The sequence below is a fragment of the Cyprinus carpio genome, chromosome A13 (genome assembly GCF_018340385.1).
Source record: "Cyprinus carpio isolate SPL01 chromosome A13, ASM1834038v1, whole genome shotgun sequence".
NCBI classification, from domain to species: Eukaryota; Metazoa; Chordata; class Actinopteri; order Cypriniformes; family Cyprinidae; genus Cyprinus; species Cyprinus carpio.
In genome coordinates, this window is record NC_056584.1 from 21,783,754 (window position 1) to 21,896,890 (window position 113,137).

The 113,137-nt window shown below is 35.2% G+C and overlaps 1 protein-coding gene and 1 pseudogene across 5 annotated transcripts in view; one reads left to right on the plus strand and one right to left on the minus strand.

Annotated features, from left to right (window-relative positions):
* Positions 1-12,633, plus strand: part of LOC109074308 (adhesion G protein-coupled receptor B3-like) — a 156,034-nt gene extending 143,401 nt beyond the window's left edge. For 3 of the 5 annotated variants that reach the window (XM_042769365.1, XM_042769362.1, XM_042769366.1), the window contains 8 exons: positions 372-470; positions 2,266-2,437; positions 3,575-3,670; positions 4,529-4,568; positions 7,314-7,984; positions 9,028-9,063; positions 9,608-9,712; positions 11,572-12,633. In XM_042769365.1, the coding sequence (XP_042625299.1) occupies positions 372-470; positions 2,266-2,437; positions 3,575-3,670; positions 4,529-4,568; positions 7,314-7,984; positions 9,028-9,063; positions 9,608-9,712; positions 11,572-11,760 (1,408 nt within the window). In that variant the 3' untranslated portion in view covers positions 11,761-12,633. The remainder of the gene's footprint in view (positions 1-371; positions 471-2,265; positions 2,438-3,574; positions 3,671-4,528; positions 4,569-7,313; positions 7,985-9,027; positions 9,064-9,607; positions 9,713-11,571) is intronic. The other 2 variants (XM_042769364.1, XM_042769363.1) reach the window with 2 other exon arrangements.
* Positions 12,634-23,806: 11,173 nt separating this feature from the next.
* Positions 23,807-103,869, minus strand: LOC109057631 (annotated as a pseudogene).
* Between the last annotated feature and the right edge of the window lie 9,268 nt (positions 103,870-113,137).

The following is a 113,137-nucleotide window of genomic DNA, read 5'->3' on the forward strand; positions in this document are numbered from 1 at the left end:
CAGCTGTGAGCTTCAAGCTAAACTGCTTTAAAAGATAGTTGCCTATGTTGACAGATGACTGGAGACCTCATTACATTTGGGAATAGAGCTAAAGTGTCAGAGTATGACAAAACTGCAGAAATTGGGAGCCTCATCCCAAATTTACATTAGTTGAGCCAATAAAGTTATTTCCATTCCAGTCCAGTTGCTCAAACTAACAGATTACAATTCTGGAGCTACTTAAGGTGCAGAAATGACACACTTCATCTTTGATGTAGTCGACAAGGGGCTGTATCTCCTAGGGAATCATCCACCACCTCTGCTTTGGTACAATCAGACCACCATGTAAATACATTCCCTTTGTGTTGTCTGGTTATTTGGCTGTTCTGCAGGCAGATGAGCGAGCCCCATACAGGATTAACTTTAAAATGTGCCAAATGTGGCATCGTCTCAACTACTGCTTTATCAGCAACAACGGCCAGCAACGCCATGTAAGTGCCCACCGATGCCTCAGCAGATCGATTATGCTGATGAAGCTGCATGCAAGAGTGTGCGTGTGACTTTATGCGTGTGTGTCCTTCCCCTTGCCTCGGGGAAGGAGATTTGTGGAGGTGTTAAATGAACAGCTGGCTTTTGTTCTTCGTCTGTGATATGTTGACACACTCTATTAGAACAATGTATTGGTTGTTGTGTGCTCCTGGACTAATTTATGTGCTGATGGCAATTAAGGACAATTTGGGCATGTGCATGCTTTCATTTGGAATGAAACTGGCAAAGAAAGTACACCTATCTCCTCTTCATCATATCTGTTATTTAAAGCTCAACAGTAGTCTTCTGTAAAGTAAAAAACCCATCATTTTCTCCATAGAGAAAGCAATAATTTACAATACTATATAAATCTTTCTAGACAGACCTACCTTGAGATCAGAAGTTAAGCAATGTCAGAAGCCACAAGTCTGTTTGATTTTGTTTGACAAACTAGTATGTAAAATATTCAAATAATATATATATTTTTTTATTATGATCATTATTGCAATAAAATGTAAAATATATATATATATATATATATATATATATATATATATATACACTTGTAGTCAGTGACTAGCATATTTGATTATTTTTTTTTTTTATTGCAATAAAATGTAGTAGTAATTACAATAATAACAACATTAACAATAATAATAATAATAATAATTCATGTTGTATTTTATATCTGTAGTCATTGACTGGTATATTGAAGTTTTTTATTTTATTATTGCAATAAAATGTAGCAGTAATAATAATAATAAATAAGCATGTTGTATTTTATACCATGGTCTGTCTGAATACTCGATTCTGATTGGCTGGCAGGTATGCATTAAAACGGTTTAATGCACTGGTAGTTCCAAGTCAGTTTAATCACCATTCTGTATTAATGCACTGCTTTCATTTATGCACACTAATATACACATCACTCTCACAGAGAGAGAGAGAGAGAGAGAGAGAGATTGCGCTACGCACACAGAAACATTCAGGAGTACAGAAACCTGTTGTCAACACTGCCCAACGACTTTTATTAATAAAATAGCTTAGATACTGGATTGCTGCATTATATTCCTCAGCAACAAGGAGGTAAAATTGCTGTTTAAGTAACTAAACCCACAACTTCATTATTTGTAGAGAGAGATGCACAGATGCAGGTAATCTCTCTCTCTCTTTCTCGATCGCTCAATAATTAATTCAAATAAATGTTATAATTAAATAATTCAAATTAATGTGATCTTACCACACTATTTCATCTTGGTTTCTGATTTGAAGCAAGCAGAATGGTAGCGCTAACATGCCGTAACTGACGAAATAACCATAATTTTTACTCTTACAGTCAAATATTGACATCATTAACACCTATCATTAACTTGTCAATGGTGGCAAATGACCATGGTTTGAGCAAGATAATGCACGGCTAGCATATCCCTTACTTATCCTTGTTGTCAATGACTAGTCAAGAATCATTTATAATGCTTCATTTTATGAGTAATTCATTCTCTCATAAACTAATTGAATTGTCTTTTGTCTTTTTCAGATTTTCATTTACTCTTTTGTTATTCAAATCAAAGATTGTTATGTTATAATTCATCTCAGAGCTGGATGGTTTGTTCAAGGCTTAGAGCTTCTCATTAAACTTGGTTTTGTTGTCGTTTAATGCCTTTGGAGAAAATGAATGGGTAAAAATACTTTTGGAACCAAGGCCAAAAATCCATCTTTTTTGTTGTTCAGTCCACTCTCTCTCTCTCTCTGTCTCAGGGCCTCCCTGTGGAGTTCCTGCGTCGTCCTCCCTCTATTAGCTCTCACCTGGATGTCTGCGGTGCTGGCCATGACGGACAAACGCTCAATTCTATTCCAGATCCTCTTCGCGGTCTTTGACTCCCTGCAAGGCTTTGTCATAGTCATGGTCCACTGTATCCTCAGAAGAGAGGTAGGGCTGGATCCATTATAATCCCTTACTTCTCTTCTCTTTTCCTTCAGGATTTCAGCAAACTGTCTTTAATTTCTTAAAAGGCCCAGTTTATTTTACTCCTTGTCCAGTCTTACTTTAAGGGATAAATATGAATACTCTGTTGTCATTTACTCACCATAATATTGTTCCAAACCTGGATGACTTTCTTGCTTCTGTGAAACACAAAAGAAGATATTTTTGACTATACATTTAAAGAAAACCACATTCAGAAGAGCCAAACTCACCCTTAAAATCTGCCTGATCTCTGATAATCCCTCTTCCTCTAAAATAACTTTCCTGTTGGACTGACATAACCAAGCCCTCTTATTTTTTTTTTTTTAATCTCATTTAAAATGTCATTTAGAGATCACATCCACTGGTACCCATATGTAACAGCCACTTTCCAGGACCAATTAAAACCAAATCCCTACATGTGTTTACATCGTTTAACATCTGGTTTCACAGAAGTGGGTTGCTACTTTAAATAGTAGGATGTCCTTCTTTTTCCCCCTACAGGAAACAATCTGGTAATTTCAGTGAACATAAAAGAAAGATATAAGGAATTTGTTGCTATATTTCATTTGGCAGGCTTATGAATTTTTATACACTTTTTTGATAAGAAGTTGAATTAATAGTTTATTCAACAAATACACATTAATGGATCAAAAGTGACAGTAGAGACATTTATAAGATTACAAAATATTTCTGTTTCAAATAAATGCTGTTCATATAAGAATCCTCAAACGAATGTGTGCACGGTTTTCTCAAAAATATTAAGCAGCTAAACTGTTTTCAACATTTACAGTAATAAGAATTGCTTCTTAAGCAACAAATCAGAATATTAGATTTCTGAAGGATCATGTGACACTGACGACTAGAGTAATGTCTGCTGAATATTCAGCTTTGCCATCACAAAAATACCATGCATTTAAAAATATATTAAAATACAAAACAGTCATTTTAAATTCTAAAAATATTTCACAAATAATTCCAGTCTCGCTGAGATTTCTTTCCGACCCCAAACTTTCAAATCCTGAAGCAATGTGCTCTACTGAAATGTTTTGTTCACTAGCATATACGTTTGCTTTGCTGAGTGACTAAAATGATGGTTCATAGGTTCAAGATGCCTTCAGATGTCGCCTGAGAAACTGTCAAGGCCCCATCAATGCAGATGCAACTGGTACATTTCCCAACGGGCATGCACAGATCATGGTAAGACACCCGCCTCCTGAAACTTCAGTATTCTTACACTGTACATTCACAAGCTGGAATATGCTCGTCTTATAAATTAGATGTGAAATCATTTGCATCTCTGCTATCAGAATTGTGTGCTGTGACCTCTCAAAGTCCTCTTGATGGACTTCAATGCAGTGCTTTTTCCTAGTATGAGTCTGTTATACAGTGTTAATGCTTATACAGTTATGACAGGATATGTAGAATTGTCTTTGCTTAATAGCAGCAAATCTTTTATCCATGTCCTTTGGCTTTCGCCTGTCTCAGTTGGGACCCATTTGTCATATTTCACACCGGTCTTTCTCATCCTTCACTGGCTTGAGGGAGTGATTGCTGTTAAAATGGTTCTGGAGATGTGTGACCCATGCAGAACCACAGGCACATAATGATCACAGTTCTCATTTATGTTTTGATTTAAAGTTTCCTAACTAGAAGCATTTCACTATAATGAGGCCTCCGTTTGTGCAGATTGTCTTTGATTCGCTGCTGTTGATGGCTCCTCTATTGCCGCCTCTATTGTGATACCTGATTAATCCGATTCTATGCATAAGTGCTTTCAACAGATGACTATTTTCTCTGTGGGATGTGGTTAGACTGCAGACGCAAGCTAGCAAAATCATACAATTTGAGAAGAATCCCATGACGGCATAGATATGTTAGACTGTATTATATAATTGATGTTTTATTCTGATTTTACATGCTTTTGTGTGTGTGTCTGCAACTGTCGACGTTAATATAAAGCTTCAGCTTTTGTTGTAGTTTTGTCTAAATCAAACTCCTCTTGCATGTCTAAATTTCACTTTGTCTGCTGTTCTTTTCTCTTTTTTTTCCCCACAGACGGATTTTGAGAAAGACGTGGACATAGCATGTCGATCAGGTAAGAAACAGATGGTGCACTATTAATGTGTTTTCTAATTACTTCTCCTCTCCTGGGCCAAACCAGCCCAAGAGAATAAACATTCGGGTTGCACATTAGAATTGTGGAGTCCCAGTGGCACCCGGCTAAACATCCAACAGGACAGTATTCATTTTTAAAGTGTAGGATTTTGTTACATTTGTATAGATACTGATACATACAATATCAGTGTTGAATCATCCTCTTTTTACGTTCACAGAATATTAAATTCATGAATTATTACTTTCAATGTATTAATAATATATCAACCTAATTAAAATATTTGTAATGCTGTTAAATTTATTAAGCACTCTTAACTGGCAATTTTAGTTCTGACCAGTCTTTAAATATTCAAGAAGTAAAATGTCTGTCTCTGAAGTACAAAAAAAGGTTTATGTTTTAGAAACTGTCCATATATTGATATTGTACATATCAAAACTGTTTTATTCCACATAATGTTATTCTCTTTTATCTTTAGTTCCACTTTATCTAGCTGCTGTATGAAATAAACCACGGAATCCATGAGTTTACTCTTTAATTGTCTCCCCTAAGTAAAGGGTTGGTGACGAACAATGAAGCTTTTTCGTCCCTTGAAATTGGTTCAAAACAAGATTTTGGTTTCAAGATCTAGACAGAATTGTTTTATTGTTATAATGAAAGATTGTTGTTAAAAGTGTAGTTCTTCTGACATCCAGCCAACAGAGTTCAAAACAGCATGAAGTCTTCATTACAGCCATTTTTCAGTTTGTATGTAGCATTGTTATGCCCCTAGACAGCATGGTGACTCTTCTCACATTTCTTGAAAGCACTAACTGGATTTCTTTGTCTGTCTGAAGGTGAAAATGTTGCATGATGCAACACAGTCTATTAGCAGTCTATGTGTGGGATTTAGACCAATGAGATTTCACTGTGGGTGGGTCTACACAGTGTGACGCCACATAAAAAGGAACCAAGCAACTGATAAAATTTTGTGTTACTTATCACAGCCAGAGCTCATTTAGACATTGATAAGAGCTGCTAAATTACTTTAACTGCATAATAAGATGTCATGACAGTTGTTTGAATGTTTGTTTGTGTGTATCTTGACTAAGACTAAGAAGGACATAGTAAATCAGACAAAAGGGTTAGCTATTTGTATGCAGCTAGTAACACAAATTGCTAACCCTTATGTTTTTGTTTTGAAAATGAGTGTAATAACAGCGCCCTGACTCTAGTGTTCTTCATTAAAAGTGGATTAAGATCAGCTCAGAGGGTGATATTGTGTGTCCTTCATTAGGACAGCATAACTTTAATCCAAGGTTTACTTTAACTTTAAGAAAAAAAATATCTATTTAATTAATTATTTTAAAGACGATTACATGTTTTTTGTTGTTTTAGATTTTACAATTTTTAGATTTTTATAAAAATGAATAGTAAAATAAATAAAGACAGTGCAGCACATTTGCATATTTATTTAAATTCTAAATGTTTTTATTTCTGGGAATTCTGCGTTATAAAAATGAGAGTTGTAAGGCAAATGTTCTTAAGTACCTCAATTGTAAGGGTCCTAAAAATGTAAAGAATTATATATATATATATATATATATATATATATATATATATATATATATATATATATATATATGAATTCATATATGAATATATGAATTTGGGGTGTAATATGTCCAGGTTCTTGACAGATTTCATAAGCTTCACCCTGAAAGTCTGTGTCATGAGCCTGAAGCCCTTTTCTGTGTTCTTCTGTCAGTATTCTGCTGTGCTCTTCAGACGCCATGTTGTGTGATGCATTAGTTCGGACTACCATCAGAGCTGGAGGATTTTTAACCAGGCGTTGTTGTCCTCTGGTCTCCTTGTTGTGTTATGAACAGTGGCAGTAATTCCCTTATGGATTCTTGGAGATAGAGTTCTGCTGCAGAGGACAGGCTGTTCTTACAGTGCTGAATCATTGCATCTAGAGATGTGTATGGCTCATTCAGGTGAACAGAAACAATCCAGTCTAAATAAGGACATGTTTCTATAACAGCAGATATTGTTAAGGTGGTGTATGGCTTGTGTATTGATAGTCTTTGCTGAAAAGGTTTAGAGGTTTAGTCCTGATGGACTAGTACAACCATGCTTGTTGAACATAGTGACAAAGTTATTTGGACAGCATCTCTTTGGTAAACCTGTTTATCTTCAACCTTCCATTTTTAACAAAACCAAAAAAGTGACATACTCACATTAGATCAAAACTCAAGTTGTTCAAACTGCACTGGTCAACCAAGTCTTGATAGTTAACCTGTTCATCTTCAGTTCTCCAGTTCTTCAAAGTTGGTATACATATACTAAAGGCATAATTTTGGTCTATTTTAAAAGATGACTGAATTAAAATGAAGTAGGGTCTTGCTGTCTGAACTTGTCGGCCCACAACATATGTGCTTAAATTATTCTCTTTTGAATCTGCTTGAGTCTGTCGTTTTCAAGCTATTTGCCACTAGAATTGTATCTTTATATGTTATGATCACTTGTTTTTGGGGTGTACGGTAAACATCATCTTTCACTAGGGCAGTTATTTTTGGATATGTTAGTATTAACACTTCAGCTGTGTGTTCAAATGTTCAACATCTGATTGGCTGCATTGCTTTCTGCTTTAAAATAGTTTATTTTCAGTTCTAAATCAACATTTAAAGCATAGCTTACAGTCTTGCATCACACACTTTCACTAATGGTGTTTATTCCTACCTGCAGCCATCCACAAAGATGGGGGCTCCTGCCGAGCAGCCACCATCACCGGCACCCTCTCTCGCATCTCTCTCAATGATGAGGAGGAAGAGAAAGGTCCCGAGGGGCTCAATTACTCCACGTTGCCTGGCAACATAATGTCTAAAGTGATTATCCAGCAGCCCTCTGGACTTCACATGTCCATGGGCATGGGCGATCTGGGAGAGCAGTGTTTAGACAGCACGGCAGATATGCGGCGAACTGTATACCTGTGTACAGATGACACCACAAGGCAGAGCGAGCAGGAGCTGAGCGCCCACGACCTGAGCGGCCACCCTCAGCCGGGGCAGATGGAAACGGACTACATTGTCATGCCTCGCAGTTCCGCGGTGGGGTCGGCGGCTGGGTCTAGCAACATTCCCACCCTGCTGAAGGAGGACAGCAAGATGAGCATGACCATGGACTCTCTGGCGCATGAGAGGTTGATGCATTACAAGATGGGCGCTGAGTTTAACCTCGGGCCCTCGGGGATGGAGCACATGGGAATGGAACAGCAGTACCCCGTCCATGCCGAACACATGCAGAATCTGCCCTTCGAGCCACGCACGGCTGTGAAGAACTTCCTGGCGGAAATGGAGGAGAGCGGAGGACTGTCACGTAGCGAAACCGGTTCAACTATATCGATGAGCTCTTTAGAGGTGCGAGTTTAATGCTGGCCTTGGGTGTAGACAGTTAGACAGAAGTAAACTCTGCACACATAGATGAACACAGATGCATCTAGATACACATGTGATTTTACTAGATGCAAACCGAAATGTGTAATTCATAATGCAGTGCATTTTTAGTATTGCCAAAAGTATGTTATAGTGAGTCTTTTATATGGTCAGTTTGAAAAGAATCTTGTGCCCTAATGTCCTAATCCTCCAAATTAAGCCAAAGATGACTCAGGAAAAAAAAAAAAAAACATGATCTATGAGATGTTTCACTTAAAGATGTTGAAGTTCAATTTTCAAATAATTGAAAGTAGCGACATATCTTCCATATTTTTATGTAAATAGTCAACAACCAATGGATAGTTCTATACATGGGTTGTTGATTGGATGGAGGCAGATCTAAATGAAAGCTTGTATTCAATTAGGCGCGGGTTTAAGTGGACTAAATGATTGGAGAAGTCTGGCTTACATCACCAGACAAAAGATTGAGATATATCATTTTGTTTAAAAATTAAATTATTAAAAACAATTGTTAAAAAGAAACACATGCATGGATAATTTTTCAGTAAGATCATTTAGAAACATTAATTTCATGCCAAAAATTAAATGGATAGTTCACTCCAAAAATGAAAATTGTCATCATTTACTCACCATTATAACGTTTTGAAGAAAGCAGAAGATGCTTTTAAAAAATGCTTTTCTTTGTTCATTTCTATTTTTGTTGTTCAGACAATATTCTCTTTTGTGTTAAATACATCCAACGAGACTGAACCGGTCAAGCATTTGTGCCTGCATTTGCGTACTTCTTGTAGACTGGTATCAACCGGCTGCCTTGAGGGGAAAACGCATTTGAACCTGATCCATTTTCTGTAAAAAGCCTCAGGGCTTACAAGTCTAGCTCTGATGCGCAAGGAACATACTTACTCATATATGTTTTAGAGATGGGACCAGATATCAGCAGACTATTTCTCTAGGTTTTGTAAAATCTAACTACATTATTTTTTTTTCTTTCTGTCTTGGTTCTACAGAGAAGAAAGTCGAGGTACCAGGATCTAGACTTCGAGGTGAGTGAAACCTTTACTTGGCGAAGTGCATGTGTCAGGGCCATTTGTTGCGTTTGTGTTTTGCCCCTTTAATTTACTACTACTTTGTGTAGCACTTAAGCTTATTGGAGAAGCATGTGCTGACACAACTGCGATTTATGAAGCGTTGTGTGTTTAATGTAAAAGCAATGCTGTCAGCCACCACATATTCCCATTTTATCCTTTTACATCCCCTGACTTCAAGCTGAAAATCAAAAAATAGCCTATATATTTTCACGTTTTAAGGTCACTTGCAGTATCCCCCAGAGCATTTCAGCCCTTTACCAAAAAATTAAACTGAATGTCAAGTGCTACCACTGACCCTTCATATATGCCAATGCCGTTTGTCATAACCTTGTCATAGCATTCAGCCAAATTTGCAGGGTGAGCACGGCGTTTTTATACAGTGATAGATTCTTTGAAAGTAGCCAGGCTTTTTCCTGTTGCAAAGTTCTGGTTCTCAGCTTGACTGAACTCCAAATCCCACCCCCTCCCCTACCCTCCCCTCCCACCCTTGCCATTACAGAAAGTCATGCACACCAGGAAAAGGCATATGGAGCTGTTCCAGGAACTCAATCAGAAATTTCAAACCCTGGACCGATTTCGAGACATACCAAATATGGGCGGCATGGTGAGTAACAGGAAACGGGGTTCAGTGTGTCTCATCACAGAGTACCGGCGGGGGGGCATTGTCTATGTTTAGCTGTGTCTTCTGGTGGCGCCCCAATCTTGTGCACAGGAAGTGAGTGACTGAAGGAATTAATAGTTGTTCACCCAGAATATTCACGTGGAAAAATAGCACCCGAGGGGGTGGATGGTAGAGGAGGTATTAAGAGATGAGGAAGAGCGACTGAGCCTTCATTGTGATCCATTCTCATGCATTCATTCAAACACAAGGCTGTAAGCTGCTAACATGCTTATTATTTCCTTTTCTATTGGCTAATCACTGCTTGGCAAATGCAAGGGACAAAAAACACTTGATTTGCTTCAGATATTGGAGAGGTTCTCTGTGCTTTCCGCAGTATGATGCACCAATTATCTGTAATTGTAAGGCTGGTGGGATTGTTTGATTGAAGCAGGCCAATTGCAACACAATTGCATTTCATCATCCAGCAGCATGCAGCAGAGGAACGTTCAGTGTCATTTGTGTCCAGCTGACTGGAACTGTGATCATCAATGGAGAGATTTTTAGATGTGTTTTTTAATTAGCTCAGCCTCAGTATAATGCCCTAAAATTCATTTCCTGCTATTACAGAAGTATGCATTTCCAGTGATTGGATCAGACCTCAATAAAAGCCAGTGCACTCCAGACGCAGTGATCGGATCACTGAAAATACATTCTGATTCTATTCGATACAGGTGTAAATGTTAATGTGGTCTTGCGATCTGGTCACCTGATTTAATGATATATATTTTACTTTAGACTGTTCCCATGTAGATTTGCAAGGGACACTTTAAAACGTTTTTCTTCCTTTGTATTCACTTGTAATCCCCATTAGCATTCGTTACTGTGAGAATGTTTCTAAAGTAGGAAATAGACTGAATGCCTTTTTAGGCAGTCAATATAACAGAAAGCATTTTGATTTATCCATCAGTGCAGCTAATTGCAATCAGATGCAAGAGTCCAGATTCGATCCTGATACGAAATGCATGGCTAACACTTTACAATGAGGCTCTGTATTGTAACATTAACTAATGCATTCAATGAAATAGTCCTCTACTGCATTTATTAATCTAGGCTAATGCTAATTTCTACATTTTAAGTCATATAAATTAGCATTAATGTATCATGAAAAACATGAATTGCCAATGAGCAAAAGTATATTAGTAAATTAACCTAAACTAAGAAATGGTGTAAAATTTATTCTTAATTCAAGAACCCTAATGCATTAGCTAAAATCGAACCTTATTGTTCCGTGTTAGAAATGCATGTTTATGTCAGGTGTATGTAGTCGTAGTCGTAGGAACTGGGGATGTGTCCCTTTGGCCACGTTACTTCCTTTTACCCATGTTCAGTCAGACTGCAGACTGCCATTCACTTCCTGTTGCTTAGTAACCGCTGGATGGAAGAAATGATTTTGTGTTTTTATTCCCTTGAAAAATCTGAGATGTTCCTGAATCTGGAAACACTCCATACATGCTGTCAGGTCAAACACTTTGATTATCGAGCTCTGGGTGTGTATGTGCAGCGGCCCCAAAAGGTTTTTGGTACATAATTGTATGAATGTTATTGTGTTAATTATCAAAATATCAAGCCAAGTGTCATGACATGATATTTTTTATCTAATGCAGCAACATTCATTTCAAGTGTCCAAATATTTTTAGGGCCGCTATGAGAGAACATGAATTAAAGCTTGATGATTCATGTCCATGTGAAACTTCCAGTGTCTGACAGTATCATAAAACGAGTCACAATAATGAGAAACCATATTGAGAATATTGCAGGAATGTAGTATTTCTAACACGGCGGCTTCTCATCCATTTCCGTAGGACAAGGTAATGCCAAACAAGAACCCCTGGGAGAGCTTCAACCCGGCAAGTGAATATCAGAACTACGCCACAATGAATGTACTAGAATCAGACACAAAGAACTCTCTGGAGATGACTAACGCTGAGTGGGAAAAGTGTATCAGCCTTCCTTTGGACGTCCAGGAGGGAGACTTTCAGACAGAAGTCTGAGGAATAATGAAGCGTTAGCAGGTGGACATATTTTGCACTGAACAAAAACGCGGAAGACTTCTCATGCAGCCTTGGAAAGACATATCTGGATTCTAGGAGTATAGCAGGGACAATATGTGCCAATAAGATTTTAAAACAAGGAAGGAAAGAAGGACAGACGGATAAAAAGACAAAAAAAACAAACATCTGTGTTATCTTTTTTTTGTATTCTCACTCGTGTATTTAGTGGGGGGCAGACATGTACAATATCGAACATCATGTGTTTCAAAAGTAACCAGTTGGAAAATAATCGGTTCCAAAAGCGTTATCTTTCCAAATGAGACCTCAAAAAGAGAATACGACACGACGTGATGTCCACCCACGAGCTGTGGCTGGGTTCAGTGTTTTGTTTGACGGGAGACGAGCCCAGGAACACAATGTATATACTTGCGCAGGTTTTTAAAAAGTTTATAACAAGTCCGTTTGCCCATTACTACACTTTTTACTTCACAATATGAAAAGACAAAACTATTCAGAGGCAAAGAGGTTTTTTTCTGTCATTTAAAAATGAATGTTTGTCAAGCTACATTCTTCATTGCTTTAAATGCAATAAAGGTAATACTCACTTTTTTATGAATAATATATTTCAAAACTTTAATACTGCAGAATCTGCCTGGAAGCTCAGTAAAGCTCTCTCATCTGCAGCCCTGTATAAAATATTTAAAAATCAAAAATGTTGTATGGTGTAAATAAAACTTTTGTCTACATATGTTTTACTTGTGCCAAGTTTATTTTAATGAGAAAATGCCAACTTGATGAGAGTTATAGCGAAAAATGTTAACATTTGAAAAAGGAATGTAAATAAAAGAGGAACTATGTTCGTACTGCTTCAGAGAACTTGTCGACTTACTCCTGTGTCATGCTGCGGGTCTCTTTTCTGGACACACGAATCCCTGTGGACATCCTCTCAATCTCAAGGTCCTTCATTCAACAGCAGCAGAAAAATCCTCTAATGACTTGTCAGACCTAAAGGCAAATAACAACAGGGTATTTTTAACGCCCATTAGTGGAAAGGAGACGACGTGTGTGGCCCTGGCTATAAAAATAGCACAGCAGAGCTAAAAATAACAGGAAGAGTAGTCACTTCGGGGTAACGGTGCACCGCATATGGTGTACCTTATGTGCAATTACGCTATCAGCCGAGGAACTGACAGGATAGAGAGAACTGAACCAGAAATACTACTAAAACCTCTTGGATTTTAAGATAAGTTTACAGTTGTTTTCTGTTTTTAATGGTGCATTCTTCCAATGGCATGATATTTGACCATCTAAGTCCCTCGAAACATAAAAAAAAAAAAATTAAAATTTGGAGGCAAAACTGTTATATCTTTAGCATGAGGCTGATAGAGTTCGTTCATATTAGTGTTATTTGTACAACAGCTGAAGCGAAGAGGCTCTTTCCCACAGAAAGACAAATAAGTAGAGCTCACCTGAATCCCAAATACAGAAAAGGGCTGCGCTGTCACGCACTGCTGCTACTTGTAGACCTGCAGCTCCGGATGACGTCAGGAGCATCTGTTTAGTGCTATAACTCATCCTGTAACATTTACTGTTTTAGAAATCTGGTGTATCATTATGCATTCCACACAGTGAGACTGTGTCTACAAACTCGTGTCATGACTCACACACCTTGTCAGTCCCAGAGACCATGATTCAGGCCCGTCAAGCCGGACCTCAACAACACTCCGGGAGATAGTTGTGGAGCTGGCTGGGATTCGATTTAATACTTTTGCCAGATATGACTGAAGGCTCGCTGATGACAGATGGGACAGTAAAAGCGATTATACTCCTAAACTTCAGTTTACCTTCTGCTATGGGCCTCAAGGGATGTCATCGCACATTTTGATATGCATTAAAATCACACATGTAAATCCCAGATTAATCCTCCACTCTATTGAAGTGACTTTTCCTTGTGGAAAGCAGTAGGTTGTTTATACACTAGCAGACAAAAGTTTGGAATAATTATGATTTTTGAAAGAAGTCTCTTATGGTCACCAAGGCTTATTTGATCAAACACAGTACTATATATATATATATATATATATATATATATATATATATATATATATATATATATATATATATATATATATATATATATGTATATATATATATAGATATATATATATATAATATATATGTATATATATATATATATATATATATATATATATATATATATTATATACTGTGTTGGCAAACCTGATCCTTAAGATATCATTCTTATAAGAATATATATATCAAAGTTTCCACAAAAATATTAAGCAGCATATTATTATTTTTTTCAACATTGATAATAATCAGAACCATTATTCATAATTGTGCACCTATAATAACTGAGCACCAAATCATCAGTCAGAATGATTTCGGAAGGATCATGTTAGTAAAGATGCTGATAATTCAGTTTTTCCATGAGAGAAGTGACAGAAATTAAAATAGAAGTTATTATTAGTTATACAGTTATTTTAAATTGCATGCATATTTCATGATATTACTGGTTTTACTGTTTTTTGTTTTTTTTTGATCAAATAAATGCAGCCTTTCAAACTTTTACAAATCTTAATTATTCCAAACTTTTGGCTGCCAGTGTAAATATGATTATAGGACAGAAAACTGAACTTTGCAAAGTTTGGATGACACTTAAGAACTTAAAGTAATTAAGAATTAATTTGTTAGTTGTCTCAAACAGCAGACAGAGTGAAAAACAGCTTGACATGCTCATGTAAAGTGATTGTTAGTTTAACTTTGGAGAAGATTGCAAACTAATGATGGATATTAACAGACAAAGCGTTCATTAGTGCACAAATGTTGACCTCTGAGGTTAGAAAACACTATAATGAGATGTGGAGGAAGAGGTGGGTAGTACTGACATTGACTGGAGATGTCACCGTATTAAAAATAATAAAGCCCATTATGACAGCGACAAAACATGATGACACACACGCAACGGATCCCAGGCCCTGTTCTCCGTTCTCCACGGCTCAAAACGAAAATATATTTGTCCTCCTCTGTACTTCAATGTGCAAATCAAAATGTCAAATCCATCACATTACAGGCCAGTGGGAAATCACGGCAGATGAAATTCAGCACACACACAGTGAGTGTGCCCTGGTGGGTGCTTGTAAGTCCAGCAGGGGACACATGGAGAGGTGGATCAGACTCATCTCTGACAGACAAGCAGGACAGGGAATTGAAGCGTATGTCAACACAGACTCTGTATTCTCACTTGTGCTCAATTTCCATTCATGATCAGAAGGGATTGCTGTCAGTGTGAACACGTAAAACATTTTCTAATGGAGCATTTGATGCTATTTTATGATTGTCGTTGTGTCACATATTCCAGAGTCCAGATTACTTTAATGGAAAGCTAGGAAATGAACTCTTAAGCTTGGCAATAGTAAGAAATCATGGTAACACTTTGCTTTAAGACCTCATGTACAATGCATTATAAAGGTATTCATAATGTATGTTTTCAAGCATTAAATATTTTCATAAATTATGGTAACCAAAAAAATCATAATATTTGCATTTTCCTTGTTACATCTGAAATTGGCTGTTTGACATATGATTTAATGCATTATATTTTCTCAAGGAGTAACTTTTTATTTTATTTTATTTTTATTGTATTTTAAACAAATTGTCTAACTTGTAAACTATTTTTAGTATATATCTGGGTAGCTGTGGTTTCAGCACCACGGACAGCAGCACGTTGGCTATAGATAACATTTAGACATTTGCCATTGTTAAAATGTATTCATAATTGTAAAGATACAATATCAAACCGAGATGAATTTATTTTGAAGAAATATAGCACAAATTTTAGTGTGACATACATTTTGGGATCACTGTATATGAAGATCAATGACAAATTGGATACTATACTTTGCATACTATACGTGACATCTTAGCTTGAACACTGGCAAATAATTTAATTGTTTTTGCTTTCTCTATGAGTCAAATTATGTCATGCGTGAAGAACAAACATTTGCCTGATCAGGAATGAAGAATTACCAGAGTAAATTATTCCATGGAGAATAAACCATGGAATATATGATATAATGATATATTCGGCTGACACAGTTTGAACCGATTCATGCAAATTAATCTAACCTAAGATGTTTTTGCTTGTGAAGTTTAAATTTAAACCATCTTTCTTTCATAAGCCACTGATTCAAGCGTCCTATGAAACAGTCTACTAAGAGGGCATAAACATTCATTACTCTACTGAAGTACATACTGTAGTTAGGGGACATTCAATTATTTCAATAAACACTGCAAGTCCCAAGACATTCTCTAATTGCTTTGAAGCAGAGGCCTCTGCTAATGGCTCCCTGTAGGATGAGCTTGTGTTTTATTCAGCTGTATGACTCCCCAGCTACCAGCAGCTCCTTATGGACACAGTTTAACAGCGCTCATAATGGCACAGGACATCACACAGCAACTTCCAGTTTCTATTCTTTGACCTCTGAATTATCATCCCCACAAGGATGGCCTTTTCAGCTCAAGATGGGCTGCTGCTATTTCAAGAAATGGTCAGTAAAGTGAAAGGATCAGGAACTGGTCGGGTCTTCGTGAGACTCATGACAAAGGGGACAATTATAGCAGTGATTAACCTTATGTGTTAATCATTCATACTTCCTTTTAGATCTGCATGATATACTGTATTTGGGGGGTTGACTGGCATTGGGATATTTATTTATTTATTCTTTTGCAATATATATATATGTATATATATATATATATATATATATATATATATATATATATATATATATAGTGTTACGAAAAAAAGGGAATTTTATTAAAATGTATTTTTAATAATTTACCTTTTTATTATTTAAAAAAAATAGCTCTATTTGAAATGAATTAGTTATTGTAAAATGATAGTGGTGATTTGTAAGGGAGTGCATTTTAGGGAATAAAAATAATCTAAAAATGAAAAATGAACCATCATTTTATGGCTGAATTATTTGGGGAAAATTAAACTTTGGTTGTTCACACTTCCGTATTTTCTTTACAAGAACCAACTGAAACGTTTTTTTTTTTTTTTTAATAACTACAAAGCAAACAGAATGTAATCACTTTTTTATTAAATTTTCAAAGGACACATTCTCACTGTTTGTGACCCATGTAATATGACTTTAAAATAATTATTATTATGAATTCTATATGGTTAAATAAAAGTATTAATATAAGAACTATATTGTATTAACATTACTGTACTGTAAAATAAAAATAATTCTTTTAATGTTAGTTTAAAATGTTTCAAATTTAGTATTTAACAAAACAAGTATTTTATAGTATAACTAAAATTACGATATAATATTTACAGTTTAATTTCTGCATTTACAAAGCACCAAGCTTTTATTTTGGCAGATTGCCAGAGAATAAATATATACTGTATGCTGCGGGTTTCTGAGTGAAGTGTGTTTATTTCAAGCCACTCTTATATATACAGTATCATGAGGTGCAAGCGTGTAAATAAACACAGTGTCATGTTTCATTTGGAAACCCACAGCACATATATTTAATTAAATTGCAGTGTTGGTGATTTTATAACCATACTAAGCCATATCGCAATGCCGATTTTTGCTTCTGTCCAGAAGCAGTTGTCACTGATACGCTGAAGAAAGTTGTATGGTTTTGGAATGGCATTAGTCTAAGTGCAGATAGGGCTGGGCGGTATACATTCAGTCATGTCTGACAACTTGACTAATATGTTGTCAATACAATAAAAATAAAAATAATGGTCTGTAAGTATATAGGAGATAACAGTTTTTGCATACTTATTATATTGGGCTTTATTAAACTTTATGAAAATATAATAAATTCATAATGCAATTTTTTTCTACAAGTCAATTTACTGAACAATTTTCACAGTCTTTAAACTGAGATCTTAAAAGATTTGATATCCTGTGGCTCCCTCGTGTGGACAACATTCGTATTATGGCCGTCATCTCTGAATCACATTAATATTAATAATTTTCAACTTCCATTTTTTAGCTAAGCAGTAATGATACATTATTATGTCACTTTTAAATGGTTATTTAACAATTGCATTCACTCCTGCTGCCTGCATTAACAGTGTGATTTAAGAGTTTGAAAGAGATTGTTTGTGCACCAGCCACCACTGCAACAGACCCTAACCGGAGTCCAGGTTGTGTTTATTAGATGTGAAAATTATTCAAGAAGCTTCAAAATATTATCACATGTTATCTTAGGAAACCAGAGCTCCTTTTTCACTGTTTTAACATTTCAGAGCAGGTTTATCATTCTGAGGTTTTTTGAGTTGGAAGTTTACCAGCACCAGAGTGTGGCTATGACAGTGAATTTAGTCATTTATGGACCATAGAGTATATTAAAGCAAATCACACACTTGATACAGACAAATGTTTAACCATAAAGTCTGAGCCTTCCTATGAGACTTCCGACATCCATAAAGAGAAGGAGCAGAGCAGAGATATTAGAGGGAAGTCCCTTTGTAACTATCAGTTTGTGCTGAAACGGCTCGACTAGACAGACCCAAATGTTTTTCAATGGGAGTGTTTATAGCGACTCCCATTGGAAAAAGGGCAGAGAGGTTAACATGTCTAGAGAGCCGAGAATGGAGCACATGAACAAACAAGTACATTACTACAGCACTGACTGCTTCCACAGCCTTCTTGAGATCTGGCCTCTATTAAACAACATGTCTAAACATACAAGCTGTGCTTATGATACACACCATTTCCTCTGTGCAGTGATACCTACACAAACTGTGTAAAATAGCACATCTAGAATCAGTATCAGTATCATATCAGACTACACTTATATTGGTACCTTTGTGTAAGTAGGTTAAACTTAATGAGAGCTGCTTTACCTTTCAAAAGTTTGAGGTGGGGAATTGTAAAAAAAAAATAATATATATATATATATATATATATATATATATATATATATATATATATATATATATATATATATATATATATATTGTCACTAAGGCTGCAAAAGTAAAAAAAAATAAATAATAATAATAATAAAATGTATTTTTGCAATTTAAAATAACTTTTCAGCATCATTACTCCAGTCTTCAGTGTCACATGATCCTTCAGAAATAATTCTAATATTCTGGTTTGCTGCTGAAGAAACTTCTACCTCATGATATTATCAATATTAATATTTTAATAGTGTAAACTGTGCTACTTTTTTCAGGATTTTTGGATGAAGTGAAAAATAGCATATATTTTAAAACAGAATTAAAAAAAAAAACATAATAAATATAATGTTTTGTCTATGATTTGTTGTGGGGGATGATTAAGTGCCTTATTTTTACATATTTTTAATTTTATACATTATGTATGCATTATGTATTAAAATACTCATATATTTTAATAGAACTAACATAATACAAAGTTAGTACAAAAGAACAACATTTCAAATAAATGTAATTTATTTATTTACACATTGTAAATGCCTGTGGGGGAGTCGTGGCCTAATGGTTAGAGAGTCGGACTCCCAATCGAAGGGTGCGGAGGTTCGAGTCTCGGGCCGGCAGGAATTTTGGGTGGGGGGGAGTGCATGTACAGTTCTCTCTCCACCTTCAATACCACGACTTAGGTGCCCTTGAGCAAGGCATCGAACCCCCAACTGCTCCCCGGGCGCCGCAGCATAAAATGGCTGCCCACGGCTCCGGGTGTGTGTTCACAGTGTGTGTGTGTGGTTCACTGCTCTGTGTGTGTGCACTTCGGATGGGTTAAATGCAGAGCACTAATTCTGAGTATGGGTCACCATACTTTGGCTGAATGTCACGTCACTTTCACTTTCTTTTTTTTTCACTGTACCTTTACTGTCGATTAATTGAATGCACTCAAAACTTTTGAATAATAGTGTGTATATTTATATACTCTGTTATTTTTACATATTTTAATATGTATTTATTATATTTTAATGTAAAGTATATTAAAGTAGTATTGTTTATTAATAATTAAAGTTTTAGAATATTAAATATTTATACAGTTTTAATGTAATTACCAGAATGCTGACTACTTACTAGAATACTAAAAATAAACAAAATAATTACTACAAATCATGCACACTCATCTTGAAAAGTTGAAAACTATTCTATAAAGTACTAAAACACACAAAACTAAAAAAAAAAAGTACAGGACAAACAGAACAATGTCTCATGCTACAATAACACCAAAAAATTAATAATAAAAAAAAAAAAAAACAAGAGGAAAAAAAAAATAAAACGTCTGTGTTTCATTTTTCAGTATTATGTACATCTCAATCTGTCTCCTGTCTTCGGAGTGTTTTTATTGCATCAGTGATGGTTCTGCTGGATGCCTGTCCTCCGAGCCGCTGACAGTGATGCCTTCTGATGTCTGTCAAAGGAACCATCGCCTAATGCTCTTTCAGTAGCAAAGGAAATCCTCCTTACTGCCCTGTCTGTTGTTGACACATAAAATGGGTGTACAATTTTGACAGACATTTAAAGAACCCTGTATTTAGATATGAATATATAAATCAATTGGAAGATTTAAAGCACAGCATTCTTGACTGTATTTATATGCATAGTGCAAGATTGCAAAAAGTGTTATGTCTCAATGAATGAATTTCATTTTTAGTAATGTAATTCAATCTCCTCAAATCAATATAGCTTTATGCAGCCACTTTGTATAAACACAAGGCAAACAGGAACTCCTGTGAGAGTGTGTGATTGTGAACTTTACCTTCAATCTAACAGCACTCTCTCTGTGAGTCACTTTCAACAGTAAATCAGTCAGAGGCTGCAGAACTGCTTTTAAAGTATTGTTTGGAAAATCCCCTTGATCCAGAAGACTGTCTTAAATCTTAAAACAAAAAGGCACACTAGAAAAATATAAATTTTTTTTTTTTTTTTGCCTTTGGGAAGAATATATTCCGTTTAAAGATGAATGAAGAGAAGAAAATAGGCCTGTCTCATTGCTTCCTGCAGTTCACTGGGTGTTTCAAAGTGAATGTGGCTTTAACATCATTCTTATTCATAGAGAGAGAGAGAGAGAGAGAGAGAGAGAGAGATACACAGCCGTTCAAAAGTTTGGGATCAGTAAAACTTGTAGTTTTTTAATGTCTCTTATACTCATCAAGGCTGCATTTATTTGATTAAAAATACAGAAAAAAAAAAAAAAAAAAAAACAGTAATCTTGCAATATAAAATAATGGTTTCTACTTTAACATCCTTTAAAATATAATGTATTTCTGTGATGTGAAGCTGAATTTCCATCAGCCATTACTCCAGTATAAAGTGTCACATGATCCTTCAGAAATCATTCTAATATGCTGATTTATTATTAGAATTATGCTATCACTTATAAATACAGTTGTGCTGCCAAATATTTTTTTTTTTGGAAACTGCGATAAAAAGCATTAAAAAGAACAGCATTTATTCAAAATATAAATATTTTCTAACAATATAAATCTTTGCTATCACTTAAAAATTTAACACATCCTTGCTGAATAAAAGTTTTAATTTCTTTCTAAAAAAGAAAGAATAAAAATGTACTGACCCAAACTTTTGAACTGTAGTGTATATTGTTAGAAAAGATTTCTATTTTAAATAAATGCTCTTCTTTTTAACTTTTTATTAATCAAAGAATCCTGAAAAAAAGTATCACAGGTTCCAAAAAAAAAAAAAAAAAATATTAAGCAGCACAACAGTATCCAGCACTGATAATAAATCAGCATATTAGAATGATTTCTGAAGGATCATGTGACACTGAAGACTTGAGTAATGATACTGAAAATTCAGCTTTGCATAACAGGAATAAGTTAGATTTGAATGTATATTAAAATAGAAAAACATTATTTTACATCATAATAACATTTCACAATATTACATAAGTTGCAGAATATGCAAAAATGTTCACAATTTTGACAAAATAAGAGGGATCATGAAAATTGCATGCTATTTTTTATTTAGTACCATCTTGAATAAGCTATATCACATATGTTTATATAAACTCTACAAGACAAAATAATAACTGATTTTACAAAAATGACCCCGCTCAAAAGTTTAAATACTCTTGAATATTAATACTGTGTGTCATTTCCTGGATGATCCAGGACTGTTTTTATGTTTTGTGATAGCTGATCATGAGTCCCTTGTTTGTCCTGAACAGTTAAACTGCCTGCTGCTCTTCAGAAAACTCCTCCAGCTCCTGCACAGTCATCTTCTGCATATTTGACCGCTTTCCAGCAGTGACTGTATGATTTTGAGATCCATCTTTTCACTCTAAGGACAATTGAGGGGCTCAAACATAACAATTACAAAAGGTCAAAACATTTACTGATGCTTGAGAAGGAAACATAATTATTTATTATTTTGTCTTGTAGAGTATATATATAAACATCTGTTATGTCTTATAGCTTATTCAAGACAGTACAAAATAAAATACAACATGCTATTTTTATGATCCCTCTTCTTTTGTGAAAATTATTAACATTTTGCATATTCTTCAAGGGGTATGTAAACTTTTGAGCACAACTGTATATATATACTGTGTATATATATATATATATATATTATATATATATAATATATATATATATATATATATATATAATAAAGATAATTTCAAGATTTAAAAAAACTATATTTCTCATGATCCTCTCTCTTTCTAATATTTTATTATAAATAAAATAATCATTTAAATGAGTGTTGAAAATTGACCAATTACCTGTAGAGACTGTTAGTTAGGTAATTAAGCAATGTTAATTATTTTAAAATGATATAATTAACAAACTGACACTATTTATAAAAAGTAGTAAAAAAAAAACATGCAATCTCTTATGATCACCCTTATTTTGTATTATTAATTATAAATTATGTATTAAGTATATCATAAATTATAACAGTTATTTAAAACTCTTGGTTGCCAATATATGTAATTAAGTTTTTTAGCCTCACTTAGGCTGCATTTATTTGATGAAAATAGTGTAAAAACAGTAAACTGAATGGAAAATAAAAATGGAACAGAACTGTTTTCTATTTGAATACATGTTAAAATGTAATTTATTTCTGTGATGCTAAAGCAAAATTTTCAGTAACCATTACTCCAGTCTTCAGTGTCACATCATGATCCTTCAGAAATCATTCTAATTTGCTGATTTGGTGCTGTAATTTTTTATATATTTTTTTTTATTACATTTTGGCCGCCAATTTATGTATATTCATATATAAAATACCTTTCAAATATTGCACTACCAGTTAACTGCGCCGTCACCAATCCCTATTTTTTGGTCGATTATACAAGCAAGCTTGAGAAAATTAGTTGTTTTCTTTCCAAAGACTGCACCATCTGTTAAGAGAGTCTGGCTGGTGTGTCTTCATGGGCCATGAATCTTATGAACATCTGGTCCAGGTGAGAACATGATAAGCACACAAACACAGTCGCATGCACAAACTCAAGCAGCTCTCAGTATGTGAGCACTGTCAACTCCGAGCAGCACAGTCTGCTTTGCTCTTCAGTTCAGTTAGAAGTCTTATTCCTAACTGTGAGAATGGCAGTGAGGGTAAACACAGCTGATCCACAAGCACTTTTACACAGTTGTTTGCATTTGCATTGATTCCAGCTCTAAATAAAGACAATCTTATCTCAGAACAGAGATGAATTAAATCCAATTCAATGAGTAAACAAAGTTATATTCAACACAAAACTCTGCTTTAAATCGCTCTTCTCCATGTCAACTCATCGAACGATCATTATTACATCAAAACTTTAAGCATACAAAGCTAAGCAGGCTGTATTTAGGCAGAATTCGGTCATTAGTCATTCAATTTAGTTATTTTTTGAGCTTTACTGTTGTTTACTGTACTGTTAACTCTGATTTGAGAACTGTTTTGATCAATTCTTTGCAAAGAAGCAGCTGCTTTTCTGGCAAATTAAATGATTCCATATCTGTAAATTGACATATATCTGTTTAACATTAATTAACCTTCTGAATTATTTTAGGATAATTAAGTATAAATAAGCAACTGGATCCATTTTAAAATCAGAGATATTGTTTTTAGTCTTTATTAATGACTCAAACCTGCATTAATACAGAAGCATTTGCAAAAGAAATGTTAATTTCAGAAAACCACAAAACATACCAATACTGTTTGATAAATGAATTTTGACAGAATTTTTTAAGCTTGCATCAGTCCTCTAGAAGTTTGCAAGCTCTCTTGCAAGTACAATCCAATAATTCCAAAGTAAAAATCTATGTGTGTCCACAAGCAGTATGACTAATTCAACCTCAGGGATTAGAGTAACGTTAAAAAAAGCACACATCAGAAACACTGGAGCATTATGCCTAGCAAAAAAAAAAGAAAAGAAAAAAAAAAACACTTAAATAATAAATACATCAGCATAAGGATTTGTACCGTTTTAACTTATTTCAAACTAAATTTGGTCTTGTTTAGAGAGAAAAACTTTTTTGTTGAATTATTTTAGACAGCAATGCAAAATGACATGCATATATATGTATATACCCTTAGTTAGTAGTAAGGGGTCAGTAGTAAAGACTGGTTAGCATATCAGACTACTACTATCAGTTAAACATGACAATGCCTCTAATCACAAAATCTATTTGGCATCATAACACATTCAACCAAGTCTTAAAGAACGTCAGTATTTCTCTCTCTGAACAATGAACGAAAGATGTGAAAAACTTCCAGCTCTGACTAGTAACAAACCAAGATAAAACAGGATTTTTTTGTGAGTTAATGAACATATTCATCATCACTGACATCTGAATCGTCTGCATCAACTTCCCCTTCGATCACAGATTTCTTGCCTTTACAGCATGAAACAACCAAACCAATAAGAAAGACCTGCAACACAACAAAAGACACATTAAGGCTATTTAATAATAATAATAATTATTTTTATTATTAACATCTGTTCATTCATATTATCTCTTTCAATTAAAATAATCAAGTAGCAATAACAATAATAATTCTTAGTTATTATTATTAATAAAAGTTACTGTGTTCATTCAAATAATTTCTGTCATTACAAATGGTAAAGAAAGAAAGAAAGAAAAAGATATTTTTTAGGAAAATATATTACCACAAGGAAAGCCCAGTTGCCAAAATAGTAGATGGTGCTGAAGAACCAAAATCTGTGCAGGAACAGGTACGATCTTGTTACCGTGCACTGGTCTGGAAAACAAAATGAAGAAAATTAGACCTTTAATTTTTATTCATTTTTGGAAGTAAAATATTTCTGTACAGTTCTGTAAATTCCACCTGTATTTTGAAGAAAATGTGAGAAAATTTTGCTTTCTCATACATTGGTTTTGTGGTTGCTAAGCTGCTAGCTTACTCTCTATGATATTCTGGTCCCTAGATATGGTCCCTGCTTTAATGTAAGTCTAATAGGAATAAGCAGAGTCAGAAGGTCAGCAGGCTAGTCTTCACCCCGCCGCCATGCAGAAGATGGCCATACACATGCACAACAGTACAGGTCCTCATCAAAGAGCATGACACAGTAATAGCCGGCACACAGCCTTGTGTAACTGCACCAGCCACGCTTTACAGGTCTGTGCTAACAAGCTCTTACCTAGATGCCGCCTCAAGCTAACCTGCCACACTGACCAGAACACCAGCAACAAGCTGACGACCATGTCATAGAAAATAAATGAGGGATCCAGAGAAAGCAATGACACATTTGGATAAAAATGACAAACCAATATTTAGACGCTTCTTGGCAAACCAACATAACCAATATTTGGAGAAATGCAGAGAGAAGAAAAATATTTATTAGTGAAAGTACAAATAAGCAGGACTGCATAATTTGGGGAATTTTTTTTCCTGATAAAACTGCAACTGGGATTTAAATTGGATTTTAAAAAATTCAGGCTTGCTGTGCTTGTTTGTAGTATTTTTGTGATTATATTATCAATATGGCTTTAAAACAACAACAACAATATTAATGATAATAATAATTATTATTTTTATAATTTAAGATTATCATCATCATCATTACTATTATTTATAAAAATAAATAAAAATATACAAATTACTAAATAAAATAAGAAATATTACTATTGTACTAATATTAATAATTGCATCAATTATAAGTCCAATTAAACGTGCCCAACAATTAAATGAACTTTTTTTTTTTTTTTTTCACCAAATGTCATGACATATTTATTCAGGGTTCCCACACCTTGGTTAACTTCAAATTCAAGGACCTTTCAAGGACTTTCTAGGTCCAATACCCTCCAATTAAATGACTTAATGTGAGAACACATTTCAAAGTGAGAGCAAGGTTACATTGTGTTTCCTTGTAAGATACTTTGTTAGTTTTCATTTGTCAAACGTAACTATGCAAAAAAGCTTTTTTTTTTTTTTTTGCATTTATTTTTGGCCATATGACAGAGATCTGATATTCTATACTGTATTCTAAAATTATCTGATATTAACTTTTGCATTAGGGTTGCCAACTTCAGAAAATGAAAATAAGGGACAACTGTGATTCTTTATAGGAAAATAAGGGTAAGACAAAGGGACGCTCAAAATATTTGTTCTGTACCACATAGAGTATGTCATTTTTGTGTCTACAGTTAAGTATGCATATAAAAGGTTCTCAGAAATAATCACATTTGTTTTGCTTAACCTATGTACAACTGTTCTAAAAAAATAATGTAATTCAAAAAATGTCACGCATGTTATACACAAAAACATTGGCCTGAGTAAATTTAACCTTTATAGAATTGTGACTGTGGTGTAGCAATTCAGGAGGTGAATATATAATGTGAAATATAATGTGATATAATGTGAAATTATATGCAATATGGCATAGAATTTGAAAGGATAACAACTGAACGTCTATGAAACTTCAATCAATAAAGCATTTTTTTTTTTTAAACAATGACATTTAAAATTTTGAACTAAAATGTTATTGCAACAATATAGCCTATGAATTCATGAAAATTATTATTATTATTATTATTTTCAGTTAAAGGTAACTAGGAGTGTTTGGGCTTCTTTTGGGCTTGAATTTGTTTTTCAATATGAATGAGGTCAGGTTTAGGAATATGCAAGAAGTTACAATTTTAAAAATGTGTAATTTTGTTTCTCTATTTAACAACATTAACTTACCATACTGAAAGACGTCTTACCTCAGGTAGATTGCATGTTTTCTTGCCTAGCTGGATGTTGTGCTTATGATCAATAATCACTTTCTTTGCATTCACCCAAACTGATTTTGCAAAATCAAAATATGGATGCTGAAGGGAACAGCCGTTAGCGTGAGCCCCACTCACTGTGAAGTGGGAGCAACCAGACGGCAGAGGATTCTACAAGGTCTTAAAGCTTTCCTTGAGTGGCTACATTTGCAATTCAAACAATTATTTGTGCAAAAAGAATGATTAATTTGTCATTTGTATGGTCTATATGGCCATACGGCGTATGCCTGCGAATACAGGACAAACTGCATTCCGTATAGCTTTCATACAGAACACTTCTCTGATGCCTTATATACGGGACAATTCCGTATTAGGCTATACGGAATGGTTGGCAACCCTATTTTGCATGGATTTTATTGAAAAGAGCTTAGGCTCATGTAACCATAAGTTTTAAGATATTTGAATATGCTTTTAAGTTTTTCTTGCCTCATGGGTTTACATGATCTTAACAAGCAAAGAAATTCAACATTAATTTCACGGTGTGTCTATGAAACTTTACCATAGTAGTAGTTTGTGCACGTGTGAACGTCTCGGCAACGTACCTTACGGGGAAACACTTAATGCAACGGGAAAATGCACGTAACTAACGTAAATCAAGCAAGCTAGTATACATAAGCCACAAAGTGTTGGCGAAATAACACATTAGCGGATCAGAGGGAATAATATGGATTTTTTTCCAGAAATAAATAAATTCAAGCACATTCAAGGACCTGTGTCAATGTATGTTTATTTTCAAAATCTTTCCAGGGCCTTGAATTTTTTCAGATTCACAAACTTTCAAGCATTTCAAGGACCCGTGGGAACCCTGTTTACTGCTGTAACAAATATCAGAATATCTGAATTCAGTGTATTTGAATTGAATTAAGGTTTCTTTATACCACACTTTGAACACAGGACTTAAAGGGATATTTCACCCAAAAATGAAAATTCTGTCCATTCACGACTCACGAGAGTACCACGACGCATATGTGTGATACTGCTGACATAGAACACACATGCGCCTTGTTTATGAGCAGAACACTCTCAGATTTCATCAGAAATATCTTAATTTGTGTTCTGAAGATAAACAAAGGTTTCATGGGTTTGGATGACAGAATTTTCATTTTTTGGTGAGCTATCCCTTTAAAGCAGATTTACCATGTGATGCCTGAATCCTTAATTGAACAAAACCAAGAAAACACTGAATATTAGACATTTGTCATTTGATTTCATCTGCTTTAAAAATTATCTGACAGTATCATCAGCCACACTGATGAACAGTCCAGGACTCATGTGGTTTAGTTTGAGGTTTAGAAGTCTGCTGGTCTGAGAGTTGTACTATACAATCAAATGGGCAGCAAGCAAGCTAATGTAAGAAGTTCATCTGGACTCATGGATCAAACAGGGTGAGTGTAACTACAGCAGGAGGGTTGTAATCAGTTCAATCTGTCAAGCTGCTTGTGAAGATGTGGCCCTAAAGAGTGCTGTCTACAGAGGGAAAGGAGGAGAAGTAGAGAGAAAGATCTGACATGTTTATTCAGATAATTAGCTGCTCCAGGCATGCGACAGGAGAATGGCTGAGGCATGAAGACCTGCTTAAAAGAGAGAAGTGAAGAAAAACCAGACATTAAAAAACATGAGCAACACCAGAGGTCAGTGAACTCACTCTGTGTTAGACATCCTATCATCTCATGCACATGTAGTCAAAGGCACCGTTTGCACTCAGCATTAACCTCTGTCCCAACTGAGCCCATCACAAGTGGTCAGCCAAAACCAAACTTTTAAGAAACTCTTTAAAGTACAATCAAAAGCAATTGGCGGAAAGTTTTCACAATTAATCCAATACTAAAGCAGATGGAGTTCCTTGTTTTGGCCAAATTGGAAAATGAAGACTCTTCTACACAACAAGGAATTTTTCTTTCAATTGAAACTTTGCCAAAAACAGCCTAATAAAATGATGTGCATAGCAAGCCTTTGGCATCTTGTTGCACAAAGAATATAGGGACAGTTACAACAGGCTCTGCGCAGTAGCACCGGTCCTCTGGTTCTGGCTCAGGAGAAACTGGACCTGTTTGAGAGCAGGCACTGTACTCCGCTCCTGCACTGTTCCTGCCATCTGCAGCTCAGCAGATGCTTACCTGATGCTCACCTGAATTACAGGACAGATGGTTCCCAACAGTGCTCTGGCTAAACAAATCATAGTGTACATCACTGACCCGGATCACCTTCAGATCGCAGTCACTGCTGATGGAGAACGCCTGCCAGAGACCACAGCCATTCAGACCAGCAGCCTGTCCACTGGCTCTGCTTGTGTGCCATTGTGTTTTTATGGGGGTTTAGGGCATTGACTGTTAAAAGGATAGTTCATCCAAACATGAAAATTTACATTTGATCACCCTTATGTTTTCCAAATCTGTATGCTGTTATTTTGTAAACATTTCTGAACAACCACTACAAGGGCTTGTGCCAGGGAAAGAAAGAAAGAAATACTATAAAAGTAGCCCATACTACTCATGCACTTTAATCTAAATCTTTAAGCCTTTTTGAGACACACGCAAAAAATAAAATAAAATAATAATAATTAAAAAAAAATAAAAAATGTAACTAGTGTTATCCAGTTTAAAATGGGTTAATTGTTAATATTCTTAAAATAATTTTACAAAAAGGAGAGAATATAAGAATCAAAAATATAATCATTTTAAAAGGAATTCTAATAAATCTTATACTGTAATGCAATTATTGATAATTTATTCATTAGAATTAATTATATAATGACATAATATATATAATGACTTTGGTAATTTGGTAATTTTACTTTGGTAAAAAAATTATTCAATCATTTAAAAAGAAATCTTATTTATACTAATTTATACTCATTTATACATAATTGTACGTCATTATATAATAATGTCATTATAATAATGATATAATGCCATTATAATTATATAATTATAATACAATAGAAAATATAGGATTTTACAGTGTATATATATATATATATATATATATATATATATATATATATATATATATATATATATAGTTTATGTTTTAAGTTTTTAATCATTTAAAATATAAATTTGGTTCTTTTGAACTGTCTATTCCAGCCCGATCTCACGGCAATTCGTACATATTTTACGAGGTGGCTAATTCGTACGAATTCGTACGACCACACTCGTACAAATTCATACGATTTTTACCAAATCGTACGTATTTTACGAGTTGCACATTCGTATGAATTTGTACGAATTACCTACACCAAACCCCGCCCCTAAACCTACCCGCCACTGGGGTCTAGACAAATCGTATGAAATCGAACGAGTGAGGTCGTACAAATTCGTACGAATTAGCCACCTCGTAAAATACATATGAAATTGGTCGTGAGATAGCGTTGTCTATTCACAGTTTCGACAAAAATTTCTGAAGGAGACTGGAGTAATGGCTGCTTTGCCATCACAGGAATAAATTACATTTTAAAATATATTAAAATACAAAAAAAGTTATTTTAAATTCTAATAATATTTCACAATATCAAATGAATATCACCTTGGTAAGCAAAAGAGATGGTAGTATATTGAGAGTATATAAAATGATAAAATCGATCTACAAAATATATAAATACATAAAATAAAACTAGTCACAAATTAATAGACTGCGTTTTGTAAAACCTGAAACTTTTACATTTCGCTTACATTACACATGAACATAATTTTATGCTGTTAAACGTTTAAAAATTTACCAGTTAACAGATTAAATTTGGTACTAAAACTACAATAAACAAGAACGAGAAGGTTAAAAATGATACTAAACTAAACTAAACCTAAATAAAAGACATTAGAAGCCAATATCCAGCTTCTGGACATGCAAATTTCTCATTTCTCTTATTTGAATCTCAAAGTTCTCAAAGAGCTTAAAATTAACAACTATAACTGATGCTCAATGACCCACTGTACTAATAACACAGGCACAAGTTATCCTTGGTTCAGTCATCCTCGACCATGATACTGCAGTACATACTACTTTATGGTATGCCATCAAAATCTAATAATTTTCATTACTTGAATTATTAATACACATCATAATGGAAAATGCAGGTCTGTTAAATCAATGACTATGTATGTGCAACGAATGCTACTGTTTAGCTGTTTGCAGTCTCAGTAACAGCATGTCTCTGTGAACTATGTGCACTGGGTCTGAATCAGCTCAAATGAGATGCATTAAGATGCATTAGATTCTCTCTATGTACCACTGGTCCACATCTACCAGTAAAGTAACACCATGGGGTGCACATGGCGGTATGGACACACGCCAGACTGTGCCTGACGTGGCTATTAATTAAAGTGTTCCTTAATTATCTGCTCTGTTTTAGTGCTCAGCTGAGTAATTATAGCCAGCTCTCTATGTGCCAGAACGGGGGTGAATTCAGATAGACTAAGAAACCGACAAAGAGGGGAAAAAAAGTGATCAATGGTTTAAAGCGATAGTTCAACCAATAAAAGAAAATTCTGTCATCATTTACTCACTCTCATGTCATTCAAAACCTGAATTACTTCCTTTCTTCAGTGGAACACAAAAGGAGGATTCTGAATTGCACTGGTCACTCTTTTCAATGCATTTGAAATTAATGGAAACTGAGATGTGTATGCTTTAAAAAGGAAGTAAAAGCAACATAAAAGTATCATAAAATTGGTCCATATCATGCATGCACTATATTCTTAAGTCTAAGTTTTTTTTTGTTGTTTGTTTATGTTTTTGATAACTTTATTTCCCAAGTAAGATATTAACCTCTATGACCAGATAAATGAGTCAAGCAAATAAGAATCTGATTCATTCATCAGAATCATTTAAACGGGTTTGTGAACTGGATGAACTGATGCATTGAAATGATCAAGCTCAAAGGAAAGAATCAGTCATGACTCATGAATCAGACATCACTACTACTGTTTGATTCAAGAACAATTCATTCTTTTCATCACTACCTTTTGCGAATCGAATAAGGTGATGGATTGTAAGAATTCACCTAAAAAAAAAATATATAAATATAAATATATATATATATATATATATATATATATAATATATATATATATATATATATATATATATATATTTGGGGGTAATGCGTTACATATTCACTTACATGTTGGTCTGTTCCTCATAAAATCTAACAGTAAATCTTTACCAGTGTTGGGGGTAATGCGTTACATGTAAAGTGAGTTACGTAATCAGACTACTTTTAAGTAAATAGTAAAGTAACAAATTTCTCTTAAATTTACAAGAAAATACCTCAGTTACTTTTTGAAATAAGTAACAGCAATTTCCTTGTTTTCCTATTTATTCACTGACACAATTGGATCGATCCCCAGAGAGAAGGGGCCCCCTATTTGGTCTGGTAAGGAGAAAGACCCTTTTCCCAGATGTTTCTCATCTGGGTCTGGACATCCTGGCCACGTAGGCATCTTTCTTCCTATACTAAAACCATAGGATTATAATGGAATAATAACTATAGACATATGTGGCTAAATTTACCTTGATTATACTTGATTAATAAAAAATCTTATTAATAAAAATCTCCCACAAAGTAAGGTGCAGAGGCAGAGGCACTTCCATCAGGCTTATTGATTCACTTTTGGTGTGAAAGCGCCTTTACATTTGGCAAAAAAAAGTATAACTTTTGGGTTTTTTGTTATTAAAAATAAATAAGCAAGCAACTATTACAAGTCTTCTGCTATGTTCTCTAGGAGAAATAAAATCATACAGGTTTTAATCAACATGAGGGTGAGTAAATGCAGACTAAATTTTCAACTTTGAATGAACTATTCCTGTAATGAAGACTATAATCACAAATCATCCAATGCCTAGACAGAAATAGTTTAGATATCAGTCACTATATTGGAAGTAAATGCACTTTTACTTTTTTTTTTCTTCCCTCCATCTTTGGATCTGCCTTTTCTTTCTTTCTTTATTTATTTTTTAGCCAACAGATGCCTAAATTTGGCACCAATTTCTCAAAAGGCTTTAACTGGAACATTTGCTAATCTTTATCACAAAGCAATAAAAGTGAGAGCCAAAAACAGGCAGCTAGAAGGCAAGGGCTTTCCAGAATGACCTCAAGGGGGAAGAGAAGACGCAGCAGAAGAGGTGAGTGTAATGTTCACATTGTGGAAACTGCGGAATGGGAGGCTGAAATTGCATACAATCAAAGGTTGGCACTTTTCACTACAAATACTCCTGTGGGGTTAGAATGAAATAAGACTGAAAGAGCGGTGGATGAGTGCAGCAGTAGAGCATGAGTGATATCAGAGCTGCTGTCTCACCTGTTACCAATCCTCATATTTATAGCAGCAATATAACAGACAGACTCACGTGACTCATGATTCACACTAGTCATCCATAGCACCTCTCTGGGTAAATGTGCATGGAGAAAGAAAATAGAAGTGCATACTTTTTATCTTTAAAATGCATCAAGGAATGGTAGTGAATTTGAATACAATAATGGATTTAAACCCATATTTAAAGACATATATACAATACCATTAAATTATATATATTGCATTCAGTAAGCTTTTTTTATATATAAATTGACACTTTTATTTAGCAAGCATGCATTAAACTGATCAAAAGTGAAAGTCAAGACTTTTACATGGTTAAAACAATCTATTTGAAATAAATTGTTCTTTTGAATTTTCTATTCATCAAAGAAACTGAAAAAAAAAAAAACAGGGTTTCTACAAAGAAATCAGCAGAACAATTTTTTTTTTTAATTAATAATGTTTCTTGAACACTAAATTAGCATATCAGAATCATTTCTGAAGCAACGTGACACTGAAGACTGGAATAATGGGTGCTGAACATTCAGCTTTGCCATCACAAGAATAAATTACATTTTAAAATAGGAAACAGTTCTTTTAAATTGTAATAATATTTAACAATTACTTAACAATTAATGTTTACTGTATTTCTGATCAACTGCAGCCTTAATGAGCAAAAGAGACAGCACCCAACAGAACCCAAACGTTTGCAAAGTGTATATACAAGACATTATATATAATTTATCAATTAATAAATGTATACATTTATTAGTGGAGATTAGTTTGACACATAAAACCAATCAGAAATAAATTTATAAATGCAAGAAGAAATCAACTAGCTTAAGCCTCATGAATTTAATAAGACAAGAATTCTTCAACACTGAGGCTCACCAGATATTTTAGGATTTTGTATATTAAATGTCAAAGTGCAAACGTTGAAATGACATAACTCTCGAATCTCATTCAAATCACACGTAATTGATGTCAAAACTTTGATCATATGGCTTCATAAGACTCAGAATTCAGTGAATGAGTCATGTGGACTGCTTTTATGCTGCTTTTTACTCATTTTCAGAGCTTGACCGCTCCAGACCCCATTTATTCTATTTTTTTTTTCTTTTGGAGCTATCACTTTTTTAAAGTTAGAAAGTGTTCCATTTCAATCACACTGGCCAATAAGGAACTTTCTTGCTAGATGACTTGCTAGATGATTTTTTGGATGATGTTAATATTTCCAGGTAAAAGATTCTAGACCCTCATTTACAATATGCTATAAATATATTTCAGTGAAACAACTGTGGCCTTCAACTGTTCTGAAAAACACATTTCCTGTAATTCATTCAACAAGCACCCTTGATAGAACTCTATCATAAAACAACTTATTTCTGTTCTGTCCTTCAAAAAAAAATCATCAATCACTGACATTTGCGTAATATCTTTCGGTCTCGTCATTACAGCAGCATCTGAAGCTACAAAAGAACACAATGTGGTGAAGATTCACAGGTTTAGGTGCAAACAGAATGACTGGCATCTGCTGACCTCCATGAGAACAAGGCCCAATTCATCCAGATAATGACTTAACAGCGATTTGTGTTTGGAAGAAAAGAAACTGTATTAAAAAAACATGAGCATAAGTATCTGCCATCTTTGAACACATCAAACATTATTCTCTCCTGAACATCACTGATGCTGTTGCTAGGGAACAATCCTGACAGTGAGGTGAGCACTTGATTTATTCAGCATTAAAATATGTGTCCTGCTTTTCCATGTCAGATTTATGACCCTTATGGAATCACATTTTCTAAAGCACCATTCAACTAAAACAAAGTGTGTTAAGTCATACTATTCATTAATGCACTGTGATTAAATCATACTGTAATACTATATTTAGATAAATAATATGTGACTAAATTATTCAAAAATTACATGGTACTTTAAATAAAATACAATGATAAAGCCGGTAGTTTCATAGAACTTTTTCCATAAAAGAGCAGCACCATGGAACTTTTGGTACTTTTATTACTTATTTAACTTATTGGTACATTCCCTCAATTCAATGTGCTGAAATATAAAAATATCACAGGCGTGCTTGAGAATTAAGTGCCAATTTTGTTCCCTTCAGTCAAACTGATGCATGAGCAGATTTTGAACATACACCAGTGAGACGGTGAATGAGAATTTAAATAGACAGTGGATTAGATGATTTTCTTAATGTTCTGAGAGGTTTATGAGAAGAAAAAAAACGCATGCTGAGAATTTACATTAAAGTTAATCAGGTAAAGTTGATCACAGATATGTTAACAGGATTTCCTTTTAACTAGGGCTGCACGATAAATCACATGCATAGTTCACTGACGAGCTACGCAATATCGCATTCATTATCGCAGGCGATTCATCTGCGGTCAGTGAACTATGGTTCTATGTATTAAATGCCACTCCATCTGAAAGCATGTGATGGAGATTTACTACTAATCACAGAACCGGCTTTACTGATGAGATGCGCATGATAATGGCATGCGACTTATCATGCAGCCCTACTTTTAACTGTGTAAATGTTAGAAATTCACATATATATGAGATGTGAGAGCATAGGGTAATATTATCAGAAAATAATGTTATGCATTACTTACAAAAAACAAACAAACAAACAAACAAACAAAAAAAAAACGTGTAAATGATGACTATATTTCATTTTGGGGTGAAATATCCCTTTAAGAGTGAAGCTAAAGCATTTTAAAATAATTAATCACCCAGAAAACAGAACTGAAATAATACTGTCATTTTTCATGAAAAACCACTTAGAAATGTTGAACTTCTATACTATATTCCAAGTCTCCTGAAGCCTGAAGTCAACTCTTGTATTGACTTTAGAAGACTCAATACCTCACGCACAAGTCATAGGGATTAATATTATGGTGCCTTTTCTGAGTTTGGCAGACAAACAAATCAACATATTCTACATTGTGTGGGGCAATATTAACATTTAGCTAACATCTCCATTTTTATTCCATTGGGAAAAAAACATGATGAGTAAATAAGAAGAGAAATTTGAAGAGAACTAATCCTTTCACAGTAAGACTAAAGTATATTTTAATCTGCTTTTGAGTGTCTGAAAATGCCTAATAATTTAACAGAGGAATAAATATTTAAATGTATTATTTATTTTCTTGCTTGTTTCAACAGCGCTTGGAGCTCTTATGATCAGTGCATTAAAAATCAACAGGATATATTTTTCCAAACAAACCACATCTGTGCATTTGCTGAGAGCCAGACGAGCATCATGCGTTCATTAGGCCACGGTTAGAAATCAATCTGACAGAATGAGGAAATTTATGCCTGGCCGACTGAAGGGGAGAGCAGAACATTGTAAGTTTCATTTTAATTTGCAGCTCCTGAATCCATTGGCACACCAAGTGACTTGGTGGATGGTAGCCATGGCAACAACACTTGATCCTCCAGATACACTGCATATATCTGAACTAAAATGAACTGATATAATATCATTAAATTAATGCAGAGAGAAAGACAGGAAGAGAGACATGCAGGAGCTAAAAATGAATCCAAAAAACAAAGGATTGTGAAAATAAGAGAGATCAGGAAAACGATAATACAGTTGACTGTTGAATGCGTAAAAAAGCATATAAAGACACGAGCAGTGCCTTTTGTCAAATGAACTCCATAGCTATGCGTTCAACAGTTCAAATGACTTCAGCAGCGGACTGAACTCAAATCTGCCTGCATAGCAAGATCCCATGAATCCCAGCGCTTGTTTAATTTACATTAATGGTGGGCGGTATGACCGAAATCTTATATCACAACATGACTAATTTTATATAACGGCATCAGTATATGTGTATGTTTTTTCTGCTGGTTTTATGTAACTTGAGTTAAAACAGTTGCAATACATATATGTATGTTTATTAAATAAATATAATAAATATAATAAAATAGCATTACATTTTTCATATGATTTTTTATTAAAATTATTTTATATTATATTATTTTACATTATAAACACAAACTCTCTCTCTCTCTCTCTCTCTTTCTCTATATATATATATATATATATATAATATTTTACAATATTTATTTATTATATAAAATGCTGAGAATAAGAAATAAAAAATGTGTCTATAAAATGTGTCAAGTTGCAACGTTGCTTTGGCAGCCATACCCAACTCAACTCTTAATGCAACACCCCATAGCAAGTTCTACCACATTTTGACTTGTTTAGGATATGTCATGCTCAGTATTTTCACATTAATCCGTATTTTACTCTCAAGTTAAACTCACGTAAAGCAATCCTTCACACAACTAGCAACACAAATATACACTATCAGGGCTCCAGACCGCGACCAATTTTTTTTTTCTGCCGGTGTGATTAAGTTTTGTGAGTGGTCACACTGGCGCGACCACCGCATTGTCCAACTTATACGTGCTGTTATTTCTGTTGCATTTGAGAGACATCAAACGGCAAACTAAACGAAAGCGAAACATAACCGTTTGTCGTTTGATGTCTCTCAGATGCAACAGGCCATTTCTCTGCTCGGAACGACACACAAACAAACTTGTCCGAACTCAGAACAGCTTTACTCAGGAGCCAAAGTTGATTTCGCGACACTGTTACTGCACAGATGCAACAGTGCTGCAAGATCCAGTGAGAAGTGTTTGAATTCGCTGCACAATGATAAGATTGCTGCAAGATTTACTGAGAAGCCATCTGTAAAAAATTAGTGGCGCTGGTTCCACTGCTCGCAAATTTTAGTCTGGAGCCCTGACAATATTATATCTACCAGCTCACAGCACGATCTCTACCAGATGACACATTTCTGCCGCCGCACGGTAGATCCCATCATATCGCCCCGGCACTAATTGACACTCTCCATCACTCAAACCCAAAGCACTTCCTGCAGGAGCTTGAAGGACAACCCAACCCCGACATTATTGCCAATCCAAGCTGTGCTCTGTGAAGCAGGACTCGCCTCTTGCTCTGTCGACTTGAGGCGAGAGGCGAGAGAGTGGCGGGGTTCGAGAACATGGGTCAGGCCCTGCGGGTAGAGATGCTCTCGGTTGGATACCGCGCCCTCCCTGTCACATGTGTTCTCCCTGCTTGACACTTCCTCCCACTCACGCCTGGTTGTGCAATGGCTGTTACGCAAGACAGAGCAGCTTCCGGAGTGATAAGAAGACTCGGGTTGCTGCACAAGAGGGAAAGATCTGGCAGAGCGAGAGGACTGCAGATGAAAAATGGCAACAAAAAGAGAATGAGCGAGAAAAAGTCAATATTATTCAATTCTTTAATCTACAGGCCAGCTGGCAGGACGGGTTTTTGCTGCAGGTCAACAGGTACGAGAGGACGAACAGACGTAGGGCCAGGAAGCTCAGCATCTCATCAAGGGCTGAATTGATTACTCATTCAATTACAATAATAAAGCGGCTACTTGAGGCACTCTGTCTTAACATGCTTTTTCTTATTACTCTCTAAAAGAGGAAAGGAGAACTCCTTCATTTCTCTTTAAGACAAAACAAGAGCTCAACAGGGGACACTTTTGTGTTCATCATATTAAACACTATGACCATGAGCAACCAAACCACTGGGGCAAAAATGAGCTGAATTGTGTTACAGGCACACAAAAAAAAGAGTCTGAAAATATTTTATAAATGTACATTTTTAACAATTTTTAAATCTGATTACTTTTTGATTACTTTTGACCTAAATTGTTTATCAAATGGATCTGAACAAGATAATCTTGTATCATATTGATATAAAAATAAAAACAATATAAATATAAAAACAACAAAAGAGAAAGAAAATTAACTCCATTCTTTGTAATCAACTAGTGCATTAAACATTACATTGCATAAGGGTTTTTGCAAACTGGTGCTCGTAAAATAACTGTGGGGGTTTATAACGAAAAAGCTAATAATTAAATCTTAAAATGTTGAATAAAAAGACATTAATAATTTCAAAATAAAAACAATTCAAAATAAGACACTAAAAAGATAAAATATTTTATTTGCTAATGCTCTGTGGCCCCTTTAAACTTTAAAGTGTAAAAAAAAAGTATTATTTGTATAACTTATAGCAATTTTGAGAACATTATGTAATCATGTAAGCAATGAAAAAGTAACTATAGTCTGATTATCAATATTTTAAAGCATAAAATCACCTAATTACAAGCATTTCATTTTTGGAATCTGATTATGTAATCTGGTCTACATATAATCAGTTGGATAAGCCACATGGTAAGCAAAAATAGTCAACATTAATATAATATAATATAATATAATATAATATAATTAATATAATATAATATAATATAATATAATATAATATGAATGAAAAGTTTCATGACATTTCATAATATAATATATATAATAAATATAATATAATATAATATACCTGTGAACTGAATTAACTTTAAAATTAATTTAAATGAAAAATTTCAAATGCAATTATAAATTTGTAAAAAAAAAATCAATACTACTACTACTACTACTACTACTAAAATAAAAAATGTAGTCTACATTTTTTTGCAACAAGGTAAATTGTTCAGTGACAGGTGTACAAAATGTGGGATACAAATAAATAATTTTTTTTAAACATATCTAACAGTAAAAAATTATATCTATATCTAATAATATATATATACACACAAACCCGATTCCAAAAAAGTTGGAACACTGTACAAATTGTGAGTAAAAAAGGAATGGAATAATTTACAAATGTAATAAACTTATATTTTATTCACAATAGAATATAGATAACATATCAAATGTTGAAATTGAGACATTTTGAAATGTCATGCCAAATATTGGCTCATTTTGGATTCCATGAGAGCTACACATTCCAAAAAAGTTGGGACAGGTAGCAATAAGAGGCCGGAAAAGTTAAATGTACATATAAGGAACAGCTGGAAGACCAATTTGCAACTTATTAGGTCAATTGGCAACATGATTGGGTATAAAAAGAGCTTCTCAAAGTGGCAGTGTCTCTCAGAAGTCAAGATGGGCAGAGGATCACCAATTCCCCCAATGCTGCGGCCAAAAATAGTGGAGCAATATCAGAAAGGAGTTTCTCAGAGAAAAATTGCAAAGAGTTTGAAGTTATCATTATCTACAGTGCATAATATCATCCAAAGACTCTGGAACAATCTCTGTGCGTAAGGGTCAAGGCCGGAAAACCATACTGGATGCCCGTGATCTTCGGGCCCTTGGATGGCACTGCATCACATACAGGAATGCTACTGTAATGGAAATCACAACATGGGCTCAGGAATACTTCCAGAAAACATTGTCGTGAACACAATCCACCATGCCATTCGCCGTTGCCGGCTAAAACTCTATAGGTCAAAAAAGAAGCCATATCTAAACATCATCCAGAAGTGCAGGCATTTTCTCTGGGCCAAGGCTCATTTAAAATGGAGTGTGGCAAAGTGGAAAACTGTTCTGTGGTCCGACGAATCAAAAATGTATGTTCTTTTTGTAAAACTGGGACGCCATGTCATCAGGACTAAAGAGGACAAGGACAACCCAAGTTGTTATCAGCACTCAGTTCAGAAGCTTGCATCTCTGATGGTATGGGGTTGCATGAGTGCGTGTGGCATGGGCAGCTTACACATCTGGAAAGGCACCATCAATGCTGAAAGGTATATCCAAAGTCTAGAACAACATATGCTCCCTTCCAGACATCGTCTCTTTCAGGGAAGACCTTGCATTTTCCAACATCACAATGCCAGACCACATACTGCATCAATTACAACATCATGGTTGCGTAGAAGAAGGATCCGGGTACTGAAATTGCCAGCATGCAGTCCAGATCTTTCACCCATAGAAAACATTTGGCGCATCATAAAGAGGAAGATGCGACAAAGAAGACCTAAGACAGTTGAGCAACTAGAAGCCTGTATTAGACAAGAATGGGACAACATTCCTATTCCTAAACTTGAGCAACTTGTCTCCTCAGTCCCCAGACGTTTGCAGACTGTTATAAAAAGAAGAGGGGATGCCACACAGTGGTAAACATGGCCTTGTCCCAACTTTTTTGACATGTGTTGATGCCATGAAATTTAAAACTTATTTTTCCCTTAAAATTATACATTTTCTCAGTTTAAACATTTGATATGTCATCTATGTTGTATTCTGAATAAAATATTGAAATTTGAAACTTCTACATCATTGCATTCTGTTTTTATTCACAATTTGTACAGTGTCCCAACTTTTTTGGAATCGGGTTTTGTGTATATATATATACACATTATATATATATATATATATATATATATATATATATATATATATATATATATAATATATATATATATATATAAATATCCTGTTGTCCAGAACAAAGACAACAAATCTGAAATCACTGCTAAGATCTGAGAAATCATTCGGGGTGAAAAACTGCCGCCTCTCAGCCACAACAACTCCAATCACAGAAATCAAACCCTGATAATGAGGCGAGAGTCTCAATATCAGAGACAACCAAAGGAACAGTCAGAATTGGTTGTGATACGCCATCTGGAGAAAGATGTAGGCAGATGATTCAAAAATGTAAAAAAAAAAAAAAAACTAAATAATAAGCATTTTTGGCGATTAAGTTGTACCACAAACAAACTGCTGAGAGCTTTTAATTCCACTCAGCATGCCTAATGGAACCAAACAGCAGTAGAAGAAACTTTAAGATAAAATGAGCTAATAGAGGAAAATTTCAAATGCTTCCAGATTTATGTAGATTGTCAGAAACCTTTAATTGCACCGTTTTTTGTTTTTTTTTTCACTCGTTTTGCCAAAAGCTGTATCGTACCGATAGTGAACAGTACTTATAATAAAAGCAAATGGAAATCACATCTCCCACTGTGAAGCGATGGAGAGCCCTGTGCTAATGGACAGTGTACAGCTTGTCTTGCACTATTCTATTTGAAAACAGTAATGAGGCATTTTGCTGATGACAGGTAGGTGGCAGAAACACAATGACTGGGCTCCGCTGACCAACCGCAGATGGGAAAAGGCCAAAACCCACACAAACAGATTGGGAGGCTGTGCTGGTTGGCAAGCAGACGGCTTAAAACTACGCTGGTTCTAAAGTGCCAACTGGAGTCAACTGGAGATGGATCAATTTCGGGTGACCCGCAGAGCAACTTCTGTTGCACAGATTTATCCTCCATTGTGCGAGACAGCGCCTCATTTTGGCTTTGAGAGACTTAATTGGGTTATGATACAGAGCATTGTTTGAAGGAGGCATATGGGGAAGCATTCACACAGGCACAAACTAATGCAACACAATCGACTTCTACAGTTTTTTTTTTATTCTGATTTTTCTGTCATCTTGTTATTAGAGGTATTTGCTAAGGAAAAAAACATCATGATTACTGTAGCTCATAGCTAAGGTTAAGGATTTGAACAGTGTGTACAACTTGCAGCGTTTGTGCTATGAACTTAAATGATACTTCAAATCATGTGGCTTGTTGAGAAGAGGTGTGCTATTACAGTTCAGAGCAATCTGACTTTTTCTTTTCACCTGGCAGGTGATAAAATGAGTGGCATTTACTTACACTGAAGGGACCTGAGCCATAACAGCGCAGAAATATGCTAAACCATTCAGAACACTGCACAGCAACTATGTAGTAACTGCCTCAAATACCCTAGCAACAGCATAGAAACATGCTAAAAACAATTGACCTTAGCAGCCACCTAGAACACCATAGCAACAGAATTATCATTCCGAAAACCATTCACCTTAGCAACTGCCTAGAACACCTTAGCAACAGTGTAGAAACATTTCAAAAACAATTTAGCTAAGAAACCACATAGAACATCCTAGCAACAACACAGAAACATGCCAGAAACATTTCACCTTAGCAACAGTCTAGATCACCCTGGCAACAGTGGAAAAAAACATGCAGAAAACATTTCACCTTAGTAACAACCTAGAACACCCTAGCAACAACAAAAAACCATGCCAAAAACCATTCATCTTAGCAACAGTGAAAAAAACATGCCAAAAAAATTCATCTTAGTAAAAGCCTAGAACAACCTAGCAACAACAAAGAAACATGTCAAAAACAATTCACTTTGGCAACCGACTAGAACACCCTAGCAACTGCACAGAAACATTCCAAAAATAATTTACCTTAGCAACCACCTAGAACATGCTGGCAACAGCATAGAACCATGCCAAAAACAATTCACCTTAGCAACCCCTTAGAACACCCTAGCAACAGCACAAAAACCATTCAAAACACCTTAGCAATGACCTAGAATGCCCTAGCAACAGCAAAGAAACATGCCAAAATCAATTTGCCTTAGAAACAGCAAAGAAACATACTAATAACAAAAAAAAGTTTAATGTAGCAATCAAGCTAGCAACTACTTAGGAATCAGTACAGAAACATGCTAAAACCAACCAGAACACCTTAGCAAGTGTGTAACAAAACCCCCAGCAATCTCATATAAACATGCAAAAAAAAAAAAAAAAAAAAAAAAATCCAGACCCATTAGCAACCACCTAGAACACCCTAGCAACCGCATAGAACGCTTAAAACCATTCAGAACACCCCAAACACTATGAGAGTGAGTTTTGAGCATTTTCTTCAGAAAATGTAAACAATCTAGCTAATACGGTCACTTTGCGGCTGAAGTCAGCTGTAACATGACCTCAATTTTTAATAGCAGCCGATAAAAATGGAGAGCAGAATAATTTCTTAGCCTGTCAGTCTGATATTCTGGCACAATCCGAGGACCTGAAGAGAGTGAGAAGCAATTAGCAGGTGGAATTTAGCCCAGCATAGAAAGGTGTATTTTAAGAAAGGTTAGAGCTGATGGGGGACACGTCTTAAGGACATTAAGGAAGATTGGCCACTTCTTCTTGGTTCACTGATCCAATTGCATATTAATATCTTTGATTTCATTATTATTCCAATATCCTCCAATGAGACTGGAATGTAATATCGGAGTGCCCTCCTCTGGATAGAAAACAGTATCATGGCTGCACACTCAGGCTGGATGGCAGTATATCAAAACTATAACCAATCTGATTTGAATCCACCGTGACATTACGGAATAACTTATAGCTCTATTTCCCAGGTTTTGAAGTTGATCTCATAAAAAATGTGTCAAAAACAGACTAAGGAGACAGACTTGGTATTAAATTAACAAGATGTTATAGAGCTTAAAATCACTCATCACAATGCAGAACATGATATCACGCTGTTAAAACACTAAATCAAAGCTTTTACAGTAAATCCCAACATCATTCAGTATTTTAGCCTGCCTTTTTTCATCATGAGAATAAAATCTCTGAGAGCAGTATCTATAATATGTTGAACTAAATTCCTCCTTGTGCACTGCACACTCAAAACACACAAATCTATCTGCAATTAACTGCAAATGTATGGTGGCAATTAACCTTATAGATCGTAATTAACACTTTTGCTGGTTTAAATCACTAATTTTACAGCATTTTAATTAATGTAGATCTCCCTCCGACAGACTGTTATTTGCCGTCTCACCCTTTCTTAATGAACACAGAGAAAAGCTGCAAGGGTCATGTTCTGTAGGCATGACATCTAACTTCATATCTTTGTATTATCAGGACTATTTACAGTCTTTCTTTATTGACTGAGCAGACAAAACCAAACATTTAGATACATTCAGATACAGCAGTACAAAAAAGCAATGGTCCGTCACACCTGAAACAATTTTGATCTCCTATTCAGATTCTGAGTCTGTCTCCTGCTGGTTTATGATTTCATCTCACATCTAGCATCATTAATAGCTACTGCTTCTTCATACTGTCCTCTGCAAAATCCATTTCATTCTATTTACGGAGTACTCTGCTCATCTCTTCATAACTGACATACAAATAAATATTTTGAACTGTTTGGATTGGGAAGCGACTGATATATAGTCAAACTTGTATCTGCATGGCCAGCACTGTAATCGAGAGAACAAACGGTTCAGAAAAGAACAAGTAAATATCAGATAGAGCAGAGCAATAGAGTTCCAGAAGTAAAAATCCTGTTCACTTTCTCCATAGAGAAACTAATGCTTAACAGTAACATATAAACCTCTAAAAACAGACCTACTATGAACTCTGAGGTTGTAAATGGGTGATGTATGCATATGTAAGTGTTATTTCAGTCGAGTTTAATTGCATAATTCCCAGTGAAGAACTTAACTACCCATAATTCTGAGAACACCAATTGGTGCTACCATGAAAACATAAATTGTGGCAAAAGAGATTCACTCCCATGAAGCACTGAGAATGATGTAACTGAGCCTCTTAAACTACTTGAATATAAATGAATACAAACTTAATATACTGCTTTTATATTTATACATTATAGTTTTATGAGTTTTGATTCAGTTGCAAAATTCACAATGTTTAGATAAAATACACAGGCATATACACCACTTTTCAAAAGTTTGGGGTCAGTAACATTTTTTAAAAGTCTCTTATGCTATCAAGTCTGCACTTATTTGATCCAAAATACAGTAAAAATAGTAATATAGTGAAATGTTGTTACAATTTAAAACAACAGTTTTCTGTATTAATATTCTCTAAAAAATATTTTAAAACATTTTTAAATATTTGTAATTTATTTTCACTTATTCATAAGATGTCAAAGTTGAATTTTCAGCAGCCCTTACTGCAGTCTTCAGTCACATGATCCTTCAGAAATCATTCTGATGTGTTGATTTTGTGCTCAAGAAACATTTCTTGTTATTATCAATGTTGAAAACAGTTGTGCTGCAATATTTTTGTAAAAAGATTTTTTTTTTAAAGATTCTTTTATAAATAGTTCAAGACCAGCATTTATCTGAAATTTTGAAATATAAACAAATATATAAAGAGGTTACTGCCACTTTTGACTTATTTTTACTGCCTCATAAAAGTATTCATTTCTTTCAAAAAAGACCACAAACTTTTGAACATTACTGGCCCCAAACTTTTGAACAGTACTATATCTTTTGTCCTTTTCAGGTTTGTATTGTGGTCATTCATCTCAGAGTTGGTTGGTTTAGTTCATGGCTTTACTGATTTTTTTTTTTTTAATCACAATGAAGAAAATGAATGGGAACAATATGAACCAAGTGTGAAAAATGTGGGGAGTCACAGTTGTGCTCGACAGCCAAAGACTCTTTAAATAGGCAATACTTTTTCCTGAAGTCCACTTACTATACAATGTTAGTAAAGCATGAAAAAAGCACAAAAAAAATGCATCTCAGACCCTTAGAATTTAACAGGATGTTTTTGCTACTGTACATTTAACACCCCCGTATGTAAATGACCTCTGTTATTACTAGCTTCTTTGCAGGCAAAAAAAAATAATTTTCAAGACAAAACACTTTCCTCAATATATTTTCCATAATATCACCTCTTTAAAACTCCTCACCAACCATTCCTTATGGAATGGTGAAGCATTATCCACTGAAGTCGGTTATTCTGTGGGTGATAAAGAATGACAGTCTTACCCTCAGGAGCGTCTGCATCACATATCTTAGTGACGGCAGTGGAGTGATTGCCTTGTGATGGGTCTGCTGTGGGCAGCGGGGTCTGGGGACAAAAAAACAAAACAAAACAATAAGCCCAATCTGATCTATGGAACAGGACTCTAAATGCATGCAAGTTAAACATAAGAAATATGCTTTACTTTTTTAAATAAGCATATGTAAGGATATTACCACTGTAACAGCAGATCTGATATTTGTCTTTTTTTTCATGTTCCCCTAATAACTTAGTAGGACAAGTTCACAAAGTAGTTTTGTGCACATTATTTCAGAGTTCTTATTCACTAGCCACCCAATTTATCAACAATCCAGTTTAACCAGCTACTAAACATTAAAATAGCCAAGCTGTAATATTTATATTAAGTCATAGTCATTCTTTTCAACACCTAAATTAAGACTCATTATAGTGCACTTTATTAATAAAAGCCTGCTATGTGCATGCTGCAGTTATGTGGCATTGTTAATGCTAAAAGGAAAGCTGCAGTAAATTGCCATTTCACTTTATAAAAAAAAAAAAAGAAAAAAGAACATTGATCGTGGCAGTAGTACAGTACTTCACCAAACATGTGGTGTAGTTGAGCACAGTTTAGTCATTTAAAACTCTTGATTCATAATTGAACCCAACTGACATAGTTTCTTTCAGTAAACTAGTGCTAAAACAACACAGACTAGAGTGAGTAGAAACAACATTTATATTTCTCTCTTACAAGAATACTGATAACAAAGCAAAGCAAAGCAAAAAAAAAAATAATAATAATAATTGTGACTTTCTTATTCTGCATAATTTCATTTGACACATACTAATTATAATAGGCAGACTGACTCTTAAAGGGTTAGTTCAGCCAAAAATTAAAATTATGTCATTAATGACTCACCCTCATGTCGTTCCAAATCCGTAAGACCTCCGTTCATCTTCGGAACACAGTTTAAGATATTTTAGATTTAGTCCGAGAGCTTTCTGTCCCTCCATTGAAAATGTATGTACGGTATACTGTCCATATCCAGAAAGGTAATAAAAACATCATCAAAGTAGTCCATGTGACATCAGAGGGTCCGTTACAATTTATTGAAGCATCGAAAATACATTTTGCTCCAAAAATAAAAAAAATTACGACTTTATTCATCATTGTCTTCTCTTCCGGGTCTGTTGTGAACGTGACTGCTGTGACTGTTGACGTACGACGCTGCTGACGTGTTCTCTGGTGCGCCCAATAACAAAGAAAACACATCAGCAGCGTCACTGCAGTGTTGTGAACGCGCTCACAACAGACCCAGAAGAGAAGAAAATGATGAATAAAGTCGTAATTTTTGTTATTTTTGGAGCAAAATGTATTTTCGATGCTTCAATAAATTCTAACGGACCCTCTGATGTCACATGGACTACTTTGATTGTGTTTTTATTATCTTTCTGGACGTGGACAGTATACCGTACATAAATTTTCAATGGAGGGACAGAAAGCTCTCGGACTAAATCTAAAATATCTTAAACTGTGTTCCGAAGATGAACGGAGGTCTTACGGGTTTGGAACCACATGAGGGTGAGTCATTAATGACATAATTTTCATTTTTGGCTAACTAAGCCTTTAAGCTTTTTGAGTTATTACATTATGGGAATGTGTTCAGAAATACAATTACAGATTGTATATTATAGAATTACACATTCCATGTGCTTAGAGATAATGTATTGCTGTTTATGCTGGATAATGAAATGGTAAACCTCATTAGTTAAAATTAAATATATGAACTATCTAGGTTTATGAGTCTAATACTTATTTTTAATTATATAAAAATCAGATTCATACTTAAAGTCTCCACCATTTACTATTGCACAAATTTAAAAGTGACTCTATTTACTTTCTTAATACACAGTCCTTATTGTATTATGCAGGATTTATTTATCTAGTATATTAAGATACATATACTCATGTGTGCTATTTACACAGTATATACAGGTGCATCTTAATAAATTAGAATGTCGTGGAAAAGTTCATTTATTTCAGTAGTTCAACTCAAATTGTGAAACTTGTGTATTAAATAAATTCAATACACACAGACTGAAGTAGTTTAAGTCTTTGGTTCTTTTAATTGTGATGATTTTGGCTCACATTTAACAAAACCCCACCAATTCATCTCGACAAATTAGAATACTTCATAAGACCAATTAAAAAAAAAAAAAAACATTTTTAGTGAATTGTTGGCCTTCTGGAAAGTATGTTCATTTACAGTACTCAATACTTGGTAGGGACTCCTTTTGCTTTAATTACTGCATCGATTCAGCATGGCATGGAGGTGATCAGTTTGTGGCACTGCTGAGATGGTATGGAAGCCCAGGTTTCTTTGACAGTGGCCTTCAGCTCATCTGCATTTTTTGGTCTGTTGTTTCTCATTTTCCTCTTGACCCATAGATTCTCTCTGGGGTTCAGGTCTGGTGAGTTTGCTGGCCAGTCAAGCACACCAACACCATGGTCATTTAACCAACTTTTGGTGCTTTTGGCAGTGTGTGCAGGTGCCAAACCCTGCTGGAAATTCAGATGAAATCAGCATCTTCAAAAAGCTGGTCAGCAGAAGAAAGCATGAAGATCTCCAAAATTTCTTGGTAAACAGGTGCAGTGACTTTGGTTTTCAAAAAACACAATGGACCAACACCAGCAGATGACAAATCATCACAGACTGTGGAAACTTAACACTTGACTTCAAGCTACTTGGGCTATGAGCTTTTCCATCCTTCCTCCAGACTCTAGGACCTTGGTTTCCAAATGAAATTCAAAACTTGCTCTCATCTGAAAAGAGGACTTTGGACCACTGGGCAACAGTCCAGTTGTTCTTCTCCTTAGCCCAGGTAAGACACCTCTGATGTTGTCTGTGGTTCAGGAGTGGCTTAACAAGATACGACAACTGTAGCCAATTTCCTTGACACGTCTGTGTGTGGTGGCTCTTGATGCCTTGACCCCAGCCTCAGTCCATTCCTTGGGAAGTTAATTCAAATTCTTGAATAGATTTTGCTTGACAATCCTCATAAGGCTGCGGTTCTCTCGGTTGGTTGTGCATCTTTTTCTTCCACACTTTTTCTTTCCACTCAACCTTCTGTTAACATGCTTGGATACAGCACTCTGTGAACAGCCAGATTCTTTGGCAATGAATGTTTGTGGCTTACCCTACTTGTGAAGGGTGTCAATGATTGTCGTCTGGACAACTCTCAGATGAGCAGTCTTCCTCATGATTGTGTAGCCTAGTGAACCAAACTGAGAGACCATTTTGAAGGCTCAGGAAACCTTTGAAGGTGTTTTGAGTTTATTAGCTGATCGGCATGTCACCATATTCTAATTTGTTGAGGTTTTTGTTAAATGTGAGCCAAAATCATCACAATTAAAAGAACCAAAAACTTAAACTACTTCAGTCTGTGTGCACTGAATTTATTTAATACACGAGTTTCACAATTTGAGTTGAACTACTGAAATAAATTAACTTTTCCACGACATTCAAATTTTTTGAGATGCACCTATTTTAATATGTTATTGCAGATGTTTCACCAGTGACTAATATTTCTTCTTTGAGGACTCTTATGAACATAGAATTGACTTTTTTTTCTGACCGTGTGTGCCAAAACAAATAATAAAATATTAAATATATATATAAAAAATGAACATTAAATAAATAAACAAATATTTCATCAAATTAAATAATACACACTTAATAATAACTAAATTAATACTTTATTTTTCATGACAAACATATATCTAATGCAAACTACTGTTTTCTACTACAAATTTCTTGGAACTGCGCTTCGGTACATTACTCTTCCTACCATTCCGATTTAAATTCCAATTCTGTATCCAGTTTGTTACATCAATTCCAATTCAGGAATTTAACTGGTATTTAAAAAGCACCCTCAATTCAATTCTGCATGGCGCACAACCCTGCAAGACATGCATTTTGTTTATGCTTATTTCAATATTTACATCTAATGCTGCAGAGGGGTGAAGGACAGATGTAATTGGTCAGATTTCAACACATGTTGTGATGTTTACTGAGTAGAACAGGTTCGGTCTTGCCGCGAGCTATTCTTCCTTCTCTGTCCTCAGCAGACGATTTGCCCCATCAGCCTTCTGACAGCTTGTCAGCCTCACAGCAAATTACTCTTCATTTGAGCTTATATTTACGTAAAGGCAGCATAACTTTTGGATGTAATCAAATGGTATAAAAATGCTTCACTGGAATGCACTGCAGAATGACCGCCCTTCCAGAAAGTGAAGAGAAATCAGATTTGATTGATGAAGAGTTTGTCAGTTTCAGCCACAGATCGTTCACAGTATGTTCAGTGACCACCTGATGCATTGTGTGCATAAAAATGGCAAGCTCTGACTGACAATTGCCATGTCAACCAAGATTGGCAGGGTTTATCTAACTTTCTGATGAGTTTTTTGTCCATGATATTACTGTGGTTTAATTTAGCACATAAAAACAAAGAAAGTGTATTCAAAGGCATCACATCTAGGTCTGAGTGGGTGGTTCTTGGCTAGAATAACCTGACCAGATTTTGTGCCAAAAGTTGATCAGCAGTTGCTAGGCTACATATAGAAAGATATGGTATAGATTCACAGTAAAGAACATGCGGGCAAGTTTTCACACTTAATATGATCAGGTCAAACCTCATATGAATGTACAGACATTCGAAGAAGAAAAAAGAAATACATAACAGATGCAGGAAGGCCTTTAATGGGTTTTGAAGGGAGTCAGGAGAGAAGGTTTTGAAAGGCTTTCAAACACTTGCTTTGTAAAGGGTTGATCATTACATACTTATGTCACCGGCGTGGGCCCTGTTTGCTCAGAATACGACAGCTGTAATCCTGTAATCCTGATGCCATGCGGCACAGGGGATTGACTGCTACACAAACAAACCCAAATCTCACCTGCAGCAGGTATTTCTGGCTGCCGTACATGACGTATTGCGGGGCCAGACTGTAGATCATGTAGCTGGTGTGGAGGACGATGAGGAGGAGGATCATGCAGAGGAAGAGGAGGGCCTGCGGTTGGGTTCTCTGAGGCCTGATCTTATACAGTTCACAAAAAGAAACAAAAACATCCTTACAGTACATTACTCATATGACCAAGTACTATGAGTGTACAGTACTCTTAGTGTATGAGTGTACTACAGTGCAAATAATGTTGCATTAAGAGCAACAAAAAAAGGATATATATAGCAGAGCTGTATATAGCAGAACAATGGAATCTTTAAAAACCTAGAGGGTCAAAACTGAGCAAGGTACATTGCTAAGGTCTGCTACACAATCCTTGCCCAATATTTTATGTTGGATTTGTATTTGCAATGAAAAACCAAGTATTATTATTTTTATGTTGTATATAAAAATATTTTGATTATTATTAATTATTATAAAAAAATTTTACACAGTGTATCAATATTTAGTTTTTATATACAGTGCAGCAAATCAGCACATTAGAATGATTTCTGAAGGATCATGTGACAAGACTTAAGTAATGATGCTGAAAATTCAGCTTAACATCACAGGAATAAATACAATTTTTACATATATTAAAATAGAAAACAGTTATTTTAAATGGTAAAACTACTTCACAATATTACAGTTTTTACTGTATTTTGAGCACATAAATGCTGCCTTGGTGAACATAAAAGATCTCATTAAATTAAAAAAAAAAAAACATAACTTTTCCAAACTTTTGACAAGTACTGTATAAGGTTTAATATACACCATATTTATTGTGGATATATAATATGATTTTTTTTTTAAAATATGGTAGAAAAAAAAGGAATTTACTGTTGTTATTTTTTTGTAATGAAAAGTATTTTTTAAATGTTAAATATGTATTATAATAAAATATTATGAACTGAATTTATATATAAACACAAATCAGCACATAACTTATGAAATAGTATTTAAAAATAAAACTGTTAGGAAGAAAGAGAAAGTTTTTGCAGTCTCAGTGTACATAAATTTTGCCTATACAAACTAAATGGCCAGATTTAATCATTTAAATTCAGTAGAACAACACTCATGCCAGCATAAAAATGCTTAATAAAGCAGGTGAATTAAATTTTGGGGTGGGAGACTGTTGTGTCTCACCCGTATCCAGAACAACCAAATCCCCATGTTACGGATCCCGGCCATGGAAGTGAAGACAAAGTACATGGTGATGATGGTGATGAGAACATAGTCCAGGGGGAAAACCTGAAGAAAGAAAAGAAAAATCTACTATGCAGTCTCTATTCATGTACACATAAAACACACTTTTCAGACATGAGTGTCAACAAAAAAATCATTACCCTGACAAAGAAGATGGCAGGTAGGCCATGACAGTGTTGTGCACTTTCACTGCCTTTTTCTTTGCGTACCAGAGTGTTTTTCAGAGTAAGTGATGCATGTTTCACAAACCACACAATGCTGGAAGCACAAAAGATATATATATATATATATATATATATATATCTCAGTACTCTATATCTTATACTCTCAGCGGTGGCCTAAAATACTGTCACTCCTGTGCTAGAGATGTATCGCTCCACAACTCTGAGGTGATCTTGCAGCAATCCTGACTATTTTCAAAGCATTTCATCTCAAAAGAGCCACAGAAAGTACACGGCAGAACTGTTTGAAAGTCAAGCTAAAAATGATCCTTTTCTCTCTGGAAGAGCTGTTGGCTCATAGAAACAGCAATGCCTCTTCTGTTGGCAGCTTGTCCTCCATAACTCCACTAGAGCTGAAATGAGCAAAACACACACTGAACTTACCTGTTGGCCTCATATCGCAGACGGAATATGGTCATCTAGTATGACAAGTACAAATTAGAAATGTTTCTGGAAGCATGAGCAATAATTCTCCGGCCTACATGTCTTATTCTTTTGCAAATTACTTTTCTTTTTCCCTTTTCACTTGGCCTAATTGCAGAAATCAATGGTCTGGATTCCTGAAACAATTTGGTTTAATCAAGCCATCTTAAGTAGCGAGTGAAACAAGTGATCATATTTTACTCAAGCACAAGGAAACTGATGACACTGCTACTTGAAGTATATTGAAGGATTTGAAATCTCTTCCAAAAGCACTAAATGATGAAAAGCATACTTATTTATGATTCATAAATAGCTCTTAATTCAGAGGTCATCACATCTTTTTATGTGGCAATCGGTCACAGACTACAGACAGAGCGATAAACTGTTCAGGGTCTTTTATATTTCAAGGATTTGGACATTGTCATACTTGCAGATTGCCATGCAGTGTCATCACATTTCCTGGTTTCTGTTTGGAGCAGCTAAGATACATAATTGCAAACAAAAATGAAAAAAAAAAAAAAAAAAAAAAAAACCTGAAACTAAAACTGACAAGCATTATGAATATCAGATACATGCATTGAAATGAGCTTAAAATCTGATTAAGGTGAATGTTTAGTCAGACCCAGTGAAATGCATATCTCAGAATGTTTTACACTCAAGCTATACAGCCTAATTAGAGGAAGTAAACTGCTATTGATGATATGCACTGCCTGCCAAAAATGTTTGAGTAAATTTATGTTTTTTATGATGGTAAAAACCTTTTGATCTGCCAGCTTTTGCTTTAACACTTTCAGACGAAAGCGAAAATGGTAGTGTATGAATTTCTTTAGAAAACTAAGTTTTAAATTCTTTTTTGTTGGAAAACTTATATAGTTATATTTATACTTATATAGTTAATATTAAACAATACCAAGTTGAAGAAGAAAAGCAGCCAACAAAGAAACTCTCCAATACTGCTATGAAAGCATCTCATGATGCCCTTAATGAAGTTTATTTAACATTTATTGGCCACTACATAATTATCATCCTTTTTTTTTTGGCAAATATGAAGAAACATTAAATATGGCAAAAATAAGGAATGAGTAGGTGTGTCCAAACTTTTGATTGACAGTGTGCACTTGCCAATTAGAGAATAATGCTGCTTGTCTTGGCAGAAATTGTCTATGGTGAGCAGATCGCATTCTTCACATCTCTTATGACAGGCGCAAGCCAGTGTTATTCTGCTACTAAGTTTTGTAGTAAAACCAAAGCGAACAATGCTTTCCATTTCTGGTACCTTCTCCTCCCGAGTCATTACACAACTCTGGTTGCACACAACTGTCACTAGCACTCATGTCGAGGACTCAAACCTAACGTGATTCTGAGACAAAAGAAAAAGAGAATGCTGCTCACCGGTTGCAGTGCCAGCAGTAGCTCATTAAGAGGGTTGGTTAGGTTGGTCCCAAAGATGATAAATCCAGTGCTGATACCAGCTGAATGTAAAGCCTTATCCAGACTGCAACAAGACAAACACATTTAACAGCATCATCACATAAGAGACTGAATTAAAAACATCATTAGCTACAGTTCTCCATGGTCTGCTAAAGAATGATGGTACATTATTGTAAGTGTGAGCCAATTTACAGTGCTGCAGGTGTTGATGAATGTGTGCACAATAACAACAGATTTATGGTTACTCCAGCACTGGATCAAAGTGTCCCTCAAATGCACTGTGCTCTGAGGGGACGACATTCTTCCTGTGCATTTTAATTGGGTGAGTCATTTGTTGGTAACATGTGAATGTGTGTATGTAAGAAAAATAATTTAAATGGGGTAGAGTCTGCTATCAAGAGTGATATTTTGGGCAGGTTGATGGAACTTACTTGGAAATAAACAAGGTCACAAAGAACAAAAGGGCCACTAGGATGAAGAAGACCCCGAGCAAGATCTGACAAGACAAAAAGACAGAAAGAGTTACAAAAGTGTTGGACAAACTACTTTAAAAGTTTAGTAACTTTATTTTAAGGAATAGTGGGATATCCCAAAATCACAAGGGACAACCATAAAACACATACACACACACACACACACACACACACACACACACACACACACACACACACACACACACACAAAAAAACAATAAAAACATAAAAAATAAAATGTGCTGCTTGATATATTTTGGAAACCTTTTTAAATTCTATAATGAATACTTTGTGCAAAGATATACAGAAGATTAAAAAAAAAATAACAATATAAACCTTTTTATATATATGTGTGGTGACTGGTTTGTTGTCAAGATTACTGCAGCATCAAACTGTCATTAATCAAATAAATGAATAGAAAATAATGGCAAACAGACATTTTCACCATTAAGCTATAAAATAAGTGTCTCAAACAGTTCCTCAAAAAAAAAAAAAAAAAAAAAAAAAAAAAAAAAAAACATAATTTACTGATCCCATTTTTTTACCTGAACCCATATGACATTTTTTCTTCCACTATGAATAATGAATAATAAACTGGTTGCTTGTTTCCATGCAATTATACTGAATGGGAAAAGAGCAGAAAATTGGAAAAGCTTCACAAAAGGAATAATAGTACCATAAAACTAGTCCACATGACTTATGCACTATATTCCAAGTTATCTGAAGTCATATGAAGATATAGGATATCTCCTTACAGAAAGTATTGTATAGCTTCAGAAGTCTTGATTATAGTGCATGATTCATATGTATGATTTTGATGATACTTTTATTGTGTTTTTTTGTCATTGTGGAGCTTGACAGCCCCGTTCCTCATTTACTTTCATAATGCTGAAAAGAGTTGCCTGGATGTTCTTCAAAAATTAAGAAGAAAGACATGCGGGTTTAGTGCGAAATGAGGGTGAGTAAAATTACAGAATTTTCATTTTAAGAGGAACTGTACTTTTAAATGAATCAGTGAATTGATTCTTTTGGAGCGGTTCGTTGAAATGCCCTGCCTGAACGAACTGATTCAATACTACTTAGTTACTCCTCTGCAATAATTTACAAACACAGATATACTCGCAAACAAAAATATAAACTTCAGCACCAAATGTTTGTGCAAAGGACTGAAACTCCCTCTTGGTCCATCATGTCTAACCCAGAGGTCGTTTTTTACACATGGCCATATGGTGCGACCCACCACAGACTGACACAGTCGCCAAGAGTAATATGGACGACATGGTCACAAGCTCTCTAAATAGGGAACAGACTGAACTGCAGAGGAAAGAGTAAATGAACAAAGACGGCGACGCAAACACTCAACCCACAAAGCAAAACAAAACCAATATGCCAGACTGAATGGCTGCCTTTGACTGGCCTCCCGGAGCTCACGTCTGCTTGACTTGACTTGAGGGAGTAAACAAAACCCTGACGTGTGCAGTAATCACTCCAGATTTTCACAAAACAAAGGAAAAGAGGTGTCAAAAAGAAAAAAAAAAGAAGAAAAACAAATTTAGAACACGCAAAAAACACTTTATATAGACATAAAAGATTGACACATCTATCTATCTATCTATCTATCTATCTATCTATCTATCTATCTATCTATCTATCTATCTATCTATCTATCTATCTATCTATCTATCTATCTATCTATCATCCTGAGAGCAGCTCCTCCATAATAATGCAGAATACATATTTCACATTTATGCTAACATTGTTTATTGCAATAATTACATAACTAGAAATGTTTAGACCAAACTGACTCCTAACGAACATTCACAAAAGCAAGTGACATTTGCATTGGACACACATTTCCCTCAAGAACAATATGACAGGTTGTGAACTGTAGCGAGAACATAGATTTGTAAATGAGCGTGAATCCTCCTTCGAGACAATCTATAACTAATTCAAACGAATGACTGTGAGTTATTAGTGATGCTAGAATTACGCTTTGTGGTTAAAAACACAGCTGGAGCTATTGTAAGAGTATTATTAGGAATTTATGTCTCAAGCTGTTGCTGTAACACCAATAATAAAGGCTTGCAGTTATAGCTGTAATAACCGTGACAGCCAGAGCTTTAACTTTACAGAAAGGAGTACATTAACAGCAAAAGTTACAGCATCAAGCAATTCATTATTCAGCATGCCTTCAGCTACACAACCTTCAATATAGAGCATAAACACAACTACCTAAACAGATGTGGGCCTGTTTTAAGTTCAAGAAGGTACCTAGTGAGGTTACATGTCAACATGTTTGAAATGTTTTTCCTGTGTTATTGTTCCCCTTAGAGAGGCCTGGTGGACCACCACAACTGTCGAAGACATAAATAAAAGAAATAAAGAGGCAATTTTTAGAGGCAAATTATGCCAAATTTAAATGGCAAAAAGCACTTCTGAAGTGGCATTTAGGTGTCTTTACACAGACTGTTTAATGCTGCTCAGAGGTGGTTTAACCTGTTAACCAGACCCCCCATTATGGGACTCACAGCTGAAAGTGCCCTACCTAACTTAAAATAGTTCCTTACTTCAGTGTGTTACACACATAATTTTGGTGTCTTTGGAAAGAAGACCCTTTGGGCTTTACTTTTTATCAACCAGAGTTGATAATGCTCAAAAATATTAAAAATTATAGACACTGAGGTGACTTGAATTTTTTTTTTTACCACACTGAATTTTTTTTTAAATTTGATATAAAAATACATGAAATCAGTGCTGGAGCAATCTAGAAAAGTAATGGGTTGAAAGTCAAATGTCTCATGAGTTTATATTTCAAATCTGAAGAAGATACCATGAAAAATGAGAGACTATGTCTAGAACCCCCACCCCCCCAAATATAAAAAATATTTACCAACTGTATGGAAGGGTTCCACTATTTTAGTCAATAAACATAACACTGCATAGTTTTTTTTCAATTATAAAACAATAGACAGAAAGTTAGACATCATATAAGTGATTTATTTGAGCACTAGAAAAATACAAGAATAATAATTTGAGTAATAAAAATAAATAAGAAAAATAAAAAAGATTTAACTTTGTATGCCAATTACAGAACATCCTGAGATTGCTAGAAATGCAACATTTACAATGAATTCTGCTCATATAGTCAATTATCACGTGTTGATGTGCTGATGGCCAGTTATAGAGATGGAAATCACAGAAATGGGCCATAAAGTCAATAATCACACTCTATTCATATAGACGCCATTCACATTGATAGCTGTGATTACACAGTAACAGGGTGCTGATTTGCGCTGATGCACAGATGGTAATCATACAGATACAGCCACATTCAACATAAAACACACTCACACATATAAAAAATGTTGAAAAATAAAAAATAAAGAAAAAGGCGATCACAAAGTTCCGCCTCTATCAGATGACAGGTGCGTCAGAGCGTGCTTCACGAGCCGTCACGAGAGAGCGCCAGAATTCAAATAAACAATCTTCCGCCTATCTTTCACTTTTTTTTAGTGGATCGTCTCATTCTGTTTGTGACACTGTACGCTACAAAACCATGCCGTTTTTTTACTACCAAGACACAGTTTCTGAGCGTGAGTTATTCCATAACGGACACAAACAATTCTGTCCCTGAAGAACTGAAACGTAAACAAAGGAATTACCATCCATATTACAACGTCATTGCTTCGTTGGTCTAAACGTGCTCCATGAGATTTCGTTCAGTGGACCCTTACCTTTCTAAATAAACCGGGATTTACAGCTGTGGATGTGTCTATGACTCGTTATTACGAAGAATCTGGTATGTACTGCATTTTTATTCTTCATGTTTTGATGTGTACTGCTTACACAAATCTAGCAATCGATCTAGCTCTTACACTACATTTTGAGCAGGGCACAGAGCAGCCTTAAACTGGCTGTGTAAAGGCGCCTTTAAATGCAAAAGAGAGCAAAATAGAACACAATCTCCAAAAGAGAACACAATGTACCAATGAACTACAACATCAAAGCTGATATAAAGTGTTAAGGATGCTTATTTGCCTTGAGGAAGGTACAGAAACAATTAACTTTTCTCATCTCTTTGTTTATTTGCACAATTTCAAGCTCTGTTTGTTTATCTATGTCAATTTTACATCTGCAGTGGCTTGTTTCCCCATGTTTGGCCATAACGGACCACTTGAGGCCCCTGGCAGTCAGAAGCCCCTGGTCACAACTGGCCTGGTCCATAATCGTCCTTGCTCTGAGCTCTGCCAAAGGCTGCTTTATCAGGGCACTGTCTGAAAGTGCATTACGGGAGAGATTTTTTAATATCCTCTGAATGATAATGAAAGTCTCTATAGGTATCACACATGCACAGGCTTCATAAACAGGTTTATTTCATTTTATAATTGGACTCTCGACCACCTGCCACTGCTGTCATTCCCCGGGCCTGCTGGGTTCTAATGCGCAAACCTCTTGACATGTGTGGAACTGCGCGCACATCTACTACAACACTACGGTTACAAGCGAACCACCGTGATGACTATACACATAGATCCAGCGTGCTCGTTACTTGTCGCAAAGGGAGGAAATATGGCCAATTTGCATGGCAAGTGTTGTGTTCATCTTCTCGAGGCTCATTAAAATACCTAAGCACCTCCAATTCACCACTTTCAATTTCCCGAACCAATTTCCGCTGCAGATGAAACGGTAAACACAATAATTAAAATCAATCAAACTTAATCAATCAATCTGATACAGAATTTAGGTCAATTAACCTGCTCTCTTAATGAAATCAATTACATCTGCCGTGTCCACATTTAAGAGTAATAGATGTGTTTGTGTACGCACATGCATGTGTGCGATCTATTAGGCTATGCTGACAGATGAATTTATCTAAACTCGTCAGCAGGGACTCAAATCGCCCCATTGGAACAGCCATGCAACAGATACACACACACCCACTGGGCCTCACTGTCTACAGCCGCATGACTTTATAACGTCATGCTATTGGCTCTTGCAGCAAGGCGCATGGAAGCGAGTCGAATATCAGTACACATGTTCCTTTTAGTTACAACAAAGTACACGTGAGACTTTGCAGCAGGGAACACAAATCGAGCCTGAAAATGGCCCTTGGAGAATATGAAGAGGAGATGCTGACCTCAGATAGATTTAAATGCTCTGATAACATTTGCACTAAATCGTTAAATTTGCACTGTGAATCAAAGACTAATGCTAAAACAAGCGCAGTGCATCATGGCGGCGTAAACGAGGTGCAGTGACTGATATATTTGGCAGACAGACAGATTCCTCTCAGTATGCATATCCCCCGAAGCTCTTATGGGAAAATTAGTAAATTCCAAGCCTAGTTTAGGTATAAATAGAGTCTGGAGCCTATCATTAGAGTGCCATGTTCATGTCTGCTGCTAGTAGGCCGCTAAAGACGGAAACGAGGAAGCCCTCTGGTGCAGAGCATGCTGGGAGAAGAAACAATGCAAAGAATAACAGCAAATGAATGAAAGATGACAAACATTTTAAAGATAGGCTAGAGGAGTGCACAAGGTTTATGACAATCATAACTATTTTGTGCATCACTGTGTATACTTAAAGGGACAGTTCTCTGTAAAATGGAAATGCTGTCATCATTTACTCATCCACATTTTGCTATTTTCAAGCTTAATCGACTCAGTTTATATGAATAGGCAGGATATTCTTTACTCATCACTTTTTGTGTCCCACAGGAGAAAGAAAAGTCATACTAGAGCATGTTAGTACATGGCTTTTAAAAAGGCCAAGATCTCAAGGAGCACACATACTGAAAAAGCTGCCAAATAAATAAATAGAAATATTATATATTCAATAAAAAATTGATTCAGTAGCTGTACGAAAGCAAAGCAATAAGGTGAAATAATGCATCTAGCAAAGTGGTTGCTCGGTTTGGCAAATCTGTGCCAAGGTGATAAAACCCAAAGGTTTTCTTGATTTTCTTGGGAATACGTGTTGGCATTCAAATGAAGTCATAATGTACGAGTTACATCAAAGTCACCATGAAAATTAATTTCCTTCACACCTCCCCCTTGATAGACTTTGCAAGATAGGATAGTGACATACTGGAACAATTAATTAGGAAGATGACGAAAATGCTTGAAAAAAAAACATCAAAGGGGAAAAAAGAATATAAATGGTAAGAGTTATATAGTATATATAAGTGTAAGCTTATATATATAACATTTATGTTAATCATACTTTATGAAACTGTTCTGAAAGTTTAATGGTTAGTAGCACGGAAACTTTAGAATGATTTTATTACAAAACCAAAGAAATGTTTTAAAGTAAACATGAAACAGCACCTGCAACCCATTTTACTTCCATAATGTAATGTATTTAAAACAGAAAATTCAAACAGACCTGAATGAGAGTTTGCAGACAGCCTCTAAATTTATTTACCATTATTGCAGTAAGCTACATTAAATAAATGGTAACAGCCATTAAATTTCCGGATTATTAATCTGGCAAGATTTAAACTTTAAACTTGATTTAAACTTGACATTTATAACAATGTTGAAATAGCTATTTGGCTATTAGTTAACCTTAACAAAAAAACAAAAACAAAAACACAATCACAGTATAAAGAAAGAAAAGTTATTTCAGATGCAGAAAAACATTCTGATAAAGACCAGGAACACTTATTGTGGAAGAAAATTAGGCCAATTTTGATTTCATGACTTTGAACCGTTTTGAGAAAATGCAACCCATTTGAATGACTTCTGATAAAATGGGGTGCAACAGGGTGAGGATTGCAGGTCATAAAGAGCTGAACTCGATCTGGCATCATTGGACTCATTAAAATTTGACTCAGAGAACTGTCACCTCTGGATATTCAGCTGTGTCAGTGTGTGGGAAGACCGCTGTTTGTGATTTGAAGTATTTACTGTTTGATGCAAAGTATGAGTTAAATAATTTTTTTTCTTTAAAAACAAAATAGCTTGCACTGATATTGAACTACTGCAAAGTCTATTCAAGTGTATTTGCCAAAAATCATTTATTACAGTCAACAGCTTTTTATTATTTTGAAGAGTTTTTTGTCATAATTTAGTCTTTCTCTCACCCCAAGAATTAAAACAATTTTGTACCACCGTGTCAAAATAAACTCCAGCCCTGTTTTTAATGCAAGAATTTACATTTATATTTATGAATTTGGCAGACACTTTTACATTGTCTTGAAAGTTTACATTTTATCAGTCCATGCATTCCCTTTCTGAACAATGAATAGTGAATGTGAAAATGTGGCTGCTCACAGGTTTTCAATTGTCAGAAAGTTGTACAAATTCAGAACCAGCCATTTTAGCCAATAGATGGTCTCTTTGAGATGTTTAAAAAACAAAAATAAAAAATGTTTTCAGAGTGCAATGAAAAAAAAAAGGAATTTAAAAAAGATAATAGAAATTTGGATTTCTTTTTGCATGACCTCTGTGATTAAAAGCCAAACACGCAGCACAACTGTCACAAACAGAAACACATCAGTGTGGCCAATCAGGAGTTGTTGAAACTGCAAAAGGCACATGTAGAAAGTCAATAAAGTTCATCTGAGGGAAAACTCAACACACCTTCATAGGTCGGAGAGCAGAGCCCACTTTATTGCAGCAGGTCCTCTCTGCGATCTCCAGGTGACGGCTCCGCCGATGCAGCACCTGTAGTTTAGCTTCGAGATCCTGGAGGTTCCTACGGTCTCTCATAGAGAGAGGACGCCCATCAGCACACTGAAGAAAAAAGTACAAAATTGATTGTTGCATAAAAATACATCATACTGGTTTTTATAATATGAGTATGGTTTCAAATTCAAAATGTCTTTGGAATATTGATGGTTTCATTTTCTCAGCAGCAAATTAGTTACCACAAAAAGCTGAAGCTCATACAAACCATTGTTTATCCTTGTTTACATTTATGCATTTGGTGATTCAATTAAAAGATATACTGTTACAGCTACAGGTTTGTTTGTAAACCAATATTAGTGTGGTCTGGGTCATATTTTCCTTTAGTTTATGCAATTCTGTTCATGGTTTATGCAGACAAAGGATGTCATATAACCTAACCATGTTGGCCTCTACCTAATTTTTGCGAAAACACTACAACCTTTGACACCAACATATAGAAAGATATGGAAAGAGTTTTCTCCTTCCTTTTAAGCCTTTTTATTTTACTATCTTAACTACACAACTGTCCAAACATTTGGGTGTCAGTAAGATGTTTTTGAAAGAAGACTTATACTCACCTAGGCTGTAATTATTCGATTAAAAATACAGTAAAATCCATAATATTGTGAAATACTATTATAATTCAAAATAACTATTTCCTATTTTGACATATTTTATGCTTATTCCTATGACGCAAAGCAGAATTTTCAGCAGCCATTACTCAAGTCTTCAGTCACATGATCATCTAGAAATCTTTCTGATTTCTGCTCAAAAACATTTATTATCCTATTATCGATGTTGAAAACAGTACTTTACTGTAATTTTGATCAGTTTAGTGCAGCTTTGCTGAATAAAAGTATTTAAAGTATCCCAAATGTTTGAACAGTAGCATATAAATTGCATTCTTTATTTGCATCCTTAGATCAATTTTGGGTCGAAACCCACCAGTTGAGAACTACTGACCTCAAGGACAGCAACGGACAAGCAGCTCATCTTAAATAAAGTGAGCAGAGCTCTGATATGAATTCAATTCACACACACAGAGACCTTGGCTTTGAGCTTGTCTATCTGGTGCTCCACCTCCTCCCTATCTTCAGTGTTCTCCAGCCGCTCGTACAGGATGCTCCGCGTGCCTTTAATCAGGTTCAGCGGCAGGACGGACATCCCGTATGCCTGACATGGAGAAAGAAAGCACATTAAAGACCAATTATACACCATTCACAGTCATCAGGCAGAGTGCCACCACAATTTCACCAAGAGTCCCGCCGAACGCCTCATTATGGCACTTGATAATAAAAGAGCACTTTCTAAATGGTGTCATTCAGAAGCCCACTGAATCCATGTATGTGTTTTCTGTGCAATGAGGGTGAAGAAGAGGAGATGAAAAGAGTGTGAGAGTGTGTGTTTGTATGCAGCAACCATTTTGAGATGTAAGGCTTGATTTCCTGCAATGCACAGCCTAACAGTGCCCCCATGTGACGGCATGAAGCGCACTTTCACATGCACAATGCATCAGAAAAGAAAAATCTGAGCTCATGTACAGAATATGATAAAACCCTGCAGTTTCTGACGGCGGTAAATCAGAGGTTATTTCAACGCCCTGAACTCATTGATGGGTTTATCTCCATCTTGGCATTAGGAAGTGCAGGTCTTACGCAGTGAGCAGAGAAAGGCTCGGGTCAGAAGCCTGCTAGCCTTCTCAAAATGGGCTTTGCGAACTTTAATTAAAAATAAAGACCATCTTCAATACTCTCCTGGTGGCAAATCAATACAGGCAGAGAATAAAAGAGACCAGGTTGTGTGTACACACACACCTTGAGAAAAATGCACCCACATTCGTGAGCTTCTGCCATTTTCAAAAGCTTTCATATCAAAATGCTGACAAAAATCAGTGGCACAATTAGATCTTCAGAAGGCGGCTAAAACACTGGTGACCTTTTTATCTTAAAAGTGAAAAACTCTTCAAAACCCATAGTCAACCAAAATCAATCCAAACATGCGCGTCCTTCCTTCCGTCGCCACGGGCCGTGACACCCTCTGCTATGAATCACGAGGGCTCTAAATGCCGGACCATGTCCCGAATACCAAGCGCTCCTCATAAAAGAGGAATCTGTCCTGCAGCCCCAGTGAGACATCTCCTCCTCCTTCACCTCCTCTTTCCCATTCTTTCCTGCCCTCCTCGCCCCTGCAGTCCATCAAGTGTGAGAAAAAAAAAAAAAAAAGACACTCCAAACAAAAACAGGTGTGATCCGGCTGATTGGAAAAGGAGACCCGAGGCAGGAGACAGAGAGAGTATGATACTTTGAGAAGGAGGGAGAAGAAAGAGAGAAAGAGGAAAGGTGGAGAGATGGAAGATGAAGGGGTTGCAGTTGTCAGCTGGGAGACTGGAGGAGAGAGGGATGAAAGTGGGGATTGGAGAGAGAGAGAGAGAGAAGAGTAAAAGTGGAGGCGTACACCCCCTTACACAAGGATGCTTTTGTTCAACAGCCTGCTTGGGAAAAATGTGCGCTTTTTGTGGCTCTGCCACAAGACTACGAGTTTCTTCTGGGGGAAAAAAAAAATATTTAAACCAAAAATGTACATTCACAAATTTCTATTATTTAAATTTGGAAATTAATGTTTCAGTGTTTTGAGAATAATCTCATAATAGTCATTTTTGTGAAAATAAAGTTCTAGATAATTAAGTCATAACATTAGATATTTTTAGAATAAAGTCATGGCATTATGAGATAATAAAAAATAAAAAAAATGAATCCCCACATGAAATTTCCACAACCATGAAGCTGTTTGATTATGTTGAGTTAACAGCTCAAACTTTAACTTTGTTTTTGAGGTCATTTAAATGAACATCAAATCATGTTTTTAATGTCAGTGGAGCATCCTGTAATTATGCAAATAATGTCACAAAAGCATAATATGGACACAGACAGTAAGTAAAACTGTCAAAACAAAAATGCAAACAGATGTATGGAGAATTCATCATGCAACAAGCAATGGTCTTCTGCCAGATGGTGTTGCAGTATTTCTTCTGTCCCTTTTGTTGTCTGTAAATTAAATACAAACATGTAACACTGCTGGGAATGAGAGGCTAATTCTATTTGCTGTTGCTTTGTAAATATAACACTGTCAATTTACACCGTCCATGCAGGTGTGGAGCACATTGTGTTAGAGATAAACACATCGGTGTCATTGTCATGGTGAAAACTAAATTAATATAATATCTAAAACGTTTTATAAAACGCATGCTGTAGCTCTGGTTCTGGGTGCTGATCTCAAGAATCCCATGACTGAGATACTGAAAAAAGGCATAAAAGAGGAGACCTGAGAAAATTTAAATTGAGGCATTTGTTGTTGAAGTGGCTCCTCAGAAGACGGTGAGGAGGAGGAAGAGGCTCTCTTGCCAGTCACAGGTCATTTTTGCAGCACTATGATTAAATCAGTGGAAATTAATGCGGTCACCCTCTCGTTGGGAATCAGCATCTTTGGGCTGCAGATTTAAGAGCCAGAGGAACTCTCCAGGGCTGAATGTCAGCGAGCCAGCCAGACTTTTAAATCACCGCTCTGTGTCACGCAGCACAGGGACCGAGACGGCCCACGGTCAAGCGGATAGATCAAAGAGCCGTGATATATGCTCATATGCATATGCAAATATTACATGCACATTAAAAAGTCAGCAGGTCAATAATTTTCATTGTAACGTCACACCAGCAGCCAAAATAAGCTTGATATAAGACCTCAGCATCTACATTAGCCAATGAAGGATGTTAAATGGGTTCAAGTGAGAATGCAAGTGGCATTTTTGATGTCTAAAACTACTCAAGCACAGCAACCGGTTTAGACTTTGGGAGGTCAGGAACTGCTTTGAGCAGAACAGATCAAGCATAAAACACACTTTTGCACCTCATAACATTGAGGGTGATAAAGGCTTTTTGGAGCAGGACAAAGGAGGGTCTACGAGTACATAAAGGTGTCAAAAAAGGAGGGCCCTTTCAGATGATAAACACAGCTGAGGTGACAACGAGTTCAAGGTGACTGGTGATTACTAATGGGAAAAGTTTCAAATAAAGTGGCAAGAACCGACATATACTGTACACAACAGTGATGTGAAAGACTTTAAAAACTGTCGGTGGAAGGTTTAAAAGAAGTATGAAAATGCTTGAATTCACTCTTCTGAGGATTAAACAAAATATGAGCCATCATGCAGGAAGTGAGAAAAAAAAAGTGCAAAACCACTTTCTTCAGTTCAAAGAACAAACAACATTTACCTAGAAGGAGCTCTTCTGCATTTTCCTGAATAAGTGATTCACCCCCAAACAGCCTGAAATAACCAAACTTTTGCAACATCATGCTGTTTCACTTAAAAAGCACGATTAAAACTCCCAGCATGATTGTTTTTAAGAGCTGGCCATCCAAGCATTGGATAGGTAAGTTAGCTTCACCCGCCCTGACCATATGGCACTTCAGAGGCTTATTAACAAGCCGAGGCTCCTGTTTGTATGTGCTTAGGTTGAATATTAATTTCCCAGTAGCTCAGCAAAGTGTGATGTTGGCCAAAAACAGCAAGTGCTGAAGGTTTGAAATGCTTGCTTTAGCGTTTAGTTGAAATGCAGCCGGCCGTGGTGTTGTCATTACGAGTTTACATCTCGGCCAGTGGTTTGAATTAAGAGCAAGTGGCCACCTTGGCTCAAAGAGCAATGATAAATTAACCTGCCCAGCCTGGACAACACCGCGGCTGCATACGGCGCCCATCACTTAGATTCCATTAGGTTAATCATGCATAATAATAACACATAGGCCAGTATGATAAATCACCCATTGCTTTGGAAACTTGGATTGGAGGGGATGGGTGATTCGGCTTCATTGGTGTAGAAGGGGAGGAGGGGTGAGAAAAGAAACAGCAGGAAAGAGAAAGTGCAATAAGGACAGCCTGAGTGAGTGAACCCATGGTTTTTGTCAAGAAATCTTTGATTGGTTCTGAGTCTCTGTACCACAACCGAGAAGATCAAAAACAACAGCACACTAGGAATCTTTCTTTCTCCATAAGCTACTCTCTGAACTTCTGACAACACGAGGTCAGAAAGGAGAGCATTATCATCCTCAGAGTGTTCTGAAAATTGTCAAACCTTTTAATACAGGCCTGTATTCAACAGCCTGAAAGTCTCTGTTATGTACTACAATTATGTGAAAAACACACTTTGAGCAGCGACTTAATAGCAGCAGTAACCCAATATTGTACGTCTTACAGCATTTTCATAATTAATATACAAAACTAAATGTGCTAATTTAATGGTTTGTATATACAATTTTTAAAACATTAAATCATTAATTTTGAGTTTAATATATGTATTTTTAAAGACTGGGAACAGTAAGATTTTTAATGTTATTTAAAGAAGTCTCTTATGTTCATTTAATATGCTGATTTATTATCAATGTTGAAAACAGTTGTGCTGCTTAATTATTAATATTATTATTAATATTTTGGAAATTGTGATACTTTTTTAGGATTTTGCGTTGAATAAAATGTTAAAAAGGAGACCATTTATTTAAAAAAATATATATATTTTGTAACAATACAAGTCATTTATTGATAAATATCATTTATCAATGTAATATATCCTTGCTGAATAAAATTCCAAAGTTCTCTCAAAAAAGGAAGAAAAAGGAAGCAACCTGACTGCAAATTTTTGAACGGTAGTGTATATTGTTACATTTCTATTTTAATTAAATGCTATTCCTTTCAACTTTTTATTCATATAAAGAATCCTGAAAAAAAAAATCACAAAATATTAAGCATCTAAAATTATACATAAGCACACCCACACAAACACCATTTCATAATTCACAAAAAAAATTATCACTGCAAAATGGTTATGCTGTTGAATATGCGCCTTTATTTCAAATTAAATATTTAAATAATTATTTAAAAATGGTGTGCCACAGTGCAAGATATTCCACAACATTTTCTTCAATCCCGGATAAAACGGAGATTCTCATAGCCTGGTTACTCATGATGTTGGCGATGAAAAATGGATGACATTAACAAGTGTTACAGTACAATCAATTTATCTTATTCGAATAGAACAGCTACAGTATGCTGAAGGAATCAGAATATGGGCATTTATTAATGGCCTTCAGGCTCAGATATATAAATAGAAGAGAGATAACAGGGCATATACATCACTACGACATCTCAGGCACACGTCCACACACATCGGTGAGAAATGACAGCATGCCATTTTGAGCGATTGCAGGCCAAAACGCAAGAATCACAAAACATTTCAAACATTGAGGGGCCACTTCATCTTTCAGGATGACTACAATCAAAGACTGTTTCCATACAGGTGGCTTTATGAGAAACCTACGCATGAAGATAACCTATCTGGACTCTACAGTCACTTCAGGAAAACTATTCTCTTACACATCTATAATTGCAATAAACACTTTCTAGTTGTTGTCATTACATACTCAAAACACTGATACTGGTTCAACCAATGGCATGAGTTTAGGACGGGACTATCTGTAAAGGCAGCGTTTTTGCAATTTTGTGATACTAGTGGTACAGAAATTACACACTTCTACCTATAAAAGAACAGACAAACAGAATTAACGTGTGGCATACTTAAATTGTGGGCAGAAACCTGCATATTATGTCTAAAACTGCTTTCCTACGACAGTGCAGAGCAGTCTCTCCACACAACCCTCTTTAAGGCATACAAATCGATGGGGCACAAGTAACCACCCACCATTACCAATTCTCTGTTGGCCACTCACCGTGTATGTGATCACTGCCAGCATGCCAATCAAGGTGAGCGAGCTGATGGAGAACGACAGGGCGGCCAGGCCATCTGCAAGACAGAGGGGACATTTATTTATGACATGGGCCAAAAGCAGAGCTCTGTTAAGTTTTGGTCATACGCCAGATATTCAGAGCAGTTCCTGCCCCCCAGGGAAATTCCTCAATGCACCTCATCTTCTCTCCTCTCTTACTATCATTTCTCTCAACCTCCTCTTACTCTGACATAGTTACTGAAAGGTCAGCAAAGTTTTTGCCCTCTAAATTTTAATAGTCCCAATGACATGCTGAAAATATAAAGGACGTTCAGGAAAGTTTTTCAATAAAAATGTGTTTTATTTAGTAGTTGATATCAATACTAGTAAAATTTCACAATTTTTGATACCACAGCAAAAGCTAATATGCTACTAAAAATTCTGCTCTATTTAAAAAGTTTTTTATATTATATTATATCATATTATATCATATATTATATTATATTATATTATATTATATTATATTATATTATATTATATTATATTATATTATATTATATTATATTATATATATTGTTGTTGATGATTAACAATAATAAATACTAATATACGAATATATTAAATATTATGGAATATAAAAGTGCTTTAAACGTATTTCAATTTAAAAGTAAATTAAGTAAAAATTTAAGCATTGATCTTCACATTTATCAAGTAACTGTTCAAGTAAATTATCTTGAATAAAAATAATAAATAAACAAAATATGAGATATACAGTACAACAAATGAAAAATGTAAACAGTATATACAGTTGTTGTTGATAAATAATAATAATAATACATAAAAATAACAATTTATAAGTAAACAGTGCAAGAGTACCTTAAACACTTATTAGGTAGATTAAAGAAAAAAAATTAAATTTAGAAATAAAAAGAATAAATAAACAAATAACAAGAAATACAATAACTGATATATTATTTAAATATATATACAATAACTGATATATTATTTAAATACACACACACACACACACACACACACACACACACACACTGTATACATACATATAATTTTGTATTTATATTTTATTTATTTTCTATTTAAATGTTAAAACAAGGCCTTTAAATAATGATATTGAAAAAAAATCATATATATATATCATATATATATATATATATATATATATATTTATATATATACTGTATAATAAATAACCTTCATTATTCAAACTCTTTTTGTTTCATGAATATATAGTGAATATACAGGTCCTTCTCAAAAAATTAGCATATTGTGAAAAAGTTCATTATTTTCCATAATGTAATGATAAAAATTAAACTTTCATATATTTTAGATTCATTGCACACCAACTGAAATATTTCAGGTCTTTTATTGTTTTAATACTGATGATTTTGGCATACAGCTCATGAAAACCCAAATTCCTATCTCAAAAAATTAGCATATCATGAAAAGGTTCTCTAAACGAGCTATTAACCTAATCATCTGAATCAACTAATTAACTCTAAACACCTGCAAAACTCCCAGCCTGGTTCATTACTCAAAACCGCAATCATGGGTAAGACTGCTGACCTGACTGCTGTCCAGAAGGCCATCATTGGCCTGCCAACTCTCCTGACCTGAACCCCATAGAGGATCCACTGTGTTTTATCACCCCATAGAGAATCTGTGGGATATTGGAGAAGAGAAGTTTATGAGAGACGCAAGACCTGGCACGCTCTGGATGAGCCACGGGTAAGGCCGCTATCGAAGCATCCTGGGACCTCCATAACACCTCAGCAGTGCCACAGGCTGATTGCCTCCATGCCACGCCGCATTGAAGCAGTCATTTCTGCAAAAGGATTCCCGACCAAGTATTGAGTGCATAACTGAACATAATTATTTGAAGGTTGACTTTTTTGTATTAAAAACACTTTTGCTTTTATTGGTCGGATGAAATATGCTAATTTTTGAGATAGGAATTTTGGGTTTTCATGAGCTGTATGCCAAAACCATCAGTATTAAAACAATAAAAAGACCTGAAATATTTCAGTTGGTGTGCAATGAATCTAAAATATATGAAAGTTTAATTTTTATCATTACATTATGGAAAATAACGAACTTTTTCACAATATGCTAATTTTTTGAGAAGGACCTGTAAAGTATGCTGAATATATACAATGTGTGCAGTAAAATAAAAAATGCTGAATTATGTTTTAAGTGTAAAAACTAGCCTACAAGTCTCACCACACTTAAACAATTTAAAAACAACACACCTGTATTTTTGCTGTGAATGGCTTGACTGCTCACATTCCAAATATCTGTAATTTGACAGGCACCATTCCAAATGTATATTATGCTGTGATATGGCTTGACTATATCATATTATATATATATATATTATATATATATATTAGTACAGACTTGGTAAAGTACATTTGACATTTTGTGAATCCCTAGTCCTCAAGACACAAGATGGAACGTGGAACCGAGAGAGATAGAGAGAGAAAAAAAAAAAAAAAAGAGGAAAATGAGTGAAAAGAGGAGAGGGCATGATGCCAGCTGTCAGATCTGAGGCCAGCTGAGGCAGATTTATGGGAAGTGACCGCCACCGCACTCCCTGTTAGGATCCCACCTGTCGTAGGGAGCGAGAGAGTTGAACACACACAAACTCACACAATTTCCCTTTCCTCTGGTTCTGAGCTCTGGCCCAGCGGAGCAAAACACAGCATCCTGGCAGCCCTGAGCCCAGAAAGCCCCGTCTGCCTGCAGCCTACCTCAATTGAATGCAACCTACTGTTCTGTTTATTTTCCTCAGGAACTACTTTACATCACTCACAAAATGACTTCTTTCCATTTTGTTGAACCACATGAAGTCTGAGAAGTGTTTGCTGCGCCACCCACCATGCTTCATACACAAAAAGCCCCAGGACACAAAAGCCAATGAGAAGAAATGAAGATGATTACACTCCTGCTTCCTAATGTAGCAAACGGAAGAATATAAAAAGAAGAGATGCTTTGATGTCTGATGGCTGAAATGAGCATTTACATCTGAATAGGTGTTTCCCTTTGTGATGTCCCAGCTTTTGTTAAGTGGCACAGGCATGATGCCGGAGACAATGGCGTGCGTGTTTGGTATGGAAAGCTGCTCTGTTTATGAACTCCTCACAATGCAGGAAGACCTGCGTTTTCCGTCGCTTCCCCGGAAGACTTTCTGAGGGATTGGACAGAGAATATATTGTTTATTATCTGAGGCTGCTCCACAGCTGCTCTAGCGGCTGATTCCTCGGCACTCGGAGAGAGTGGAGGCCCTTATCTCGACATGCACGGAGCACCTCGGGCTTATGTGCGCAGAGGAGACCGCTGCCACTGAGAAGTGTATATTAAAGAGCTCTTAGCTGCGGTATTCACAACATGAGCTTGCTATGATAACCTCATGGAGATGGAAAGCAGCCTGCTAAAGCCAACTCACTCACTGGATTCTGAATTACAGAAAAAGAGAAAACACGCTGCTCCCATACAATTACCGACAGAAACATTATCGAATAAAAGTGGCGTAAACCTCAATGCATTATATGCACTACAGAATACGCTCTCAACTATTTTGATTGAGAGAGATCTATCTTAATATTATTTATATTTTTAGCATAGCCATATGCTAGGCCTATATATAATAGGTCGCTAGCTATTCTTGTACAGACAGAGTCACCAATATTAAAATTCTGACTAATACTGAAAATTATATTCATGTTAGCGAACAAAGAACAAACAGACAACATTAAAAATCTAAATAAATAAAAAACAAAACATTTAAATACAAGGCATCACATTATAATATTATATTTGAGATTCGCTAAAGACATATTTAACAATATTATTAAATTAACAGTGTTTTTAAAGATTAACTTAAGACTAAATAAACGCTAGACTATATAATAGGTAATCTAAATGTAAAATAATTATATTGATGTTAGCCAATAAAGAATAAACATACAACATTAAAATCCTATATAATTCTTATTAAATAAAAAACAACAACAACAAAAAAAAAACACATTGAATCTAAAATCAATCAGTGAAATGCTGTAATTGAATTTAGGCATCACAACATTATAATGTACAGAATGAAAAATGGCTATTAATTATGAGATTATATGTTTAACAATATTATTAAATTACTAATGTTTTAAAAGAATAACATAATGCAAAATAAATGTTAGATGACTGCAAAGGTAATCTAAATGTAAAATGATTATATTCATGTTATAGCCAATAAAGAATAAACAGTCAATATTAAAATTCTCTCCAATCTAGTGTTAACAAAAACAAAAAAACATTACAAACAAAAATAAATCATTTAAATGCTACGAGTGAATTCAGGCATCACAACGTTATATGTTCAAAATAGATATTCATTTTGAGGTTTCCGAAAAACCTGTTGTTTTCTACATCCTTAAAACAGATCTGAACAGATATGAATGCAAAATGATGTCATCAAATCTAAATTTGATTCACCGTAGCTGGTGCCTCCAATTTAAAATGTGACTCTCACTGAAACACATTCGGCTCAGTGGGAAGGTAAATCAGAGAACAAGAGCTGTCTGAGTGGATTCTGGGTCCAGGGCTCCGCTACATAATTAAGTGGAGACTTTTTTTCAAGCCTATATCTGTGATAAGATCAGATCTCCAGCTGTCTACCCTTCTGCACGCTTCCTCGCCATCTCGCCCCAGTCTTACCCGCTAATGGGGAATCGGGTATTGCATTCGGTTTACATTTTATGTCTGTTTCACATGGGGGAACAGGCAAGTGAACTGCTGCATATCTGAAGAATTGGCAATGGACAACCATGGCTCTGCAATGACACTGGGTGGAATTCATCAGCATGTCTTGCCGCTTGGGTCAAGATGCTCCTTCAGCAGCTGAGGCTTCTCAGGGACATGATAACCCTGCTTATATAGCACACAGGGTCTTGTTATTAATTTTACAGGTGAAGTAGGGATGAGCAGTGGGGTACCACGACCGTCAACCTCAAACCTCAAATTCTGCTGCAGATTTTGACAAACAAGCCTGTTTCAAAAGGTTCCTGTTTCTGTTTCCTTTATCTGATGTTCCATCCATCAAGACTTTTTGCTTGATTTCCATTCATTGAGCCAGGGCTGCTGGGAAGGGCCAATGACAGCTCTAAGACCCCCCCACAGGAATCAGGCACTGTCTCAAAGAGTCACAGACTTACTGGATTAGGATGGCTTCCTTAGTGGCTTCATTCCTGCCAATTTGAGGGTCTTCAAGGGAAAGTGAAGCAAAAGTCATGACCCAACCTAACAAGGGAACTTCTCTGAAGGAACACCATGGTGTTGGCAAATCACACTTGTTTTTTCAGAGCAAAACAAAACATGGCACAAAAATTACTTTAACTGGAAGGAAAAATGATGTTACTTGTTATTTGACCTTCAAATGAGCCTTTAGAAGATGATAAGAAAGGCTCTAGAGAACACCGACACAAAAATACTCAAACAAGGACATTGGACATAATATACAGTAGGAGCTTCCTTTCCATAGACTTATTTTCTTTTGCTCAGCCAGACACTTAACTATACAGAAAAAAAGAAAATTAGAAAAGGGATTATCCATCATACCCGGCAGAGTGAATACCTCATGGATTTTTATACTTTAGGGCACTATTTTCTTGCAAACTTAAATTTAAACACAAATACAACATATTAAAACAAAATCAATTAATAGTGTTTATTATTATTTTGTTAGGGTTGGGAGTTTTTTTATGTTCTGTTTTCATTTTAATTCAGTTAAAGTTTTAGTCATTTTTTATTTTATTTTATTTTTTTTAAGATATGTCCATTTATAGTTCTTGATTTTTAGTTTTCATTCAGTTTTATTTTTACTTATTTAAGTTATTTCAAGTTAGTGCAATAAGAAATGTTGCATTGGCAACTACCTTTTTAGGTTTAAGATATATAATATATATATATATATATATATATATTTATATATATCTCATATATATCATCCTAGATATATATTAAAGTGCAAACATGGGCCTGCCACTCCTGCTTCAAATGGAATACCTGATTGACATGTCAAAAGCAGCCAGGCCTTTCCTTTTTTAAGACAGCAAATTTAGGTAGCACAATGAGGTCTGTTGACATTGACGAGGCTAAATGTCATTGCTGCCAAACCAACACATCACCTCTGCTCGTGGCTTGGCAGCATCAGTCTCTCTCTAAAAAGCGCCTGTCGCTCTGGTGTTGTGGCCCCGGAAGGCTTCAACAAAGCTCTTTTTGCCGTTTTCTTTGCAAGTGTCAGTAAAACTGAGCTGCAATTTCACCTAAAGAGGCCTTTATGGTACTTACGGCTGCTGCCCAGCTCCTCAAACAGATACTGCACCTTCTCCCACTGAGTAGAGTTCTGGTTGGGCGGAGATTCCAACGGAACAAATGTCCTGAAAAAGAAATTCATATATGTCATGATATCATCATTTACAGACTACCATTTAAAAGTTTGGGATTGGTAAGATTTCTAACTGTTTCTATTTTTATATTTTAGAATGTTATTTATTCCTGTGATGACAAGGCTGAATTTCCCAATCATCAGAAATCATTTGCTTTTCAAGAAATATTTCTTATTATTATCAGTGTTAAAAAGTTGTGCTGCTTAATATTTTTGTGGAAACAACAACACTTTTTTCCCCCCAGGATTCTTAAATGAACAAAAAGTTTTCAAAAAAAGAAATCTCATGTTACATTATAAATCTACTTTTAATTTTGATCAATTTAATGCCAATTAAAAGTATTAATTTCTCAAAAAAAAAAAAAAAAAAACACAAAACTTTTGAACTGATTTCAACAACTATCTGACACTCAATGGCTACATACAGTACACACTGAGACTTACAATATACAAAAAAAAATAAATAAATTACAGCATACAAGGTCATAAAGTAAACACAAACTCTTCAATCGAATGTACAAAATTACAATAGAACAATATGCAATAAAAAAAATAAAACAATAATACTAAAATAAACAATTTATTATTATGATTAATAGAATATAATCTCATCTGTTTTTATAGGTTAACTAACGATTATCGACGACACATACACAAATAAAAATATCAACAAAAAATATAAATAAAAAAACATAATCTATCATGAATGCAAAAACAACAAAAAAAAATTAATTTCAAAGTTCTGCTATACAATTTATTATATAAATTAAATATAAATATATTTAATGTCTAGACTAGAGTTATAAAGAATGTTCTTTTGATTTAAAAAAAATAAATTTTAAAACAAAATTATAAGATAAATTGATTAACATTCCGATAGTTAACATGGTGGAACACATTAGGCCTACAACAGGTGACCACCTTTGTGTAGAATAAAACTTTTTCTAGGCCACTGATAAAGCAGGAGTCTTCATCTTATGTCAGTACATATCATTTAAAAAAATAAAACTTTAAGTAGGGGACTTTTACTTAAAAAGGTAAAATGTCTTGTACATGTATGTATATATATGTTTATGTCTGTGGTTGATGGCATGAGTGTGTTTACTGTGAACTATCATGTAGAGATCCTTGTATACAGCTCATGCGATGTATCGCCGCAAGCTTTAAAAGCAACTAAGAATACAGTATGCTCACATTCTGAGTAAATATCTGCAACACGAAGAAAGCCAGTCATCTCCAATGAAAAGAACATCACTCACAGGGTTAGGTTGCATAAGCAAATACCTCAAGCTATAGCTGGTCTGAAAAAAATCCTGAGTTTTAACCGTAAGGTTTGGTTTGAGTCTGTATCAATTCTATAATTTGTATCTCAAGCAATTATAACTTATATATGACTCTTTCTTTCGCCTGACCATTTCTTATTACAAAAATAATAATGGTGCAAATATGCAAGTCAAACAGGCAAAAATTTATGTGAATGTATATTAATTAAAATTGATATACATTAAATTAATGTGAAAAAATATTAGGGCTGAACAGCTAAAATCTAAATGAAACAATTTTATTCAAAAATATATAAATATAATGTAACAAAGTTAAATTATTATTATTATTACATAGGTACTTATAATACATTTTACTATTAATACTGATATACAGCATATGCACACTTAGATTTATTTTCAATATTTATTTGTCTGAATATCATGTCATTTCAGCAATGCTGCGTCGTGCATGAAAATGTCATCTTTTAGGGGTGTCAGTAAATTATGTTGTAACCTGTACACTCAGCAGGACGCGGTTTCATAAATCGACCAAGAACTCCGTGAAGGTTTATGCAAAGGTACACAAGCTCAAAGACTTAACACGTATCTGACCTTTGTGTTCACTTTCCCTGTCGTTTGCCATCGGTCCAAAATACTATGTCAGCCAAACTCACTGTCTATAGTTAACTTCCACTCGGCCAGTTGAATGATATCGCATTAGACACTAAATTAAAAGCACACAGCCTAATTTGTAAGCAACGACTGGTGGCTAATTGCAGGCTAATAGGCCAAATGCGATCTATTGACTTAGAATCTGTCTCAGATGTCCTCGTGAGCACCCTTTTGAAACCTAAAATGACAAATGGGACACTTTACGGTCTCGTGGACTTCACAGACACGCACTAGAGAAGGCCACGTGAATGCAGGTCCACATGAAGACATCCATTTGGGACAAGGCCCGTGTGTCTAGAGCTTAGACCAAGTACGGCATTGATAGAGTGCACTTAGAGCTCTCCAGACATTTCGACGGGTACGATAGATTGAATGAGACTACAGAGGCTGGGAAGGGTCAGCTCTCCATTTATAAGTCCCATTCTTAGCGCAGACCAATCACAACAGGCAAACAAAAAGAAGTCACTCTCCAAATGAACAATCACAAACACAGGGACTCTGAGTCTCACCCTGAAAAAAAAAAGACGATGGAAAAGGCCATCATGTCCTCCCACTTCAGGAACCCTGAGACACAATACTCTTGGTAAAACACTGCACTAGTTCAAAAAGTAAAATGAACACCAAATTGCTTCTGTCCGAAGTGCTATCCCCACTTTTACTTTTAAATTTTGTCTCCACGGCATGTCCCTCTTCCCATTCTGCGATCAAAGTAACCCATCCCACTGGGTCTATATGACATGAAGGGTGTGATGAAGGTATCCTGCCCCACAGGAAACACTATTTAATGGTTGAGAGCACATTGTAAATTATATGACCTGGTGATTTAACAGACGGGGAGTTTTTAGTATTCTTGCAGCAGCAAAGAAAATCCATTATGTTTATGCTGCACGAGCACTGCTGAGAACAAAAAGTATAAACTCGAGGTTAAATGGCACAAAGCCATGCCATGTATCTCTACACATTTAGACTTTATGTTGGTTTTTAGTTGGGTTAACAATTGGACAAGAAATTGTTACACGGCTCGACGAAAAAAAAAAAAAAACTGAAAGGTCTTGAAAATGGCTTAAATAATGACGCCACAAGGTCTTGTAAAAACACAAAATATGATCTTAAATTTAAAAAAAAAAATGTTCCCAATAAACATCAAATAAAAATTCACAACTAGAACATTTTAACAATAAAAAAAAAATAAAAAGGAAAAATAACAAAATTTCAACAATCAAAAAAACACAACAGAATATAGTAACAATGTTAAAAAAGCTCTCCCATATTTAAATTTGGGTTCACCCTGAAAAAACAACAAAACACCAACAAAAACACCCATATTTAAATTTGGGTTCACCCTGATTCAGGAATCATACACAATAAGATCAGGAGCAAGCATAATATAGGCTCAATTATGATTTTAAGTTAATTTTAATTTAATGTCGTGCTGTAGATGTTGAGCTCTCTGACTCTCTAGAAATAAAACGTTTCATATTTAATATATAACTACAATAGTCTAATATATTGACATTAGTCTGTGAGTAGAATCCACTGATCTAAAACTGTTGCAATTATTGGTGCTGAACTAAGTTCTGGCTAGAGCCCTTTGTATTCCAAATAACAAAGAAATCAACCAGAAATGTAATATTATAAGCAATTGATGTGCCCCCTGTAGAGACATCATGCTTTCTAAACTAATATATGGCTACCTCCAGATTGTAGCTACAGTTTTATTCTCCAATTCCACAAAGGTAATTTTAGTATAAAATCATCAAATACTGGTTATGATCAGTATTCCTGTTCAACAAGTTTCCCAGCATGCTTCACACGGCCTGCTGTACCCAGTGTAGTTGACTAATGACGAGTGAATGATATAGTAACGCTCTCACAACCGACCTCTTCTTCACAACACACAGAATACTATCATCCCACAATATCAGACTTCACCGAAGACCAATCAAAGCCACACAAATTGACTTACCCGAAAAACAAAAAGCCGCACTGACTACAACAATCCACAAATCCTACTGTATACTTCAGTGCATTTTTCACTTGCTGTAAGGAGAGAATAAAAAAAAAAAAAAAAAAAAACAGGTTGTATCAACCTTGCATTCATCAAGTCATCAATCCGTGATAAATTACGCTTCATGGATATAATGGGCTTTGGAGGCTAGAGTATAATTAATATATTTGCAGTGCACGTCTTTATAACAGTCAGAACAACACCAGTTCTCCCTAGTTCAGTCCTCTCGCTGTGTGAACACATTGTGGTTCTCTGTTCTCGTGGCCCCACAAAACCTGAGCTAATGCCGATGTGTCCTAAGTGAAAATGGAACCCATGACTGATTTGACTGCGGTAACATTCTACATTAATGAGGCAATCTTTGTGTTGCAGCTTACAAACATAGGCAGGTTATAAGTCGTCACTACGCTGTCAGGAGACCTCTAACTATTCTCACTGTGAGTTAGTTCTGCAATTAGCTTGTTGCTAAAGTAACAATGTGATACTCCAATAAGTTTACTTAAAACGTATAAGTTAAAAAAAAGTCAACTATTTTCTTTTGAAAAATTTTACATTTTAAATATAATCATATATCATATCATATAAACCGCAGACATAAATCTAGATAAACAGTAAATATCAAATTTCTAATTAGGCACATATTAATAGATTTTTTAAAGATTAAAGTTTGAACAAAAACGTAATTTTTTTTCAATAGAAAAAAAAATACAACAAAAAAAAATAAAACAAAATAAAAAAAATTAAAAAGAATAAAATAAAATAAAATAAAATAATAAAAATACAACAATCAATCAGTAAAATAGTAAAATTAAATTATTAAAGGGTAAATAGAATAAAATAAAATAAAATCAAAGAAATAATAAAATAAAATAAATAAATTAAATTAATTTACATTATTAAATTACATCCCTGAATTCCCAAAATTTAATATATAAAAACCAAATAAATAAAATAAAATAAGAATAACAAAACTAAACTAAACTAAATTCAATTCAATTCAATTCAATTAAAATTAAATTAAATTCAATTCAATTAAATTAAATTAAAATTCAAATTAAATTAATTAATGCATTTATAGGTTTATATTTTTCCATGAAGGATATAATGCTACCGTGGTGAAAATTGGCCCTAAAAAAGAAGGCAGCGTAATCATCCTGCCTCCCTCTCAGGACAGCACCCATGATGCTTTAAAAATGCTGCCTACATAGGAGGCTCTACAGTTTTGGAAACGAAGCCACTTCTGAGTGTTTCAAAGGAGAAGGAGGAGTGAAAAGTTTGGAAAGAGATCTAAATAACTTCTAGAAATGGAGGCAAGCTCCTCAGCATGTAATTTTGCACATCTCTGTGGTGTCCTTAGAGAAAACTATTTGACATTTGTTAAGTGAGGCAGCAATATAGTGAGTAGAATTGATTTTTTCATCACTTTATTACCTCAATGGCGCAGTCAACTCTTTTGCAGATGGAGTCTATGTGAACTCACTGGGTTATTATAAAATGAACTGCCATAACCTGTAATCAGCAAATCAAATATCACTTAGCAATACTTCACAGGGCATTTTCTGTTGAGATGATTCATTCTAACTTTTCTAACCGTAGAAGACAGCACAGCCTTGCTTTACATACTAGTAATAGTCCACATTATTTATTGACTACAATGCTTAACGTAGCTCTTTTCCCACCTAGTTTTTCATTTTGTTTTGTGTGTGAATTATCTTGTAAGACTGAAAAAGACAATCTGTTTTTAAATAGCACACGGGTGTACTAGATAGACAAGAAGGAGTGTCAGGTTTACCAAGCACTTGTTGCTGTTGTCTTCATCTTTCTCCTCATAGTAGAAATACACAAAGGGGATCCAGAGAAAGACGCAGAACAGAATGATGGAATACAGAGCTGTGAAAGAGAAAAGGATAGGCAGTTAAACACCTGGAGCACACACAACCATCAGGATACACATTTAATACAGCATATTATGCATAATGTTTAAGATGTCAAAGGGGGCATCACAAATGCAATTTGTACACACTGATGAACCTATGACTCTTCTATTATGAATTATTTTTGAACAAATCCCGTGTTGTCAAAAAGTAAAAATGTCCAGTTGCAATGAAAAGAAAAAAAACAAGAAAAAGAAAAAAATCCAATCCAAATATTTTTCAAAAAAATCTTTTAAAAGGAATATGCAGGAAGCAGTTTGGAAAATAACATTTTACATATAAAAAATATAAAGTATATATTAAAAATATATTACATAAATTACAAAATACATATTTTCTATATGTAGAGAATATATATATTTAATACTTAAAAATTATTAGTAGTTTTTTTCTAAATATAGATAGCATATATTATGATTATATATATAAGAATATATATATACGCACTAATCTATATATCTCTATTATTCTAATTAGAAAAATACTAGAATATTTTTTAAATATTAATTATGAATATTATACATTATATTCAGAAATAGTTCATTCGCAGCTTAAATATAATTTTTTTTTGATATATTTTACAGGTTACAAGTATTTTTTTTTTTTGACGTAGGATCACTGCCAGTTAAAAACATTTCACATTTGTTGACCATCACAAATCTTTGTTAAAATGGTTATAAATTGTGTTAGTAGTACGCATTGTTACAAGGATTTAATTATAGCAAACATCAATTCAATCAAATTTTAGTTGGTTCGATAAATAGGCTTTATAAGGGATCTAAAAGTAATTTTTGTATAGTACGCATTGTTACAAGTATACATGACATGTAAACATGAAGTGAATAAGTAATATATAGAATAAAGGGTATGAACACAAATCAAGTGAAATCAAAGTCTTAACACAAAGATTCCTAGAAACCAATAAAACTCCCACATACATGATTACTAACCAACAAACAAAACACAAACAAGATGAAATAAAAAAAAAGAAACAAAGATCACCAATAATACAAAAGATCACAAACAAAATACTACAACAAGAAAAAAAAATTATTTTGATTACTCCCCCCCCCCCACATACAATGCAATGAATTAAAATCGTCAGCTTGGCCTATTTCAGTCCTGAAGCGGATCACACACTTTTGTGACCCTGTAAATTGTCATCTTCACTTCTCATGTAGGTTACTCAGTTGATACAGGCGATTTGAATAATACATCCTTCTTTAGTTCTGAAAATATGTCATCATAAAGCCCTGCAGATATGTTTGTATACATGAATGGAGTGGATTAAGAAACTGCAGCTGGATCATGAGAAAAAAATCTGGAGTGCACGAGACAAAACCATATCACACAACACCCCGAACATCTTTCTCTCCAAATAGAAACAGGTCTGTAATCATATAGACTGTATCCCACACTGGCAACACATCAGAACGGCTTGCAATGACCTACCATAAGCACGAAAAAATAATCCATCATTCTGTCTGCGGTCAAGTAGGACAAAAAGCTAATTTCCGAGAACATGTAAACATGCTCTGCACACATCAGTCAAATGTGTACATGTGTGTTAATTTGATAAATGCTTCGATTTCAAAAGATAGCTGTGTGAAAAGGACAGGCGAGTGCGTTTCTGTCGGGGAAAACATAAATGTTTTTTAACAGCAGGCGAGAAGGAAAACAGAGCAGCAACATTTCAAAATAAAAACATAATGGGATGAAAACGGTTATCGTTATTGTTTCATGAGACCCGCGGCTGATTTTGCCAGCTGTTCGTGTGCTTTTCAAAACGTCATTTTTTGATTGCTGCACTTTTTCTGGATTACTGTGAGGGATTCGATCATAGGGCTCTCATCTGTGAGTTCAGTGGATCAAAGCTGCTCATACAGATAAACTCTAAACTCTCACACGCTCTCGCTACAGTTTACCTTGTGGCATCTGACCAGCGCTCAGTTTTGCGTGATTACAGAATTTCTCATAGTTTTGAGTATTTGTGTAAAGTTTCAAGAGGTTCGACCCATCCTGTATCCTGAGAGAAATACCACACAGTTTGTGTTCTCAAGGCAAACCACATGCATCAAACTCTAGACCAATCCAAGGCACCCGGTACCAATTTGCTGCAATTAGAAATACAATAACAGTTTAAATTGCATCCGTCAGGAGTGTTTGTTTGGCTAATTAGTGGTGTTTGCTAAGGCAAGCATCCCTGGTTCTGTAGCATATACTTGAGGTTTGAGTTCTGAAAAAAACATTCATGTCAGTTTATGCTATGGACATGAGTGATACCTCAAATCAACAAAATGCATAAACGTTAACGACAGAGAGACGAGGAACACGAGACAGACAGCAGGACATAGATAGATAACTCCCGCCCAAGACCGCATGGCTTGAATGCTTTCTCGAGGTGATAATGTGATTCAATAGCATGATTCAGAACATGAAGACAAACTAAAAGACAATCACGACTACAGCAGGCACTTCGGTATATAGGTTACTCACAACATAGATCTATCTTTTAACACATTAAACTCCACCCAATAATCCCTCACCTCCGCCCACTTAACTCCTCGGACCCAATAATCCCTCAAGAGTTTTTACTTAAGAACAATGAAGCAGCAAAAAGAAAGAAACCCATTTGTCCTTCCTCACAAACCACATTGTGCATCTTCGTTAATTCTGGGCACCTGTAGTGAACTAAATTACCGAGAGCATACTGGTTAAATACACAACATGCTGTGGAAACGAGGGCCAGTAAATGTGAAAGGGAAATGTCAACGTTTCAGTGACAGCAATTACAGCTCCTGGTGAGATTATGGCTGCTTTGGTTTGTTCGATTGTTTTAAAAAGGCTGCATGAAACATTCCTCTTCAATTACACTTCATATTTCATGTTGAAGTATAACTGCTTTCATCTAACCACAGGCAACTTCTCTGAGGTTTCACCATGCAAAGTGTCTAACAGCTAAAGCACAGTACACGGTCAGCATGCTAATTAAAGCACAACTGAAAAATATCAATAGTAAAAAAAAAAATAAATTAATAATAATAATAATAAACCTAACTAATCATCTATTCGGATGAAAAATATACCATCATTCAAATGTTTGGGAAAGTTTTTAAAATGATTTTTAAAGAACACCAAGGCTGCATTTATTTGATCAAAAAATGCAGTAAAAACTAAAATATTCTGAAATATTATTACAATTTAAAATAACTCATTTCTTTTTAATATATATTTTCCAGTCTTCAGTTTCTCATGAACCATTAGAAATCATTCTAATATGCTGATTTACTGCTCAAGAAATATTTAGTCATGTTGAAAATAGTTTTGTGCCGCTATATACATTTTGAAATAATCATTTTTTATGATACTTTTTTTCAGGCTTCTTTTATGAACAGACATTTTTAAAGAAGAGCATTCATTTTGACCTTTTACTGTCACTTCTGATCAATATAGTGCATGAATAGTAATATTAGTAATCATTGCTTTTTAAAATTGTATTTATCTGTTAAAATACATATTTATGCTCGCACACTCATCTCATATCTTATCATCTAATGGGGTAGGGCTGGGTACCGAGTTCGATACTTTTTAGGTACCGACCGAATTGCCCTCGATACTATCGAGTATCGAAAATGATGCTCATTTCCAGAGTTCGATTACCTAAGAAGTTTAACTCTCAACGTCATGCTCAAACAAGTACATATATGAAATGACACAACACCACACATAAAGTCACTCACACACACACAAACTCTACACACACGAGACGGCACATACTCATATCAGGCGCGTGCACGCACAAACTCTCCACACGCATACTTATATGAGACGCGAGCACACACACATAATACCTTAAAGATGTGGAAAAGTCGATCAAAAGTGTGGGTACATTTCTCCAGCCTCGTGATGCCAATCAGGCGCGCGATGCAGTTTTGCGGTAAATAATATTGCTGCAAAGTACCGGTACTACGACAAATATGATCAAAACCTTGACAGTGCAACGGAGTAAACTAAGAGCAGAAAGTTGCCCGTCTTCGACTGGTAAATGATAGATACCTTGTTGTCACTCTGACAGTGTTTATATTGCCATAAATATAACTACTGAATGTACACTGCCGTTCCGAAATTGGGTTGGTTATGTCGATATTTTTTTCAGTAAGGATGCATTAAAGTTATCAAAGTGACATTAAAACAAATGTTACGTTACAAAATATTTCGTTTTAAATATAATGCTGTTCTTTTTTAATTTTTTATTTCATCAAAGAAATCATGAAAAAACAAAAGTTCATAGTTTCCAAAATCATAACGTGCAGCACGACTGTTTTCATATTTCTGAAGGGTCATGTGACCTGAAGTAATATTTTGACATTCAGCTTTTTGACATCACAGGAATAAATTACTTTTTGAATATACATTCAAATAGATTTTAAATTGTAATACTATTTTTCACACTATTACAAGTTTTACTGTATTTTTTTTCATTAAAATAATTCAGCTTTGGTGACATGCTCTTTAAAAACATTTTTTGTTCGTTTGTGCACTGGCTAAGTTTTTCTGAGGTAATGTGTTCTGTAATCTTGTTAAAATGGATTTCATAAAATTGGTAACGAAAAAAGTATCGTTAGGAACCGGTATTGAAACAAATGTAACTAAATTGGAAATATATTGAAAAAAACCCCCTAACAAAAACCCACACTAAAATTAACCATAAACTAACAAATAAACAATAAATCAAAAAATTATTAGTTATCTACATGTCATGATGTACTGCCTGATGTCTGTATTATGTTGTAATACCTAAATTCACTTCGTAAAGCACCAAAACAATGATATGACAATGGACAAAATGACTGACTTTCAATTTTTTAGGTGGCATATTTTGGGTGCATCTATAGTGGCACAATTCATCTACATTTGCTTTTAAATAAAGCCATTATTGCATGTCAGATATGGATAATTCGGACTTAAGACAAAGCAGCAATGCATTGATTTCAACAGGTCATCATTTAATGGCTAAAAACAATGGACTGTTTGCCTATAGGCACTAAAGCAGAACCATCCAATGCTAGTGGCACACATTGCAGGACTGCTCTCTGTCTCTAGTCTGAGTTCATGGCACCCAACCAGTGGGTAATATTAATCATAACAACATGAATATAACACGGTGAGGGAATAGCCGCACTGCATTACTGCAGATCATCCATTTTCAATCTAACCAGATTATAATGGGAAAGCACCTGACTGGGGAGAAAAGTTTAGCATATTAATCCCCCTGACAAAGAGAAGAGGGAGCTAAATAATTAAATGGCCAACCTCGGTCCTCCACTAAGTTCTGGCTTGCTTTTGTAGTGCTGCAGCGATTCCCCCTCAGGTGTGGAGACGAAAGGGTCGATGAATCCACTGCGAGACACCCAGTTCAGACTCATAAAAACGCACTCGAGTCTTCAGACTCATCTCCTGGATACAGTTATGTTGATGGTTATCATTTTAAGAGGGTTCTGAGTTATGCATCCCTTCAAGCTAAAACTACATACGTGTTTATTTGAAAACTAAATCTGCAAGTTTGTCTGCCGGGGAGACCTGGTTAATTCAATTTGTTTCTCTCCTTTACAACTTTAATCAGCTGTAATCAACTCAATAGCCACTAACAATGTACCTTTGCTAATTTAAAGCTTATTTGTTTGTGATTGTGTTGCCACTAGCAACACTATGAATGATCGTAAAGGAACAGTTCACCCAAATTCTGCCATTGTTTAGTCACTCTCATGTCTTTCCAAACCCATTTGATTTTTTTCTTCCGATAAAAAAAAAAGAAAGAAAAAGAAAAATGAAAATTTAGGCCGAATATGTTTAATCCACTCATTTCCATACCTTCCAACATATTTTGATCCGATTTCGATAAATGATGTAAAAGAAGAGCACCTTTTTATTTTTGGGTGAATTAGTCTCAAAATTTTCTCAGTTCTATAGCATTGCCTTAGCAGCGCAAAATGTTGTGGGTTCGATTCCCAGAGAAACACATGTTAGTTAAAAAAAAAAAAAATTGTATAGCCTTAATGCACTGTAGTCGCTTTGGATAAAAGCTTCTGCTAAATGCATAATAATGTAAATGTTATTCCTTTTATAGCTTTTTTATTCAATGCCTGGATGTTTTTTATTTCTTTGCTAAAATACACACCCAGCAGCAGGCTAGTTTCACACTCTCACTTTGTCTTGCTTCTTGTGAATATGTCAATATGAAGATAGAGATATTTTAATAGGGCTTCTGGTTTAAATCTCATTAGCAAAATGGCAATAGATCTGGGAATCTGTCTAATTTAAATGGTTCTAGACATTGCATTCAGAAACTGGTTTGCCTCGTCACTCATAAGTCACTTAAATCCATAATTCTCCAAAACTATCACTGTCAATGTCAATCACTTTGCTGCTATGTTGCCAATTCCTAGATTCTCTGTACATAAATTATGTACATAAATAGCTCACTGCTTTAATACTACCGGTTAAGGATACTACAGACAAAAAAAAAAAAAAAAAAAACTTTCCATGCACTGGTCAATTTTGGGCTATTTGGCTTATAGTGCGTTTGTTTTAGACTAGTGGAAAAAAAACATCCAAATATATTAATATATATGATATTATTTTTTTGCACTTTATCTATTTGGGTCTGTAGATTTCAATTAAATTATGTTTTTCTTAAAATTAGTTTTTTTTCTCCTGCACTCAGCCAGAATCTCCACTTCAGTAGCCCTATACTTAACAGTGCATGTTCCATCTATATTCTTAAGTTTTTTTTCCAGAGGATTTTTCATATGCCATTTGCCTGATGATATATATATAATCTATATTATATATATATATATATATTATATATATATATATATATATATATATATATAGCTATATATAGATAATAGATATATAAAAGGATAAATTATTATTTTTAACTCTGGTTGTTGACAGTATTTTCCTACTTATGGAGTGATAAAAAATAAATCCAATCTATAAACACCACTGATTCTTTTATGTCTACAAAATGAAACAAGAATTTTGAATGTGGCCTTATCCAATGTTCAGATTTCCGGAAATGTATTCAAACCTGTGCATATTTAATTAGATCAAATCCACACATTCAAATAAACACAATACAAAACAATATAATGAAAAAACATGTTTGCAATGCTTAATGCAATTAATCAACAGGGGAATATGTGAAAGGGGTTAAGCAAAAGAGAATCAACGTTGTACAGGCCTCACAGACAAATGTGGAGGAATCATCAATTGAAATGGAAAAAAAACAAAAAAGAGTCACATCAACACAGAAACAACAAACAAAAGAACTTATAAAAAACACTTTTTTGCTGTCCCACAAAAGGAAGGAGTCTGTCGCAAGGGCATCAACCTCCAAACTCTACATATCCCAGAATGCACAAACACATTACAATGATGTGAAAATGAGATGTCAGGAAAGGCCTAGGGGGAAAAAAACTGACAAAGGAAATTTCAGTATCTCTGTAACATGGGGCACATGTGATAGCATGTTTTACCTTTTCATTTCCTGTAAAACTGTCAGCAGCACATGGACCCACACACCATAGGGCAGATGGCAACGGGACATTAATGTCATAGAAAAAACACAGTGCTCAATCCCTGGTTTAAGCTCACCTCTCTATACATTCTACAGTGAGACAATATCACCTTTAACTGTGAAGCTTGACAAGATTTTAATTTATTTTTCATTTACTATAAGTCCATTGTAATCCTTTTTTAAACTCTGGATTTAAAAGTCTTCAATGTCTCTCCATCCATATTTGGCGAATATAAAAGTATATAATGGTAATATACAACAGTAAACTGTATTAAATAAATCTATTTAGATTCAACCATCAGTTTAGAAAAACCATAGAAAAAGAACAATAAAAAAAACAACCACAAAAAAATAAACAACAAAAAAAAAAACAAAAAAAAAAAATAAACAAAAACAACTTTTAATAATAATAATAAAATAAAAAATATCACTCACCCCACCCAAAGTAAATGCATTACTGTATATCCTTTATTATTAGAACCTGTAAGACAAATCAGATGGTTAACCCAGAATATTATTGTGTTAGCTGTTAGCTTTATGACAGGTGAAAGCAATGGATTCTCATCACAAGAAGTCTTTTATCTGGGCAGGTGGCCAAACACTGAACACTAAACGAGGTCAAGCGGGTTTGTTCGAAAATTTCCTCTATCCATTTGGAGATACACACTTAAACTCCAAATGTGCCCAGATGTCACAGGTGGTTTATGTGAAGGAGGCGTCTACTTATTCAGTGGAGAACCGGGAACTGATTGTCACCAGATTGAAAATTAGCAGTTCGAGAAGCCTTTTGGCCTACGTGAGGCCTGTCGGATTACAAATCAGCACAGGCAATAATTTTCAATTGTATTGGGCTGTTAGAAGCACTGACCTCTCGGGGCCAAACATTCTCTGACAGGAGCACTGCAAGAATACTGATGGTAATACAGTGCTGCATCTGGAGGGTTCAGTTATCTTCATAGAAAGAGACTTTGACAGAGCACATATTATAGCAAACCAATGCAAACAGAATGCAAAACACCATTCTGCTTCTTCATTCGAGCAGAGATGTGACCCTTCAAGTAGCATAATAATAGCTTTAACAAATGACATGGACTCGCAGAAAGGCATGATATCAGATCTCCCAAGGAGTATAAAACATTGTTGTGCACCATTCAGAACTGAATTGTGATTATCTTTCAGTCTACAAAAGATTTCCTGAATTTGAATTGATTTTATTGTATTGTAGCAGAAAGAAAGTAGAATTGCACAAAGTCAAGAAAGTTGAATTAAAAAGAAATTCATATAAAATGTATAAAACAAATATTTAAAAGGGAGGTTTGTTAGTTAAAAAAACTAACTAAATAAATACAAATAAATAATATTTATTTTTTATATAAAAAATAAATAAAAAAATCCATATATATGGATACAAATCTGCTTCTGACACTGATAAACTTGAATTTAGGACCAAAATAATCCAACTGAATCTATTTGTGACCACATTTCAAAATAGTATTTTTTTTCTATTTGCAATTTAATCGATTGAAAGCGAGGAAAGAAAAAATGAAGAGAAAGAAATGTAGGCATTTGAAATGTATCTCTGTACATTGCAGCAGAGAAAGGTTGACATCTGATGAAAAGAAAGCCCTGTACCCTTAGAGGTGTACATAGACTCGATGGAATTCCTTTTCCCATTTACAGAAGGGAAAAGGGCATCAATTTCCTGAAGTGGTGGCGTAATACAAGCCACAAATAGTGAATTAATGTGAAAATAGCACAAAAGGGAGGTAAGATCATCTGCATGCACCACGTCATAGAAAAAGGTATGGACCCTGAAAACTGGCACTCCAAAATATTTCATGAATTGATTTCACAGTTTATATGCATTCAAAGGCTGCATTATGGAGCATTTGCCGAATATTGCCTATAGTGAATGGCGAAAAAAACAAAAAAAAACACGTATTGCAATTCAAGAGGATTTATACATCAGAATTGCATGAACATTGAAAATATTCAAGATACAGCCACAAAACAGCAGAATATGATTGCCGTTCCTATTTCACAGTGCTAAATACAGTTACATTCACCAGGGTTCTGCACCATTCAGAACTGATCTGAAGAAGCCTTTTCAATAACAATTCAATTCAAGGAATTTGAACCGAAGCAGCAGACAGGATGCTGAACTGCAATTTAAAGTTGAATGTAGAGAAGTAGAATTACAACTAATTGAAATTCCAAGAAATTCATAGACATAACAATAGATATAACATTAGACAGAGAGACACATATAACAATAGACAGCTATACTGATAGATTTATCAACAGATATAACGATATAATGACAGACAGACAGACAGACAGACAGACAGATATACATAAAAAAATAGATAGATAGATAGATAGATAGATAGATAGATAGATAGATAGATAGATAGATAGATAGATAGATAGATAGATAGATAGATCAACAGGAGAGCTGTATCTCTGGCTGCAAATTACCTCACTTTTATCTTTTATATTTATTTTAAGACCAGAAGCTCTGCACAAGGACACACCTGACTGACTTTGGCCTTTACTTATTCGAGAGGACATGAAGAGATGCGGTGGAGAGCGAGCAAAGAAGCAAACGCCTAGTCTAATTTTCCAGCGATGTAGATTTAAATGTGCAGAGGTGGACACCTCAGTGACTCCTCAACAGTTGGATCTGATTATCTTTCAGACTCAAAAGCATTTCTGGTATCCTTGTTTGAAAGTTCAAAAACCTTCAAGTTAAAATTCAAGAAAGCTTTCAGCTTTTAAGCAGTCTTGACATTTCAAACAAACTCGTGGACTGCTAACAGACTTCTGGCTGGATGATAGGAAGCCTTTAAGCTCAAGATACCGGATGTATCCAGGGACTTTTAGGGATGCTTTTCCATTTAACCTTGTATTGTGCAGCCAAACCTCAAAGTAGAGACTGTCCACTCTAAAGAACACTACATTAAATAGAAATGCTGCCCAAGGACTTGGCCCCAGGCCATCTGAACAAATACATATTTTTCCTTTAATTACTTAACCTAAGAGGTTAATCTCCAGGGATGTCTTGGATGGGGGCTTCAGCTGCAATCCATCTGGGTTTACCATCCCACTCCCGATCATCAAAAAACCCCCCACAAAAGCAAAAGCAACAAAGATGCGCCTCTCAGAAATTGGGCCGAGCATTAATGGTAGGCAGAGTGGGGCGACATTTGAATCCTTTCCTGTGTACGCTTTGGCCTGAGCTCTCATCTCAGCAGGTTCAAGGACCTTGCGCCATGCACAGCTGCCCACTTCAATAAATGCACAATCTGTCAGTGTTTGCTGCTGTTGGGCCACAACAGACACTCACACTCTCCAATAGCGTTCATGCTGAAACATGCACGGAAAACAGAGAAAAACAAAAAAAAAAATTATGCTCACACAGGGTCTCACATACAAAAAAAACATACTCTCTCAAAATCTTCAAAAAAAAGTGAAAGTTTTAAATTTACACAAGAGCAGGTGTGTATATATATATAGATATTATATATATATATATATCTATATATCAGATATATATATATATATATATATATAATTATTATTATTAATAATAATAATAAGAATATTATATAATGATAATATTTACTATCTATCTATAGCAGGTTTATACATAAATATAAATATAAACATAAATAAAAATAAAAATAGAATTTATATATGTATTATTGTTGTAATGTTTATTGTTATTATTATTATTATTATTTTATAAAACATTTACTATACAATTATTTCATAACTAAAATGTCAAAAGCGATTCTAAAAAGATTATGCTTCATAAAAGAAAATTTACGCTGTCAGCAAACTTGCATGCAAATGTGGACTTTTTCTAGGATTTATGAAGTTCATTTTCATATTTGCTGAACCAAGATATTTCAGGGTTTGTAAGCTGTCACATGATTACAATGTAAAGTGTCGTCTTACACAAAGCACAAACCCATTTTCTGCATAACACATGACAGCACTGCAGAGTTTGATTAAAACTGAGCGGCTGTAACAAGCAAAAAGCTCTTGAAGGGGCTGTTAAGCATGTCAGTGGATGTTGAGAGGGATTCATGTTACGATACGAATGACGCCTCTAATAAACGCTGAATTTTTGTGCACCTGACATCAAGCGTGATTAGCATGTTTGACAAAGGGAACACACTGCAATAAAATAATTACAACCAAGTCTGTAGAGTCCAACTGTTCAGAAGAAAGCAATCTCTTCCTCCTTCAGGACAAGTTTGTGGTGATCGCCACAGACTGCAGCGAGATAAAGTTAGGGCTGTAATTATTCCGTTTGCACAGACATGGGCGGACAGGGATCTCAGATTCTGCTTTGTAAAGAAGCCTTTGAGGCTCTGACCTGCCAGTCTCCTCAAATGTATTGGATTCGGCTTTGCTGTGTTAGATGGAGCTTGATCTCCACCTACAGGCTGCTAGGAAATCTCTTCTGCACATGATGCGGAGATGGGAGGGGGGGCCGCAATCAATGCGACTAATTCAAGAACTGCAGCAGAACGAAAATGCCACCAAGAGGAAGAAAAAAAAGCAGCAGCAGGATGATTCCGTTTGAAGGCACTGCAGTCATGTCTGTGGTGAAAACAATCTACATACCTTAATCGCAGTATAATGACCTGTGAGCGAGAGACTGCGGGAGCAGCTTGCATGATGCAGCTATAGATTGAGGACAATCTATTAATTACCATTAGATTTCACTGCAGCAGGTGATTTTAATGCAAATACCCAATGCTCAGATGGTTGAGTGTTAATGGCGGATGGTGGAAAGGCAGCGTGCGGCATCTTTTTCCAAGAACAAAGGCACTTTCCTCTGATGAGCTCTTGAGAGGGTTGACACCACACTTTTGCAAAAGATTCAAATTCCTTCTTATTCCTCCTCCTGCTTGGCTTGCGTTTCTCTGGATGAGACATTTGTTCTTCTTTCTGCCCATCCCCACGAGGACAATGGGATGAGCTCGAGAGCAAACGAAAAGAAAGTCAAACATTTGTCATCAGGAATACAAAAGCAAACATTAAATCTCTGCTGAATAAACCCCAGTGCTCTCGATGATGGTAGCATGTTGAAAATAAAAAGAAGGAAACTGAAAACGAGTCATTCCATGCAAGAAATACCATTTGTGTCCACATTTAACAAAGTGCAAAACTGACTATTGTGTACTATACAAGCCTTAAATATATGAAATCTAAATTTATTTCAGACTTAAGGAGCATATGCTAAAAAAAATTATCTGCCAGTGAATGCTGGCTTCCTCCATCACACTGCATATTTACCTGAAAATATATAAATACTGATCTGTTATTTATAAATAGGATCATTAAGCAGAAATGACATCATGAGTTTCCACATGAGCCATGTTCAAGAGATGACATTAGGCTGATAGAATTCATCAAGAATTAAATATTCATAATTTTTTCAGCACATTGATGCCTTTTCATATTGACTACTTTTTCATTCTCATCTTAAGATGGGACAAAGCAATTTAGAAGAACTTAAAGATATTTTTGAGATATTTTAGATATAAATATTTAAGAATGCATCTTACAGAAACTTACTTTAGAAGTCACTGTTCCAACATCTGTTTCTTGAATGACTCAGACATATACAGCACCTATTCACAGGCATAACTCATCTACTCAAAACCCTTCCACACAAAGGTCTTCAAAGTCTACGCCTACGTATTTGCACCCTATAACCATTATGCTAGTGACAGATCGTTCTGCAGCTGAGGCTGTGTTAGTCATAAATCACACACGTCATCAGACGGCCCTCTCTCCCCATCCTCAATCTTCTTAAGCAACTCAAAATCACCAGTATCTCATTTTTCATCACTCTATCCCACCTCCACGCATGATGCCTCAACAGAGGACCACACAACACACCAGGACGACGTTTCTTTTCAAATTTCATTTTCTTTTAGAAGTACAAATGCAGCATTCCGGTGTCTCTTTGAGCAGAGTCAGCATGGAACAATCCCTGATCTTCCAGAAAACCCAGAAATAAAGCAATCAGACTTTTTTGTGGATGCCACAGAAAAAAAAGGAAGAGATGTAACACAAGAAACAAAGTATGAGGAGAACATCATAAGAATAGTGATAAACAACACAAGATGTGGACGTCATGGGTTTAAAGGGATACTCCACCCCAAAATGAAAATTTTGTCATTAATCACTTACCCCATGTCATTACAAAACCCGTAAAAGCTCTGTTCGTCTTTGAACAAAAACAACGACTTTATTCAATAATTCCTTTGTCAACGGTCTCCTCTGTGTCTCTCCATATCGTCATATGCTCTTCTGTGTCATCCGCCCCACAAGGATGCGCTATTTTATTTAAAATCAAAGCTAAATACATGTAGAAACAGCACATCCTTGTGGTTGCACGGATGACACAGAAAGCATACACAGCATACGGTGATCTGGAGAGACACAGAGAAGACCCTTGACAAAGGAATATAGAATAAAGTCGTTATTTTTTGTTTTCTTCGTTTTACAAAAAAGTGTTCCTGTCGCTTCATATAACACAGATTGCACGTCTGATGGCAGATGGAGTATTCTGACGACGACTTTCATACCTTTTGTGGACCTTAACACTGCTATTTACTTGGCAGTCTATGGGACAGTCTCAAGCCTCCAGGTTTTCATTCAAAAAGCTTTTATGTGTTTGGAACAACATGGGGGTAAGTGATTAACGACAAAATTTTCATTTTCATTATGCCTTCAGCCATGGGTATTGAGGGTGGAAGAGAGCGCTTTTTCATTCACCCCCTCCCACCTACAACCTCCTGCCAGCAACGAGACTCGAACCAGCGACCTTCGGTTACAAGTCCAACTCTCTAACCATTAGGCCACAGCTATTTGTTTTATGGGTTTAAAAAAAAAAAAAAAAACATAGTATACCACCAGCAGGCAATTGTTTTGTTTTGTATGAATTATTTAATTGATCTTCAGAAACTATACGTTATCAATGCATTGTAGAAAGAAAAAGATTTTTGCACAAGATACATGGTTATGTTTCCAGCTTCTCTGTGCTCAGATCATTTTAAACCACTTAAGTAGAACGTTTTCAGTCCAAGGATGCAGTCTTAATGAATGTCACTTTTCTCATTGTGCACAATTCATCACTACATTATTCTGAAAGGAACAAAAATAGTTGTTTTTATAGTCTTAAAGACTTTCTTAAAAATGCAAACTTTCTCTGCATCTCACTTTGCTGACATTACCAAGGCCGTGCGTATGAAACAAATTATATTTAAAGTACAGTGACTTTCTTTCAAAAAAACATTTTAAAGAATATTTTCAAATGTTTTGTACATAAAATAAAAGTCTATGGTATAAAAAAAAAAAAAAAAAAAAAAAAAAAAAAAAACATTTTACAAAATATATATTTTTTGTGTTCCACAAAAGAAAGAAAGTCACACAGGTTTGGAACAACATGAAGGTGAGTAAAAATAACAGAACCATTCCTTTAAACAACTAGAAAAAGGAAAAGGTAGTTACTATGCAGTTACTAAAGTATTCATTGAACATTGATTGGGTGGTTCTGATTGCTTATCGGTCCAAGTCACGTCTCAAGACGTTCTGGAACCTCAGGTTCTTCTTTCAATATAAGTTTAGAAGATTTTATCATCTGAACAGTGTAAGAGAAAAAAAAACACCTAGAAAAGTAAAATTACATCACTACACATCAAGCCAAATAATTTGAAATATTTTAGCACAAATATGCAGGCAAAGTCAAACATCAATCTTTAATTTTTATGGTTAGGGCTCATAAGCATGAGCCGTAAGCCTTAACAAGTACCCTTCATAATATACTTTTTTATGCCATTAATAATTTGTACTTTCACACTGAATATTCTCTTTCACTCTGCAATGTTGCAGTAAACGCACTGCAAGTAAATGCGTCACATTATCTACCAAACAGCATATTTTCCCTGCAGTATGTTTGGGCACAAATCTCTCCTGAAAACAAAAGTTTTGTTTTCAAAGTATATCTTATAGACTTGATCGAATCAATTTTGAGCATAAAATCATATTTTGTTTTGTTCTAGGAGAACACGGGCCGACAGCTGGACAAGGGATTTGCGACGTGTCTACCTGCACAGTTACTGTTAATCTTCTGATGCTTTTCTGACTATGGAAGAAGAGGGTTTTGATTGGCTGGTTTGTATTAGCTGACAGCTCGTCTCTAGCACATTTGGCGCTGCTCAACAGACGCCGTGCCGCTCTACTACTGACGGCCTGTTCCGCGCAGCATCTGTTTGCAAACTCTAATGATAATCAAGCAACTGTGCCATACTCAATTTTATGTTACCTTGTCCCAGCATTCCTAAAAGATATTATTTAAGTGGAAGCAATGGGAGGACTCAATTAAAGTCATGCATGTCACTGAGACATATTTAACGCTATGAAGTCATAAAGAGAGAATGCAGTTCCAAAAAGCTGAGTTCAACCATGTTCATGGGTCCTTCCGACCTTGTTCAAGGAAAAGGTCACTTACTAGTGCGTTTTTTTACACACGCAGACAAGAGATTTATTCAGCAGAAAACTGCACTCATTTTAGCTTAATTTCACCAGGACGGTTCCACACAAATAAAACCATGCAGCAACTGAACTGACAGCTTTTGTAGGCAAATGCAACATTGTGCACGCCATAATTTATAACCCGAGTGAATGGATGTTAATGATGAGCTGCGGACCGGACTGTGCCGGCTCCCACAATGAAACTCAAACAATAAGGGCAGATGATGAAGGAATATGAATGGTACATTTCCTAAAATGCAAGGTAAGAAAATTTTATTACTGCACAAAATAGTGTCATTTAGTACTTACTGTAGTAGCCATACAAAACTGTGTCTTCGATCTGCTGCCTGGTCTCATTGCCTGCCGCCCATTCCTGGATTTACAAAAAAAAAAAAAAAAAAAGTTTGAAAAATATGACATACACTGTGCATATACGTGCAATCACATCATGATATATCTTTAACCCTTTTTTCGATTACAGGGCTGTCAATTGATTAAAAAAATATTTTAATCAAATTAATCACATTACTGCTGATTCATTTAGCACAATTAATAATATATATATAAAATTATAAAATGAGCATACGCTTATTTATATATATATATTTAGTAATATATTTAAAATTATATAAAATTATAAAATGAGCATAAGCTATATATATATATATATATAGCTTATGCTCATTTTATAATTTTATATAATTTTAAATATATTACTGTGGCAGACATAAAAAAAATTGCTTTTTTATCAATAAATTGGTACTTTATTGCCATATCATTAAACAGGTGTTTTATGAATATCAGGTGCATGATTAATTATATATTGTAAATTAATAATACTACATTAATATGTTAAATTGACTGTCCTATAAGATACACAGTGCAGTATAAAATAAAATGCAGGATTTGTATCTCATGTAAGGATAAAAATATGACCGACAAATATACTGCTCTATACAGTGAGGTAAAACATGATTTTTATGACAGGACTTCAAATGGTGCCACGGGATAGTGGTGATACAAAGAAGTGGCTATCTAGGTGCAGTGTGTTTTTTTTTATTCGCAATGTGTCGGAAATTCCATCAAAAACGTGACCTGACACTTTGATGACTCACAGGTTCTCGGAGTAGATCCAAATGCCAGAGAATTGCTGTCTGCCTTGCCGCAGTAAATCACTCTCTCTCTCTTCCTTTCTCTCTTTCTCTCTGACTCTCTGTCTCGATGAACTCCATCCCACATTCATAACTCACCGTTTCATCATGCCAAAAGAGCAAACCCATAATTGCTACACCAGCACTAGAAAAACATAATTCCATTGTTGGATACTTGCTGTCAGCCTTTATGAATATAACCAGGTCGAGACATAAAGAGATATTTCACAAATATATGTTGACCTATGAATTTCAATGACGTTCCCAATTACTTGTGAGTATTGGAGAATCATTTCACAAGACAATTTCTAGCTGGTAATAGCTGACATTTTTTAAGATTTGATTAATTTTCCAGTTTTCCAAACATGTAATGAGCAATTTTAAACTTCCCTGATATTCCAAGTTGTCCACAACCATAGGCCCTATGAAAATGTAATTATTATATTTACTCATCATGGTATTTCTGTTAATATCTAAAATAAATAAATAAACAAAGTAAGGTAGTGTATGCGTTTATTATAAAGATTTTTAAATGTTTTTCTGAAAGAAGTCTCTTACGCATACAAAGGCTGCATTTAATATATAAAAAACAAATTAAATAAATAATCTTTATAAATATATTTAATACAAAAAATAAAAAAGCTCTATTTCAGTATATTTTAAAATATAATATATTCCTGTGATTGCAAAGCTGAATTTTCAGCATCATTACTCCAGTCTTCAGTGTCACATGATCCTACAGAAATCATTCTAATATGCTGATACTTAATATTTTGTGGAAATCGTGATAAATTTTTTTCAGGATTTTCTGATGAATAGAAAGTTCAAAAGAACAGCATTTTTATCAAATAAAAATCTTTTGTAACATTAATAATATCTTCATTGTCACTTTTGGTCAACTTAATGCATCCTTGCGGAAGAAATAAATTAATAATAAAAAAAAAACATATTTATTTACAATCTTATTTTTATATCAAATATTAGCTATATTTAAAAAAGGTGGGGGGGGGGTCTATTTTTTAAGTGTCCAAATACTTCTTGAGGCCTCTGCGGGTGCCACAAATCTGTCTCCTGGTTTAAACAGATCAGCTTTGTGGGTTTCCAAAGAACACCCACAGAATAACAAAGATCTGTAGAATAAACCAAGCCTGATTTAACAACAATTTATAAAGAAAACTCTAGCACTGTTCAAGTTTAGCATTTGAGACAGCATCCTCATTAGCCAAACCCAGGCCTGTCAATCATTGCTGTAATCTCTTTAGGGCAGAGAACAGAAATAAACCTACAGAGTCCTACGTGCACAGGCTGCATTAAGAAGATGTTTTAGTCGGAAGGTTGCTCTGCCCATTAAGCCGCTTACCTCGACTGGAGGAAGAGATACATTTGATCGTCACATCAGAAAAAAAACGGATTACCGGAAGGCCGGAGCCAAGGAGATCGCTGCCATAATCTTACGTGTTTATCCAAGACTTGATGGCTCCTTCCATCTCAACCTCCTACAACAAAAAGCACCTGTCTGCCTGATTTCGCATGCGACGTGAATCACAGCGAGCTTCAGACCGATTATCAAGCAACATTTTCCCACCCCATTTGGGTTGAGCGTATATTTCATCAGAATCTGCTGTAAGCTTCCTAGAACGTTATAATAAATACTTTTCTATGCTCTATAACAAGGGCAAACAACAAAAATACAAGTGTCGACAGCAAAACTTCACATTTCTGGCATATTCTTGGGCCTATTTAGCTCGGGTATGGAAAGTATTATAATGTTTTGCCTTTCTATTACTAATAATATAAAAGCAACCGTTTATAATACTTTTTGTATACATTAATTCCTTTGTTAAACCATTCTATCTGATTATTAGACAGACTTCTATCTGTATTAGACAGTGCGCTCAGGCGCTGAAAATAAAAGTCCTGCCTCGAACACATCAGCCAAGCAGAAAAACTTATCGGCCGATGCCGTTATTTGAAAAATGCCAAATATCGGCCGATATATCGGTCTTGGCGATATATCGGTTGACCACTACATACTTCTGTGTAAATCTGTTGATCACTTAGATCAATAAAAACACAACCCTACTCAACAACCCACACAATTTGAGATATTATTTATGTTCGTTACACAAATGAAGTTTAATCCTTGTAAAACTCTATGTAAGCATATAGTTCACCTTAGCAAACCCACTAATAACCCTAAATTTGATATTTCTGAACTGCTATAAATTGCTTTTAAAACTTGAAATAGTTAACCCTGGGTAATTCTATACTGTAGGTAAATAGAATTCTTATGTTTCAAACTACTCATAATTAACCTGAGACTAACATTTAATCCTGGGTATTCATTTGCTTATGTTTCACACTGCACATTTCTTAATAGTTACGTTATCTGCATATTTGCAGTGACAGTGTTATTGAATGGACAAATGCAACCTGTTTACAAAACAGTTGTAGCATTGCACATCCTCTTACATTACACTACAGTGCTCTGTGACTCAAGATAATCTATTAAAAGTTAAAGTGTTTTGAGGAAGGGTGGTACAGAAAGATCAGCGCTTCATCAGAGATCTAATTAACCCAATAGAGTCACTGAGAATCTATTTAGGTTAACCTCCTCCATCTAGTCAGATGATCTCTGATATATGATCGAGCAAGTCTGTCTTCGTCAGAACACTTCAAAACCCTCAACTTCCAATTACGAAATGAAACCAGTAATGAATCCTTGTCTAATTCTGATAAAGTAATATCTGGTCTTGACCTCTACAAGCCCTTTTTTAACATTCCTAGGGCTGATCATTATCTCAAATGAAAACCAGGCCAGCACTGTCCCTGTCGATCCCCCCCCCCCTCAATTTATTCTGGACAATACACACTTGAGTAGTGATTTACACTGCCTGGTGAATATACTGCCGGTTGTGTTCTGTGATATTTCTAATGTATTTATTTATATAGATCAACCGTGTTCGGCGGACAACTGTTGATAGTCAAAACATGTTTGACCTATTAAACAATGGAAATAACCTCATGTCTGGCCTAAATCTAATTCACACATCCCATGTGTTTTTGCAAAGACATCCATAAGTGCATGGTGCTGTAATGTAATGTAATCAAATACAAACACTGGAATCAAAAGTCCCTGCCCCTGCTCTCCAATTAAAGGGGGCACAGTTCACCCAAAATGAAAATACAGTAGTATATATTTACATAGTGTTATAATACATTTCTTTGAACCCTCAAGATGTGAGGTCTCGTAGAATACTTCTCTATGCATGTTGGCTTCCCCATCCCTCGGTGTTGTACACCGCGTTTTCCACAATTGCTATTGGTTTTTTTTTCCTGATATTTTGGCAAAGTTTTAAAAGGGTGGAAGTGCAAATTAGATTTGAGAGCTACAGAACAAAGGGAAAATTATCAGCATGAATAACAGCTTTAAAATTTCAATCGGTCTCCGACACAAAGATGTTGTTTTGACTTCAGAAAGACTTGCAAAAAGTTGTCTTTAATTACTTTTGAGTGTACCTTTTTTTTCCCGTTTTTTTTTACAACTTTGACAGGCTCGGGGTCATAAATGCTTTTCATTGTACGCAAAGGAGGAACCAGTTACACAAAGTTTCTAAGTGAAGCACTCATGTAAAGATCTCATGTCAGAGGATGGTAATCTGTGCTTTATTATTCATTATCCGTAAGGAAGAATGGTGGGCCTGTGGGGTCGTTCAATTAATTATGCCTTTCAGTTTGCCATAGTAACCACTCTCGTTAGAACATTTGAGTCTCAACATAAAAGAAAGATGTGCTCAATTCAGTTTGTGAACTCAAATCTGGAAGTACTGATCTCTCTTTTATTGCATTTGATTGAATAATGGGATCTTTTAGAAAGGAAAAACCCATTGTATCCACAAGTGGTGACAATAAACTACTAATAACAATACATTCCATGCCAGACATCCAAATCACTTATTTTGCAGAGCTCTCATATCATATGATTACTTTGGTTTTGAACAATGAAAAAATGAACAATGACGAAGAACATGGATAAAGCGAGCTACAGAGCTAGAGTTTTCATTAAACAACATCTCTGTACAGGATTATGGTTACCTTGTAAGTGCCATTGGGGTAATTTCATGAAGGACCTAGGAAGATATCAACTGGAAGAAGAGCCGCCGTGAAGTTGAGCGCAATGGCCCAGAGCGCATAATCGCAGTGATGGTGGAGATTACCTCGCTCTCTTGCCGGCTCTGATATTTCCGAATATAAACCCAGCAGAAGGCCACGATGACCTGAGGATACATGGGGACAATATGGGGAATTGCATCAAAATAATCCCATTTAAATAATGTTATGTACAATACCATTAGTCCCATGATTCTGAGCCTAACCGTTTGTTTTTTAAAATCTTGAAAATTAGTTTTGTAGACCAAATATAAATTCTGTCTATGTTCAAATGTCTTTACAAAACTAAAATACTATTTATTTGTTTTTTTATTAATTAGTTATTTTAATTAATTTAAATTTTAACATATGAGTTGGACCAGAGAGCAGGTAAGGATATCAGCTAGGCATAAATGTATCATCATTTATGTAAACTCACATACATAGATTTTTTTTGTGTTTTAAATAACCGGCCTAAATCTCTCTGGTGTAAAACTGATGGTGAGGGTTATAACAGACAGCTGGCCTTCTCATAACAACAAAACTCACTTTAAAGGCCCCCCATACAAGCCTTACAAGTGCTATTTAGATAACTTTGAATGGGAATTCAATATTTTGCACTTCTGGCCTAGCAGTCCATAGCCTCCTCCTTAAGAACGAAGAAGAAGGGCCTACCAGATTTATTTTTAGGAAGCCTCTGAGACAGTTTCCTCTGAAAAGTATCACCGTACCTCATTAAAAACAAAATACAAACAAAACAACAACAAAACACCAATAATAGAGTCCCAAACTTTTTAAAAAGGATACTATAGTTCAGAGTGGACAATGTTGTATTCCAAACACCATCCTCTATAAGCTCTCAGGACACAGCTAAAATGAGCTTGTGATTACCGGATGCTGGTTTCAGAACAATCCATCAATTAAGAGCCCTATGCCGTATAGAGATTCTGCCTTATTTGTTGGTCAATATAATGACCAACACGCTCTGCATTTAAATCAGGAAAAATGCAAACACCGAACCAATTATATAAAAAAGGGAAAACTGCTCTCTTTGCACTTATTAAACTTGAGCAGGGACTACATTAATTAGAAAATTTAAGACTCAGGCGGCACTTTAATTTAAACACCTCGACCAGGTATCGTTTAATAAAAACAGATTATATTGTAAAGGTGCGCGGTATGTTCTGTTTGGCCCCACTAAAAAAATATACAGCAAAAAAAGATAAACATAATAAAATTTCCTGAACACTTCCCCATCAGCCATTGGTCACCAAACAGATAGTCCCGCCCTCAAACAAAAGAAAGCTATGAAGTAATACTGTATCCCTATACCCCTAAATAGTAAATAGTAAAAGTGTGGCCCATACGATTAAGGACCATAAAACATAAAATAATACATAAAAGAATATGGTAGGTAAAATCGTTTTTAATATTTTCATTAATAACACATGTACTCGTACGTTGAAAATCTGAACTGCCACTGTATTATAGACATTGGAGGGAATTTCTATTCATCTATTTTTTTTTTTTAGTAAACATCTATTGTGCTAGTAAAAAAACAGTTCATGGTTACAAACCTTAGTAAAAACTCTACACATATACTGTAAGCTGTAAAACATAAACAGGTTTGATAATATGCGATATAAATCATAATATGTTTTTTAGAACAAATCTATTAACTTTTGTTTTTGTGGTATATGTAACCAGTATAAGATACACATCGAAAACCAGGATAAAGTACGTGACGGAATAAATACGCGGGAATACCCGCGGTCCAACAACGTAAATACTATTAATACAGTGTTTTTTTCAGTTAGATAATGGGGGTAATTCATGTATCTTTCACCAGTAAACCAATGGGAAAATAGACCCTCATCCAGCACAGATTCGGAAAAGGAGTAACGCGACAGGGGTCGCCATGACTGCTTCACCGCTTCCTGCAACACGGCTGGACGCCCTCGCCATGTGACCGGCGAACGTCATCCCCACCACACCACGGTGTGGCGAGATCTGGTTCTGCGTCAAATACAAAAACAAACTAAAGAAAACATTTTTACATTTTTATATTTACATACATTAATTAACCTCGATTAGAAAAATTTCATTAATATTAGAACTAAAAAAAACTTTAGAACACCTTTATAAAGGTTAATTCAAAAATTTCCCAACAGATTTAAGACAGTTCATGTGTTCCTATTAAATTGTTATTCCTTTACTGGTTTTGATTCTGTGCGCTAAACGCACACAATTGTTTTGTTTTTAAAATTGTGATTGGGATATTTGAATTTTTTTTGTTTTGGCATGTTTTTAGTTTTTGGTGTTTTTGCAATCAAAAGGTTAATTTTTTGAATATTTTCACTAACATGGTTTTTTTTTTTTGAGGGTTGTGGGGGGGGGGGAGAACCTTTTTTTCAACTTTTTTTTTCATTCGCAACACTACGAACGGTCTATTTATACTCTTACAATGAAATTTTTTATCTTATAACCTTCGGTTGAACCTATTTTGTTGTTTTGTTTGGGGCCCTTCCCTCCAACAAAAAAAGAAATGCCCCCCCCTTGTCCCCCCCCCCCCCCGCCTTTTCCAAATAGAAACAGCATGTGTTCAATGTTGTTTTTTTTGTTTCCCTACCCAATAAAAAAATAACACAGACGAACTCTAGCATTATGTTTAAAGAAAATGAACGTAAAAACATTCCACTTGGGATTTTTTTTAATTGAAAGAAAAAAAACCCTGGGCCCCCCCCAGGGTTGTTACCCCCCCGGTGAAAATGAGTTCCCCCCAAAGTAAATAACCCTAAAGGCAAAAATAAATTTTAATAAAACACCACAAAAAAAGAATTTTTTTTATTTTTGGGAATTTTTTTGAAAACAAATAATTTAAAAAAAATTTTTTTCCAAATTAAATTTATTAATTAATTATTTTAAATTTATGTTTTTTTTTTTGCAAAAAAAAAAAACTGTTTTTTTTTTTTTTTTTTTTTTTACAAAAAAACCTTTGGGGGTTTTGGGTGTCGTTACACAATGGTTATTTTTAACTTGTGATTTAAGGGCAAAGGTTAAACCTTTTTTTTTTTTTTTTAAATAATAGACATTATAAAAAAAGTAAAATTTTTTTTTTTAAAAAGTTTTTAAAAAAAAAGGAAACTTTTTGTTTTTTAAAATTTAAAAATAAAAAATGTAGGGTTAAAAAAACAAAAAGGAATAAAAAGAGAAAAATTGAATTAATTTGAATGATAAAAAAAAAATCAACCCCCCCCACCTTATACTGTTTGGAGTGGGATTTTTTTTTTTTTGAGCCTAATGGTGCCAAAGAAACAGAGAGAAAATGGATTTTCCAAAATAAAATGACCATCTGTCTTGATTCCTTGCCTCCATGAGAAAGAAATCGCTTTCCTCAGAATTTTAAAGTTTAAAATCTCCTTAAAAAATCCCTTAGCCCTTTCTCCTGGGGGGAATCAGTGTGCTTAATGTTTTTGACTGTGAACTATCCAACCACACTCTCTTCTTATATCCTAAGCCCCCCACAGGTGTCTGCTAAAACTTTTTCTATTTGTTGTCCCTTTTTTCCTTTATTTGAGATCCCACAATGGGTTTTAGTGGAAAATTTTTCCCATGGATCCCCAATTTTGTTTTTGGTACTTTGTAATGAATAAAACCCACAAACAAAAAAAACCTGGGTAAGCCCATGATCATTAGATATTTCCCCTTCAGTGTGTCCTGGGCTTTGCCAACATTTTTTGACTGGGATTTGAAACCACCATTTTGGGTGAGCCATTAACCCCCCTTGAAATGGGTAATCAAGACTAATTTTTCCATCCCTTTAAACACCCTCCATAACCTTAACCCGTAAATTTTTTTTTGTTTATTCGACCCTCCCATTTTTAGTGGCCAAACCCTTTTGTTTGAACCTCCCTTTGAAAAGTTGAGTTTAACCCACGCGCAAGAGATTTGGCCAGCGAGTTCCCAGTGGGCCCTGTTTTTGTCCAGAGATGGGGATATTCTCGACTAGAAGGTTTCCCCCATCCCACCAGTGGGGAAAGAGTAAATTTTTTTTGAAAAGCAGGAGCCTCCCACTGGTGTGTGTTTTTTTTTTTTTAAAGGGTATCACTACAATCAAAGATCAAGGGATCCCCCCGAAATACATAATTCCGTTTTTGTGTCATCCAATCCCCTTGGAGTTTTTTAATAACATGGGGACAATGTGACGAACCCAACCCCAAAAACCAAAAAAAAACAATGTGTTGTGTCCCCCCCCCCCCCCCACTAAAAATACTAAAGCACTGCATTCCCCAACGTGACTAGCAATCGATGTTTTTTTGGCCTATAATCCACTTGTTCAAGACCAAAACGTCCTCAAAAAGGGGCGGAATGTGCGTAAAAAAATCATGTTATAGAGGTTGGCGTTTTTTTTTTTCATGTTTTTAGTTTACTCCCCAAATAAAGCCCACAGAAAAATTATCATTTAGCCCCCCCAACACACCGAACAAACCACCACTATCCCAAGCATTCCCCCCCCTACCAACCAAATGAATACCCTAAATAACCATCCCGAATCCTAACTTTATTCCGGAAAATGTTTCCCCCACCCCCCTCATCTAACTGTCCCCCTCCTTTTTCATCATCGAGAATTTTTTTCCCCCATTCCCCCCCCAAAAACTAAATCCTTCCGCCCTTTCCCCCCTGTGTCGCTGTGGTTTATCCCCCCTGAATTGATTTCTTTTTTTTTTTTTTTAATTTTATCTCCTTAAAAAACTGGGCCTGCTTGTTTAGAATCAGGGAGAAAGGCAAATCCCGATTTTTGTTTGAAACTTTTTTTAATTGGAGATTAATTACCACATGTAACTACAAAGCGTGGTAAAAAATAGGAAACATAGAAACCCCTTCCCCTTTCGCGATTGGATAAATCCCCCACCCAGGAAAAAAGACTGGGTGTTTTTCCCACAGGACCAACACTGCACCAAAGGGCCAAAGATACTAACGGGAAGGGGTGGGGATGTTCCCTGAAAAACATTAACACAAAGAAATTTTTTTTGCATAAAAGAAACCAACTGTCTGTTTTTTGTAACAAATTTGAATGTCAACTCCCATGCAAAATAGTATAAACCTGCAGTGGGGAGATACCTTGTGTTTAAATTAATTTGTGCATAGTGTTTTTTCAGAACACCTTTTAAGGCAGCTTCCCAAACCGGTCCTTTTTTTTTGATCCGCATGACAAACGATAACCCCGCCGCCCCATGGGTGTTAACTTACGGGGGTGGCAAGGGTGGCCCATGGAACGTAATATCCCTAGTTGGCCCACGACAAAACTATGTCAAAGTCCCCCCCCCTGTTTACGCGATTAAAGTATTTCCCTTATACCCCCCCCCCCCCCTTTGGGACTAAGTGAAAACCAACAAACACCAACCAAACCTAAGTGCCCCCCCCCCCCCCCCCCCCCCAGCCCCCCCCCCTCCGGAGTCACCCTAATACAACCATACCATTTTTAATAACTGTTCCACCTTAATACGAAAACAAATACAAAAACTCACTTAAAATTTCAAAAAGCAGTAACAGAAGATGTGAAAGCCCCTTCCTTTGCTAATTTGGGCGATTTTTTAGTTTAGATGTTTTTGGTTAGTTTATGTATTTGTTGGCCTTGGTGTGCCCAAAAGTAGCGCACTGATTCCAAAACAAGGATTTCAAAACGAAAATGTCCCCAAATATTTTGGTGTTCAGTCCGCAGGCATCGCTCATATGTTTCAAAATAACGCATGCCCATCGCGGCTATTGGTTCTAATCTGACGACTACAATGACACCTTTGTCTAGAAGATTGTGATCCACCGGTCACAAAGCCAAGATAGGATCCCCCCCCCCCACTATCCTTGACCGCTTAACTTTTTGTGTTTTTTTCCTGTGAATGTTTGGTTTTGGGCCTGTTTACGAAAAGCTCTAGTAATCTGGAACTTTTTTTAGATAACACACATGGAAAAAATTCCTGTGTTTACATCATCTATTGCCAACTTTTCCAGACAGATTTGCTTAAATATGGTATTATGGAAAGTATACCATGTGTCGGCCTATTTGGGGAATTGATCATCGCGGAAAGGTGAGCAAATTTGGGCCCACAAAGAAATAATCCCCCGAATAGAACATTATGGATCACACGTAGCCTGAGCAGTCTGATGAGGACCTCGTTGGTTCCCCCCAGCCCCGGGCGCATAAACATAGTTTGCTGACGAATAGAGAAGATGCGAACCATGGCGAACACTGAAATACCCGCTGTTAGTTTACTTGCTACTTTCAAGAGGTCTCCTTTTATGTACTATTGGGTAACCACAACTTAACTTTAAATTCTCAAAAACAACTCCTTACATTGCGTGTGGGTCATCCGTTGTACGCACTTAATTTGCATGAAATGCGCGGCAGGCCAAGGATTCCCCATTTTTAATCAGGACGCCTGTAATGACGCGTTTTGACAATTTCGTGTTACACGTAATTGCGAGGCCCCTAATAGCTTTAATTTTCTGCTCCATTGTAGCTACGGCCTTCTCGGAACTGAAACCTGTTTTTGCAGTCGCTAATCCTCCAGCGATAACAATGAACAGACAAGTTTGTAGAAAAGCTAAAATATAGCACACCTGTTATAACGAAAAGTAAACTCGTCACAAACAAGACTATTGGTCTATTCAGGTTTATGCATTTATAATGGGGTCCCAAATAGCCATGGGCCTACAATTAAAATGTTATTGTTTTTTTCTGTTTCTATGCTCGATGTGTCCAAAAACTCTTTCGTACAAATAACTTTACATCTGAAGTAGTTTCCATTTCCTCTCAGGATCCTTTAAAAAATGCCACACCTCATGCACTGATATACACTCTCATTCCCTTTAGTAAGTGGGCACTACAGACTGTATTGTTCTAGCCCCTCTCAATGGGAGACTTGATGATTATAGTTGCGCCACCAGGAAACAGTCCATTCGCTGTAGAGATTACTGGTGGACGTGATCGATACTGAATCTAATACCTTTGATTTCATTTAGTCTCTGTGTCATTCACTAGCGCTGCTATTTGTTTTATCAATCCCTCATTTGTCCTTTCTACAATAACCTGAGAAGTTGGAAGTACAAAACAGAGAGCATGATGACAAAATTTTAATTTTGTATGTTTTAAACCACAGCATGAACTTAAATAAGCAGCCTACTGCATCTTCAGTAATTTTTATGAGGCAGATTTTCAGTGGCCCATTTATTATATCTTATACTTGCTTATATCTACTGTACTTCCCCAGAATGTCTCATAACCAAATTTCCCAACAACTACAACAACACCAAAATTTTAATATTCACAGTTAAAGCATACTATTTTGGCCTGTAAAAATCAAATTCTAAAAGTCCCCCTAAATCTGCTTAAAATGAATCAAGCAATATATCTAGACTGCTCATAATTACAAGTCTAATTATCTCAGTTGTTCCAGAAAATCATCAACCCTGTGCTTGACATGTGAGCTTTTTATTTGAGTATTCGTATATCTGTTTTCAATTCAAAACTTTCAGTGTGAATGACATTTTGGGCTTTGCCATCACTGACGGCTGCATTTAGGTCTTTCTGCTTTTGCATTAGACTGCATAAATGGGCATGTGAGATCACCATTGCAGCAAGGTGAATGAGGTTTTTTAGGACCTCTTGTTCTCAGTTGTTTGCAATATCCATTTATTTAGTTTTCACTGGCAAACTGGAGCTTACATGAAAACAGGAATAGAGCTATTGTTTGAGAAGCACTTTGGGGAAAAGCAAAGCATTGTGTACAAAATATACAACCAATATGGCAAAAAAGAAAGAGTAATATATACCACATTGCTCCGGGTGATGCATTGAGCTAACAGACATTTCAATAGTGAGAAATATGCAACAACTCAGGAGAATGTAAATAGGATGTCTCTTTTATTGGCAGGTGCGTTGGAAAAACAAGTGTTCTGTCTGATATCAGTTGATATGTGTGGATCGGGATGTTTGTTTGCCAGGAAAACAGCCTTCGAGAAAGTTTCTAAATGTGAAGAATGAATGAATACCAGAACAACTGCTGTTTGGGAACCACACGGCATCACATACCAAAGTGGAGCAGAAGAGGGGGTTGTGTATTCCTCTGCTATAAGAGAATGAAGCTTAAAATCCATGTACTAAGAGTCTGTTTGAAAGTGAATTAATTACTGTAAGACACATCATCAGTCTAGAGATGAACATGATGTCTGCTGATAAAACTTGTGTATAAGATTTAAAAGGGGTTATGTGGGGATTAATGATAATCATACATGATTAACGCTTTTTAATTTTTAACAGATTCCTTGTTCATCTTTTCATGCGTAAACAAGTGAATGTTTTTCATTGTGACCCTTCTTGGCCGTGTCTAGGCTTTGAAATAGGTGAACTTGCTTTGAGAAATTCAAAAGAAAACAGAATTAGGGTGTATACCTTTTTGTTTACACAGCAAACATAAAAAGAACCGAAAGAGTACATTGATATACTAGTATATATATATAACATAAACATCATAAATTATCATTACACAATCACAATGTTACAGGTTTATTTGATACAATAAATGCAACTTTGGTGAGCAGATCAAGAGATCAAAGGAATAATCATATATAATTGAAATGATAAATATAATTTATTCCTGTGATTGCAAGTCTTCATTGTGACATGATTCTTCAGAAATCATTCTAATATGCTGATTTAGTGCACAATTACTTATTAGTGCTCAATTATTTTTAATGTTGCCTATTATTATGAATGTTCAAAACAATATTTGTTGCCTAATAGTTTATGCAAAAAAATTTTGATGATTCTTTTATGAATTAATATTCCAAAAAAACATTAAAAAAGCATTTAAATTTTTTACTAAACAGTTTTTTATATATAGGGGTATACATTTACATTTTCATCAACATTAGTGTCAAAATCAATTATTCCAAAATCAATTTTGACTCAAATCCTATGCTTTTTTTTTTTGCAAGCATTGTGTATGCTTTCAATATATCATTTATTCAAATACATATCATTTTTATTTTACTTTTGTTTAATAATAATTCTATAATATTTGTATTTAAAAAAATGTGGCGTGTATAGAGTGAAACACATTCAAACACATTCAAAAAATGAACAGACAAGACAGTGCAGGGGAAAAAAAAAAAAAAAAAAAAATACATAGCCATAAAAATTGGGCACAATGTACTGAAATATGGAAGAATTTTCTGTATTAATTTTTACAGGTGTTTTATCTGTATTTTGAATTTTACACTGTATTGCACTGTGTTTTATGAAAAGTTAAGTTTATGGAAATGTGCATAAAATTAATGGATAATGCCCCAGTAATAAGCAGTTATTTTACAGATTTATTAATTATACAGTGCAATATACAAAATAAAACT